Here is a 144179-nt window from a genome sequence, read left to right as displayed (position 1 = left end):
TGAAGGTGCTCAAATGGTGATTCAGGGCATGGTTGCTACTACAGCCATTGGATCAGGGACTATCACCTTCTCTGCTTGGAAGAGTTTTATAACATTGCAGATCTTTTTTTTTTTTTTCATATGCAATAACATTAAGAGGCAAGGGTGATAAATCATGTGGTTTCTGTGGGCAACGTTACAAAGTCCAAGAGTTAAAATTAACAGACTTGAGGTGATTTGAAAATGCTGTATCAGCAACCTGTTAGACTTTCTTTTTTGCTTCCCACTCATAGTCACCTGCTTTTTGAAACAGCCTGAGAGTGGTAGCAAGCTAGTTCAAGTTTCATACAGGTATGTCATTAAGAGCAACAAGAAAATCCTTCCTTGAGTTAAATGCAGTTCCCAGGATTAAGTCTATTCGCTGCCAGAATGGGTGTAATGACTCATGTCCTATGTTGAGTAAGAGCCAACAACTTACTACAATATTGAATTTCTCCCAGCCCTCTCACAGGGAGAACTTGGGACAAATTAAGTTAATATCCTTCAGAAACATGGCTCAAAACACCTTTTTAAGATTTTTACTCCTGTCCTTGCTGCAAAAGGTGACATTGTCATATTCCCAAGCATGCAGGGCAATGAAAAATAGAGCCTCCCTGAATGGCAGGAGCAAAGAAGGAGAGGTAAAAATCTCTTCTGATAACATCAAACTTAAATACTAAGCTTCAGGTTGCCCTAGGTAGGCTTCTTGTTGACACAATCTTCTGCTCAAAACCAACAGTGTATACATACATTTCTAAGTGACCTTTTCTATGCTCATTTTCCCAAAAGTAGCTCCCCTGTGAAAAATTAGTCCAGTGACAACAAAAACGAGCTTTCAATATTAAGACAAACTGTCATCTATTTCCACTAAACTAACAATTTCCAACACCTGATAGCAGGGTAGGAAAGGATGGAATAAATTTAGTTAAGAGGCTATCTACTCTCTTTGGAGATTTGTATCCTCACCTAAAACATAAATAAATATCTGTATTTTATGTGCTCAGCCAAGCAGTTCAGTGTTACATGAACAACATGAAACAGAAGACATTTCTTTGTCTTTACGTGAATTTAAAAAACACTAAGAAAACAAATCGAAGGAAAAAGGAAAATTACATTAGGAAATATATCAGGTATTTCAAGAGAACCCCCAATATCACTGAGACAAATCTCTGTCCTGTTATAAAGAATTCCTTCTTTCACCCAAGAACTTGAACTGTGACTCTGCCTCTAATTTTTGGTAGTTTGAACAATGGTGCAGATTTGCTTAATGTTGTCTTTTGCCATCTTCTTCTGTGTATCCTGTCTGATGGGAAAAGGCCAAGGGAGAGGCAGGGGCTACCAGGGCTTTCTCAGGCACCTCCTGATGAGTTACCTGGACTCGTCTACTTTTAATCTTTTATTCATTATCAGTGAAAAACTCAGTGAAAAATCTGGTGAGTGAAAATATATTATTTTTATTCCATGCTTGCATAAAACCAGACTCCTGAACATGGTGAGATTTGGACTCAGTAACTTCAGACAAGTTACTCAAGACTGGATTGAATGTAAGATTAAAGATAACCTCAAGTCAGATGCTGAGATACCCAGTGTTTCAGTATCTGGCCACTGGGGTGAAATACAAACGGCCAGAAACAGCGGGGAAAGGTCCCTGCATGTTGCACTGAAGGAGTGAATACCCAAGGAAGGCTGCAGAATAAAACCAGCTGCTGGGCAGGAAACCATCTGTAACTTGGCATACACCATCCAGAAAGGTGTGCCTGAAACCTCGCTGATTCCTCAAAAGCACCTGCCAGGTTCCCAGCTGCAACTGGGCAGCCACATCCTCATGAACAGAGTCAAGGTCCTACTCTGCAGATGAGCACTGGTCTTCGAAAAAATAGACCCAAGCAGAAGTGATCCCTGCAGCGAGCCTTGTAGCGAGGTGCTGCAGGGCCAGTCTAACCTGCCTCATGCCACACAGCCCATCTGTGGTGAAGGATTCAGCTCAGGCTTTAATAGAGGTACTCAGCCCTCCTCTCCTCTTCTCTCCCTATAACCAGGATGCTGACTCAGCTACCTGCAGAGATTAACTGAAATATCACAAAGCTATGCGTTAGACAGCACTCATTAACAGGAGATTTTTGACCCTAGTCTCCTGCCTTGACCACTCAAAAACCTTGGTTTTGTGGTAGAAATTAGATTAAAGTTCAACTGTCATTCCAGTGGCTCACACTAACATTGCAGCAGTATTGCCCTGAGCATCCTGCACTTGGAGGGACACTGCTGTTCTTCCCAACCCCAGCTTCATTATTTAATGCGAGGAATCCTCTATTCCATGAACAGAGGTGAGCATTTATATCTGGGAGCAACAGGATTTCCCACACACCATCTTCAGACCACAGAAAGAGGCATGTGATTTATGTGCAGGCAGCATGGTTAGTCTGGATGGCAGCTACTTATGATCCTATATTAAGAAAATTACAGGATATGAACCATTTTCTGTGGGCTTTTTTATTTTCAGTAGATGTCTAGTTTCAGTTTCCACTGACTCCTAAAAAGCACCAAGTGTACAGTTACCTTTTTGGCCAGTCTCAAATTTTTTAAACCTGATAAAGCTATAAAATTCTCAGATAGTTTTTTGTTTGAGCTGTTTTGTTTTTCTGAACACCCAGATCCTTTCACAATCAGCTTTAATGCACCCACATATTGTATTTATTACCATTTACTTTCATGTAAATTTATTACCATTTACTTTCATCCACACTTAATAGGATGGAGTGGGATTTTGCCAATAGTAGCAAACTCTCATCTTTTTCCCAGCATCTTTGCCAAATGACCAAAGAAGTCTGTCTGGTAGATGGCCAATGAACGCTGGTGGTCTATAACCACAATTTTTCAAACAATACGGAAAGAAATCTGCTCTGGAACATCTTTGATCTGCTAGCAAACAAAGCATTTAGTCACTGGGATGGAATAAAAGGCATTCTTCAAATCATGAATACAAACTTTCTGAAGAGAAAATAAAGATCTCTTTTACTCTGCACAGTGGGACCACACGAGCATCCCAAAATTTGATGATATTTTTTATGTTTGCTGTGCACTAGTACCTGTATTTTTGTCTCTGCAATGAAGTGAATGTGTTGCATGCAGGAGAAGGGCTCCTATGGCTAATGCAGTTACCACTGTACGCACATCTGGCTTCCTGCTACTGCCAGTAACACAACTGGCAGCGTTCCTGCCTTTGCAGCTGAGCAATCAGGTGTATCACCCTGCACTTGTAAGGAAGGCGTGGATTGTGGCTTCATCCAATACCTCCTGCCTACTCAACAGGTGACCTTCAGGCTACTCTCTGACAACAGCAAGTTAACCAGGAAGTTCCCAACAGCACTGACAGTAGGTTTGCTCTCACCGAACTGAAAGCTCCTTTCGAAAACTTCCTGTATATCTTTTTGCCTTTACTGCTTTCCTCTTGAAAAAAAGACTCTGATACCACTGCTAAATGTGAAAAGCAAGCACAGGCTTCCATCACACATGATTTATTCATCACCGCATCTCTCACATTTCAGGTGGGATTTAGAGACCTTCTAGACAAGAATCACAGAATCACAGAATGTTAGGGACTCATTTTCGCCGGGGTCCACATTGGCCTCGCCGTTGCCTTCAAAGGGCCGAATTGGGCAGCCGCGCCGCCGATGTGTCCCGCGGTGAAGGTGGGTCGGACACCCCTGCCGTAGGTCTTTCCGAGGTTTCACTACGGTCCAGCGAACAACGCGAAGTGTATGAACAAAAACACTTTAAAACATTGAACCTGCTCACAGAATCACAGAATCACAGAATGTGAGGGATTGGAAGGGACCTCGAAAGATCATCTAGTCCAATCCACCTGCCAGGGCAGGAACACCCAGATGAGGTTACACAGGAAGGCGTCCAGGCGGGTTTTGAATGTCTCCAGAGAAGGAGACTCCACAACCTCCCTGGGCAGCCTGTTCCGGTGTTCTGTCACCCTCACTGAGAAGAAGTTTCTTCTCAAATTTAAGTGGAACCTCTTGTGTTCCAGCTTGAACCCATTACCCCTTGTCTTACTGTTGGTTGTCACCGAGAAGAGCCTGGCTCCATCATCGTGACACCCACCCTTTATATATTTATAAACATTGATGAGGTCACCCCTCAGTCTCCTCTTCTCCAAGCTAAAGAGACCCAGCTCCCTCAGCCTTTCCTCATAAGGGAGATGCTCCACTCCCTTAATCATCTTTGTGGCCCTGCACTGGACTCTCTCCAGCAGTTCCCTGCCCTTCTGGAACTGAGGGGCCCAGAACTGGACACAATATTCCAGATGCGGTCTCACCAGGGCAGAGTAGAGGGGAAGGAGAACCTCTTTCGACCTACTAACCACCCCCCTTCTAATCCACCCCAGGATGCCATTGGCCTTCTTGGCCACAAGGGCACAGTGCTGGCTCATGGCCATCCTGCTGTCCACCAGGACCCCCAGGTCCCTTTCCCCTACACTGCTCTCTAATAGGTCATTCCCCAACCTATACTGGAACCTGGGGTTGTTCCTGCCCAGATGCAAGACTCTACATTTTCCCTTGTTATATTTCATTAATTTTTCCCCGCCCAACTCTCCAGCCTGTCCAGATCTCGCTGGATGGCAGCACAGCCTTCTGGCGTGTCAGCCACCCCTCCCAGCTTGGTGTCATCAGCAAACTTGCTGATAGTACACTCAATTCCCTCATCCAAGTCATTGATGAATATATTGAATAGTATTGGTCCCAGAACTGACCCTTGAGGCACTCCACTAGATACAGGCCTCCAAACAGACTCCGCCCCATTGACCACGACTCTCTGGCTTCTTTCCTTCAGCCAGTTTGCAGTCCACCTCACTACCTGATCATCCAGTCCACACTTGCACAAGAACTTGCACATGCACTTCTCTGTTTCATTCAGATCTAACAGCTTTGCAGAGAGAGCTCCCATAGGCTTTTAAAGAGGAATGAGATCTTTACTGGGAGCTTCCAAACAAACCTGTCTCCACCTTTCAAATTTCTGGTTGGTTTTTTTAAATGCAGAACAGTTTCATAAGCTCCAGTGGATGTAAACTCAGCCCAGCTTTCATTACAACTCACCTTAAGATCCGTAAGGGAAAGAAACTTCTCAAACAGAGTGCATCTGGCACACTGAAGAACACAGAGCACAGAGGCACATTTCCAGAGATTTCAACATCCCTGCTTTCCTTCTGATACCCATGTAGCTAGCTGTGGCACAGCTGCATGTGCCCTTGCCCTGGAGCAGTAACTGTCCTGAGGAGCTGCCGGGATGCACCCCTGCCAAGAGCCCGTTCAGACTTATCTGCAGAATGACTGAGCATATCCTCTCAGACCTTGTGGGAGCAGAGAGCCCAGGTCTGCACGAAACAGTGAGAGAAATGGCTGAGCTAGAAAGCTGGAAGAGGAGGTAGGTGGTTGTTATAAAACAGCCATCAAGGGGTTAGCAGCGCAACCCAGAAATGCTGTGGGATAATGCCATGTGCCAAACCTCCTTTCCTTCCTGTTCATTCAGCAGGAGTTGTTGCCCCTGCATGCTATTAGGATGCAGCTGAAATAAAAATAGCCTGTTCCCTGCAATCCTCTGGACAGGCTTCAGCTGGACAGGGGTTTTTTGTGCAGGAAGGGGGATGGAGCAGAAAGGAAGGACAATTTGTCTGAGAAATCTCTTTGCAAGTCTTACCACCTCCGTCAAAGGCAGCTGCCAGGGTATCTGCATTATCTGCTATCAGGGTGCTCTGTGCTCACAGCCTGAATGCTTTGCCAGCCCCCACAAGAGCCTCAACATCTCTTGCTTCCACACAGGCACTCCACAGCACTCCAGAGCAGTGGCATGCTTTCTGCTAATCCTATTTTCACTGGTGACAGAGAAACTCCACTGTTAGACATAAAGCTGTGATCCTATTCAAATAACAGAACAACACAGCACAGTAATGTTATTTGGGTTTTTTCTCACCTTCAGCCATCTAAAAATCAAGAAATGAGACTGCAACAGCTGTTTAGGGTTCCTCTGCATTCAGAGACAGGCACTTTCAGGAGGAAGCTGATCCTATTAATCTTAAACACTCATTTTAGGACGATTCTTAATTTTCCCTCTGCCTAGATTAATACACTCCCCGGTTCTGAGCAACTGACATTTCCCATCAGTAAGTCCCACTCGAGTGGAAATAGCTACGTGAGGCCTTCCTAAGAACGAGACACATCGAGACACATATGACTTCTAAAGCTATAGTCACAATAAAATGGTTGTGCCAAGACTCACAAATAAAAGTATATCTGAAATGTCATGGAGCCTGAGTCTCACCAGAAGTCAATGAGATCTGTTTGCAAGGGCTAGGGCTCTGTGTTACTTTTGCAAATATTACAGGAGTTGCAGACTGACTCTGGAAATCTCTGTCCAGTCCTGACATCTATGCTTCAGAGTACATTCTGGCAAAAAAGCTGCAAGAACAATCCTTAGACTTGAAATTTTCCTTGTAATAAGAGATACTTGAGAAATCTCCCTGATTAACACAATAGAAACTTAAACAGTGATTTGATCAAAGCCTGTCAGTACCTACATTTGGGGGACATTTCCAATACTGTATGCTTCTTTCAGTCAAGGAAGTAAAAAGAGATGATGTAATTCAATGGATGGAACCTAAAACTGAACAGAATCAGGCCTATAACAAAGATGTATATTTTTTTAAAAGAAGAATGATTGTCCACTAAGGTGGTGACTGGTTCTCTGCCAGTGAAAGCTTTTTGATAAATAAGACTGATTTTTCCGCAGACATACTGAAGCACAACTGTGGGGTTGATACGGAAATTACTAAGCGAGTTTGATAGCCCATGCTCTTTGAAGATGGTAGTAGTTATCCACTTTTCTCCCCAGATGTACAATAGTCTCTTTGCCTCAGTCTTTCACATTTTCTTCAGGAGTTCTTCATGCATCTCAAAAGATGGAAAGGAAAAGAAAGGAACATGGGGGAGGTATTATAGAATATTTGCCACAGTGATAGGTAATCAATGAATGAGTAATTCTCAGATGTGTTTACAGAAGAAAACAACAGGGTGCTTGATGCAAACCACAACAAAGAGATGCTCTACCTGTTTGATGTGACAATGACCATAAGAGGTAGATGTTTGCAATCATTATGACACTGCAATATCTCATTTTTTCCTACTAGTAAAATCCATAATGAATAAGAGATCAGACCCTCAAAATATGAATCTTGGTTGGCATCTTAAGAACCATGCCAACCGGCAGTAAAAGAAGCAAGAAATCATTCTAGACTTCAAACCACAGAAGAGATACCAAAAAATTGCCTTTTTATCCTCTTTCTCTGAACTTCTGGGTTTTCCTGCCAGCAAAGAAATTGAGAACTATATCCACACTACCCAAAAGAGGAGTATGCCAGGTGCATTGTTCCCACCATCATGCTTCATACCAGAGCGGGGCTCTGGTACTTCAGGCATGAACAAGACCACACAGGGTCAGCAGCCAAAAAGAAGACACTCTTGCCCTAATCCAGTAAAAGCACAGCTGGTAAAGGCTTATCAGATAATACAGACCTATGCAGCTTAGAAAACCTGCAAGTGGCAAACGAGGTTACAATCAAGGAAAGCAGGTGGAGGTTTATTGATAGGCTCTTTGCAGTATTCTCAAAATTCCCTGATAAAGGCAGAGGCTTAGTTACAACGAGCCTGTTGGCAGAAACAGCACCTTTTCCTCCATCCAAGCGATTGGATGATCGGACTCGTATGATTGCCTTTTGTGTGCTGACTCACCAGAGGGCAGCAGCTTTCCAGATGTGATGTCAGCCCATAAAAACGCGGGACGTCCCTCTTGCTCTCCCGGTCGGACCATCCCTCTTCGTACTGTACCTTGGTGTCAACAATCCCATTTTGCACGCTCTGCTGGCAAGCTAAACATTGCAACGTTTTGGGGATAGCAGCAAGTCAGGTCAGGTATCTGATGCACAGTTAATCCCCTGCTCAAACTCTCAGTGTGTCTGCAGTATCAAACGAATCTCACGCAATGTCTGCAATGAGTAAGATGTCTAGAACGATCTGTTGCCTCATGCAGACAGATTTTCTCTCACTCCATGATAAATCAAAAAGATTTTTTTGAAGAATCTTTAGCAGCTAGAGATGCTGGCAGCAGGGCACCCCTTCTTCTCCACGTTTTCTACTTTTAAGTGAAGGATGGAGAAAATTACATTTGTCCTCTGTTAAGACAGGCAAAAACTCTGTCTTCCAGGAGTATCCCCTGACTGGGAGAAAGACTGACATCTGTGTATATCTGGTGATGAGTGTGTCTGCCCGCTACCCTTCGTTATTAGCTCCACTCCCTTTCCTATCCCCTCATTTCCCATGCCAAAATCAGGATAATATTTCCCTCCCAGTGGGGAGGTCAGGAGAGTTTCTGGGAGGCACTGTGTTACATGTGACATACATGGCACAAAGCACAACAAGCAAGAAAACTTCATCTCAGCGGCATTTCTGTTCTCACTGCCTGGTTTCTGGGTGGCCTGGGGTAAGACCAACACCTCAAAACTTCCAGCACAGACTTGGTGGTTTCATTCATTACTAAACCAGAGATAAACTAACTGCAGAGACTGAAGGACTGAGTCCATTTACACTTCAGCAGAATGGGAACAGTTCCTCTGCTCACAGCAGGGCCTGCGATTTGCCACCAGTAGTGTAAATAAAATGCCTTTAACATCTATCCCAAGGGGAGCCTGTTGAGGGAGCACACAGGACATACATCCCCTAAGTGGCCGCCAAGATTCTGCACAAGACACAAACCTGGCATAGTTACAGAGAAAAAAAAAAAAACCACTGGTGGTTGTTTTAAATGCCTCTGTCTAGTCCAGTGCTCCTGGGGAGGTGAGTGGAATTGGAACAAACATCATGGGAATTCAAAGTCTTATCAAAAAATCCCTATCAAGAGACTATAAGAATTTGTCAAGTGGCAGGAAAGCGTGCCATACATGTGTGGGACTGCAGGCTGGAGCACACCAGGTTCATAGCAACACGTTCAAAGTATAAACCCTCTCCATGCACCCTTTGTATTTGAGACCGAACTTCTCAAAGATCCTTAAATGTTTGGTTTCATGTGGAAGCACTCACTGAGAACAGAAATTGTGATTTCTGCATAACAGAGGGGACTTCAAACTTCGATCAGCGGATACCACTTAGAGATTAATTACTTGGAGCTTAAACATGTATTTTGGGGTGCTACTGGAGCTGGAACAGCAGACCTAGATGAGATCACAGTCTGTTATGTTAGTCACTGTACACATACACATTGTCAAGAAGAGGCCAGCCCTGCCCTAAGTCATTCACTGCCTAAGCAGACTGGAGGAAGCATGGGAAAAGGAGAGGCACGGAAAGGTGAAAGGACTTAGCTAAGGTCCTACTGCAGCAGAGCAAGAGCAGGCCACAGCATCCCCCGGACCAGCTTGTCTATCCACTGTCATTTCTGCAGCTGGTGTTCACCAGCTTTCACCTCCTCACAGGCCCAGCTCTCTGCGACGTTGATATAATTTCTGGATCAATGTAAGAGATGACAGCACAGAGTTGGAAACACTAGTGGAGAGGGTGCAGGTCCTCTAGCATGTCCGAGTAAACACAGCACACCAGAGGGAAACTGAGTGAGATGGTTTCTTGCGAAGGAAAAGACCTTTCCCAGTGACCCAGTGGAGACAAGGGACTGCTTGCGGTTCACCCCCTGGCAGTGGGACCACCCTGGCTGCCCAGCCATGGTGCCCACACCACAGAGGGGTTGCACACATGCTGTCCCCAGGTCCTTGTGCTCCCACAGCCCACGCAGGACCCTCTCTGGCTTTTTGCACACAAGGTCCAGCTAGCACGTAGGGAAAAAAACAGGGCTGAATTTGTCTAGATGGGGAAAATGCCTTTTCGCCAGTGTACCAAAGGTTTTATGGTTTCGGGCAGAAAAAGATTCTTACTCACCTGTGAGCCCTCCTCTGTCTTGTTCATAGTTGAAAATTCAACCTTCAAGAGCAAGGGCTAGAATCCTGCATTTCTTACATAAGTACTGATATCCAGTGAAGCCTTCATGTGCCCTGTACAACTCATCAGGGTGGATATGTACTGTTCTTCAGTTACTATCCCAAATCACCTGGTTTTCTACCTCTTCAACTGAAATCTCATTTGGGTCAAGTATTTCTAAAGTATATTCATTAAATTAGTAAAATTATTTTCTCCATCCTGGATTTATGAGATGAGCACGCATCTAGCATGTATCAGGTTGCATGGGAACATGTTTTTCCCTAAAATTTATTGGTTTGTTTCGGTTTTTCTTTTTTTTTTTTTTTCCCCAGGGTCCTTGGCAAGGAACTAATAATGATGTAGCCAAACAAACATTTAGCCACTGTAAACCATGGAGACTTTCTGACAGATATAACAAAGTTTGTCCTTCCAGCAGTCCCTGTAAATTGTTCACCCTCAGGAAGGGTGGCACAAAAGACACAAAATTTAGATTTAACATGGGAGAGGGGAAGCAGGCAGGAAGGAGCCACATTAATTATTTGTACAAGCTGCAGCCCTGAAAATTAATTTTTAGTGCAGAAAAAAGACACTTTTGCAATGCTTACAGCGATCAAAGGGCACCCTGCAGCATCAGCAGGACCACAGCCAGAAAAGGGATCATGTAAAACACAGGACATCGGTGCAAAGAAGAGCTGCTGGAATCTGCTGTTGCCCATTTGCAAGGCAGTGTATTAGCTTCTCCAGCTCATGTTTTGGAAGGAGCTCCCTTCCCCGTGGTGGGGTAGCAGCTCTATAGGTGTTCGCCTCGGAGAGCACGGAACAGCCCCACTTGTGCACGGGCGCACCCCACGGATGTGGGCACTGCCTTCTGCTGTGGCACTGCCTGCTGAGCATGTCTGGCCTTCTAAGAAATAGCAAGAGTTTTCAAACACCCACCCTCCCATAACCACAATTCCTTTACCAGGTGATAATTTTATCACCGATTACTAAAACTGAGCACTTGCAAGCCTGCAGCTGTGTTTTTGCTACCAGGCTTAAAACCTCAGTCCCTGAAGACACCAAGAGTTCGGGCCCGGTGGTGTCCCCCCAGGTTTCCCCCAAGATGGTCCTCCTTCTCCCAGGACATCTCCATCACAGCAGCACCCCAGCTCTCTGTAAATTTGGGCTATCTTCTGCTTCCCAGAAAATGTGTTGCCTCTTGCATGCTCATTGTCTCAGGCTTGTCATGGCACTACTGCTTTTCAGTTTGCTGCAGTATGAGGGATAAAGCCTGTAAGGAGCCCTGGAAGCCATCAAAGGGGACTTACTTTGCCATTTTTTTGCTATCATTTGCATGGCAACTGTTCATTAAAGTTTGTACAGCATATCCTTTGCAGCTCATCCAAAAAAATCTGCATAATGACGAAAAGAATTGTTCAACAACAACAAATTTAAGCTTCAAGGAGCCCTTTTGCAGAGGTAACTCTCATTGTGTAGGGCTCAGGTTTCTATGCATAATTCTGATTTTCAGAGACTTGGTAGCTTCCTAAGGGGCAAAATATAATTTAGGTCATGCAATAAAACAGTAGCTGGCAGCTACCGCTATCAAAGAAAATATAGCTGAAAATGTTTACTTTTTAATAGATAAGCAAGAGTCTTGTGTCTTCCTGGAGCCAACTGGAATTCAGATATTGTTTGACTTTTTCTCTCCCACAACACACATTTGATCTTATAATACTTTCGAAACCGTGAGCAAACAGAATACTGCAAGTTAAACATTACATGAGTCAAATGTATCCATTACCATGACTTCAAAACAACTGCTTAGAAGAGCTTAGATCTTTAAGCAAATATTTTCATGAGGAATTAAGAGTAACCAGTCTTTAACACAGCTTATTTTCCTAATAATTCACCTGCTAGCTCTGTGAAGATTTCTGAACATAACGTCACTTCTAGCCATTCCTGTAGCTTCTTTTTGTTGGTGGGTAATCGGTTTTTTCCCCCATCAGAGAAGCCCAGAGTATTTGACATCTGTTTGTTATTTACCCAGTGCAATGCACTTGGCAAGCTCAGCCAGTTCTGCTCATTTCGTCATGAGCAAACCAAGACACAATGAGGCAGAGCCTCACTGCCAGTGTTAATGGCTTACATGGCACCAGGACAATTTACACCAGGTAAAGATATATGCAAGAATGTTAAATTGGTTGCCAGGGCTGTGAAGCAAGACAGGGCAGGGCCAATAGCTGAGAGAGACATTGGGGTTCTGGTCACATCTGCTGACAGCACAGGACCTGCACATCAGACCATTGGCAGTCTCCGAGAAAATGCTGGAAGAAGGGACTTCATTGACAGGACTCTCAAGAGTGCTTTTTTTCCTTATTTGAAAAGAAAAAAATAGCACACTTGTCCACATAAATACATATATTTGAGATATATTTAATTAAAATATCTCAAAAATTCAAATAACAAAATGCAATGTTTATTTTCAAAATTATAGTCACCCATCTTCTCTAAATTGAGTTTCCTGAGAGTAAACATAAAACAATGAAATTCAAATTCAAGGGTATAATTTTTTTTTAAATTTCTAAATGTAGATGACTGACTGCTGACTTCATCAAAAACAATGCCAGAACTACCAGTTTTCTCAGTAGAGTCAGGATTTCACCCAAAATAATATGTGAAGTCCTGCAGGTAACAGCTGGGGACAAACATTCTGAAAATGGCACTTTTGCTGGCTTTTGTAGCTTGGGGATGAGGGTCAGACACTTTTTTAAGCTGAACATAGCCTGCAACATGCTGCCTTTGATCTCTGTATCTTTGTCACAGTAAAGCAGTCCAACAAACATCCTTGTTAAAAAAAACATTGCAGAAGGTAAAAGTTGGTCTAAGGATTCTTTTCGAAACAGCAGTATGGAAGACACAAATAGCCTGAAATAACACCCACACTTTTTATTAGAAAGGGTCTCTGGATTATTTTATTTCATACAGACTGATGTTACCATATCTTCACTAACCTTCTATTTTGGGGAGTATGTTTTCCTATTTTAAATATTATTCTTCTTCCTTTGTTGTCCTCAGAGCTATATGTTAAGATGGTGTGACATCAGTCCTCCAGCAACAAATCAGTTTCCTGACCCAGAATTATATTTCATTTCTATATCAAATCCAGTGCAATTATATTTACTTGAATAATTTTTCTCAGCTTTAATAAGGCAGAGCAATTTAATTTATGTAGAGCTTTTTTGAGTGCTTGTTATTGTTGTGTGTAAGTGCCAGAAGGAAAAGGAAGTGACAACTAGTAGTTTTCAAGATTTTATTTTTTAATTACAGAATTCTGCATCAGGCTAATAAGAGCTGAGGGAGTTCTGAAAATAGAAGTGTGTTAAGAGGACAGTACATGTACCTATGAAAGCAATGGAAAGATGTTTTAATGTTCTTCATTATTGCTAGCTCCAGAAATTATGGGGTTTAATTGCCTTTTTCTTGAGCAAACAGGTGTTTTCAATAGCATTGATTCAGACCTCACAAACTTTGAGACTATGTGGTCCACCAAAACCTTTAACAGATCCCTTGTTTATTTTAATAGACAAATGAATGCAAGCTCCACCCTGGCTTTGGAGCCAAGAGAGAGTGGGTGTAAGTCAGTGTATTTCTTTCTTTCTGAAAAGGAGATTTCTGAGCAGTGCGAACTTCACATTTATCTCAGAATACCCATACTACTCCTTCTGGTGAACTGAGGCATAAATCATGTAATATGCAAAACTGTAGAGTTTTGTCATGTTTTGTTTTGCCTCCACTAATTTAAAAATTGTACAGAGAAGACCATTTAAAAGGTAAAGTTATAATAAAAAGCCGGATCCCCAGTACAGGTAGGTTCTGTGGCTGATGAGAGGACAGATATTAATATTTCCACTTCTGTGAGTCTTTTATTTGGGAGGTTTGCCTGAAATACACACAAGTACAGGAAAGATAACTGATATCAGCTCAGCAACCTGAACCAATATTGCAACAAAATAGCAGTAACTTTTTAGCAACCTATAGCAGAACAACTATGATTTAATGGTGATTTATTTTTTAAAATTAATTACTCCAGTACTGTAAGAGTAATTTTGTCCCTGGCATTAACAGAACCTAGACTTTTTTGTATACCTCTCATCTTCTGGGTTTTACAGACCCCTGCTTTGGGACATTCAGTGGGTATAGAGCTATTCTGCTCTTCCCAAAGGCCTTTCACTTTTTTGGCTTTACAAGGGATATCTGTAATGCTTACACTCTAATGGAAACCAGATACGGCAAGAGTAAAAGTAGAGTCTGAATCCCACAAAGCAAACTTTGGCCCCAAAAAGCTTCAGCTAAAGCTAGCTTTCTTCATCTTTCCCCTTCTGCCTGGATTTCTCCTTGGTTAGACAAAGGTTGCCATGGCCACCAACATTTCCATGCTGCCTTTCACTGTTGGTTTATGGTGTGTGTGTCCTCTTTTTCCCAAGATCAGATGTTGGTGGGACTGGAGCAGCTGGAGGGAAGGTGTCATGGGACCCTCAAGACAAGCTTTTTGCTCTCTGTATGTGAAGACCATGCTTTGGGGGCATGCACTTGAACAGTTGCAGTTCTTTGGTTCCTTTCTCATAGGATAATGACAGCTCCTTGGTTTTTATTTTGCCCAGTGGTAGGCTCCAAAATGATTTCCATCCGTCTCTTTCAAGATACTGCAGTAAGAGAAAATAAACCCACCAGACTTGTTCCCGCTACAGCCATAGCAGTTACTTTGTGGTTACAGTGCAAAGCATGATGAGAAGCCCAACATAGGCTCTGATATAAAAGCCTTGGGCTCAGGAGCCAGACACAAACTGTAAACCAAAATATTTCCTCCTGAAATACAGAGCTCCACGAAACTAATGTACTTTGTTGAAAATTAAGTTATGGTGGTATTTTGATGAGAAATTTATTCTAAAAAATCTTTAATGTTGAATCACTATTTAAAGGTGGATTTTTTTAATTAGTCGGGTGACTTCAGTTTCCATTACAGAACTTTGAAACCAAAGCCCTCTGATCAATCTATCCTTGAAAAATGTTGCTGTTTTGGTTTTCCACCTTGTTTCTTTAACAAAGCCTGAGAGCTGAAATGCAGCAGCATGGCATCTGCCTTCTCTGACACACTACAGAGGGCTAGCCACAGGCCCACCAAACCAACCCTCATCTGATAAACCTTGCTCAACCCCTGTTTGCTCCATGCAATAACAGCCTTGGATTTATTTCAGATGACCCACCAGCACCTTCCCCACAAGCCTGTGCTCCCCCACATCATTCTCCCAGCCCCAGAAAGTACCAGCAGCAGCTCATGCCGCTCACTCTTCTTCCCCTCCTTCTTCCCCAAGGGTGTTTCCTCAACTGCTTTCTATTCCCAAGCACACATCACTGTTCCTCTGCAGAGGAGCAAAGAAGTCAAAAGAGAGCTTTTTAAGGGGTTTTCCTTCATGAGAAGGATTTTAAATGCTCACTTGCCCTCAAAATGAAACCACAAGTCAGGGTCCCCAAGTGCAGTGCAGCAGCACTCCTGTTTTCTTACTGCTTTTGTTGCAGCAAGTGAGCTACAAAATCTTGCAATGGACACATCCCCAGATTATTGACAAATTGAGTAAGTGTGGGTTGTTTGATATATAATTATAGTAGAGGCCAGATGCAAGTGATGCATATATTACATGTTGTACAGATACACATTTTCCCAGAGCAAATCCGGTGCACACCAGAATAAAAATCATGTTAGCAGAACTGCCAGATTTGAAATACTCATGGAGTTTAGCCACTTGCTCTCAACTGTTACCCTTCAGGGCATTACAGAGTGTTCTGGAAAACAGCTAGCATTTTGCATTCCTCCTCTGTATAAAACAGCTGAAACTGTGTTTGTTTTTAAAAATTGCCTAATAATTGAGAGCTTCCTTGCCAAGATTTGAGCTTGAAGCCAAGTGCAGAGACCATATTAACATCTTGAAGTGAAGGAGAATTTTTATATGAAATGAAGAAATAAATGCTCTATCACAGAGCGACTGTAGATAAAGATCAAAAATCAAAGCACTCAAAAATGATTAAAGGACCTGAAACATAAACATAAGGGACGAGGGAAAATTATATTGTTTCTCCATGGATATGTCCTTGTATATTGCTTCTAAGATCATCTTAAAACAACCGTTTTTTCTAGAAAAGGGCACGAGAATAAATTAAAATTCTACAATTCATTTGGAGGTACAACTTTCATGGTTCCCTGCACTGACAGTAATAAAGGCATTCATATTTCAGCGTCATGACATCTTTAAAAGGCTTAAAGCATCAGGCTTCCTATTCAAAATCTTCTTCTTCAAAACACAGAATGTTAGTTCTTTCACAGGATCACTAACTTAGAGGAAACAGCCAAGATAAAACTTAACAGGTAGATTCGTGAACCCTCTGCATAAAAGCTGGCAAGACTATCTGTCATCTGGCAGTTGCAGTATCACTCTGAGACTCAGGGCATCTGGGTACCATTCCCAGCTGTCTCCCAGTACTCCTCTATGCACTTTGGACAAGTCATTTACCTCCATATGCCTCAATATTCCAAATGTAAAATGTAGAAAATAGCTTTATGTTACCCCATGGTATTAATATTATTTATACATGTACACATGGACTTTACTACTCCAGCCAGAAGCATTTTTCCCATGTTCACTTGCAAAAGCTACTGAAATTCACTGAAGTCTTCTTTGCTGACTTTAGCGTTGAACACACATCCTTCAATAATTAATTTTAAATTAAAAAAATAAGGATGCAGTACACCTTGAAAACCCCCAGCTTGGTACAAATAACAATAAATAGAAGAAAGCACTCGTTCATCAGTAAATGACAATTCCCTGAAGCTTGGAGCAGTTCATTTAAAATAATGCAATTTAAATCTCTAGCTTTGCCTGGAATCCCAGGTGTCCCCTAGGCATTCTGCAGTGGTCAGGAAAGACCATTCCTTTCAGAAAATTTAGGTTTGAATCAAAAAATCAAGACTGCTCCAAAGCCTGAAACTGCTTTTTGCCTGGTGTGACTCCTGAGGCCAGTGTGTGTGTGTGTGTGCGCGCGTGTGTATTTTTTTCACTGTGTCCACTTTATGAATGGGTAAAACAAACCACAGAGGTTAAATGATTCACCTACAAAGTCTTTGGACATAAACAGAAATTCTCAGTGATTCATATTTGCAACCATCAGATCTAAGAAAAAAGACCAGTGCCTCACACCAAGCAGATCCAGGTACCGAACAAGTCCATTTCAGGAGGAGGAGGCAGTTCTCCGACAAAGGCAATGTGATTGCATCCCTTTTAACTGAAGAGGAAGATCTGCCCTTAAGCCATACCTTTCCTCTCTGAGAACCAATTTTACACAGCTGATTTTTGAGTCTCTTAGGATAATGCATTATTTTCCTCCCCAACCCTTGATGTGAGAGGTACACCTCACATCAAGCTGGGAGAGATGCTGTCGCTGGTTACTGACTGGGAAAGAGCCAGGAGTTCTCATAGTCTTGGATAAGTCACGTGCATCTAGCAGTGACTTCAGGCAGGGAAACACCTTCCAGTCTTTCATGCTATCAACTAGAAATAATATTTGCAACCTGCGAGTGCTCCACGGCTCGTCTCAGTTACTGGGCTCCACGACTTTCATTCAACATTGCTCCTTTTACACAGTGACATCAGAAAAGAGCAGTGCAACCTTGCAGCCAAGCTTTCCATTTTAGACTTCTATCTTCCTGCTCTGAAGGAACATTGTTAATCTGTGATTATCCCATCCTGTGATTATTTTGAAAACTATTTTAGTTAGGCTGGACCATACCTGAGTCCTTCCTGAGAAAACCCAACAGGTTTTGCATATAAAATTTCTACTTCATGAGGCTCAAGCTCCTTCTATTCCATTTCCTTTTTGTTCAAATTTGCTTCTAGTAAATAGTCTTGTTTTTCAGAGTTAACCAGTACGAAGAATTGAAGCCAGCCAGATGGAAATACCTTCACAAGATTACTGAGAAATGTCATGTAGTAACACTGTGAATGAGTTCCAAGAATTACTAAAAGTCACTTGCTACTTATTGCTTAGTAATACAGTGCTTGAGGTTTCCTGTCACAAGTTCAGTTGTGCCAAATCTTGAAAAACTAAAATACAGTTTCACATGCTTTGCAAATGCCTGCTTCTAGCAGATCGCTTTACAGAAAGAACAGACCTGATATTCAAGCTTGCATGAAGAAGATTGGAGGAGAGCGAGCAGGAGCAAAAAGGATAACACAGAATTAAAGTGCAGTAGGCATCATTCTCCCTTGATTTCAGACATATAATTCTGCCATCATTATCAAATAACTCAAGCACAGCGTTTCATGTTCATTTCAACTTGCAGCTGCTAGTCCACATTGGACAGGCAGCCCCTCACCACCACAAGGAGAAGGCCTACTCCACAACCCCCCTCTATTCCTGAGACCATCAGCTGAGACCACAGCGTGGCTTTCATGACCACAGGGAACTGCATTCCTCAGCAGGAACACGCAAGCCCTCCTGTTCCCGACCGAAGCACGGCAGAGCACCTCGAGATGCCCTGCCTACGTGACTGAGGACCACAGGCTCGTGCAGCCCACCAGGGACATTGGGAGGACTCCAGTCCAACCCACTGCACAGAGCAGGCTCAGCCATGGGGTCAGACAAGGTCACTCAGGGCTCTTTATCCTTTCGGGGCTGGCAATACTCCAAGGATGAAGACAGCACAACCTCTCTGGTCCCCTGCTGCACCGCTAGACTGCCTTCATGGGGAAAACCTTTTCCTTACTGTCAGGCTGAGCATCTTCTATTTCAGTCTACGACCATTGCCTCTCACCCTCCTGCTGTTTGCTGCTCTGAGGAGCAGCTTTCTCTTCTCAGTAACCTCCTTATAGGTATTGGTGGGCAGGAGAGCACAGCAAGAACGGGGCTGCTTCATGGTAGGTACAAAGAGGATGCCCCCTGCACAGGCAGTACCCAGAACAGTGTGGTGGTGGTGGTGGTGGTGACGGTGACCAGTCCCATCTGCAACACCAAACAAGGTGAGGTAACATGTCTGTCCAGGGGTCTAACAAAGGAGTCCAGCCACAAACATCGGGAGATAGACCTGGGTGCACTATGGTGTAGCTCAGACCAGAATGGCCTGATTGGCCATTGGGTTGGACTAGGGACCTCCAAGGTCCCTTCCAACTTCCACAATTCTGTGATAGATCATTTCAGACCTGGCGTTTGTATTCTGGTGAAGAAGTACTGAAAAGTAGTGTGTTTGACCCATACAGTGGGTGAGTTCAGTCTGCTGGGCAAAGAATGAACTCCAAACTCTGAAATCCGTTTCACTTATGAAAGTAGATGCACAGTGAACTGAACCAAAGGAACCAACTCTGTTTAATTAATTCCTTTGTGAGGTTTCCAATGCTGTCTACTTGCAGACTCACGTGACAAAGAATCTCTTGGTAGGTTCCTCAATCTTTTTCAAAAACAGCTTTCAGTATATTAAAATCACTGTTGCTGTTATGCACTGTGTCCATCTTTGCTTCTGTATCTCCTGATAAACCTCAACCTCAAGAACTTTCCAAGCTTGGGAGAAAAAGTGATATTTGCTAAATGAAGACAATCTTGTCAAGAAAGTAAATGCCATTGGTATCCTTGTCCAGGGAACAATCTGCAAAACTCCCACGTACTCAAAACTGAGAGATCAAAATGACTGTGAAGGCCCAAGATGAGAAGCTTTTTTGACAGCCCAAGCAGAGTGTATTGACCAAAAGGAGAAAACAGGGGCAATTTTTACATGTTTACAGCAAAACTTTGAGAAGAATATATATTGCTCTAGATCCAACTTAACTGCTTCAAGGTGAAAAAGCTTACGCAGCCAAAGCCACCTCCCTGTTTCACGTGCTAAGACCCTCAGCGGTAAAAATACAGGCTTGTCTGGTGACAGAAATAGCCCTATGTCTCAAGCCCAGGCAGAGCTGGTACTTCTGGGAAATTACTTCTGCTAGTCTCTGCATGTTTCCTTAGAGGGAAACCAGTTAGGTCATGTACTCTTCCTTGGAAACCATCCAGATGTTAAGGGATCAATCTTTTTTTCCCCATAAAAAGTCATATCTGTACACTGGCACAGCACTCTGATGTGGTTTTTCACCTATTTAGACGAGTAATGTCAACAGTGACATGAAATGGTATGGCCACCAGCTCTGAGGCAGCATCCTACAGCCTTTCAAGGATGTGTTCTGGCTCAGGTCCACCAGGAAGAAGGCAAGGCTATCGGCACCCTCTCAGTAAGGACAGAGGAAATGAGATAAACAGTGAGAACTAGCGCAAAGTAGGGACTAGGATCAGAAATACTCTAATTCTACCACTCTGAGGCAAAATTTCCTGTGTTTGAAAAAGAAATATAGCATTCCAGAGTTCAGACAATTTGTCTTATGGGGACTGGAGGTGAGGACAGCCTTTTATTTTACAACCCCAAGGAACAGACAGAAGGTGGGAGTTTTAAGGGCTTTGCTAAACTGGCAGATATCTGGGCCTGGTTGGCACGCTTGCTTAAACAGAGTATACGATTGTCAGCGAGAACAACTTCTCTGCCCTCTACTGTGTATGTTCTCGCCATGGTAACCAGATTCTGCTTCTCATGTCCTCCCTTCCTACCCATGACTCCCGTCTTTCCCAGTTACTCTGAATGACCTCTGTGACTACACAGGTCCTCAAATAAGGAGGTGCAAAACCACAATGTTTCCCAGGACTGATCATATGGGCATATGCAACCCTTGTATTACAAATAAGCTTGACAGCTAAAATACAAGTGGTTCAGGTAATAAGCGATGACATTTTTACAGTTGCCTGCCAAGAGCAGCGTGGACATTGTACTCAGTCTCTTATGCTTAGGAAGAGCATCTACATAAAGAACTTGCTGGGGAAGTAGAAATGGCACTTCAGATTTGTCCCATGTTGATGGGATTATGTAAGAGGCACATGTCAGAAAGAGAAATGAATGGCTGAAGAGTAAAAGAAAGTGAAAGAGTGCGAAAAAGAATGGTTGTCTGGTTGCTGTCTGTGCATGAGTGGGCATAACTTCACTGACACATGGATGAGTAAAATAGGTTATTAATTCTCCAATTTAATGTTTTAAAGAGCAAATAACTTTAAATCAATGCACCTCTACAACTTCCCTTTACACCCCTTGCTCTGCAAGAAAAGAGGTGGTAAAAACATATATCTGCTTGGCAGTTTTAAATATATTTATTTAGCTAGAAGAAGTTACAATTTTGCAAAGATCACCGGAAGCAATATATTATTCATAAGTCTTGGAAATGAAAGAAAAATGCAAACTGATCCAGTGGCAGACATACCCAGAAAGCAAACAAATGACAAATGTTTCATCTATTCTTCTCGCAGAAGAAAGACAAACAAAAAGACTAACTCACAATTTATCCTCAGAGCAGCCCTCTCATCAGGCAACACAAGCCAACACTGAAGGTTTACAACATCCACGAGTTCTTGTTTCTGTTGCTATTGAACTCTGCAGTTTTACTCAAGTCACTGATGGAAGCATATTTTAGGGACACCACTGCATTGAGAATGCTTCTAGTTTTGGAAGTATGGTTTTTAGCAGGTGCACAATATTTCCTCCTTTCTGATATTTTGTTGTCCACAAAGCTTTTGATCCTGATGTTTCCAAAACAGAGCGCAAAAAAAATCAGGTTAGCTAAAATGAACCTTTAGATGCACTTGTTAAGTAGGTTGTGTTCTTAATATTCTGGAAGTTTCCAGAAGATTCAGAAATAGTATATGGACTGAGAGGGAGTTAACTCTTTTTTGGTAGCCATGTTTTATTGCATGTATTCAGGAATATTTCAAGAATTCCCTCCCACAGTCATATGACAGCTATTGCTGTGGCACTGCACGTGGGAGAAAGATATATCTTTACACCAAACCTAGTGCTATAGGAGGCATGCAAACTGTGGGTGTTTATATCAGAAAACAATAACACATCTTAAATAAAAATGTTAGTCAATATTCATTATTGAAATGCTAATTTCACAGCAGCATTAAGGGAGCAGAATAACAGAGAGGCCAACTAATGTTTTCCAGTTTTTCATCCTTTTCCTGGAGAAGCACAAATACCACACAGTATCTGAAGCAGGAATAAGAGCACAGGTTGTGGTTGGGACAGCCTCAAAATTCTCCACATCTTGGACAGAGCAGAGGACATTCAGCAGGAGATACTTAGGAAAGCCAAATACCTGACACCCTCCTGAGAGAGAACTGTTTCCAGATCCAGTCAAAGTCAGGGGAAGGACAGAAAAGAGTTGAACCACCGCCTTTCACACTTCTGGTGAGAATTTGGACAGAGGGAAAAGAGAAAGCCAAGGAAGTATAACCCAGCCGTGCTTCTTTGTCTAACTCCAGGAATAATCTGTGGCCATGAACTTTGAATAGATGCACTTTTCTGGCTGTTTGGCACCTTTTAGAGTCTTCTACCTCACAAAGCCTCCTCTTCTCTAAAGAGTTTCCTAGAGGTGCCTTACTGGCTTATTGGCTTTTGTCAATCACTTCTGTCTGGCATCTGGTTCTGCGAAGCTCTCATCAGGGGTTTCGGTGTCTCTGAGATCCAGTAATGACTGAGGACTACTCTAACAGTACTGGTCTAGCAATGACTGGTGATGACTAGACTTTCTTCTGTGAAACAACCCTGATTTTTCTTTCATAAGCACAGGAAGGTGAAGGCCCCAGCAACAACAAGCCTGACTCATTGGAGGAGACTTGAAATGCTGCAGTCTACCAGCCTTAGCTGCCCTTTCTCTGATGGGACCTCAAGTTCATCAGAGCTTAGAGACGGACCTGCTGAGACATTTTTCTCATAGTAAGCTCTCCAAAGAAATAAAAAAATCCTTTCAAACTCACAAAGCCAGTTTTATCTTAGAATTGGAAAAGAAAAAAAAATTAAAGCACTGAAATCAGCAGAAATGTAAAGATGTTTATAATTAATTCTTTCCTGGTAGCAACGTCCCTGTTTCCATGCCTGACTTCAATCACTTTGGGTGCTACCCACACTTCCTGGTCCCTTATGTATTTTGCTGTCATCACCATAAGACCACCCTGTTTGATGGATATATCCTGCTCTTTTCAGCAGTCTCTGCTGCAAGGTCCCTGTTCTTTCCTTTGGGTCTAGGTAGGTATCTGGGAATCTCTCAGCGTCTGGGACCGTATCTCCTTGAGCACATTCAGTTGCTTTTGAAGGAAGGGATACTTTTGTCTCTATCCAGAGGTGTCCACCCAACACAGTACTTATAAATGAGTTTAACATAGGAATTGCAAGCAAAATGGAATAAATAGCTACTGTTCACGAGCCCATCATATTGACAACAGGAAACAATTAACAGAAATTTCCCATATCTCACTCTGAAAGTAAGTCTTTCGGTAAGGTTGGGTTTCGCAATTCAAATATATTTTCATTTATGATTGACGTGTTTATGTGTGGTTTCTTTAAGATTCACATCAGATTCTTATTTTTTCAGGTACAAATCTTAGTCATTTTGGCCCTGAGGCAAATTATGTGTGAAACCCAGTATGTGTGAAACCCAGAACCAAGGTTAGATAACATTGGAAATTAAACCCTGTTAGAGTAAAGAGTTCCTATCTTGAACAGATGTAAGATGCAACTAAGGTCACCATTTTACCCCTTAAAATGCAAAGAAAATTTCTTGTCCTTGGGCCTGTTCCTTTGTAATTTGTAGCACTGTTTCAAGTCCTGCAACTATTACTCCAGCTCACTGCTTCATCAAATTTTAGATCAGTGTGAGTTAGGGAAGCAGGCATGAAAGTCCAATCCATCTCAGGTTTTATGGCTATGCCTCAGCATATAACTCAACATTTTTGGATCTCAGCTGTATCTGCTAGCCTATATGATTAGGGGAATCTCAGTACATGATACACCCATTTCAAGTACAAAGACAGATGAGAGTGACCCTGGGATACCCGGTAAGAAGGAGAAGAGGAGGTGCGATAGTGTAAAGTTCTCTGGAGTTAAAAATGGTGACAGGAATATCTACCTGGCAGTAGGAAAGGAAAAGCGAGATTTGCCTTTCACACTGGTATGTACTAATCAATGATAGCTTCTGCTGACATGTATTGTGTTCCTGCACCTCTCCAGCAGCACCACCTGACAGCCACCTCTCTCCCTTTCTTTCATGTTTGCTGCAGGACATGTGTGAAGCACCAACAATGCATTCTGACTTTCAAGATTTATTTGTTAATCAGCACTGTGCATGGCTTATCTGCACAAGCCCTTCTCTGACAGGAGAAGAACAGAATAAAAACTCTCCCTATGCTGAAGCCCTGGGTAGAAAGAGCTTGCATTACTCAAACTTTTAAGTCCTTCCATGACTACAAGTAGCAGGCTTCAGAAAAGCTCTAAGGGAAAGGATTGAGAATAACCCCCCCTTAACCACGTGTTTTTCCTGATTATATCAATGGAGTAAATCCCTTTGAACTCCACTGGCTACAGGGAAAAAGCACTTAGCTCCACTTCTGAGAACCACAGATATGTCTCAGGACCTTCTCATACCCTCTTCTACCAGACACACTGTTTTAGGAGATGAGAAGGAAAACATAGAAGTTCTCCCATTTCTCCCTGTCTCTTACTTGATGGTCCAAACAGGGGAAGATCCTGGAAGAGATGCCCCTGGATTTGGGTCACCCCAGTGCCTGAAAGAATGATACAAAAGGATTAAGCAGCCCTAAAATATCTCACTTAGCATGCCACCACTGCCAAGCCTAGCTAGTATACCTGGGAGTACTGCAATAAAACCACCTGGGTGCAGTCACTGAATGCTGCTGCTCACAGGAAAGGTAGTTACGTGTCTATCCCTGAGTACACATCAGGTATGAGCATCTGATCTCAGCACACAAGTTTGCCATAAACATCCCTGAATCTGACAGAAACACCTGGAGTCCTGTAACCAACATATTATTTCCTATTTTGTAGTAAGAATTCCATAAGAAATTGCATGAATAATGATGACCCAGCATGGTGACCCAGCTATGGTATGAAACAAGCCAGAGTACTAATAACTCAACGAAGTACAGGAACCTGGTCAGAAACTGCTAATGTTTTGGTTACTTCTCCAGCGGTATCTGGAGACTTTCCAATAGACCAGCAACGGGAACGTTGCGATTTCATCCTGGCCAATGGAAGTCTACAGAAACAGTGTATTGAGGTAGGACTCCTTTGTCTCTGACCAGAGTCATGTCTTTCAACACAGAGAGAGAGAAAAGATACTTATAAATTCCTTGTTAATTCTTCCAACAACTCCTCTGAAACACAAATAACTAACACAGTAAATTCCAAACAAGCAATTTGTTCAATGCCACAGAACAAAGAATAGTCAGACTAGATTTTCGATCCCATACCTTACCTGTCCTTTTTGTCATCTTATCTGACATGTACAGTTAGGCTAGTAGAGTTTATTTATTTCATACGCACTGTTGACCACAATATCTCTGTTGCTTAGGGCAGTGAGCATGGGTAACTGCCTACAACATTACCCAGCAAAAACTGTTGCAAAATGAAACCAAGAAGTCTACAGACTCTGTACATTTTTCATGGATTCTCTGGCTTTTAATAAAGTGAAAAAGTCTCTAATCCTATTTCAGGTCCTCTAATTCTGCTGTACCAGAAGCCCTTATTATCAGTCCATGTAATTTTAAACATTCATTTTTCAGAAATCCCACTAATCCACATTTCAGCTTTAACTTCGTTAATGTTCTGTTCCTTTCTGTTGTCCTAACCTGCAATATATTTTATTTTCTGAAAAAAAGTTCTTTAGTCTATTGGGATATCTGAAAAGCTGTTACAACTCAAACCGCCCGATGCTGAGCTTCATGATGCTCATATCCCTCCTACAGGTCATCAGTGTCTTCTTCTTGTCAAACATCTCATTGTTTCGGTTTACAATTTATAACCACAGCTCTAAGCACATAGAGATCCTTAAAACATAAAAAAATGCTACGTTTGTTTTCATAAATCAAAGCCAGAGTTAGAGGTGAAAGAGCCTGAGACATTTCCACCTCTCCCATTGAAGTCGCTCCACTTTGTGAAGACAGCAGGAACCTGAGCCCTACCTCCCTTCCCAATGGTACCTTTCCTTGCAGTTCCAGAGGTGTTGGCTCCACTGACGAACCGGGGAGCCAAAAGTGAGCAACTGGAGAGTGTGCTATTGCCCGGTGGTTAGTGTACTCATCTGGAAAATGAGAGAAGTGGTCAAACCCCTTCAAGAAAGGAGGGAAGGATCCAAGTTCAGGTTAATGAAGAGAAGGTCTCCAACTGAATCACATCATACAACTGTCCTGTGAAGTTCCTACTTTAGTGACAATGCTGTGATAATTCCTACAGCACCCAAGCAGCACAGAAATGCCTAGCTTATTTCAGCAGGCATCAGTCATGGGTGACACATTCAGCTCTCCAGTGTGTTTTAAGAGGCAGATTGTTCTCATAATGCACCCAAAGAGCTTCAGAAATGCAACTTTGTGCATCACAGTCCTCAGATATCTCTAAGGCTAAACAATAACTAAGTAAGGATCTCCAGAACATAAATTTGGCAGTTAAATAACTATGCCATCTTACTGTGGTCATTTCCAAATGGCACCCAGCTGGTGGCAAACATAGAAACAGGAACACAGTGGGCCATGTCAAGATGACCTAAATCTCCCTCCAGTATGTGTATTATTGCTTGAGGAAGTCTGATAGCATTTCCAAATTCACAGAACTGCGGTTTTCACCAGGTTGCAGAAGGCTAATGGCTAGCCTGCAAGAGTTGGACTTCAACCAGCAACTGCTGGACTTTGTTTCATTATTGTCTAATTATTATCTACTTTTATGGCAAAACCAAGCAGAACAGCCCACAAGTAATAATGATCCAGGTCACGACACTCAGCATTGTATTTGAAGATTTCTTCTTGTTCTGTTCAAGCTGCCTTTTCAGATATGTAGAAATGTGTTGCTGGCCCTTTTAAAATAAATGAAATAAACCAAGAAATTGAAATGTAGGCTCTGTAGCATCCTGAATTTTATGCATTACAAGGTGGTTGATAAAATCTTTAGGTGGGGAATAGTAGGCTGGATCCATAGCCTGTGCCCACTGGCGTAAGACTATGTTAATCTCCACTACAGGTTACACCAGCTGGGAGTCTGTGCAGTGTTCTGCAGTGACACCGCCACTTCTACTTTGTCCACAAGCACAACCTTGACACATTTTACTCACCACCATGAGTAATTTTTCTTGGCATATGGATGCACCAAAATTTATTATTCAGATCAAGATTATCACAGTATTTACTCAGCTGTGATTGCAAGCCCAGCTGCCAACAGAGACAAGAAGAGGGATTAATTCCTGTCTCCCTGATGTGAGTACAGGAGCCAGAAGGGAGACAAAGCTACAAAGAAAGTAGCACTCCACTCTCCAGAGCAACCCAAAAGGAGAAGAAGGTGTTTCTGGCTCATGTCGGGTTGTCATCTGCCCACTGAGTAATGCATGTTCTAACAACCCTTACTGTGCTAGTGATGTATCTAAAATGTGTGGAAAATGTGGGGTTTAAGTTGGACTGGAAGATTTTCACAGCAGCTAGTAGAGTTGTTTCTCTGAAGAGCCAAAACTTGTTATTCCAGCACATTTTTAGGGCTAACTGGATCTATAATCTGGTTTCTAGTTTTTGAAGTTCCTCACCTTTAAGCTTTACCACCAAAGGTCCCTGAAAATGAAACAATGACAGCAAAAGGAAGAAGGACAAGGAGTTATAAGAGGGAAACACACAGTTTCAAGAAAAAAAAACGTGAGAAGAAAGCCTTAAAAAAGGAAAAAGGCTCAGAAACATGTCTTTTAAGTGAACTGATCACTCTCAAAGCCAGCATATGAGAAGCATCTTCTTTCTTGTTTGCCACTCATTGTGACAAATTTTACAGTTCTTTGTTTCAGGGTGTTTTACAGAGTATGAAAGCAAAAAATGAGAGAGACTTTCATGCTGGGGCTTCAGGAGCAAAATTTGTATGTGCAGGTTTCCAAAAGCAGATGGTGAATTTAGGCACCCTTCTGACTACTGACAAGGCATGATTTTGCAGGAGCCCTGAGCACATACAAGTCAGCAATGAATGAGGAAACACAGCAGAATATAACCGTTGATAGAAAGAGAGGAGACAACACCCTATGCTATGTGATGTCTAGACAAAAAGAGAGCTCTTGAATTTGGAGGTGGAACCTGCCATGCAGTTTTGTGGTGTACAATATCTGACCTCAACATCTTGTACACTAAAGACATTTTTTATGAGAATATCAGCACGTGGTAACTCCAGGCACTCAAAAAAAACCATCAAATTCAGCTCTCCCACACCAAATCACATCACTGTTATTGCCCTAAATTAAAAAGGTGTTTGTTACGGATTCCAGCTCCCCTGCGGACAAATCCTTTGCCCCTTCTGCATCTGAACCCCACCAAGGGCTAAATCCAATAATGACTGCTGAATAAAGGCATTTTGAACAAACACACACAAACGCACAATGAGCATTTTGTTTAAAACGTTTGAGACATATTATACAATAAATCTTTTCATTATCAGAGGCATTTTAAAAATGTTTCGCCTTTGATCACAGTTTACAGATTCACTGTGTACAGTATTAAGTTTGGTATTTGATGGACAACACAGTCTTTTTCAAAATTTTTCTTTTTTTTTTTAATGCTTAATCATTTTTAAACCACCCCATGTAGCTAGAGAGGGCCAACAGGGGTAAGTAAACATTTTTGTCAATAGCATAGTTTTCATATGTAGTCGTATTTCAGTATGCAAAAGGTTCTTTCTCAGAATAGAAAGTCAAGTGACAATATCTATACAGATACAACTGCTTTGTAACATTAATTTCTTTGTGGTGTTTCCCTGTGAGTTGTTTGTTTTGGTTTTTTCTAAGAGAGAATCATAGAATCATTTAGGTTGCAAGTCATTCTCAAGATCATCGGGTCCAACCAGAACCCAACTCTGGCACTAAACCATGTCCCTAAGAGCATCATCTACATGTCTCTTAAACACCTCTAGGGATGGTGACTCCAGCACTTCCCTGGGCAGCCTGTTTCACCGCTTCACAACCCTTTCCCTGAAGAATTTTTTCCTAATATCCAATGTAAACCCTTGGGTGGATCCCATCTGGCCCCATAGACTTGTGTGTGTCTAAGTGGTGTAGCAGGTCGCTCACCATTTCCCCTGGGATTATTTGGCTTCATTCTTATCCCTGTCTCTGCCTTCCTACTCAAGGGGCTGGGTACTCCAAGAGCAACTGCTCTTGCTATTAAAGGCTGAGGCAAAGAAGGCATTTAGTACCTCAACCTTTCCCTCATCCTCTGTCACTATGTTTCCCTTTGGCATCCACCACAGGGTGGAGATTCTCCTTAGCACTCCTTTTGCTGCTGATGTATTTATACAAGCATTTTTTTGTTCCTTTTTACAGCTGGAACCAGGCTAAGCTCTAATTGGGCTTTGGCCCTTCTAATTTTCTCTCTACATAACTTCACGATACCCTTGTATTCCTCTTGAGTCGCCTGTCCCTTCTTCCAAAGGTTATAAATTCATCTTTTATTTCCGAGTTCCAGCCAAAGCTCTCTGTTCAGACAGGCCGGTCCTCTTCCTCACCAGCTTGTCTTTCAGCACATGGGGACAGCCTGCTGCTGTGCCTTTAAGGTTTCCTTCTTGAGGAGCAACCTGGCTTCCTGGACTCCTTTGCCCTTCAGAGCTGCCTCCCAAGGGACTCTGCCAACCAGCCTTCTAAACAGGTCAAATGTCTGCCCTTCAGAAGTCCAAGGTAGCCATCCTGCTGACTGACCTGCTTGTTTGTCCAGGAATAAAGAACTCGATCATTTCATGATCCTTATGCCCAAGGCAACCTCCAACCCCACATTACCCACGAGTCCTCATTGTGTATTCTAAAGGGCAGCTGTGACATGCCCTTGGAAACATTTTTCTTTAACATACATTCAACTAAAAAATACATATTTTTGAGATGGGCACAGACCAATAGCTGATTATGGCACTGATCTTGCAAAATATATTTCCTGTACAGTGTTTTATTTTTTACAGCCATACAGTGTCTCACCCATCTTGCTTACAGAAGAAAGACTGGCTTGCTGGAACCAACCATGGTACAAATAGAAACTATTTATTAGACTTCAAAATGTATATAATGTCAGTTTACCTGCCTGCTGAGCTTTGCACCCCCCATTACCGCAAATCACAATAAAAACAAACTCCAAACTCAGGTCCCAGTGAGGACTTCGTCTAGGCTGCAAAATTCCATGGCCATCCCAGGAGCCTGCCTGGAAATAATCATATGAACTTACCAGTATCAAAACTGTCTCCTTTTTAGGAAGATCTAGCATCAAAGTGACTCAATTGAAAACTCTGCCTGCTGATGCAAAACCCATTATGAGTTAGTAGAAGAACCATATTTCCCTGTGTGGGAAGCCTTCCTCACGCTAAAAAAACCAAAAGGGACTCCCTCCCATATCTCATTTTTCATATTAAGCTTGACCCAGCAATGATTTCCTCAACAAAGGCATCTGACCCAAAGGTGCTGGGAGGGAATACAAGGTTACAGCCACCTCCTGATCTGCTTATGACTCCTTTATTCACGATTTCACCCCACATCCTCTAAGAAGTTGATTAATCATCTATTGACTTCTAAAAAGTGAATCTATCACCTTGTCATACTGAGGAGGCTGTATTTTTCTTCTTCCCTGTAGTGGGAAGCTGAACATTACCTCTCCTGTACACCTATCACGAGAGGCTAGTGAGTTTCATCACACCAGAAAAGCAGCAGACTCCATAGTGCATACAGAGAGGCACCTCAGCAGTGTGTACACGCTCTCAGACTTGCTTTAGGTGATTTTTAGCTAATGTGGGTACAGGAAATAATGAATTTGCGGCAGCATAACACTGAGTGCTTAGAAATTGAAAACACTTTCACCCTGACTTCAAGAATCAGGCAAGGTAGCTCAAAGGTAGTGCAAGTATGTTTGCATATGTCCACTGATGCTGTGCAGAGATGTCCTGAAATGCCTGGTGCTGCCATGAGGTACCTACTTTTGCAAGCACAATCGCTCAGCATGGCTCCTTGCTGCTCTGCATTTACCTGGATACAGATGCTTTTGCTGCTGCACAGGCTGGTACTGATCAGTCATAGATCTGGCCAACCTCAATGGACACCAACCTCAATAAATAGTGTAGAGTAAACAAGGGTGTGAGGCTGCATGTTCCTCTTCCACAGACAGGGAAGCTTCATCACATGTATACCAGTTAGACAGTATCATGGAGTAGGAGACCAACCAGAAGTTGTCACCTGAGCTTGCCCCACTGTGTTTGCACCTTCCTCAGCTTCTGCAAGTGAGCAAGTGCCAACAGGGCAAAGTACTTCCCATATGTTGTTGTTTGTTCATTTGTCATTTGCAATAATACTTGGAGGTCACATGGTGTCAAACAGTTAACAGATGTTATAGAGTCTCCTTGTGAGTGAGGCCCTTGTGTGCAAGGCTGATGTCATCAAATGAGGTCATTGAAAAAAGTCAGGTCAGATATACTCCGACCCCAGTTAGTCATCCTCTAATATTTGTCACTTATCAGAGAAGTCATGAAAGGTTTCAAAATGTGGACACAGTGTCCTGTTTATTAACTGTTATTCCAAATTATTTTGTAAGCAATGTAACAATGAGCTTTGCAGAAAAATTTTAGTTCTTTAAAGCCACTGAGACACTATAGCTTCTATTTAGAAATCTTCAAATGAGGCTTCAGCATCTTCCAGTACAACGAAATCAGAGGAAAGTTAGCAAATGTGACAAACTGGCCTTACATCACTGTCTGTACATATCACAGCAGCAACCACAGGGTATTTCACTGTGCTTCAGTTTGTACATGTCTCCAAGGAGCAAGTGCTTTGAAGAGCTCTAACTAATGAGACCTAAAGTATCCTCTGCTCCGTCAGCTTGAACCTGTGGCCCATGGATGGGACTCTTTTCTTTAACTAGGTCAGTTCGCTAAAACAAATGCACGATCTGAAAACAGGGAGCTGAGCTTGTCAAGAAATGACTGCTGGGCTGAAACTCCACTTTGTGGTTCCAGCAGTGCTTGAAGATTCATGCCTACAAATAGTTGAGGGTGTCTTACCCACAAGAAACTTTGTGCACATGACTCTACGGAGATTCATCTCCTTACCAGCATAGGTCCTACTTGAACAAGTATTTATGGCATGGGTTGTTCAGCCACACTCAAGGCCCTATATTTAGGCAAAATAGAGTTTAGTCAGCCCCCAAAACCTCAATACTGGAATTACAGTGAATGGAAGGATCCAAATATGGGACATAGATTTTCTCCTATATTGCAAGATCCAGGGAACAGGAAATGAGGTAATGAGGCTCTGCTTCTTGCTCCAAAGCTGGTAAGAGTCTTGCAAACAACGATTACTTTGAATTAGACAGCTTCAGCAAGTGTCCCTGCATTCTCAACTTCACAAAGGGACATATAGGCATGGTAGAAATGAGCATTGCAAACAGAAAATTGAGAGAAGAAGTTAAATGTGCTCACTGAAATCAGTCCTCTTTAGAGGTCAGTTCTTTGTAAGCAAGGTCCTGTTATGTAAATCATGATCTATGTAAGAGAAGACTATCTGGATGCCTGTGACCCTGGTCCAGGAGTTGCTTTGTGTCTTAATAAAATAAGATATACCACAAGGGACTACATGAACAGCATCCATCACTGCTGTCCTCTCTTAGGGAAGCTGTTCTACGAAGGATCAATGATGCTGCAGGAATAAAAGGCAACAATATTTGCCCTCTGAATTCCTTTTCTTTCACTACCCTTTTTCTAGTATCTGCTGTTTGGTATTTGCAATTCCCTTTCTTCCGTTTTCATTCTCTTTTCTTCTCTCTTCCATTATTTTATGTTTCCCGTTCCTCACAGCAGTCACTCTCATTTCCATCTGCTCCTCGCCTTGTGGTCTCATCCTGAACAGGAGATCTCCAGAACTTTCCGTCAGCTGATCTAAAGCTGGTACATGCCAGAAGCATCAGATCATGCAAGGCTCAAAAAACAAGGAGACACAAATTAAACATGAGGGTTCTAGTAAGAGAGAAGGATGGATTCTGGTTTTGCCCGATCAGAGCTGGTTTTTTCTGCATCTTAGGAACTAGACAGCAGTAACAAATGTCAAGACTACTAAAATATGCAAACAGAGGCATTATCTCTTTTACCGGAATAGAAAAGAGTACAGCATTCTTAGACTCTTCCGGGGATATGCAAAAGCTTTCCAAACGTAGAGGCACAGCACACCATTTACTGAGATTTCCTAAAGGAATTCAATCACTGCTGGGTGCTGGGGTTTTTTTTGCAGATGCCCCACAGGCATCGAACCTCAGGCCGACATTTCGGGCTGCTCCGTAGCCGGCAGCGGGTATGGAGCAGCGCATCCCCCCGGCCCCCGAAACGGCTGCGCTTCCTCTAGGTGGCACACATACCTCTCCTAAAACTCACATTGAGGCGAGCAACCCGACTCCGACATTGCATTTGGCAGCTTTTCTATGGGTTATTACAACTGGAAGAGGGGAAAAAAACAAAAAAGGTAGGTCCGGCGCCCCGGCAGGGAGTGAGGCTGAAAGCTCCGCAGGGGCAAGGCAGGGCAGCAGGTGGGCGATGGGGCACCGTGTTTGCCATCCCTGATAAAAGCAATGCATGCAAACAGTAAAGGTCATCATCAAGCAGAATGCTCTGGGAAAAATGCCATTGGCTTTGAAACCTGTGGTAGCACAGGGAAACTGAGGGAACTGTTAAATAAAGTCAGACTTACCAAAAGTAGACATTCAAATATAGCGACTGCTTGGAGAGTACATAAAAGCCCGATTCTGCTCCAGAGCAGCCTGCTGTCTCCCACAGACATGGAGAGGTGACTATCTGCCTCAAAAGCAGGAGTAATGTCTGCTGGGGCTGGAATGTGCCAAACACTTTTGTGTGTGCTGCCCATGCCTGGTCTGTTTTTGCAGCCTGCGTGGTCAGAGTTACATCTGTCACAGATGTGACCTCTGTCTGTCTGCTACTCATATGAAAAGTGGTATCTCATTGCTTGCAGCCATTACCTTCATATGAATGGCACATTTGCCACACATCCTGTTTCTCCCTTACTGTGAGTTGCTGTCTTGCAGAAGCCTTGTTAACCACTGCCTTGCTGTACTCTTACCTCTGTGTTTGGAGGTCCTGGTTCTTACTCCTGACACTGAATTCAAGCTGTTGGGTTTTTTTTTTTTTTTTTTGGGGGGGGGAAAGGTGAAAATAAAAAAGCAAAGAGCCATATTACATTTATTGTTAAAGGCTTTATTCATACAGCACTTACAGGAGTGGTGCTCTGCTTCACTGCCACCTCTAAGCAACACCACAAATTTAATTAATAACACATAAATCTAGGATGGCCACTGGTCATGATGCAACATGTGCCATATAGATGTGCATACAACCAGAAAATGCAGAAGAATAAAGTTATGATGATACGGAGTAATTCTCCAAGTCTTCCAAGATTCTCCAGTTTCTAATTACTGACCATTAAGCAACAATTTTTTGATCTTTTATAATTTGCTCTCAAAACTCACATAAAGCTTTGCTAGTCAGAAGCTCTCCTCATTCAGCTGAACAGATGGAGAAACTATGCCCAGCACAACATGTGGAGAAGTCCTGAAATGAATTGTAGACAGCTGAAAACACCATCAACCAGCACCAGCCTGCTCTTGGGAGGCCAGCTGTCCACGAGCTGCAGCAGCTGGCACCCCAGCGTTTTCTACCTGCCTGTTTGGTACAGTCACTGCCTCAGAGTCCAACCAGGGGGGTGCTGCAAAACTGATGAAAGAAGACATGACAAGCAAGCTTAGACTGTGACATTAATGTCCAGTCTCTGCAAAGAAGGCTGTGCTGCCAGCTGCAGAAAACTTGTCACTCTCAGTGAGGAGTCAGACAGGGACCTGCATCTCACATAACAGATTTTTGCTGTGGAAGTAACAGAAGAAGAGATCCTGAGCTGTAAAATGTTAGACTTTAATGGGCGCAGTCAGTGTGCAGAGTATGATGAAGCAGATGTGCTGCTTTAGTACATTGATCATTGCAAGATTGCACACAACCTGGAATATGTATTGAACACAGTAGCAACAAGTAACTGAAAGAAAAAGAAAGAAAGAAAAAAAACCACAAACAAACAAAGAAAGGCAAATAAGAAAACCAACTCAACTTTGCTTTATCGTAAATGAAGACTTTTTTCTTTTTCAGTAGAAACAAATATTTCCAATCACATTCCGCTCCTAAATAAAATCTGGAGGTGAATACGTACCGCTTTATAAAGGACTGCACAGTGGTTAGAGGTGCCTGAGACCATAGGAATGGTAGCGAGTGTGCATATGTGCTGTGACAGGTGGGCACACTGCCATTCCAGCAGCAACAGAAAGCAAAACACCTGTGTTTCCTAGGAAATCACCTGTCTTGTCAATATGTAACTTGAAAACAAACACATGCTCAAATGTACTTGATAACATCCATCATAGTCTGTCCCAAAAAACCCCAGGATAACATGTGATAATTTGCTGTAGCACACATGGCAGCTTGCACTGCAGCATCAGCAGGCACAGCCAAAGCAACAGATTAGCTGTATCCCCCATGCACAGCAGCAGCTTCTGCTGAGTACCCAGCCTCTGCAGGAAGGTAATGAGGGACTCAGAAGCTACCCCTGCCTCTGAAACAGGATGCCACTAACAGGTTGTTCAGCATCACAAATCATCCTGAGCTGCTTTTGTTCACAGAAAAAAAAAATGCACACCCACACAGAGTGCCAAACCTACCATCTTTTCCCTACCTTGAGCACCCTCTGTGGCTTACAGCCAAGAAAAACAGCTTTAGTGGGATTAATTTTACAAAAGGGAGTGGCAGTATAGACCAATGCCTATATCTAATCAAGTTAAATGGAAATATGAAGAGGCATATTGTAATATAGCAGCATGAGAAGCAAGGCTAGTCAGTTAACTATTTTTAAGAGAGTATCTTGAGGTTGTACTCAATGGGCAGTCTGCTGTCACGTTGCAAATGGGATCTCCAGAGTCACGGTGCCTCCCACCTGAGAAGACTTGTCGATAAGAAAGATAACTCAACACACATTTCTAAACAGAATTGTTCTTTGATAAGGACTATTATCAAAGTTTTGTGGGAAACACTGCGTACATAAGATGTTTAAAATGCAATGTGACACAAGTTTAACATGTTTTACCACTAAAATATAATTAAAAAAAAAAAAAATTTTAAATCTGCCAAAGTGAAGTTTTAATTACAGAAATGTTAACACCCCATCCAGTCTAACAAGAAAACGATAAATCACAGATAGCAGAGATCTCCTCAGGTAGAAACAGTTTCATTCTAAAACGTGTCATAACATGCTCCCTTTATTGCTTAAAACCACCAAAGCTATACACATATTATAAAACAAAGCTATACATATATTATAAAACATCCCATTCTGTTTGATGAGATCACCTATACACTACTTAAATCACAAGAATGTCAGCATTGCCACATCATAAATTTTAAGTTATTTAAAAACATTTTGTGTGAAGACACTCTGATTTTGTTGAGCTTGTCTTAAAACATTTGATACTATAACACACTTTTTGTTCTATCTATTCACATTTCACTGACCCTTCAATAAATTACAAGGCAAATGTCTTTCATTATTTTATGCATCTGTGTTCTCATGTTAAAAATAAACCCACTGTATCTTAAGTCCGGGTCAGGGGCTTTTAGAAACCAACAGAGTATCAAGGTAGGCCTTTCCTGAGCACATTGTGTCTCCTTGCTTATCCATAATTATGACAGCTAAGGATAATAAAAGTGTTTCTATAACTTAATTTTTCATTTAGAGATTCTTGTATAGAAAACTTCATTAATGAGGGAGAAAATATTTGTACAGGTGTAACACCAGATTTGATTGCCTGATTAGTCTTGTTTTACTGTGGGACATGTTAACTTTCACTATCAATCAGCTGCGTCTACAGACCTAACCGTAACACAAGCATCTCCTGAAATAATTTGAACAGAAAAGAGTCTTACCAATAAAACAAGTCATTTAACTGTGTCCAAACGTGTAGAAAATATATACTTCAGCCCATAATACATGAATCAGAAACATCACTAAATCCAAAGTGGAGCACAGAGGGAGAATAAATCATGCCTTAGAAATGTAGGGAAGACTCAACAGTACATGATTCACCCAGCATAAACATTTCAGCAGTGAGTATGAACTCTACGAAGCATTTGTTGCACAGACAGATACTGCACACATAATATATGCTCAACATTTTACTGAGGCTTATTTTACTTGCAAGAAAGTTAGCTGGATAATGGCTCTCATCCAGCAGGCTACTGTATATAGAAACCAGCAGAATAGTAAAGGAATCCAAACGCTGAACACCATCCCATTATTAGTCATACAGAAGTATTGAATACCTTCAGTCAGATCTACTACATTCCCCTTCCCCACAGTCTTGGCCTTGATTCAGGCTCAGACTCAAATCTCACCCCTCAGCCTTCACTCTGCCTCTGGAGCTGCCAACTGGTAGTTTTGGCAGTATACCTTGTGGCTGTAATACACACTTTAAAACAGATTTGTTAAGAAAGGAAGATAAAAAATAGCCTATATTCAAAAGCGGAATGGAAGCTAGACAGAAACTAAAACTTCACCCTATGCTCTTTTCTCTCCTGTACCATCCCTCTGCAGCACAGAAAACTACACTTCTGCCTGCTGAACAGTGGAGTTTGACCCAAGCCTCAGATGTCAGCCGCCTCTCTGTGTTTCCATCTTCTAGCCATTGAAAAAGGACTTTGAATGACAAATACTAAAACACAAACCCAGTGGGCAGACTTTTTCTGATATTTAAAAGACATCAGGTAAACTTAGAAAGTAAGTTACTTTCCAATGACTTTTCAGAGTGCACACCTCCCTTATTTTAGAAGGCTGCAAGAAGTCTGGAGAATGAGGGAAATTATGACATGCCAAGAGGAAAGGAACTGAAAGTTCAACATCTGGAAGGAAACTGCCTGAAGAATTGAAAACATTTTTCTAGTTTTCAACTAAACACTTACTTCTAGCATTTAATGAATGCTCTACAGAAAGAACAATGTGCTTAGAGTCAAACTATTGCTCCGTCGTTGTGATGAATTTTTTAGTACTTTGTTGTGTCCAGTCTGGGGAGTGACATCCTGTTTACTGCTTTTTTGACAGTTCCAGTTTCTGGGCTTATGTGATTAGGTAAAAGAAATGTCTTAGCTTTTTGTAATAGGTTTCAAAATACAACACCAAGAACTTATATAATTAATAAACAAGCTAAAGATCACAAAATATTTGGGTTTTATAGTGTGATAATCTAAAACATGTTACATAGTGACTCATGGCTTGGGCTTTACAGCAGCTGGACTAACAATATTCAGACTCCTCATATCCTCAGTAGTCTGCCAGCCAGCTTGGGAAGATCGGGTTTGGTATTACTAACAACCAATTTTCAATAGGATCTATAAATGAGCATGGGCTAGAGGGAAAGAATACTCCTAACACCATTCTTATCCTTAAAACTTCGTAGGCTTTACAAAAGCAAGGCGAAAACTAATTGAATACTAATTCTTTGCAGGTCAGTTTTTAAAAAATGTCTTGACCTCCTCCCTGTGCTGCTTACTTAAAGGAAGGACAAGCACAGTTGCCAAGTGAAAAATTCAGAAACATTCACTAAACTCTCAGCTAGCAAAACTCACTTTGTAATCAGCTGGTAAGAGGTCTCAATAAAAACTGAAAAAAATGTAATTAGTCCTTTATGTTCATAGGGTCAGGTAAACCAAGATTTCATATTCCAAGATTCCTGTGTGTTGAAATAAAGCAATAAATTGCACCACCTCCAAGCCCCCAACCCTATTTGAAATAATTTACATCCTTGACAATATGAGCTGACTATAACTAGTGAATCATTCACCTTTGTTCCCTATGAAGATGTAAATACATAGCTATAGAGATAGAGCAATAAATAAGAATAATTTCCGACAAAATGAAATTGGATCTACAGATTCTCAGTATATCTTTGTATGCAGCTGAACTGTAGTGAGAAAGTCAGTAGTAGCTTTTAGCAGCTAAACTCAACCACTGCAATCTCGATTAAAATATAAAAAACTAGCACTATGTGACTGACTCTCCAGTTCAATCTGATAGATGCATTACAGCTTAAGCACAAGAGTTGTCACTACCAATATAAATTTATGTACATACACCTGAGGACTGGATTACATGCTTAGTTAAAGACCTGCTCATTGGGAACTTTGTGTAATTCAGTAACATAGTAATTGATTATGGAAGATGCTTGACATCTGCCTGACATGTTAAACACTGCTTAGCTCTCAGAAGGCAGGTTCCCTTCTACAGACACTCCCAAGATGACAGTGTCCTGCAACTGCAGAATTGAAAGGTAGTGAACAGTATGCACAATAGCTTTTACCATTCAACTTTCTATATTGAAAACATGTCACAAATTCACTAGCCTTTCTCCTGCTGTCCCACAGGCCTATAAGCACAGTCACATGTGTAAGTGAGCCAAAGAGACAGAGTGATTTACTCAGCACTGTACAGTTAAGTGATGGGAACACAAGAATTATCGCTGAGTTTCCAAGTCATTTTGCTGCACAGATGCCACAAAAACAAGCTGAAGCTGTGCTAGACTTCATAAACTGGAAAGTGTGTCCTAGATTCTGCATTCAAGTCTTTCTTTGTAGTCAGCTAAACCTTTGCATACAAAGACATATGAAATAATTCTTTTAAAATCAAAATATTAGGTCCAGACAGCATATTTTCTGATGCTGTGCTTTGTCAGCATTTCCATAGTACAATACAAACCATAGAACCAAACCATTGGGCCACCTGTGGATCAAGAAACTCTTTCTGGTGAAACAAAACTAAGTCCCAAAAAACAAAACCAAGTATAGCTTACAGAGAAGATAGTCCATTAACATCTGCTTGTGTTTTGTTAACTTACAGATCTCTGACATAAAAACAGTCATTGATTTGTTTTCTAGTCTGAATGCTTCCTTTACCACTGATTCAACTATTCTGGAAGAATATTTTCTTGAAGAGCCCCAAGGAAGCAAGTGGCATACCCAACATGGTAACCAAACATGGAAGCAAGTTCCAGTGTCTCTCTCACTGAATCTGTAACGCCTACACCTTCAGTAAGAATAACAGTGCACATAGAGAGCTAGGCAAATAGCTGTAAAATTGCCAGAAGTCTGTCTATGCAGTGTTTTGTAGTGCTCATGTCCACATTGTTTGAAAGAATATATAAGAAACAAGTGAGAAAAAAAAGAGAAAGTTCACTTCCAAAATAGTGTTATACTATTAAAAAGAGGAACAATTAAATTTTACTTAGTGCTTATACTTCCACTGAGAGAAGTCCAAGCCCAGCTTGTTTTTCTGTCAGATATATTTGCATAAATATTTTGATCCATGCAAGGAATGTTAGGTCACCAGTGCTATCTTCCTCTTTCCCAAAGAAAGAGACACAGCTGAGGGAAGAACAGAACCTACTGCTCCAAACATAGCTCCCTGAAGGGTCTTAGCTGAAAGAAAACATATTTGTGACAAACCTGCCAATAACATTTTTTCCTGCCCAGTGATAACTAGCCCAATTTTTTGCCAGACCAAGCCAAAGAAATTGAAGAAGAAACAAACTTTTACACAAAGACAGATTCTCCCCTGCTAAGGTTAGGTCTCCTGACAGAGGCAATTAGTATTTGAGGGGAGCACCGAATGGCCACCTTTCGCTTACAGATAAGCAGATAACCAGGGCTGGCACATAACTACTGGGAGATGCAGTCAGTAGGAGAACTGGCCTGTGAACCGATTATGTTTTTGGAACTGGAAGCCTGCTGCTCTTGCTGTCATGTTATCACCCAGCTTGAAGATTTTAAAACCTTTCTGCCTGATTCGTTTAATTGTGTGGTTTGGTTTTGGTTTCAAATCCTTACTGCTGTCCCCAAATATTCTTGCTATCCTACCGTATTCCGTTCTTCCTGGCAGACAACCCTGATGATATCCTACAGGAGTCAACGATGTCTAATCTCCCCAGTGAAAGCAGTAGCATGACTGACTATGGGGATTTTTACTAACGTCTGTACACAATTTATCAGGAAATTATACATTAAGATTATCCTGCACAAAAAACTTATTGCAGGTTTTTCAAAATCTGAAGCTTTTTAACCTGTACTAAATTACATTTCATTGAGGCACTGAGCTTTTTTCTGTAATTGTAAAACAAGGTTTTGGGAGAACTTCAATTTCTCTGCAGTCAAATCAGTGAAAACTAAGAAAATCTTCCTTTGTGGTAAGCTGCTTTTGAGTAATACTGAGCTGATTACACATTATGTGTACTAACAGTTATCTTCCTGACTCTCTTCATATTTCTCTTTTTTCCTTTTGACTGTAGAAATTGCTATCATTGCAGTGCTTGTGAGGTTTACCTACTTGCCAAGTGATTTATATTTATTTGGTGTTTTGTCAGTGTCTATGTGTGTATTTTATATAGTTGCAGTACACATTTTTAATACAGGTATGATGCCTCCCTAAATGATTGGTTTAAGGTTGTTACCGCACAACTTAGCCTTGCACAATTAACTGTGAAACCAGAACAAGTCGCTTTAAAGCTACCACCAATTGGACAGTGAAATTGCCCTTCAACCAGCAACTACAAATTCAGAGCAAAAGGAAAACACTCTATGAGACTCCAGCTCCAAAGCAAGGAGTTTTCAACGGAACTATCTTATTTTCACTCATGGGTGGGTTTTCAGTTCTTGGTTGGGAGAATAAGCATTTATGAATTTGAAAAGGTAGCCTTTTTGAGGGCAGCTTTCTTTTCCTTAAGAGTGTGGTGCTGCGTTTTTCTGAACTGCAGGAAAAATTACGAAGGACTCATTACTTTTTCATTCATGTATGTTTGACAGTGTTACTTCTCAAGATTTGTAAGAAATGCCAGCCTCTTCTGAAAGCAGTGTGAAGGACTATTTTGGGGTTTGTTTACCTTATTCACTACAAAACGTTGGAGTAGCAAGTGACTTAAACAAATTAGTAGAAAGCCTATCTTTCTTTAGACATTATTTTCATGCTTTTTGTTTGTTAAAATAACATGCCCTGCTTAAAACTTTCACAGAATTCCAGTGGACATGGACTGGTTTTCATTACCTTATGGATGTATCATTAGCATCAAAGCTCTGTTGGAACACTTTCTCTATCGCTAGTGCATGGCTGTCCTGTAGCTGGAGAAGCAGGATCAGTATACTGCCTCTACGGAACTGATTCAGCAATATTGCTGTTTACTCCAGCTGCTGCCAAAATTATTTTTCAGTCCTTTTAAGACTTAAGTATACTTTTCACTACTCGTGTGTTACCACTGTACAGTGGCCTACATATCAGCCTACACAGACTTAACCTTTCCTCCTGTTTCCTTTCTTTTACTATAGAGGTCTGAAGTATCTTTATTTTCTCATTTTATGGCACCCAGCTTTTTAAAAGAAAATTCATTGATAAAGAAAAAAGAGAGAAAAGAACAAAAGAAAACACACGCAGAAAACACAGAATACTATGAAATCACTAGATTGTGTATAAATGCTCAATTATTTAACCCCACAAACTGAACTGAAGAGACAGCCTTTCTTGGACACGCCTGTTAGCATTCTTCTGTTTGCTGCTGGTGGAAACCGCCTGCACCGTTCGGTGCTGAAAACAGAGCTTTCTTGGTAGTATAGCTGTGCATTTCTGAAGTATGGGGCCAAGAAAGTAACTTCCTTGTTTTGATAATATGTGCTAGTTGTTTCAGTAATACGTGCTAATTGTTTTAGATAAAGATGCACGTTAGCGCATGATTCGCAAAAGATTAAAAAGCAGAGAACGGCGATATAGAGTAGAATTATAATTGAGAACTTCCCGAGAAAATGAGCTTAGAGATCCCCCGTATCTGACAAAGGCCGCGTCCGTGCGCCAAGGTGAGGAAACAGGTCACTTTCACGACACTTCACAGTAAAAGAAACAAGGACACTGATAAATCTCAAGCAGCAACATCGTGAAACACAGCTTATTGAAAAAGTGAGGAGCTCCTACTTCCTCTGAGTCTTTGCACAACACCAGGAAACTTTCAACTCCCTTTGAAACACAAGCACTGCATTTATTGGTTTCACGATATTGGGTGAACCCGCAAAACAACCTTCGCGACCAAGAGGAAGATAGCCCGCCACCACAGTTTACCAAGGCGGTGACTCACCGGGCCCAGCAAAGGACATGTTTCCCTGTCAGCTCCGGGAAGCTTTTCCCCGGAGCGGCGGGTGACAAAGAGCGGCGGCCGCGGGGGTGTCCGGGAGGGCGGGGCTGGCCCGGCCCGGCGCGGCGGAGCTGTCCGTGGTGCTGCCGCCGCCCCGCGCCCCCCCACCCCGCCGCACGGAGGGGGTTCGGGTCTCCGCCGGGCAGCCTGGGAGCCGCGCAATCACCTTGCTGTGCTGAAGGAAAACGTGCCCATCCTCTGTGGCCTTTGTTTGGAGGAAGTGTTTAAAGTGCTGCTATTTTTTAATTAAAAAAAAAAAAAATGGAAACCATATGTTTCGGACTGAGGGTGGAGACGTCGCAGTCGCTGCTCGTATCTCCCTGCAGGCTTTCTGCGTTGCTGCGCCCATTGTGTGTTAGTAGGTGTCTGTGCCAACTAAAACAGCTTGGAAGAGCTGGCATTTCACCTTAGGAGAAGTGGAAGAAGTGCCGCCTCCGCCACCTCCTGCGGCTCGGGAACCGGCGGGTGTCCGGAGAGGGCTCGTGATATAAAGCCTTTCGCTCCTACCCTTTCCCCCGGCCTCTTCTCTCTTGGCGGTCAGGCACAGGTTAAGATGCTGCTGCCCTGAAGAGAGAGCCGGGGCGGAGGGGAGATAAATAAATAAAAAGAACAAAAAAATGGAGAGACGTCCCCGCCGCCGGACGCCCGCCCAGCAGCCCGGCCCTCTGAGGGCAGCGCAGGGCGCTCCGCCCCCTCGGGGCAAGGCCGGGGACCGGGCGCGGCCGCTGCGATCCGCTCCGCCGCGGTGACGGTGACACGGGAGAGGCGGGACCGGGCCGGGGCGGAGCCGCACCAGCTGTGCGGAGAAAACAAGGGGCGGGCGGCTCCGCTACGTCCTTGCAGGTGGAGGCGGCCCCAGGGACGGCACCGCACAGGCACCTCCGGGCCGGGGCCGGGTCCTGCTGCCCGGGGTGCCGAGGGCCGCCGGCGGCGCGGAGCAGCGCGGCCGGGCGCTCCCATGGGCAGGGCGCCCCCCGCGGGCCGCGATCCCTGCCAGCCCCGGGCACCGCGTGGCGGCCGAGCGGCGGCTGCAGCGCTGCGTGGCGCCCGGCTGCCGGCGGCTGTGAGACCGGGGTGGGCCGGGACATGGCGCGGCGGACGGGCAGCACGGCGGCGGACGAGCTGGCCAACGCCGCCGCCCGCGGCGACCTGCAGCGCCTCAGGGAGCTGCTGGACGGCACGGCAGACCCCAACGCCGTCAACTCCTACGGCCGGACTCCCATCCAGGTAAGGAGGGTCGGGGAGGTGCGGGCGGCGGGGAGGGGGCAGCGGCCCGTCCGAGCCCCAGGAGCAGCGGCGGCAGCCCCGGGACAGCCTCCCGGCGTCGGCCGCCCACCGGCGGCTGAGCTCGGCTGCTCTCGAAGGGGAGCGGCAGAGCCGTTCCTCTGGCTTCTCTGGAAAGCCGAAAGTCTATGACGGCCGCAACAGAGAGGTTTTAGTCTTAGCAACCCTTGACTCTATTTTAACCAACCCATAGGATGACTCAAAACCGAGAACTATAATGCTCATTTCGCAATAAACGTGCAATGAAAAGTAACGAGTCACCTTTTCAGAAAGAATTACCCTTTCGTCATAACTCATCTTCTACTTTTATAAGTCTATTAGTATTTTTCCTCTCCCATGAAATAACGTATATTCACTGATTCTCACAATATATTCGCTGATCCTTACGAGCAGAAACATCCGGGTGCGATAGCCTTGTCCAGCAGACCATGCAGGTACTCCGCTAACAGTCCCTGTGGGGCTCAGACTGCCCACATTTTGCAGTTGCTCGAATATATAGATAGATCTAGTGCCCAGAGAAGGAGTAGACCCTAGATTTATAAAGCTGAGTTAATTTCCGTGGTAGTTCTAGCCAGCTTCTTCTAAAATTTTCAAAATAAAACGAACTTGGCATAATTGGAGACGATATATTTAACTTTTACAGCCAGTGCTTGCGAAATTCTTTTCTACAAAATGTCGGTGCAGCATTTCACTCGAAACATATATCTGTTGCCGTCCTTCGACATGTTTTTTTTCTGTACCTTTGCGCGGCAGGGCTTCAGCCCATGCACTGAGCACACTGCCGGGTGCGGTGGAGGAAACGCTGCTTAGAAAACGGCGAGCCCGAGTTGGGGTAGCTCCCGGGGATTTTGGTGCTGCATTGGGCAAGGGCGTCAGGCTAAGAATGCGTTTTCAGCTTCTCTTGAGGGCGAGAGAAGTGCGGGCGCCGCGCTGCAGGGTAGTAGGTTCCCTGCACGCAAGTGTCCGCTTGCCAGAGACCTCCTGGAAGTGTCCCGGGTGGGAGCGGGGCGGCGGCAGCCCCCGAGAGCCGGTCCACAGCCACGCTGCGCGGTGGCCGTTGCAAAGCAGGTCGGGACTTGCCCTCGGTTCCCGCGGGGGTGCGCCGGGAGTAGGGCGAGCCCCTTCCCCCAGTACCTCTGCCCCACGGAAAACGGGCGTTTCCCCGCGCTGCGCAAGGCTCCCGCCGCGTCCGTGCTCTCCGCCGTTCGTGGCGTCTCCGGAGCTGATCTCTAGGCCCCACCCGCGGATTTTCCGCTCCTTTCCGCAGGCGATCCCCGCTCCTGCTGGGCTGAGCGAGAAAGCCTGAGCAGCTCTCCGCGGCGCTGACGCTGTCTCTCCCCGCAGGTGATGATGCTGGGCAGCCCGCGGGTGGCCGAGCTGCTGCTCCAGCGCGGAGCGGACCCCAACCGGCCCGACCCGCGCACCGGCTGCTTCCCGGCGCACGACGCGGCCCGCGCCGGCTTCCTGGAGACGCTGGCGGCGCTGCACCGCGCCGGGGCGCGCCTCGACCTGCCCGACGGCCGCGGCCGCCTCCCCCTGGACGTGGCGGCGGGGGGCCCGCACGGAGCGGTGGGCCGCTACCTGCGCCACCCGCCGCCCCTCGCTTAGACTCCTGGGCGACCCCATCCCCTAATTTATTGCCCGCGCCCGCTTCGGGAGACTCGAAGTCGAGCAGCATTCACGCGTTGTAAATAATTCACGGATCGCGTCTCCCGGCTCGGATGAACGAAAGACCAGAGGAATATGTATTGTTTTGTACGCTATACTTTGCATGTGTCTGTATGTTATCCTGCACTTGAAATCTACACACCTCGACGCCGCGCTTTATTCACGCGAGAGTCCAAAACACTGTGAAGAGTAATAAATATGAAGGAAAACCCCTGCAGAGAGATGGCACAATAAAACCTTCGTGTTTTCACAGGACCGCGTCTGGGCTTTCTGTTTATGCTCCTCCCCGGGGCTTTCTGCTCGCACTTCCCAGCCCTCCGTCGTACAGGGACGGGAGAGGCTCCGGGATCTCCCGGGCCCAAGCCGGCTACCACCCGTTTGATTTCAAACTCAAGTTAAATCGGACTCAAGGAGCGCTGAAACCAGTCTCAGCTTCTCCCTAGCAAAACCTGCCGAACGGCGGAGAACGGAGGCTTCCTGGAGAGATTGCGGCTTTGGCAAATACCTTCTTAAAACCATGTAAGGTGCTGTGCAAGTCTGTGCATGGGCCCGTGGCGCATCTGTGGCTCTTCTCATGGAAGCTGTAAACATGGCACCTGGAAGGAGAAAATAAAGAGACAATTGTGTCTCTGCAAGCCCGATACTGCCCTCGCTTGAAGTTATAGGTGCTTTACCAACTTTCAGGCGACCTTCCCTGAGTTACTGTAAGTTTACCAGTATTTTGAATAACAATTAAAAATCATACGTCCGAGCTCGGTCCCAGGATTCCCCAAGCTGTTTGGCGACGGCACCTTTGGTAAAGAGACAAACAAGTCGTTGTAACAAGTGTTTTTGACATCCGTGCTGCTGGAGGAGGAACGGGGAGGGGGGTATATTAATTTCCTGTGCGCTGATCCGTATTTCACTGACTGCCGCGGAGCAGGGAAGCTGGGTATGAGCATTCCACGGTGAAGCTGCCACGGCAGCCCAGCCTCCGCCGAGGGGAAGCACACGGCCGGGCAGACCCGCTCCCGCCGCGGCGGGTCCCAGACCTGCACGGGTGTGCTGCGGGAGGGGCCGGGCAGCAGCGGGCAGGGCGGTGAGGCTGGCGGCGAGGACGGCGCTTCCAGCCCGTGCGGCTGTCGCCGCTCCTGCGACACGAATGGGAGACTCTGCCTTCCCAACGCGGGGCTGTGCTCGCACATCCCGCGGGCTGGGGACAGAGAAAGGAATCGCAAGGCGGAGCAGCAGGAAAGGGCTAGTCTCCTTCCCCAAGCGCAAATCTCGGGCACTTCGCAGAGCTACCTGTAGCGAATTAAAGGGGAGAAAGATTTCTCTCCATTTTACATTCCTACTGAGTGTTCAACTCCCAGATATTTCATACGTAAACATTAAAAATAATACATATATTTTTATATAACGTATTGGATCATGTAATTTATTGCAACATAATTTCATAGAAGGCACGCTTTAGAATTACTTCATACAAATAGACACGCTATAAATACGTAGTTATGCTGTTTATGTACATAGTACATCTATGTAATACCTGCATTAAAACGTACATAATATGCATAGATATCAAAAACATTATGATTATGTATCAAGCCTACGTATTTGCTTATCAATTATTTTATGTGTAATATACTTACATTTAATTTTAACCACATTATATGTATACAAAATATGTACAAAAAATTCACTTGTGTTTAGTCTATATTCATCCTTGTTTACTATAATAATGGCTAGAATATATATTTTATACATATATTTAAATAGAAAATACGTAAGATTACAACATGCCAAGATAATACCTTGTGAAATTGTACTGTACTCTGCCTCAGTACATGGCATAGCCATAAGCGAGCCGAGGACAATAATGGGGACACAGCAGTCAAGAACCTGCATCCCATGCCTGAGGGAACCGGGATGGAGCCAGGACCAGATGTGGAGACAGGGCTAGGGTAGAGCCTGACTGTCCTATTTACAGAAAAGTAAGGAGCTGATAAACTGCACTTCCAACCTTAGTTAGACCAGTATTCCTATTTTTAAAGGTCTTTTTTTTCAATAACTAGAATTCGATTTAAAATTTGGGGTCTTTCCATTACAGATTATGAAAAACAACAACAACAACAACAACAACAACAATAATAATAATAATAATGCATAAAATCGGCAGGGAAATTGCAGACTTTCCTAGACTGATCGCACCAAACAAGCAGAATATGACCTCAAAAGCCAGCAGGGCTAAATGCGCAGTAGCTATAAATTTGCCTCACGCCGCAGATGCAGAGTCCCTGCCCGGGCCGGGCCCACGCGGGGGTTACTTACAGCGTGGGAGGGTGTCGTTTCCCAACACGATCCCACTCGGCCGCGGAAACTTCCACGAACACCTTTTATTCTGGCAGCAGCGCCGGCTCCAGCGCTTGGAATCGTGCCTGAAAAGAAAAATGATTGTTAACAACAAACAGCAGCAGCAACACACATTTCGAGAAAGCCCTGAAGCATTGCGTTTAACGTCGCAGATTACTCGCGCCTTTTATTTTTAATATCGCAGTTGTAATTGAATACATGTGGAGACACACGCACACACAGACAACCATCTGCAGCACGGTTTGCGCCCTGTGCACGGGTGAGATGCTCCTTGGGCCCGGCTCGGCCATGCATTCAGCGTTGGTGGGTATTTAGTTTCTATTGCCAAAACTGTCAGTTCATCCTCCCACCGCTGCTCCAGCACCTGTATCCTGCATCCAGATAGGCATCCATTTCTCTTAGTTTTGCCTTGCCTGTCGGGGAGGGGTCGCCATGGAAGTGGGAAAAAAATGAAATGAAATGAAATGAAATGGAAAATAAAATAAAATAAAATAAATCTCTCGCAGAGCTGCTTTCATTTCGAAATGGCTGTTTTCACTCACCCACTTCCCAGGCTTGAAATCGGACTCGGTCCAGGAGAAACCAACACAGGCTCTTCTTCATTAGCATCGCTGTTAGGGTCGCTCCCTTCTGAGGCAGAAGAAGGGACCTCCTATTGACATGAGTGTTATTGCTGTTTGTCCAGCCGAGAGAAGGAGGTGTTTGTTATGCGGGGGGGGGGGGGGAGGGGGGGGGATGTTGTACACGCGTATATTCGTTGGCCCTCCCCGGGACGGCCGCGCTGCCTCCCCTTCCCGGAGCCTTCCCCGCCAGCTCCCTGCAGTCCCTGCGCAGTCCCAGCTCCGCGCCGCGCCGCGCTGCGCCTAGCCGTGCCGTGCCGCGCCGAGCCGAGCAGGGCCCCGCCGCTCCCGGGCATGGCGAAGATGCGCCCGCAGGACCCGCACCCTCCCTGCTCGTCACTCTTGCCCGCGCCCCTCGCGGAGGTACCCGCACCCTGGGAGGGAGGATGCGCAGGTAGACGGGCTCCCAGGGAGAGGGTGGGACGGGGGCAGCGGGACCCCCACCCGCCGCCTCCCAGAGATCCTCTGCCGGGCGGCAGGTCGCGCTCCGCCCCGGCTGTCAGGGGGCTCAGAACCCCCCGGGCCGTCCCTCCGGTAGCGCCGGGAGCCGGCCCAGGAGGGGCGGGCCGGCAGGTTGCTCCGGGCTTTTCGGTGCTTTCTCCCCGCCCCCCGCTCCAAAATCTCACCCTTCGAACAGAAAACAAAGCGGTCCGGCACCGAGGAGCACGACCGGCGAGAAGGTCGGGGGAGATTAAACAGTTAATTACCCGTTTCTGTTACCGGCGGGGGGAGACGAGATCCGCTTTTTTTTTTTTTTTTCTTCGCTCCGCTACGCAACGGCCCCGCGTCGCGTTCAAATGACCATGTGACAAGGAAATAGCTGTTCGCCCGGGGCAATACTGGCCTGTGCTTTTAAAGAGGCAGGGATCCGCTAGCCGTCCCTGCGGGGCACTACCGCGGCCCCAGGAGGGGCGGGCTGGGGTCGCGGTGCGCCGGGCCGCCGCAAGCACAGTCCCCCCGAGGGAGTCCCGGAGGGAAAGAGGTCCAAACCCAACCAAATCAGAAGAAAACAGAAATAAAATAAATTAAAGAAATAACACCCTCCCCCCTCCAAACGGAACGGGAGGCGGCATGTTTGGAGGGGACAGACGGGGCGGGGGGCAGGGCAAGGACATGTCGTCAAGGCTTTATTTGAAAGCAGAGGAGCGCCTTGCGATTGGCCGGCCTCCACGCCCGTTTAGTGGTGGTGCTCCTGTGGGAGGGGAGAGGAGCCGGCGGCCTCCCCCGGTCCCATCCCCCGCCGCCGGTCCTCCTTCGCCTGCTTTCGAGGCGGGAGCCATCATCATCGGAGGCGTTTAAGTGCAGAAGCGGGGGGGGAAGAGGGAGGGGAGGGGGGAGGGGAGGGAGGGAGGTAAGGCAAAATGGGGAGTCGAAATTAGTCAAACGGAAAAGAAAAAAAAAAAATAAAAAAAAGAAAAAGAAAATAAAATCCTCTCCAATGAATGGAGGGTGAGAGGGCCGATTCCCCAATGGGGCCCCGCCAGGGAGGTATTTCTAGCGCGGCACACCAGGGGTTCCCCCCCGCACCCATGACCCGCCGGTTAAGGTGCACTGTCCGCTTTCGGAGCGCCCGCAGCCTGCTCCGCGCCCGGGCGCTGGGCTGGCGCATCCTCCGCGGCGTCGTCGGGGCGCTGGGTCGGCGTTGGCATCTGCTGCTGATCCTGCGGAGAAGGCGCCGCGGGAGGCCCCGGCACAGGTAGGGCCCCCGGGGAGCGGGACTGTTGTCGTGGATGGCCCGACGGGGCGGCGGGAGCGGGAGGTGGTGGGGGCCGCCCCGGGGCCGGCGGGAGGCCCGCTGCTCCCGGCAACTCGGCCCCGGTCGCGCAGCGCCCCGGAGCCCTCTCCGCACCATATACTCAGATTGCACCGGGAACACGTGAGGGTTTTTTTCCTCTCTCTCTCTTTTTTTTTTTTTTTTTTTTTTTTTACGCAGTAGAAAAACTACAGGTTCTTGAGAAGTTATAGTGTCTTATTTCTGCCTTTTTCCCGTCCCCTTGAAAAGCTTTATTTTCGTTTTCTCTATTGCTAGTTTAGAAAAGAATAAACCCACCACCCCTCACCAGTAGTTGCAGACGGTTTCTTGCGAACAAGGAACATAACTTCTTCTCTGAAGAGAGAAAATGGCCACTGTTTTCCATGTGTCTATTACTTTCTACTGCTGTAAATGACAGTGAAATACTTTGCTTTCCCTTGCTCGTATATAAATATGCACAATAAGGGTCACAGCAGCTGAGCAGCGTCAGAAAAAGTAATTAAAATACACACGTATAAAGGACTTGAGAGACACCCGGGGTTCAGGCGTTTTTTAGAGAGTTTTTCCTGATTGCAGAATGCAAAATCGGATCGTTGTGGATCTGCGTGGCGCAGTTTAGGCCTCGATCATTACACATAATTAGACACATAATGAACGATAAAGCGAATATTAATTCTGATGAGTGTTTGAGGATTGTTCTGCAAAATCCTCATGGGGGGTTATTAAAGGAGTCCACAACCTCGCCTATTCCAGAGCACAGATCGGAGAACAGAGACAGAAGAGAAGGAAAATATAAATATTTGCCTAAAAATATGTGCAAAAATTTATATTATATTTTTATATATATATATAAATTAACCCTTCAAGATCTGGGTCTTTAGATAAAATAATTCACAATTTGACTGCCCCGGTGTCTGGTTAGATCACTTTCAGCACTTTTTGAAGGTCAAGTGTGGGGAGACTCAAGTATGTGTGTTGTGTGTATTTTTATGCATATATAAAAATCAGAAACAATATTCAGTTTTCCTTGTTACCTTCAAATCCCTTGGTTTTTGCATTTGTAGTAGGCCTAATTTCTTCATCTTACGGTAAACAGGGGAAAAAGAAACTATAAACTCTGGCCGAACCGAAATGCACGAATCTCGAATATAAAACATAAATATGAAGATATTGATTATGTCTAAGTAAATTCGCTGTAGCAAGGACAAAACCCTCTCATGGATGAGGCTTTGTGGCATTTTTTCCTCTCTGTTTCCACACTTGCTGTAAATGCTGCTGCATTTTTTTTTCCTTTCTTTCCCTCGAGCTTTTCATCGGGTAGATCGAGTTCTACTAAAATGCCAGTTAGGTCTAAAATAGTTACTGAGATGTGCTGAAAATCTGATCCTGAAGGGACTCGGAGGGGTGAGACAAGGGTGTGTGTGTTTAATTCAGGGGGGAAAAAAAAAGTAAAAGGATGAGATTTTCCCTTTTGCCTAGTCGTACTTCTTCCATAATCACAAGTAACAACATTACAGTCACAAAAGTAATGTATAAATATTTTAGCACCTCGGAGACAGCAAATCCCGAACCCATAGTATTTCGGGCCACAGTTTGCAGCAAGAGGGTGGCTTCATGTTCGGATTAGATGGAAATTTATTTCGGGGGGGGGTGGAAATTGGAAATAAAGAGAAAATAGCTCTTTTGGCCTCATTTTTCTATGTAAAGAGATGGGTCCTATTTTCAAGCTCTGTTCAAAATGAAATTGCTTAATTAAATAGATGGAACAAAGAAGATTTTATCACTCGAGCAGTGTTAGAGAGTGTGTCTTTCGCTGAAACAGCGTCCAGGAAGCTGCTGCTGGACCCCGAGTGGGTCCAAGGCGGGACCGACACTCAAAAACTGTTTGATAGTGACAGTCCGACAGTTGCCTACCCGGGCAGAGCACTGGCCGTGCGCTGGCATATTTATATTCCAAAATCTACTTATCTTTATTTCTTAGGACTATGGGAGAGATTTTATTTCTTTTGCCTTGTGTGTGTATTTGTTATTTGTCTTTTTTTTTCCCCTCTCGTTTTAATTTTTTTTCTTTTTTGTTTTGTTTTGTTTTTTAAAGGAAGGGAACATTTTCCCTGATGAATGCTTAAATACTTTTTGTAAAGTGTAAGGTGATTATCTAGAGCCACCTTGTCGGTTTACTTTCCGATGACTCCTTAGCCCAAAACGAGGGACCGAAACAATATGCATGTAAATTTTTTTGTAGGGTTTCTAAGAAAAATGTAAAAATATCTAGGGATATTTTCACATATCTAGGGATATTTTCACAGCTATTTAGGGCAGCGTACTACATTCAGAAATGCATTCTGCGCAAGTTTTTATCACACGACTCGGAAAAGAGAAACTGAAGTATTTATAAGTATTTATTCTTTATTATTGTAGGTTGTTGTGGCGTGGTGGTTTGGTTGTTTTGTTTGTTTGTTTGGGATGTGTTCTTTTGTTTTGTTATGTTCAAAAGGAACCTCTATGGCACATCTTTTAAAGGTCTAAAATTAAGGTCATAGATTTTCCAGTTCTTACCCAATAAGTGTAATGAGGATAATTCTCTTTGCTAATACACCAACATTTTAAGCTGGCGAGTAGAAGGATACTGTAAACTATTTTATTCATAGGTTTTGCTTCATTTTTAGCATAACTGCAAACAGCTGGGGTTTTTTACTCCTTAATTGTAAATCAGGTTATTTCTGTGTAACCTCTCCATTGTATCCCCCACCCCTGCCCCTCGTGCACCTTTTCGACAACTTACAGGCGAGGAAATCCCAACATTATATTCTCTAGAGTTTGTCTTTTTGTTGTATTTAATTAACTCCTAACGTTATTACCGAAATACTTCTTAGATTATAATATAACTCATGTATACTTTTTTTTACCGTTGAATGGGTAGTAATAGCTAAGACTTAAACACGGCATAAGATGGTTGCTTTTGGTAACTGAAAATTACCTTTTTTGTCCTGTATGCTATTACCAAAACATCCCAGAACAATTTACAGGATTGCTGTACTGTAGTATTAAAATGGATCTGGTTTTAATATCAAAGATCTCTATTATTGAAGAGTGACTTAAAAAAAATTTAAAAAAAAAAAAAAAGTAGAAGAGCAGAAATGTGAGACAGGGAGACTGCTTAACTTGGATCGATTTTTTGTTTGTTCGACAAAATACCTTTCCTGTAAGGTTTGTTGGGGAGGTAAGGTGTTTTCTCCTCCCTTCCTCCCTGATACAAGTGTAATACGAGGGTCATTTTCAAAACATGTTACCACGGGCTCGGCTATTATTTCCCTACTTTCAGATATGACCGTGTGTTTTTATGTTTTGATTAAATTGAGGTCGTTTGCTGGTACCAGAATTGTGCAAATGGGATTTGAATTCGTGGAGGAACAATTTGTATAACTTCAATAATGTAACTCGAAAGTGTGTATTTTAATGGTCCAGTAGCTTGGCAATTGCTTTGGAGGCTCAGTTAGCACGGGGCTGTATTTGTTGGTTTACACCATTCTGCGATTTCGTAGCTTTTTTAGCAGGGATGGAGATGCAGACAGGCCCTCTGACTCCTCTAACAACGTCTTCACTTACAAATATGTTGAACTGGGAGTGTATATTTTTTTATATACTTACATATTCACAAAAAGACACGTATGTAGACATTTATACATACACAGACGCACGAAATCCACTATCAATACTGTTTCAGAGAAAGCAAGATTAGCCAGCGACAATATGCAACGCTGCGGCGCTTTACTATTGATTTGAAATTTTAAGACACCCGACACACACAACCAAGGAGGTCGTCGGATTTGTCTCTACACACCTATGATTAAAGGCAGAGAGCACACGAAGGACTGAAGGACATTTTCCCTGTTGGGTGGGGGATCATTTCCTCTTAATTTTTCACACTTTACGGACTTTAAAAAAAATTACTTGTACATTTTTTAGCGATTTATTTGTTTATTTAATCGCCTGACAGCCCTGGGGTCTGCTCTTTATCACGTGCTGCAACAAAATCACGGTGTGTGGGAGCCCACCACAGCTCCCTGCCAAGCGAGTGTCTCACTCTATCCAAGCCCGCTTCCTTCAAATGTCGCACCCTTCTCTTGCAACGACACTTTCCCCAGAAACTTCCCAAGGGAGGCCCAGAAAGCCATCAGATGAGGAAATTTCAGTGAACTTCTGACTTGCCTATGCAGGGATAAATTTGTGTTCATTTCTCCTCACCCAGGGATGCTTCTGGCTTTCGGCCGTCGGTACATATAGAGAGAAAATGGCCATTTTCCCCCTTTCGCCACGCAGGGCTGCTCGTACACCCGAGCGACAAAGAGGAGGTTACAGACGAAGGGGAATAAAGGTGCATCTGCACGGCAGATACTGCTTCTGTAGCAATTCCACCGATTTTCTGCAATTAAAAAGAGATTAGGGAACTGACATGGGGGAGGGGGGGTGGGGGGAGGGCAAGAAAGGAAAAAAAAAAAAAGCCCTAAAACAATTTCTTAATCTATCTTCTGTATTTGCTCACTTCACCAGCCGACCTCGGCGGTGGCTCCGAGACGCCTCGCTCTCCGCGTTGTCCTGCGGGAGCCTTAGACCCCCTCCTTCGCCTTGTCTCTAACCCGGGTCTGCCCGTAGCTTCGATGTGGCGAAGTAAATCCCTCAAGCCCGCGGATCGTGGATGCCGCGCAGACCCGCGGGCGCTCGTCCGATCCCCCCTCCCCTGGACGGGGGGGGTCGCTTTGTGTGTGTGGGGGTGTATCAACGGCCCGCAGCGGGGAGCTGCTTTGTCCGAGGGGGATGGGGGGGGGGGGGGGGCGCGGAAAGTAAGGGGAGGAGTCAGGTGCTTGCTTTTTGGGGACTTTTACAGCGGCAAGGCGAGGCCCTGCTCGGCCTCTGGCTGCCGGGCTGGAGCCGTACCTTGTCCCGGCTGCGTCTCGCTGCGGTTTTCCTGCCCGCGAGAGGCTCCCGCAGGGGCCGGGGTGAAGCTGTCCTCTTCTGCCGGGTGCCATTAGGTGGATCGCAGACTTCCTGCGGGCACGCCTCCCTTCCTCATCCGGGCCGCCAGCTCCCGGCCGGCGGCGGGATGGAGGGACGGACCCCCAGACCTACCGCTCGGAGAGGCTCGGGGCGGGGCAGGGCCCCCCTCTCTGGAGGCAGAAGGCAAATCCATCCCTTCCACAAAGTCTCGCTCTGCCCGGGAAGGCTCTGGTCCCCCTGCTGTCCCGCCTGCCCCAAGCAAGACAATCGCGGGGCGCGTTCCCACCTGCCCGGGCCGGGGCGGCCACGTCCAGCCCGGGCAGCCGGGAGAAGCCATTTGTCAGTGGGATGCGTCCTCCTGCCCTGCCCCAACACCCCACCTCCCCCGCGTGGGGAGGGGTGGGGGGCGCAGGGCCGCAGCCCCATCCCCTCCTTTCTCTCGCACCGACGGCGCCTCCGGAGGGAAGCAGCGCCCGCAGGAGCCTCTCCGCGCTGTCGGGGGTTGTGAAACCGCGCTCCCCCGCGGGGGTGCCGAGGTGCCCCCCGCTCTCAGCTTGCGGAGCACTCTGTCGGCACCCCGCGGTCCTCCGCCGCCCCCCCGGACCCCTCAGGGAGGGTGCGCTGATTTTACCGCAGCCGCCAGCACGGCGCTCCCCTCCTCGCTTGGAGCCGGGGACGGGGGGAGGTTGCAGCGCCCTGCCCCGCCCGAGGTGTGCGCAGGGGGGTACGCGGGGCCGTGCGCAGGGGCTGGATGCCGCCTTCCCCGGGGGGGGGCGAGGGGGCGGCCGCTGCCCTCGGGGACGAGGAGCTGCGTCAGCGCGGCGGGCGAGGTCTCGGGCAGGGGAGACTGAAAGGCAGGGGCGGCCTTGCGGGTCGGGCCGGCGGGGGCGATGGAGGAGTCTCCCCGGGGCGATGGCTTCGGCGACCGGCTGTGCAGCGCCGCCGCCCGCGGGGACCGCGAGGAGGTGCGGAAGCTCCTGGACGCGGGCGCGGATCCCAACGGGATCAACTCCTTCGGGAGGACCCCGCTCCAGGTACGGAGCATTGGGGGTGGGGGTGACGGGTACGGGGGAGCTCTTCTCTGCCACGCTGGTGGGGGACGGATTTCAGGTTTTGAAAGAATTTTTATTGTTATTATTCGATCCGGATTCCACATGTAGCTGCCTGAATACAAGGCGGCGCTTTTACGAACCCTCGCCCTCCTGCAAATACTAGATGGAGTGTAGAGGGGCACTGCTGGCAGCAAACGAATTATGCTAGAAAGTAATTAAAAGGAGTAGCAGGACTACAAAATCCGCTTCCAGATGGGTTCAGGAAGTTGACTGCGCTTCGATCGACTTTTCTTGCTAGTTCGTTTGTTTTAAATATAGCCTTAATGGGTCTTCTTCCCCAAGGAAATGGAAGTGGGGTCACTTTTTCGCGTGAAAGAACGGCAGAGAAGGCGGGGTGGAAATTGTCACTGACTAGAAATAGTAAATTGAAACTAGGTATTCATTAGTAGTTGTCACTATCAGTAATAGTATTTTAAATATTCATTATTCATCAATATTGGTAGTATTAATTTATAGATACTGTAATACCAGTGTGTAGTGGATTTGCTTTACAGGCATTTTTAGAGCTACAAGTGTGTTATATTGATCAACATATTTAAGATTAAAACTTTTAAATGCTCACTGAACAATTAATGTACTGTGATTTAAACTGGAGTTGTGTATTTCATGAAAAGGTTTTCTTGCGTTGCCTTTTGAAGTGGTATATTGAATGATTCACCAGCAAAGCTGGACAGCCATTTTAGTCCTTGCACTTTATATGGAAAAGGAAATATTTTTCTGAAGTTACTGAGCGTGGCACTGAGAAAATTATTCGTTTTGTTTCTGTTGTACGTTCAAATTCCAGACTAAAAGGATCTCCGAATTGTTGTAATTTTTCTCTGTCATGCCCCTATTTCAGAGTGAGACTAAGTTCTGTTTCCCTTACCAGCACTTTGCAAAATGGCTGCCACTCTGACTGGTGGACTCTCTTTATCTTTCTGAAAAACTTAACTTCTATGGGAATTTATAAGTTATTAAATTTATAAGTATTTTCACATTTATATTCTAAATAAAATGAAATATTTGTAGTCTCTAGCCAAATTCTCATGATAAAGGAAAACAAAAAAGAGAGAGAAAAAACGTATTATTTCAAGGTATTTTCTACAGTGTTAAGATTCGATTTATGGAGGTTAAAATTCCATTGAAAATGACCATGTAAATTCGGGAAGCAAAACCGCAAGTGTAACTTTCTTTTTTTCGTTTGTTTGTTGGGTTTTGTTTGGTTGGTTTTCTTTGGGTTTGGTTTGGTCTGGTTTAGTTTTGTTCAATCGTGCAGGATTAGACCTTGGCAGGAGTTTCTGCTTTTGCTTCAGGTGCGGAGTGGCACTGGGGTTCAGCAGATAATTTTGTGCGTTAGCCGTGGGCGCTGAACACCCTTCCTTGCTCCTGTGTGAAGCAGTGGAGGTTTAGCCAGAGCTGAGAGCAAGAGAAACGGCTCGATCCAGAACTCAGGAGGGGGGAAATCCACACCGGGCACCGAAAAGAGCCGAACCTTTGCCAGGACTCTGCCTGGCCGCGCTGTGCTGATCATGGGCAAAGCTCCTCAGGGCTGTCACAGCATACATAGTGGGGATATAAATATATATATATAAACAGACACACACCATTTATGGTGTGAGAAGCAGTACCTATAAATGGTATATATAAATGGCATATATATATATGTACACACACTGTATACCTGTGTGTATATTTGTGTACATACAGATATGTGTGTGTAAACATAGATATATACACACACCACAAGTACCATTTATATAGTACGATATATATAAATGGTGTAAAATGTGGAACAGAACATACACATACGTGGTACCAGTTCTGGAAATCTGATGCATCATAGAATCCAATTGTGCTGTGAAATGAGCTGTGTCACCTTTCTGAGACCTGGATAGAGTCGTACAATCAAAATTCAGGAAAAAAAAAAATCAACACTAGATAACATAGAGTCATTTTGGTTGGAAGAGACCCTCAAGATCACCAAGTCCAACCATAACCCAACTCTGGCAGTAAACCACGTCCCTGAGGACCAGATCTTCACGTCTTTTAAACACCTCCAGGGATGGTGACTCAACCACTTCCCCGGGCAGCCTGTTCCAATGCTTCACAACCCTTTTTGTGGATAAATTTTTCTTAATATCCGATCTGAACCTCCCCTGGCACATTTTGAGGCCATTTCCTCTTGTCCTATTGCTTGTTACTTGGGAGAAGAGACCAACACCCTCCTCCTACGATGTCCTTTCAGGTAGTTGTAGACAGCGATAAGGTCTCCGCTCAGCCTCCTTTTCATCAGGCTAAACAGCCCCAGTTCCCTAAGCGGCTCCTCATCAGACTTGTTCTATAGGCACCTCACCGTAGTACAGAATATCGCAAGCTGGAAGGGACCCATGAGGATCATCGAGTACGGTCGTGTGCATTTATGCAAGTCACAGAGAGCTGACGTAGGAAAATTGCACCCGAAAGTCAACCCGACCCCGCAGCCCCCCAGCCCCAGCCCCCGCCCCGCGGGTCTCCGCACTCGCGGTGCTCGGCGGCGCTGACGCTGTCTCTCCCCGCAGGTGATGATGCTGGGCAGCCCGCGGGTGGCCGAGCTGCTGCTCCAGCGCGGAGCGGACCCCAACCGGCCCGACCCGCGCACCGGCTGCTTCCCGGCCCACGACGCGGCCCGCGCCGGCTTCCTGGAGACGCTGGCGGCGCTGCACCGCGCCGGGGCGCGCCTCGACCTGCCCGACGGCCGCGGCCGCCTCCCCCTGGACGTGGCGGCGGGGGGCCCGCACGGAGCGGTGGGCCGCTACCTGCGCCACCCGCCGCCCCTCCCCGCCGCCGCACCGGCAGCCGGGCCGGCCGCGGAGGGGGCTGCGCGCTGATCCGCCCCCGGCCGCCCCCTCTGACCCGCCCGCTGCCCGCCATGCCCCCTCGCCGCCGCTCTCGAAGCCCCGGAGGCAGCCGTCCTCCGCCTCCCCGAGCCGGGACCCTCTCTCCTTGTCGCCTGCGCGCATCTCGGCGGCAGGTGACGGGCAGGGTCCCCCCGCCACCGAAGCACCAGCGAGCGCTCACGGCTGGCGGTGCTCCCGGCAGCCCGGCTGCTGGAGACGGTCTTCCTCTGCCCCTCTGCCCCAGAGCTTCTCCCGCACACCCCGGGCATTCCGTGTCCTGCTCCTGCGAGGCGCTGCATGCTGCTGAATTTTCTAAGAAAATGCGGAAAGAACCAAAAATACGGCCACGGGGAGAGCGCCAGGTCCTCCTCCTCCGCAGGCTTGCCGGCGGGTGGATGAGAATCAGCAAACCATTCTCCGGTGGTCCATGGAAATTAATAAATAAACAATTAAACGAATAAATAAATCGCCATTTTCCCAACTCTATATGTTGTTAAATGGCTGCAGTTTAAAAAAGTGAGAACGCTCCGCTTCCCGTAGCGGCTTTCTTACCGCCCGGCAAGACACTGCCTTGATCTCCATCAGATACTTGTTTTACTCAGGACAGTACTGATTTTATCCATAAATGCACAATCCTGGAGAGCTTTGCATTTTAGCGATACCTTGAGATTCTTTTATATAGCGCACCGAAACAGTGAACACTCTAGCCATCCCGTTTACAAATTTAATTCATCTTCGAATCTTCTCCCCTCATCACCCCGCTCAATTTGTAAAGTCTTAAAGTACTGAACGCTGATCGAGGTTACAGTTTAGGAACCACTACAAATATTTTGTATAGATATATTCAGAGAAGGCCATTCACACGAGAAACCAATTAGTAATCGTTTAGCTACTGCGTAGCTTCAACATCTGGAGATACCCCGTTCCTCCAGAATATCTGAACAACGAGCTCGGTATTTTTAAGACAGCTTTCCGGGTCTCTAAACCAGAAATTTGGAAATAAAAACGAATGACTGAAGTTGGTTAAAAATGTGAGTCTCTTCACGCGCATTGTCTCTTTTTTTTTTTTCCCCCTACGTGATTTCCATTGTCTACCCAATGTTCGCACTACTTATGTGTGATGAAACACCTGTTGTTGTTATTCAACTGTAAAATAGCGAAGGGGTTGGCTTAAGAAAAACAAGTATTGTGTTCAACTATTAAATGGTTCTGCCCGCAGCACTTTTCAGTGTTGGACGGTGTCATTTATTTTTACTTTGTTCGTCGCTTGCATTTTTATGTCTGTGCATAAACACTTATGCATACACACACCACGTTGGCGCAGGTCGAGTACACAGGGCTTATGCGCAGATGTGTGTTATTCACGCACATAAATACTCGAGATAAAAACATACATGAAACTCGACATTTTCCCTATTTATAACAACTCTTACACAGCAACAAGAAAGTCCAATTGCACTTCGTACCTTTGCGTGAATTTACGACCTTTTCAAAAGCGAAAGTTTTTTTGTTTTTGTTTTTGTTTTTTTTTCCTGCTTAATAAACGGTGGCAAGCACACACTGCAGAATAAGGCACCTTGGGCACATACTACGCCCGAAGACTATTTTTTCTTATTCCCTAGATACGCTCGCATTTTTGTTGCCCGTGCTTGGGAGCCTGCACTTTGCTCAGGACACACACCACGAAGCCGGCAGAGGCGCTCCGATGCCTCGTCCTTTCGCCTCTAATTTCCGAAGGAACAGCTTTCTGCCGCTCATTGCTTTAAAATAGAATGGGGGGTGGGGAGGGGAATCACTCGCCTCTCAAAAAAAAAAATGTTATTTTCTAAGTCTCTGAGGGCCAAACCGAGGGTGAGCCCCGTCTCCTCCTCCCCCTGCGAGGGCGTTTGGCGGCGGCGGGAGGAGGGTCAGCAAATCGGTCTGGGGCGGGGGCAGGGCTCTCTCCCCGGACCCCCCCGGCTAGCATGCAGACAGGAGCCCGGCTCAGCTTTGCCATGATCCTGGGGGCAGGTGACGGTCCCACCCGTCCAAGCTGCCGGCGGCCCCGGCTGGCCCGGCGGGGAACGGAGCATCCCCGGTTTCTCAGCTCCCCACTGTCCGCCCAAGGAGCCCCATTCCCCGCGGGAAAGAGGGCCAGAGCCTCGGAGGGCCCCTCCAGAAACACGCCCGATGGAGCGGCGTTCACACGGGGATGGTCGGGGGGTTTCCACGCAGCCTCTCCGCTCCCAGGAAAGCTTCGCAAAAGACTGTCCCACGGGCTTTGGCTTCGGAGCTGCCGAAACTTCAGACTTCATTGGGAGGTCATCTGAAGGGAAGAGGATGAAGAGTTTTTGGGACGGAGTCACGCACGGTGACTTCGGACGTGTTCTAAGTGCGGGGTGTGACCGGGCAAGGCTTTCGCCGGACCGAGCAACACTCCTTGTACTGCTGCCACCGTGAAAAGGGAAGGAAAGGGAAAACTCACACTGCTTGGGGCAGTATAGAAAAAGGTTTTCCTGCCAAGTGTCCAGCCCAACCTCTGTGAAAAAATATTCTCAACTTTTATGTCTCTGTAAGAAGTTTTTAAAAAGATAACTTTCGTCACATTGAGGTGGCAGCACTATGCTGCTTTCCTTTCTGTCGTTAATGTCCACTCTTTGGACAAGGAGCCAGCATCATTGTGTTACAAAGCACCCTTCCATTGTGTGCGGATGCCAGCACCTGAATAATTTGACTATGTATTTCCCATTGTGGCGTCCTCTGTCAAGCTTTTATTATTTTTTTAAAAATTATTTTTTAAAAAATAAAAATACATTCAGGTGCAACGGCACTTAGAAAAACAAAGTATTTTTTCTATTACACATTCTGGAAATAAACTCTTTGAGAACATGACTCCCAAATTTTACAACGGGTACCATCTCCTTTAAATTCACTTACATTTACCAAAGTTTATCATGTTTAAGGGTCCATAGGCTTCGAATGCTGTGTTCACAGTCTTTGAAAGCTTCATGTAAGTGGAAAATAAAAAGCATTTGAGGAAAGAAATTCATAACCTGACCTTGCCCAAGCCAGAGGCATGGAAATACATGAACCTCACTGCCTACTTACATAGGAAATAAGCCTCAAACACTATGAGTAACAGGAGGAAAATGGAAACAGAGCCCTTCTAGAAGGAAGTGAGGAATTTGAAGATGGCACAGGTAAGCCACAGGTGGAGAGAGGACCTCCGAAGGCATTCGTATCTTACAAGAGCTCTGGAGGGACAATCTACCTACGGCTTCTAGATTTATTTTTTTTAAATCAAGTCTCATTCAATCCTAATCTGACACTCACTGAAGTAATTCACCTTTTATTTATCTCTCTTCCCCGCTCCCACCCCGACTTACAGGAAAAAGAGGTAGAAATGATTTAAAGATACTGTATGAACAGAAGTCAAGACATAACACTGTGGAAAAGAGAGCATGCTTTTTAGTAGAAACACTTGCTAAGAAAGTGTTTCTGAGCTGGAGAAAGCCCAAGAAGGGGAAGCAAAATGAGAAGTAGTCCTTAAGAGTTGAAAACCAAGAACCTTGCAACAAGAGGCTTCAGGTTGCCTCACAGAAAGGCAGACAAACATTTGCCACTAGACCAAACATCATTCTTGGTAACGAGTGTAAACTCAGGACTGAGGATGGGCTCTATTTGCACCTATTGCTCCAGTCAGGGGCTGTGCAAACAGGGAAGGGTTTTCCACAAAGGACCAAGGGGAGAAGACGTTAAGAATTCAGCTCACGCTGTCAGCAGAGGTCATTCGCAATACCTGACTTCCTACGACTGAACTAGGCAGCTCATGCTGCCACTGTTCTCAGGAAGCAGCCTCCTACATGCTATTTCTGAACAAACACATTGCTACTTGAGGAGGTGAGAGAGGTGATCTAGACTTTCCAGGTGGGGAATGTCCCAGGATAAGCATTTTTTCTCTACATGGTGCTGGTGGTCAACAGGAGGGACTGAATAAAAAGGTAAGAAAACAGGCACGTTGAGAGCTGCGAAGATGGGGCAGAGGCACAGGGTTTCCAGAACGGGAGGGAAAGAAGCAGGTCCAGCTGAGGGACGATGTGCCTGGAGAAAGGTGAAACAAACACAGCAGAGTCTGCTGAAGCCTGAGAGGGTGCACACCAGACATTTACCTCTACTCTGCCCCATGCCAACCTGGGTCAATCGTTTTGTTTGGCTTCTAAAACAAAGCTCATCCCTGCAGACATCCAATGCACATGGCTGATGAGCAGCAGCACTTACAATTAGACAGCAGACGCTCTTCAGTGGAAATCATGGGAGAGAGGGCATCCCTTGCCTCCAGAGGCCAAGCATTTGCAAGTTTTACTGTTTGTTTACATCTGCTTTCACCTGAGGTCCCAAACAGCCTAAGGGCCAGAGAAGGAATCGAGAGTCAATCCAAGGTACTAATAACATCATGGAGAGGAGAACTTGTATCAAATATCAATCAGTTTTGTGGACAGAGGTGATTCCACTGTCCTCCTCACATGCACTCTAATGCGAAAGCAATTCCTACATGGGAAAGAATTATTTAAAATGTTTGACTGTGGTATGAAAACAAGCAAAACATTATTTCAGAACATTCTTACCCAGTGGATAAAAGCCCATTAAAAAGCTGCTCTCTATAAAGCATTAATTAATAAAACACAGATTCTAAGATCAAATTTAAAGACTTCCATGAGATCAAATGTCTTCCTCCCTCTGCTAGATGAACCACACTGTAGGAAACCAAACAACTAGACAGCTTTCATGTGTCCTCTAAGATATGTTTCACTTACTACAGGCATTATTTTTGGTTCCATCTGTTGCTAAATATGGGGATGTAATATTGTGCCCAAACCTTTTTTTTTTTTTCCTCTCTTCTCTTTTCAAGGTGTACATAAAAATGACTGTATTTTCAACTTGTATTGTTCCCTTAAGCAATGCTATTCAACACAGCGGACATCAGGATATTCTCAGTTTTGCATCATCCATTTCTTTTGCACAGCTGTACAGAAGCACACAAGCTATTATATGACGATCTATGAATGCACTTCATTTGCAGATATACTTCTTCTGTGGTTGTTTTCAGTAAAAGCTCATGCACTTCTGTTCACTTGTAGCAAGACAAATTGTTTCACCAAATGTCAAGCTAAATAATTTAATGCTAAATAATGTGCAGAAGAAACTTGATTCCATGAGGAATACCTGCCCTAAGGCAGGACATTTGAAAGTACAGACAGGTATATGCATCTGAAAAGGATATCTTGCAAACAGACTAGTCCAGCAAGCTGGTTCACAAAAATTATATACAGAGTTACTTTTGCATTTCCTGTCAGTCAACAACAATTCCTAGAAAATCCCAGTCTACACACCCATGGAAAAAATAGATTATATTAATAAAAAATTTGAGAAACTTCCAGATTCTGTGTGATTATTGTACATGAATTCAAAACCTTTTGTTTTCTAGTATTGCTGCTGAGACCATAAGGCATTTATTTTACTCTGCCCTGAGTAGAAAACTGAGCCAGAAGATTCATAGTGTCATTCATACCTGCCTATGGTTTCTGGAAGCACGTTACATGTTCAGCAGCAATTGCAAGAGTGATAGTGTTATTCCTTACTGCTTGGTTTACTAAGAATAAAATGGAAAGACAATGGAAACCACACATATAGAATTAACTGCGAGCTTTCTTAAAGAAATTTTTTTACTCCCTTTCAGTAAAAACAGCAAATTAGTGTTATTTTCTCCCATACAATTTAACAAAGTTCAAGAGATCCAGATGGCCAGCTGTATGCTAGGAACTAGACTACTGAACAATTACTTTATTGTTCATTTACAAGGATTAACAGAAAACGGATGATCCAAATTTTATTTTTTCAGCCTAAAGTTTTTTCCCATAGGAATAGCATTAATTCCAGAATTAGTTCAAGAGTGCTGACACTAAATTGCTTTTCTTTTGGAGTGCAGCTCCAGAGCAGCTGTCAGATTTTTCCTCCTGTCACTTGGCCATGCAGCCCCATTGTGTCGATGCCACATTGCACCCTTTCACAACCTGCTTTAACTTGCTAATATGGTGGAATATGTTCCATTTTGGGGAAGGGACTTTTTCTTTTTTTTTCCTGGGTCTCTGAACTGATGAAACATAAAGAGGAGTTTGATGTGCATTGGAGCCAGAACAAAAATAAGCAGCAGGGAGGGGTAGGAGAGATGAGGAACAGCAGCCCTATAATGCTGTAGGGAGTTAAAAAGTCCCACCAATACCTGTGAATAATTTTAGATGTGAATCTTTGTAATCTCTGTAATGCAGTTGGGCCTGCTCAATGACACCCTGATGATCAGGCAGAAAACATATTTCCAAATGTGCCTAGTCATGCATGGCTTTGCACCACAAATTGCCCGAGCCAATTCATAGCAAAGGTGGTAAAAAACTTCACAATTATTGAAATAAACAATTTCAAACTTTTGCAAAAACATGATTAAATGTTAATTTCAGTTCTCTTGCACTGTCCTGCTTCAGTCAGTACTGCAAGGACAGTGGGGAGAGGAAGCAGTCGTTAAAACAGTTAAGCCAGCGTTTCCGTCTCAGAGAGCTGATCCCGCCCAATACTGAGCACCTCCTGAATTAACTTCTCTCCTTACTGATACTCAGCTGGTTTTGATAAACAAAATACTCTCCTGCTGGTTACACTTCTGGGAACCCCAACTGCTCTCAGGTCTGTTTTGAATAGTAATACAAAAACTAAATTCTGATGACACATGCCACCTGTACTGATGCTGAGAGAGGCTTTCGATGTTGTTAGTATGAAACGGCGTGAAGTGAAAATGAGATATGAGTGGGCAATCTTAACATTAGCAAGACAGATCAATGTTAGGCTGCACAGAATGATTTAGAGGAAAAAGAAGAGAGAAAAAGGGTAAATCTAATGGTCTGCCTCATGGTCTCGTTTGTATCATATTTGAGCCTGCTATATTGTATTGGCATCGGTACATGAGAGGACGTTCCGAGCAAAATAAACTGAGAACTCCCCCAAGAGAAAAGGACTTCAGAAGCCTTGGATAGCTGGGGTAAGCAAAATAGAACATCCAGACAATCAGTGAGAAGCAGGGTAAGACACAACGGCAACTCCACAGTCAGAGAGAGCAAATGCTCTGGATGCAAGCTTGGAATACAGACAAGGTTCTGTTTGGGTCTGAATGCTCCCGTGTTCAGATGCGGAAGCCTCTTCAGTCAGAACGGAAGGAGATCTGTGGCCTGTGACACAGGCGCCAAGATGAAGCAGAACTCCTGACGAATGCCACTGGAAGGGCAGTCCGACAAAAGCTCCTGTGAGTGGGTGTAAGTCTTCCTCTTGCGTTTCTTATTTGCATGTTGAACTTTCTCTGCAGTGACACTTCTGCTTGTGGTCTGCGTGGATCTGGACATTTCATGTAGTTCCAAGCGCTGGCATTTCCTTTGGAGCCCCGCGGAAAATTTTACAAGGAGTAAGTCTGCTACTGATTCTGTATTTCCCAGTCCTTGGCTAATACTAGCATGCCTCCTGCTTTGTGCACCTGTGCTATTCACAATCACTCACTTCCATTCAGTCTCTGCGCTGTGTATATGTGGAAAAAAATCAGGCTTTCAGCATTTATTTCTAATATACCCACTGTTGCCCAGGTGCATTACTCTATTTCACCAAGGCAAATCCCACACAGGAGCATGAAAGATTGACCTGTTCCTCAACAGCTCCTGCTAGCTCTAAGGGTGGTCTCTTTCCCCCAAAAGCCTTGGAAGCATTCAGGCCATATAAGTCAATGAGTTAGTTTAGGACAATTTCACTGGAGAATGAGAAGGCGGCTCGAAAAACATTAAATTTCATTAGTTAATAACTTTACTAGGCTTTCCACAGTCCCAATCCCTCTTGCATGAGACACGCAGTTTACTAACAGAGAAGCTGCTTTGTTTGCTTCAGTGCTCACTACTTTGGTACCTATGTTGAAGTAGCCACTGTTTAAATCAGACTTGAAAATGTAAGGGTTTGGGAAACATACACATAGAAACCATGCAGGTTCTGAAAGGTCCTGCTGAAATAGAGACAGTATTTGGTATAAGAGATGTCAGTGTAAAACTGTAGTGGTAAGTGGATAACAGGTTATATTTAACACACAGAAAACACAAAATTTCTGTAAGAGGAGCAATGACATCAGTCGACCTTGAAAGGCATTTATTGTAGAGTCTGACATGTTTGAAAACCAGGCAACAGCAACTGTTTAGCATCCTATACCCTGGTAAGCCATTCCCCAGGCCAATATGTGACTTTGCAAGAACCTCAAGCTAGCATTTATTAACACTGATTTTGATGTTATGATACAGGAGCGCTGTCAACACTATATACCAGAAGAAGGCACTCCAAATCCACCACAGCAAATGGACTGAATAACGTTCATAAAAAAAATAAAATTGTCAGGGAGAGACAGTCAAACGGGAAAGGTAATTTCCACCAATAAAGTCCTCTGCATGTCATTGTCTCACTCTTGTCAAACCGGAGACATATTGAGTCTAAGAACCACCACTGTTCGCTGCTAGAATGTTTACTTGGTTTTAATAATGCAGTATGTTACATCTGCATCTTGTTCTCTATTGTACTTGCAGTGCTTCTTACAATAAATCTGATAGCTTTCTTAGGACTGTTTAGAAAGACAATCAAAACCAGTTATTTGGCCTGTCTTTAAGTAACTAAACATTACCTAGGATTTTCTTCCCAGATACCATCTTCATTGTATAGTTTACTGGATAAATATCTCAGAATACATTTAAAAGAGTATAAAATACATGCTAAATTTCGCAAAAACACACTGCACACTACCACTGTGTTACTGACTTTATATAAATTCTGCATGAGACACCTTCAAATAACAAGCCTTCTACTGACAGAGCAAATAGGTATCATAGAATCACAGAATAGTTTGGGTTGGAAGGGACCTTCAGAGGTCATCTAGCTCCAATGCCCCTGCCTTGGGCAGGGACATCTTCAACTGGATCAGGTTGATCAAACCCCAGTCTAACCTGACCTTGAACACTTCCAGTGATGGGGCATCCACAACATCTCTGAGCAACCTGTTCCAGTGCCTCACCAACCACATAGTAAAATAATTCTTATGTTCAACCTAACTCTGCCCTCCTTCGGTTTATAAGTGTTGTCTCCTTCCTGTCACTACAGACCCTGGTGAAAAGTCTGCCTCCTGAAAGGCTGCAATAGGGTCTATTTAGAGCCTTCTCCAGCCTGAACAAGCCCAGCTCTCTCAGCCTGTCCTACAGGAGAGTGTTCCAACCCTCTGATCATCTTGGTGGCCTCCTCTGAACCTCTCCAACAGGTCCATGTCTTTGCTGTGCTGAAGGCTCCAGAGCTGGACAAAGAACTCCAGGTGGGGTCTCACCAGAGCAGAGCAGAGGGGCAGAATCACCTCCCTCGACCTGCTGGCCATGCTGCTTTTGATGCAGCCCAAGACATGATCTGCCTTCTGGGCTGCAAGCGCACATTGCCGGCTTACGTCCAGCTTTTCATCCACCAGTACCCCCAAGCCCTTCTCCGCAGGGCTGCTCTCAATCCTTTCATCCCTCAGCCTGTGTTGATATCGGGGGTTGCCTCAACCAATGTGCAGGACCTTGCACTTGGCCTGGTTGAAGGTTCACATAGGCCCATTTCTTAAACTCATCCCTGTCCCTCTGGATGGCATCCCATCCCTCCAGCATGTGAACTGCACCACACACCTTCATGTCACCTGCAAACTCAATCCCACTATCTTAGGTCATTGATGAAGATAATACATAGTATTGGTCCCAATACAGACCGTTGAGGCACACCACTTGTTACTGGTTTCCACTTGGACATTGAGCTACTGGCTGTAACTCTTTGGACATGGCCATGCAGCCAATTCCCTGTCCCTACCTAGCGTTATATTAAGAATTTATAGCAGAAATGTATAAGACAAAACACGGCTATGGACCTGCTCTGCACCACAGTGTCCTGTGAAACTGTAAGTACTCCGTATATAAAACAAGAAAGTTAACGCGATTATCTTTATGTGTCACTATGGAGTGTAAAAAAACCCAACCCAACCCCACCCAAACCAAACCCAAACCAAAAACCAAGGGGGACTGAAAATGGAAACCCAGAAACAACTTTCTCTTAAAAAATCCAATTATGAACTTTATGGCTTCAATCCATTTCAGTGAAACTGTCTAGGGGCAAAGATAACAACAATGAAAACCATTTTTAAGGTTAGCCATCTGATTTGCCTAAATATTAAACGTAGCAAAAGCACATTAGATCTGTAGCTGTCTTCTGGTCAACCTTCACACTCTGGCTCCTGCAACCTAAGTTCTTTAAAAAAACACTAGGACATATGGAAAGTTGGTTAAGCTATTTCATCCAGCATCTGAAAAGCACCTGTACTGGTTTTGCTAGGGACAATATGTCCAAATCCAAAGGCTTTCACAGCAGGAGAGTGGGTGCCTAACAGAACAAGACTAGCAAGCTAGAAAGCTTCTGTACCTGCTTATAAAAATTTTCCTTTGGATTAAGGTGAGAATGAATACCTTTCATGTTTCTGATCTTTTCCTTGCTTGCCTTATCTTGCATTCTTATCCCCTTCTGTCTCAGCAATCTCTGTTGTTTCACGCACTTTGAACCTTAAGTTCTTAGCCACACAATATTTTGTAAAAGTGATCTTATTAAAAGTGGTGTTTACAAGGTATCACCACTAACCTGTTCCATGAATGGCAAAAGTCACTGTCAGGCAACCAAAATTCACTCACTACACTAATGACTAGAAATAAATTAAAAAAAACCCCAAACGAACAAATGATTTCCACACAATTAGGAGAAGCATAGGTTTATTTTATTTACTAGACAAGAAGCAGCAGATTATTTTATTGAAGTCAAATTGTATTAAAAAAATGAAATACATACATTCGAAGCACTCAAGCACATTTAGCACATAAAACAGAAATGAAACCCACAGTTGTTCAGATCAATGAAGCAGCAAAAGGCCAGCACAGTGTTCAGGATGCTGGCAGCAAAGCACTTTTCTGTGCACTTCTGTAAATCACATAAGTACATCCTCAGGCACAGATTTGGCTTAGGCATTACCTATTTTTTTGTAATGAGAACACTGATTCATTACACAACTGCTACTGGGAAAGAACCACCAGAAATGTTAAACCGTGTCTTCTAGCACACAAACAAAAACCACTGCTTTAAAAAAAATCACTGAAATTAAAAAATACGGATAATGTATAAAAATAGCATAATTTTATTTTGGAATTGTCTGTTCAGTTTTTCTGATATGTTTCTGAAGTGAACTGTAACCACTTGCCTCGTTAAGTGAAAAAATGAAAGGCAGAAACAGCAAACCAAATAGCTTATGTGAAATCTGCTTTCTTAGATCTTATTTTATGAAACTGCAGAGTATCACCTAGCCTTTCCTTTCTTACATCAACTAACAGGTGTCACTGAAAAGAGGATGACCACTCGCTACTGAATTTTTTCTTTGACCACTGTCTGATCCAGCTTGATAGCAAAGCTATCCTAAGCTTAGAACGTACTCAAAATCTAACTTTAGCCACCTCATACATTGTCAAACATGATAAAGATAATAACGGCTATCTTATATATTATCATTGATCAAGGTTTACTCCATTCTTTTATGCTTGTAACAATTTTTGAAGACATTATAACCTCTGGAAGTTCAGAAGTGATCCGCTCTACCTTGTGAGCACCCAAACTTCAAGGTCCATCCACATTGTTACTGCTTTGGCAGGATGACCGAACACTGCACTGTTGTCTGAAATACAAAGTCAAAGTAGATGAATGCTTCCTCTGTCAATGCAGAGCAGAATTACTTTTCAACATAAAGGCAGACTACGTAGCTTCCATTTGGATTACAAACAGGTGTAACTCTTTCCACATGCATAGTATCTCAAACCTCCTCCAACACCACAAAAATTATAAGAATTACAGGGAGGGGATACCCTACAACAGTTCAACAACTTGCCATTACAACTTTTTAAACCTGTCTAACAGGCTTACTGGTATTGAGAAAAACAATCCATATTGGGTTTGTGTGGCAAGGTTTTGGTAGTGGGCTGGGGCTAAAGGGTGGCTTCTGTGAGAAGCTGCTAGAAGCTTCCCCCATGTCTGATAGAGCCAATGCCAGCCAGCTCCAAGACAGGCCACCGCTGGCCAAGGCTGAGCCCATCATCAATGGTGGTGGTGCCTCTGGGATAACGTATAATATTTAAGAAGTGGGATAAAAACTGCTGAACAACAGGTGCCAGAGGAGAGAAGTTAGAAAATGTGAAACAACTCTGCAGACACCCAGGTCAGTGAAGAAGGATGGGCAGGAGGTGCTCCAGGCACTGGAGCAGAGATTCCCCTGCAGCCCATGGTGCAGCCCATGGTGAGGCTGGCTGTTCTCCTGTAGCCCAGGGAGGTCCATGGTGGAGCAGAGATCCACCTGCAGCCCAGGGAGGACCCAATGCTGGAGTAGGTAGATACCTAAAGAAGGCCATGACCCTGTGGAGAGCCCACACCTGAGCAGGCTCCTTGCAGCACCAGTGGCCCCGTTGCGAGGATGCCAGGCTGGAGCAGCTTTACCTGTGGGAAGGACTCATGCTGGAGAAGTTCATGGAGGACTGTCTCCTGTGGGAGAGAGCCCACACTGGAGCAGGGGAAGAGTATGAGGAGGAAGAAGCAGCACAGACCTGATGAACACAACCCCCATTCTCCGGCCCCCTGTGTTCCTTGGAGGATGAAGGCAGAGAAAACTGGGAGTGAAGGTGAGCCTGAGAAGAAGGGAGGGGTAGAGGGAAGGTGTTTTAAGATTTGGCTTTGTCTCATTAACCTACTCTGATTTGATTGGTAATAAATTACACTAATTTCCCCAAGCCAAGTCTGCTTTGCACATGACAGTAATTGGTGAGTGATCTCTTCCTATCCTTATCTTGACCCATGAGTTTTTTGTTTTATTTTTCTTCCCCGTTCCAACTGAGGAGGGGAATGATGGAGTGGCTTGGTAGGCACATAGTGTCTAGCCAAGGTCAACATGTGACACAATCATACTGCAAAACACTTAACCAGAGTTTAGGCTCAGAAGCTACAAAGGAAAAATTGTGCAGCTTGCTTTTCATTTTTAAGGCTACTATACTGGCTTACATGCATAACATTCACAGAAAGCTCTTCACAAACATAATCGGAATACTCTGAAAACAAAGTTCCTTAAAAAAAGCGATTTCTACATGTTTCTTCATCAATTTTGAAGAACAGCTATCAAGAACAGAAACCTTTCTCTAAAGGTGCACTTAATGAAATGAAATACTCATGTCATGCAGGGACAAGCAACCTTGACATCAGCCGCATTCAACGGTAAGACCTGAGAAACACTTCAGTCTCAGCTTTATGGCAAGGCCCTTAGCCCGCAAGGACCACAGTATGCAGACCCATGCAACTACAGTTGAAGTGAAGCCTTGATGAACTTTCCACCTCCACCTCATTCACCCGAGCCAATTTGCTCCAGTCACACAAGTATGTTCACCGATTTCATTGAGATATTTTTTGAAGAAGAAAATTACTTAGCAATATTTACAAGATCAGAGCTCTACACACATAAATTATGAATGTAAGTTTCAGTCTGAGACAAGAAAAAATGACTGAAAAATGCCCTTGAACTTGTTAGCTACCAAACATATTAAAGTCTCAAGTATGTCAGTGATGAAGTGTGCTGAAACACCTTACGTAATCTAAACTATCCCACAGTATTCACTTACCACAGCTCTCTTATCAAAGTGCAACATTATTCCTTGTATCAGAGATCTGACAAATATCATTTCACCTAGGCTAGTGCGGAAGTTAAAAAAAGACAGGTACTATCAACAGGTCCCCTCAGAGAGTCCAGAAGTTTATCTGAGAAGCATTCACAGAAGCTCTGACACCCTACCACAGGCTGATTTTCTTACACCTACGCTGTAAGAAAAATAAGTTCTAACATGACATTCCTTTTACCATCCCAGTAGAGATTCTCTCCTGATCCCCATGCGGTTGAACCTTACCATAATAAAGGTACAGAGCTCAATTTCCCGTTGTCATGAGTTAAAATTCTTTTCAACAAGACAGTTTTTCCTCCTTTACCAATACTTTTCCTAACAAAGATAAAAAATAATATAGTTCATTGGTTCCCTTTTGAAATTCTCTGCTGTCACTGATTTGTTTACTTAATTCAGAAATGAGCCCACATTTTATTCAATCAGCTTTTGATGGAGTGGATGAAGTTCTGGTTGCCTTTGATGTCCCTTCCAAGTGTCAACTATAGGTAAGGTTTAGTTTTCATGAAACCATCCCTACATGCCTGCTCTTGCTTCTGGATTCCTTCTTTGCAGCTTGTTCCCACTTGCAACCCTTGAATGGTGCATTTTTGCACTGGAGCTCTGTTTCGTGTTTAACCAAGTCAGTCTCCTGATTAGTCTTTCCATGGATCACTCCCGTGCTTGGAGAATGCTGCCCTTAAAGAACTGCTAGCTTTCTGGGGCTCCTTGCCCCTTCCAAGCTGCCTCCCCTGAGATGATACCTACTAGTTCACTGGTTAAACCCAAGTATGCTCACCTGAACTCCAGCACCTGTGCTCTGCTGCTTGCCTTCCCCTCTCCGCAGAGTACACTGAACGTGACTATTTCAGGAGCATTACAGCAAAAACTGCCAGTGATTATCACCTCCCTAAATAACTCTTTTCAGTGAACACAAGATCCAGCTGTACATCACCCATGGTTGACCCATTCTACCCAGAAATTTCCCTGACACCAGCCAGAAATCGCTTGGACCACTGTGATCAATAGCACCATTTCTGTGTCCTGACCCACTACACAAATATAATATGGTCATGCCCTGTTCTCAAAGAAGGGCTTTGTACCCCGGCCACACTGCAAAGTGACAGGCTGCAGGAAGATGCTCTGCCTGCAGAAAAGCTTGCTCCAAACTTTTTTTGAAGCTAATGTAACCTGAGCCTGGAGAATGACCTCTTTTTACGGCAATGGAGTCAGGAAATACTGGCCTAAAGACATCTTAGGCAGTTCAAAAATAGTAACTTTCAAACTACACTTAAATTCACTGGTATATCACAGATGACACACAAAAGGAAAGATGGCAGGCAGCCTACCCTTGAGCAGAAAACCAGCCTGTGGACATTTTTGCTTCAATACTCCAGGGTTTCCTCAAGACTACTGTGAGATCCAGAGGTGACACCACTGCACGTGTCTGGGTGGGTCGGATGGGAGGAGACGGATAAATGCAGCTGGGCAAAGAGACTGGCAGCATATTTTCTCCTGCCTGAAGCTTCTGCAGTCATAGCAGCCAGATTACAGAGCCCAGAAAAGAAAACTTGTGTCCATGTAGAGCTTTATGCTTCCTCAAACACTAAACCCACGTAACTGGCAAATGCCCATTTGAGATACCCAGCTGCAGCCTGGATGTAGGCTGGCATGGCTTTGCATCACCACTAATCACAGAATCCCAGCTGCAGTCTTGCTCAGCTCCCTCCTTCTCTGCATTCCTTACCACATCAGCGTAGTGCATGCAAGAGGGGCTGCCTTGAAGTTCTAGGAAAAGGTGCCTCCGAAAAAGATCAGTTCAAAAACATCCATCATCTGACCTTCGAAATTTCCAGAGTAAAATATACATAGGAACACTTCACATCTACAAAGAAAACAGTGTTCTAAAACTCTTTATGGTTCAGCTACACACTTGTACTGAAGCACATAGACACATATTTCTCTTTGCTGTATTGCAGAATTGCCTCTCTCTTTATTCACTAACACAGAAGCCTAGGACCAATCCTTCATCCACTTTACCAACATTTAATGTCTCGAACAGCAAGATTTTTATCCTTTCCTGCTTTGCCTATGTAAAATCAAAGGAAGCCTCCAAAGCCTCAGACTTTCCTGTCACTTTTCCAGAGTACTTGGTTATGTTAAATGAGAAACACTTGTGACCCCTACTCTCCTGACATAAAAACTCAGGCCCCACTTGGCAATACCTAGTTCCTGTTTCCAGTTCTTCTAATGCCTTCAGATAAACTCCCGTTCTCAGAAAATTATCACTGAAACCAAGCCACTACCAGCAAAGAGCATCAACACGTAAGGATTGCCAAGCCAAAGTGAAACTACGCCAATATTCATCACTGATACCAGGCACTAGCACATGCTTAAAAGAAGCTACATTAGGATGGAGTGACCCTTCCTCTTGTGCATCATATTTTCTTCTTTCAGCAAATAGCAGTTCAAGGACTGGGCTGGAGGAAGCACGTGAATTGGTGTTTTGAACAACTGATAATGAACTGAAGGAAGGGTTAGCGTTCATTAAAGGGGAACCTTGCAAACTCAATGCCAGCTCTTTCCAGTCACCTGTTCTTCCACTCCCAATGAAGAATCAAGACAATCACACAACTGAAAGCAACAGGACTCTGCTTAATGAAGTACACCTGCCAGATTTGGAGGCAGATCCCTCAGTACCTAAGCAGTGCTATACACTTGGGAAATTTCCTTGCACGCAACCATGACCAAAGTAGCTAAGGAATATCTTGCACATTGCCTAGATTATTTGTTCAAACTCTGCATGTTTTGGTGGGTTTTTTGGTGTGTGTGTGTGGTGGTGTTTTTTTTTTTTTATAGCCAGGCATCTGTATTAAACAAAAAGCATGGCCCAGTCCTCTGAAAATGTTTTCTGTGGATTAGAGGGAGAAGGAATATGGATTCTGTTTTCTCCCTTATCCATCCATGATACTTCCACAGGACTGCAAAGGGGAAATGGAAAAGTCAGTTACCTCTCACGAATGTATAGAAGGGACATTAAAAGAGCTGTTTCAGATAATCAGGTGAGGAAGGGTCATAAACATAACCCAAGGCCTCCAAATAAAAAGTAGGTTTTCTAGTGAAGAATTAGCAAAAGACTCATTTCAAAGATTTGGGTTGGACCTCCACAAACGTGACTTAGTCAAGTATGCTTAAAAGAGTCTGGGGTGAATTTTCCTTAAAATGTCTTTTCTTTAGGACACTAAGCTAGACATGACAGTCACTGACATGAGAACCATACTGGAAACAAAACTGAAAATTTGATCCTAATCAGAAGGCAAAAAAGATTTTTACAGCACATAAAGTTCTATTGATAACTGCATTTCAGGGACACATTTTCAGTTATATGAAGACATGACTTATGGCTGTGTTCATTTTTCTTACCCATTCAAATTTCAGTCACCACAGTGAGAAAAGAGAAAGAAATAACCTAAGAGAGGAGAGAGTTATCAGAGACTGGACTCTCTCAAAAGTTTCCTCAACAGGATTCCTCCTTTTCAGACTGCTGGTTCTTCCACTGAGATCCTTGTGGCCAACTTCTGTCTGCTCTGTCTTTCATATTCTAATTCTCCTTCCCTGTCTACCATACCATTTCAGTGTAATCTTCAGTTGCTCTTGTGCTTCACACTCTGGTACTCTTGGAAGTGGCTATTAATCGCAAAAACCTTGTCAAGAAGTTGGATAAACATCCAAACTATTTTAACATTGTTCTTTCTCTCCATGCTATAGCCAGAAACCAATCTGAAGGATGCTTGTGAAGTAGCGGTGATGTAAAACATGCAAATAAACTCTTGTTTAAGAAAAATTCCGCCTAAAAATTCCCTCATCAATATATTTTGAAATGTTTTCCTTTTCCACTCTTTTTTTCATGGTCTGTGGATCTGAAACCTTTGGGAGAGCACAGTTCTAATAATTTCAAACTGGTCGTAACTCGTATCTTGTAACAAACTCCTCTCCCACATATTAAAGAGCACAATAGTTTTGGTTTTATTCAGTCTTCTCCGCTTGGCTCTCCTCTGTTGTAAGATCTAAGCTAAAGCTGAGTAGAGGTACATTTTCAGTTGGATACTGACAGATTTGTATCTTACCTGTGCTTTGAAAGATAACACTTCATCAACCATATATAGATGTCCTTAATTATTTTACCTTTTGTACCACTACTTGTAAAACTGAAGCAAGTTCTTTGCAATAAAGGTTGTGAGAGTCTTAATTAATTTGTTTGCCCGTCTTGAATGGATTTGGTCTGTTGAAGCATCTACTCTAAGAAGCTACGATTTAAGCAGAAACATCTTGGAACATATACCTATATAATGTGTTTATACATGCATACATTGTCGCAAGTACTGATCAGCCCCATGTGTGTACTTACTTTCAGGGTGTGCAGGGTGTCGGTCCATTCCATGGAACCTATCTGAGGTATAGCAGTAAGGAGTATGCTAGTAGCCTTATTTGCATTCCCTTTCAGTGTCTTCAAAACTTTATCCACTGAAACCTAGAAATACAACAAAACTGACTGGTGTCTCTCAATTTCAATGGCACACATTTTAAATAACCAAATAAATTCCTTTAACTCATACACCTCTAAATACTCAAATCAATACATTTAACTCATACATCTCTAAGTAAAACGCCACAATTGTTTTAGCCAGTAAAAACCTCTTTCCTCTGTAGGTGTATGTCTGATTGTATTTTACACAAATAGGAGAATTACAGCAGATACATCATTTTGCATAGAGCTGCAAAGGAAAAAACACCAAAACAGTTAGAGGAAGACAAGCTCACACACAAAGCTCATAAGCTTCATATACAGAGAACCCCTGAATCAGACATGAGGAGACAAAAGGTTTGCTAGTAGTGAGGTGAGTTCATGAAAATGAATGAGGTAGCAACAATTGATTCTGTTCTTTCACAATTACTTATCCGGAGTAACTCAGTGATACTGATGTAAGTAAGAACAGATCTAATTCAGTATGTGATCTCTTATCAAACCCTACAGGTTCTCAGCAGATCCCTCAGGGTAAGACCCAGAGAAAAAAAAAAATCACTCACTGCTTCTTCATGTTCCTTCCAGCAGTCATAATCTGTTGCCATGGCAATACTAGCATAACTCATACCAGCTTCTTTTGCAAGAATCACTTCAGGCACTGTAGTCATATTGATAACATCAGCTCCCCAGCTGCGGAACATCAAACTTTCTGCTTGAGAACTGAAACGTGGGCCTTCAATGGTGATCATTGTCCCTTTGGAATGACACTGTAGGCCAAGCTTCTTGGCAGTCTCAATAAGAACCTGCAAAACATGCCAATATCATGACAAGGAAATAATTCCCCTGGTGCACTACTTTTGCATCACATCAGAAAACTTACTTACAAAATAAATTTGCTTTATACAAAGCAGTCAAGCTTCATATGGCTACAGCTGTCCAAACCAGGGATTAGTTTCACTTTCTTTATCCAGCAAGGGAAATTAATAGTCTTACTACTTGTTAATATCAATTGGATTACTGTTTACAGTGCAGACCAAGAAGACTGGAAAACAGAAATTTTTGCACAATATTTAGGCTGTACTCACATTGAGAACAGAGTGGTGAAAACACTCTGCTGAGCACCACATTACCACAGGGTGGAGCTGAGCTGTTGAGAACAGTAATAGGAAATTTACTTTTTGAAAGTAAAACTTCACAAGCATGTACTTCAAAGAGTACCCTAGGAATCTTTAGATAAATTATTACCACATTTTCCCATGCCAGTGAATGAGCTGTACACTTCACATATACTATGTACTTAACATTGGTCTTTACAGTTCCAGCTAGGCTTTTGTATATGGCAGGATCATCACAACTGTCTTTCTTGATAAATGGCCTGGGTAACACCAGTTGATACAGTAGGAACAAGAGTGTACCAGCATGTGTAAATGGGACTAGGATGCCCATTAACCATCCTGAGTAGGAAGGGGAAAATAACTACGATGACATGTGTTTAAAATGACCATCAACAGAAAAGCTTGAAAAGATGTATAAAAGCAGTATGAAAGACTGTGACAGAACAGGAGAGACCTTCCTAACACAGCAGCAGTGAAAAAGTATTCTGACACTGCTAGAAGCTGCCTTGTCAGCATCTTGAACTTCACACAGGCCAGGTGGAGCAGCTTCTAATATTAATCACACCTAATAATGTGGTTTATTCCTGATATTAATTCTTAATTTATGATTCACCAATTGCCAGTTAATTACACTTTGTTAATTAATCAATAGACAACTTCAATTGTGATTTGACTTAAACCACAGTTGAGCAGTATTTCCCTGAATATCTTTACAAAGTTCTAGCTTTACTTCCTATAAGATGTTGCAGTGCAGCCCAGTTTCTGAAAGCAGTAATAACCAAATGTTATTCAATGTTATTCTATGTTATGCAAAAGTTTGCAGTCAGAGAAAAGAAAAACTCCTTTCAGATTCTCATTTAATTTACAGTGCATAAACCAAATAAAAGAGAATTTTCACATACTTGCACAAATGGAAATTAATATAAAGTTTTCAGATGTTTTCATGCAAAATTCCTTAATTAGTCTATTTCAGTAATAGTTTTGGCTTTATTATTATTGCATTTATTATGAAATTCCCCTGAATTAGGATGAACTAAGCTGAAATGATCCCAGTGATTTTCAGGCAGAGTTCCAGGAAAAAAAAAATAACTTCTACCTGTTATTTTCAAACCAAGTGAAAGCATTTGTATGAAAAATGCAAAGTATTTTGCATGATTTGCTGCTCAACGGAAGAAGGGCAAAAGCACTCATATGTATAATGTGTAGTGATGTGTTTCCCAACAAGACTTCAAATGTCTTTACTTCATTGCAAAACATCTTGACTCTAAGCTCTGTTCTACTTGCAGTGCTGTGGACCTGCTGGTGGGTATATTGAAACCACACTGTGTTTGGACAATTAACAAAAATAGCCTATAATGACACTGAAGTGAATTGGTGACAAGAGCAGAATAGCTCAGGACTACAAATATTTGTACAAGCTCTGGGTATGGATTGAGCCACCTGCTTCACAATTCAGCTTTGTCCTGCTCAGTTTAATAACCTACTGCACAGGCAACACCATAGGTGCAGTTTTATTCAGAACAAAAAGGAACTAATTCCTAATTCTTTCTTCCTGCTTTGTCCACTTTATTGCTCTCTTGGCTTGTTACCTGATAAATAAAGACCTTTTGTTGTGTGATTTTGACCATGGAGGAATCTATGTTGCTAACTGACATCTTCTGTATAACTCCCTTAGGAAACCAGCTCCTATAGACATAGGATCTTTTACTTCCTATGCCTTCCAAATACTACATTTTTCCTTAAAATCATGACATATCTGAGAAATAGGAATAAAGAGGTGCAAGAGTGTCTCTGTATTCTAAGAATGAATAATTAGACTACTATACCATGAATAACTGCCATAAAAATAACATTTCTAAATACTATTACAGAGTTCACCAACCTCTCTGGTTTTGGTGCAGAATGGCTCTGCCATTGGAATATGACATACTCCTGGAAGTGTGGAATGCTGCCCATCATATAAAGTACAATGTCTTCTAGTTGTCCTAGAAAAGCAGAAAACATGCTCAGGAAGAAGAACAGGGAGAAAACAGAAGAGAAAGCAAGAAATTTATACAAATTCAAGAACATAGCATTCTTTTGAGGGAAGAAAAATACCAGCATGATATTAACGACCACCTGTAATCCTGTTTTGCCTCTGTACAAACCTTTCAGAATTGAACTCAAGAGTATAAAATTGTTACTCCAGCAGTGCATTGTAAATTAATTACAGAAAAATATATTATTAACAAGACCCTGAAGTGCTGATCTGTTCCTAAATGACACAAACAGCCACATTATGCTGTGACTCTACCCAAAAGAAATCAGCTAAATTTAAGTCAGGCAATTAATCTCTGAAAAAAAGAGCACAGTAATCTTTCAGGAAGGGAAGGAATCAAGTCTGAATTACCATACAGCTATTCAAGATAGAGCTTGTTCATATAATTGCATCCCTACATTGAAATGATGGGAATTTATATGAACAATCTCCTTAACAAGAAAGGTGTGAATTCAACCATAAAAATTCTGGAACAGGATGTCTTCATATTCTCAGAAAGATTACACACATGCATGGGCAGCTTGCAAGTAGAAGAACCCTTTTTCTCCCATCTTTCAACTGAGGAACTGTTCTCTTGCATGGCAATAGTCAAACATGCTGCAGAAACTACCACCCAGCATGCCACTTTGACAACTACTGGAACCGTTACCATGATACTTCACCTTCAAATGCACTGCCTCAAGTTAATTCAGCCAACTGGATAGCAAAACGCCTCAAAATTCTTTGAGACATTCCCTTCTTCCTCCCACTGTGTCACGTATTGTATTGTAAGGCAACAGACAAATTCAAGCCACAGTTAAAACAAAAAAATTCTCTTGGTAATACTGCTCACAACAGTTCTTCACCCAAGTCACCAGTAAATATTTTGAAGAAGGTTTTAAATAAAAGTTACGTGTTAGAATGTAGATTTGGAAGAAAAAACAAACAAACAACCTCCCAAAAAACCAACCAACACAACAACAACATACAACAGAAAAACAACCAATAAGGTAGCCTTAAGGATGAGATTATAAAACAGGAAAAGAGACCAGCAAATTAAAACCATCCGCAAAACAGGATACAGCTGTTCAAATTGGTTGAAACACTAATATTAATTTTTCCTTCGTGGGACACTGAAGACTTGCGAACAGAATGTACCTCATTGTACACGCTTTTTTCACTGTATGCTAATGAATTATTTATAATTGGAGGAAATGGGAAAATTAATAATCCATTTCCTGCATTATAGTATTTCAGATGTTGTTAGTCAGGCCCTTTCACTCAGAAAAGCCCTGAGGAAAGACCGCATTTGTAGAAATACTCATCTCTGACTTTCAGATACCCTATGTTCTTTGGACAGAAGATCCACATCACTGTATGATCTAATAAAGAAATCCCACTATGGTTAGCACCATGCATGGGAATAAGTAACAGCGGTAAGACCTACAACTGCTCTGAGTAATGGACAATGTGTTTGCGCTCAGTGCAACAACTGCTCTTCCGCACGGAATGCTGCAACTTTGCAAAGCCCATAGCTATTTGATATGGGGCCAGCTGATGTGTCTGTAAGTTGCAAGGCTGAGGGTGATAACAAAGGCAGATTTGAACTCATCTCTGATTCTTGCTGCCTCTGAAATAATGGCTGGCAGAGAGGAATGCCTTTTAGCCTCTACTCATTTCTGTAGCCTGGCTACTCAAGCCAGGAGTTGGCCATCCTCATCTGTCCCACTCACCTGTCTGCAAGGTACAGTGCAGCACCACATAATTTCACCACTGCGATACTCTTTCTCTGTGTCTCTTGTAGACAGAACGAAGGTTACAGAATCATAGATACTTTCCTTGCCCTACTCTCACAGAGACTAAGAGCCAGAGAGTAAAGGACAGTATCTGCCTAAGGCTCTTCTCATTACACAAGTTTGAAGACCTTCCCCACTCAACAGCTAACTGTTCAAAGACAACCTGTTCCTTAGATCTCACAGTTTAAAATGTGGAGAAGTCCGCATGCTCTCCTGATTCCCCTAGTGCCTGCCCAGAAACTGGCCACACTACTCAGACTAAGAGCGCACAATCCAGACTGATCAAAGATAGCATGAAGGGAAGGTACAGGGATGATCCAAATAGCACTTGAAAGCATTGGACTGATAACTACAGGCAAGCAGCTAAGAGCAGGGGCTGCATAGGGTTCTGTGGAGAATCACCAGACCCTCATGCCGCCTCTGTGCCAAACAGTGGATGGTGGTACCGGAGAAAAGGGAATTCTTTCCCTGGGAATGCAACATGTACGTTTTCATGCATAACCACTGGTGTATCAAGCTCAAGAAGGCAGCGGTGCTCATAGTGCAAGCAAATCCTTGCATTGTTGCAGTTTTCATGTGCCTGCCCTGCTCTTACTGCTTTTTCAAATTCAAAGTTGTGTGTACTGCAACTTTGAAGGTGTGCCAAGAGTTTGTATTCCTCACTCTGCAGCAAAAGCCACCCTTTTAATCAGACAGTAAAGTGGCTTTTGCGCCTTTCATTTTATCTCAGTAACACAAGATTTTCTGGCAATGTTGGCTATGACTGGAAGAAAAATCCAACTCAAATAAGTGAACGAACCAAGCAATCATTTCCATCTGTGACAACTGGTCCTGTTCCACTTGCATCATTACCCTCCCCCTTCTTCCAGTAATGCTGAGTTATCAACAAGCTATTAGTAATTAAAGAACAAAATGAAAAGTCACACTGGAATATACTGTATAAAAAGCAGTTTCAGTATGTTCTTCTTCTTCAGGCACGTTGACGGAAAATTCTCACATGAAAAATTCTACAGAGTGTAACAATACTGTAATAATTGTAGTAGCGCATGTGACACAAAGAATTCAAACAATAAAGTTTGCAGCTGTTACAGGACTTCTTTTATGAAGCTACTTTCCACATCTTCTGACTGAGCTGAGTCATCTAAAGTAAGTAGTTACCTACCTTCTTATTCTTCATTTCCTAGCAACCATCAGCAGTGAATCAAAGTATTAAAAAGCTCCTAATTACTCCAGTCCAGCCAGGTGACAGTGCTGTAATAAACTAACAGAAGCCAAAGGCAAAAAAATAAAAAAATCCATATTTTTTTAGTTACTTGTTTCAAAGAAGCAACCAACTATTGGGAGCCCATACCAGTTCCTGTGGCTATTTTTGGAGAATACCATGTAAATATTTTGGTACGTACTCAACAAAATGTATCTTTTATTGTTTAAACACACACACTAATAGGTAAGTGTGAAGAAAGTAGACTCTATATATGAAATAAAACACTTATTAGGAATGCTAACGATCTGCAGAATTAAGCTGTTGAAAGTCTGGAAATGCCACACCTATTCAGGGTTCCCCACTCTAAGTCAAACCTATGCCCTAAACTAGGCATAAGTCCTACACAACTCCATATATTGAGATCCTGTCATCAATGCCACAGTGTGAATGCCCAAGGGGGGCGAATTACACTTGCTGCCTACAGCTTTCTGCTAAATCCTTGCTCTTTTCCCATTCAGTATTCCATCTTCCTGCATCCTACCTGAAATGAGAATTATGATGTGCTCCTTCCTGAGAACTAGAGCCCAGATACTAAAAGGCACCTGGACAGCTAGAAGACACTGATTTTAATGGTAGCTTGAGTAAATCCTTCCCACCTAGACTCAAGCCTCTTTCTTATGTAGTACCTGGCACGGGCTAATCACTATATAGAAGCCAGGGTATTTTTTTCAAGAAAAATAACCAACTGTTTTTGCAGGTTTAGCCAGTACCTTCTTTCCAACACTGTTGACACAGTTTGTTTGCAGGACCCTGATCTTTCATTTGAAGGTATTTTAGAAAAACTGCATCTTTTCAGAGTTTGGTGAACAATCTGTTTTGTCCCATGAAAATACCTACCTGTCAGGAGCACTGTTTTCATAATAATTTATGATATATAATGCAATCACTTGGAGAGACCATCTACCCCTGTGAAAGGCAAAAATGCAGACCCTACCTGTAAAGAACCAGCAGTCTAATACCTACTGGCAAAGATCATCAGGGAAAAAGACTTATCACAGAAATCAAATTGTCAAATGAAATAGACCATTATGACTGGTCAGTTTCTTGAATTAAAAGGGCAAGCTAGTAATGATTTTTACATTAATGTTACATATATTGTTTTCCACACGGAAACATTCTCATTTACTTTTCAGAAAAGCTTTTTGGTTTCCTGAAGCCATGAAACAAGTCCCTGCCAAGTCCCATTCTTCTATATCAACATGAAAACTTACTTGCCTGAATGAAACACTGCTCGTACATGGGATATGCTGTTACTACTCATGACCATCTGACTAAACTCTAAATGAAGACACAGATCAGAGAACGGTTGAGGTTAGAAGGCCCAATCTCCTGCTCAAGCAGGACCACCTAGAGCTGGTTGCCCAGGACCACATCCAGGCAGCTCTTGAGCACCTCCAAGCAGGGAGACTCCACCACTTCTCTGGGCAACCTGTTTCAGTGCTCAGTCACCCTCACAGTAAACAAGTGTTTCCTGATATTCAGAGGGAACCTCTGGTTCAGTCTGTGTCCATGGCCTCTGGACCTGTCACTGGGCACCACTGGGAAGAGCCTGGCTCCATCTTCTTTGCACCCTCCCTTCAGGTATTCACATACATTGGTGAGATCCCCCCTAAGCCTTCTCTTCTCCAGGCTGAACACTCTCAGCTCCCTCAGCCCTTCCTCACAGCAGAGATGCTCCAGTCCCTTCAGCATCTTTGTGGCCCTTTGCTGGACTCTCTCTAGTATGTCCATGTCCCTCTTGTACTGGAGAACCCAGCACTGGACACAGTATTCCAGGTGTGGCCTCATCAGTGCTGAGTAGAGGAGAAGGATCACCTTCCTCAGCCTGCTGGCAACAGCCCTACTAATGCAACCCAAGGCACTACTTTCCTTCTTTGCTGCAATATAAATAATCCCTGTCCTTTCACTCATTGTCACATCAGATAAATATATTGATTTGTTCTAGAACAATTGGGTTTTTTTCTTCTGGAAAGGGACATGTTCTTAAAACCCAAACTTAACCAAGATGATTATTTCCTTTCCGTCTCAGGAGATATGATGCGGACCGGCAAGTCCTGGGAAATTTAAAGCTGTGGAAAGAGATTAGGTAGCTTCAAAATGAATTGTTAATTTTGATAACGACATTTTGGATGAAAGATGGTCTCAGATTTCATATCTGGGTTAATTTCCTGGCTCTGTTAATGTCTTTCTGCCTGGCCTCTGCAAGAGTTAGTTACTCCATACTTCCAAGCCTCATTTGTAGCAGATAACAACTCTGCAATCAGTCAAACTGTTTCATATTTAAAACTGCAGGGTCTCTGGGCCAGAGGCTACTCCTTACCACAGAAGCAATTCACAGATTAGCACAGTTAGGCTCCTCTCATCTATGTAGGAGTCTGCTAGATGATGATGCTATTGCAATATCTGGCGCTTTACTCACAATCATCCAACTTGTGTACCCAAGTATGTTTAACATCTTTCCTACCTAAATCAATATTGATGCTAAAATTACTCATTTCCAAATACTACTGGCAGAATAAGGGTGATTACGATTTCATCTGTATAAACAATCAGCCTAAATACTTTTAGACTTCGGGGAAAAAAAACAACCAACCAACCAAAACAAAAAAAAACCCCAAACAACCAACCAAACAAAAACCAAAAACCAAACCATTGTCAGCAATACAGCTGCTCTCCACCCATAAGTCAACTGTAGTATAACAGGAAGCAGGTTATACAGGGCTTGCTCCTGCAGGGTAGTCATTTAGATACGCTGTAATATCAGTAAGTCAAAACTTGAATAGCACGGCACTGCAGAGAACAATCTAGGCATAAATGTTCAGTTGGCAAAGAAATGTTGCCAGCAGCCCCACAAAAACACAAAGAAGCTGCATAAACCATTCCAAACACTTAAAATTGGGTCAAATATGCAAATAAGACTTCCAGATACAGTACACCTATAGGAAGTAATAATAAATCTACCTCTTAAAATGCAACTATATTTTTCAAATACCTTGTGTAGCTGGTGAACTTTAGATGTAGCTTTCCCCCTCCTCTCGTTTGATCAATCAAGGAAGTGAGGACTGACTGGAGTATACAGACTTTGGAAAAAAATTACTTTCTTATGGTTCTTAGAAATAAAGAAATGTTAGCATCTCTCCTTATTTTAAAATAACTTCCTCTTTTCCCACTGTGTTGCATTTGATCTCTCTCCTTAGAGCCTCATTATTACTGCATATATTTTCCTACCTGGCTCCTACTATGCTTTCTGACACCTCTCCACCTCATTTCAGATTCTTAAAACTTAGAATGGCCTGTGGTCTTATCTGTGTCCAAGAGTGCTTAAAGAGCTGGCTGATGTCACAGCGAGACCTCTCTCCATGGTTCTTAACTCTCCTGGGAGGTCCCAGGTGAGTGGAAGCTGGCAAACGTTGTCCCAATCTACAAGAGGGGCAACAGGGATGACCCTGGGAACTACAGGCCTGTCAGCTTCACTTCTGATCCTGGCAAAATCATGGAGAAGATTGTTCTGGGAGTTATTGAAAAACATTTGAACAACAACGCAGTCATTGGTCCCAGCCAGCATGGGTTCATGTGGGAAAAGTCCTGTTTAACAAACTTCTTTCTGTGACAAGCTTACACAGCTAGCTGACCAAGGGAGGCCTGTCAACGTGATCTTTTTGGATTTCAGTAAAGCCTTTGATAGTGTCTCTCACAGTCTCCTCCTGGACAAGATGTTCAGCACACAGCTGGGGAAACACACAGTGCGGTGGGTGAGCAATTGGCTGACATGCCGGCCTCAAAGGGTTCTAGCAAATGGGGTTATGTCAGGCTGGCGACCAGTCACTAGTGGGGTTCCATAGGGATCCATTTTAGGGCCAGTGCTCTTCAGTGTCTTCATAAATAACTTAGATGTGGGACTTCAGGGAATACTAAGTTCACCAATGACACAAAATTAGAAGGAGATGCTGATACTCTCGAGGGCAGAGAGCCCCTGCAGAAGAATCTGGACAAACTGGAGAACCGGGCAATCACCAACTGCATGAAGTTCAACAAGGGCAAGTGCCAGATTTTGCACCTGGGACATGGCAATCCTGGCTGTACATACAGACTGGGGGACGAGATGCTGGAAAGCAGTTCTGCAGAGAGGGATCTGGGGGTTCTGACTGACAGCAAGTTGAACATGAGCCAACCATGTCCTGGGTGCATAAAGCACAGCATTGCCAGCCAGGCAGGGAGGTGATTGTCCTGCTCTGCTCTGCACTGGTGCAACCTCACCTGGAGCACTGTGTGCAGGTCTGGGCACCACAGGGTAAAGAAGATATAAAGCTACTGAAGAGTGTCCATAAGAGGGCTACGAAGTTGGTGAAGGGTTTGGAGAGGAAGCTGTATGAGGAGTGGCTAAAGTCACTTGGTTTGTTCACCCTGGAGGAGACTAACAGGAGATCTCAGCGCGGTCTACAGCTTCCTCACAAGGGGAGGAGAAGGGGCAGGCGACGATCTCTTCTCTTTCGCGACCAATGACAGGGGATGGCAGGAAGATGTGCCAGGGGAGGTTTAGGTTGGACATTAGGAAAAGGTAGTTCACCCAGAGGGTAGTGGAGCACTGGAACAGGCTCCCCAGGGAGGTGTCACGGCCCCAAGCCTGACAGCGTTCAAGACGAGACTGCACAACGCCCTCAGACACATGGTGTGAACTGTGGGGCTGTCATATGCAGGCATAGGAGTTGGACTCGATGATCCTTGTGGGTCCCTTCCAACTCAGGACATTTTATGATTCAGCTGCCCATGCTAGTGCAAATACAGCATCCAAAATTTCCTTGGAAATTCCTTGTTCACTCTACTGTTCTGATTGCAGGAAGCAGAACTGTACCTTCCAAGTGTTTTCTTGTGGGATATGCAGCTGAACAGAGTTCTCAGAAAATGCTATTTGAGCTTGTAATTTGAACTTGTATTCCTCCCCCACATCTGAGACTTTTCTCTTCAGACTCTTCCCAAGGAGCTATACTTTCCTTTATTCAAGGCCATTCTTCAAACCTAGGTACTTCTATGTCTGTTAGAGCTGAACTTGTAATCTCATCCCTGTTTCCTATCATGCCTTCTTGTATGAATCTCACTGTTTGCCGTAAGAACTGAGGCTATCGACTCATTTCACAAAAACTTAATTTAACATTAACTTATTATTATATGGTTTAACCCCACTTGTCTCTTCTTTTTCCCCAAAAAACTAAGAACACAATTAAAAACAAATGTTACTCACCTGTCAATGAATTGGTCAATTATGACAAGATCACCAGGTTGTATTTCCTCTCGTAATGAACCACAGGCAGTAGTCACTAAAACATGTGAACAATTTTCTTCTTTTAATGCCCAGATGTTGGCACGGTAATTGACATTCGATGGCATAATTGTATGATGTCTTCCATGTCTGCAAAGATACATGTTGCAAGAGAGTAAAATAAATCAGACTGAAATTGCCTTCCTTCTCCCAGATAATGAGACTTCCAGAAAAATGTAACGACATTGGAAGTGGAACTCACCATTTCAGCTACCTCCAGTGTACCCTCTTTTCCTAACTGTATTAAGGTTCTCTCACTATTTAAGAAGTAGTGGTGTAGTTTTCTTTTGAAATGCAAATTTTTTATGTTCAAGACTGTAGTGAAAGAATCTTGAAAATACAATCCAAATATATTTTAGCATTTTCAAGAGTACAAAAAAGCACTTTTCTCCCAATTTTTTAACTCAGTTCCATCGATTCTGAAAACCAGATACACCCAGGTGTATCAAATTAAATCTTCCATATACTACAACATATTTGTAAGATTTATATACACCTCTACAAACTTTATGCTCAGAAGTGCTGTTTGTATCCTCTCACCCAGAAAAGAGTGGCACATCACAGGAAATTAAAAACAGAAAGAAGGTTGTCACGTTTCCGAAGAAAACAGTAGAATCATCACATTTTCCTCTTTGCTCTTAAAATGATCTGACAGCTTTCATAAATCAGAAGAATGACATTACACTGTTACAGTATATTTTTTCACTAAGACAGGAAATAGCTAAAGTCTTACAAGCACATGCTTTCATGTTATCTCTGTCATCACTACAGAGGTACCTCACTCTCATAATGATTAAACACATTTGAAAATTATTTTCAAACACATAAGAGGAAAGGAGGAACTTAATTTCCTAATTGATTCTTTCACAGAGACCAAAAGGTCTTAAGAACTTCATCAACTGGGAAATGGGAGTTGCATACAACATGACCAAGCACTGTCAGGGAGGATTCCCATGTTGTCACTAGCATTTCTGATATGCTACAAGGCACATAGATCTGTTGTTTAATGTTGCAGTTGTCATACTCCTCTTCTATAATACACAGGCTTTTTTTTTTTTTTTAATTGGTCATTCACAAGAAACTCTGTTATTTTTCCCAAAACACAAAGTGAAGTTGCACGTACTTTAGCCCCAAAAGTAAACTCACAGGGGTCGTATGTGAATGGTCATAAATCCCAGTGAGAACGTAAACCACAGCTGAGTTATTCAGCCATCTGTAGCCCAAGGCCTACTTTGATACAACACAGCTATGAGATTTGGCTTAGCATTTCATTTGAGAAAATGAGAAAAATGTTGTCCATGTGTAATAAAAAGCATGAGCAAAGTCCATGCAAGATAAGTGAAACCACAGACAGAAGTGTGGCTGCAGAGATGGCAAGAGTCAGCAGCTTAATGGAAAAATACTGGCATGAAAAGAATCAGGGCACTGAGCGTACCACTGGATTGCAGTTGCCCTGGTCAGTCTCACCCTGGGCCTCCACACAAATACCTGGTACCTGTGAGCCCAGGTGCTCCCACCTCCAAGCTCAGGCCCCAGCCCTCGCTCCTGGCCTTGAGCCGTGTCACAGGTGTGCCTGTTCCCAGCCCTGTCTCCTGGATGGCCTTCAGACCTAAGCTGTAGTTTACCTCCAGACCTGTTTGATGGGTGGACTTTGAACACATGCTGCAGCATTGTCTCCAACCCTGCCTCTGGCCCTGTCCCCTACTGCTCCCGCCTGGACTCCCTGAATGGATCCTGGACTTGATTCATCACCTTGACTTTCTGGGACTGCTGATGGACCCTGTTATCAGCATCTGGCTTTGCCCGTGCTGTCCAGATGCCGAGCACTGTGTTAGCAGTCTTACATTTAGTCTGGTGGTACACTGGTCCTAGACATCCAGTTATATTAGTGTGAAATTGCCACGCACTCATCTGCAGATCTTGCTTCCAGAGTCTCTTCTGAGTACGGTAATAGATGTCTGAATAAAAATAACTCGGGGAGGGTGAACTACGTGGGATGCAGCCTCCTAAGCAATAAAGGTAACAGCCAGAGGACTCAGTAATTAAAGGGAATGATTTGGAAGAGTCTACCGTGGTACCAGAGATACGGTTCATCTGTAAACAGGCAATTTTCAAGTTTCACAAAGGAAATTTGCAAAAACAGGGAGTAGATGGATTACTGAGGTTACCAGACAACACCTATCTACCTACCTACCACCAGAGCAGTCAGTTCTTACCAGGGAAGCACCCTGACTGGATTTCTCTTTCCTAACTTAAATGGTATTTTTAAGACTCTCAGTCCCTGCAGCATCCAATTTCTTCAGGAAAAAATCCAGGCTTCTGCTGGACTTTGCTAGCAACTCCATAGAGCAAGATGAAATCAGAGTAAAAATTCAGTTAATCAAATGTAAAAGGAAAAAACTTTTGAGAGAACTTTAAGACACATAATATAAAGCCCCTTAAAATGCTCGTTTACCTTGCCAACAGCACGCAGTCCACATTTTTTATCTTTCCCAAAATCAAGGCATCTGATGGCTGCAAAACAAGCAAATAAGAATGAATTATAGCCTGACAATCACATCAGAAACCTTATTTGCTACTTAAAAATAAGCAGGATAGTTATGAAAGGAAATGCTGGTTACCACTGTAGTCTCACATTTTCTTCAGCTCAGAATAAACCAGTAGTTTGATACGGCAGATTTGTAACAGTCTGGAATGGGAAGATCAAACTTGGCACCAGGATTATCACAATTTTTCTGTGTTCATACACCAATATTTCAACCTCTTTATGTTAGGGTTTGAAACAGTAATACTTTCAAATGCTTTGAAACAGTATTTGAAACAGTGTTATACATACATGAAAATAGCAGGATGTAAATGTTGCCTTTAAATTGCTTAGCACATCTCACTCCTTCTGTAAACTTTGGTTGCTTTTTGCTAAACAGGTGCCATTCCCTACTAAAAGCCACCTCCCAACAGATATCACATTTAATTTTTCCCTTTCCATAACACTCCCTATTCTTTTCTCTGTCCCCTGTCTGCCATGACCCCCTAGCTCTCACTTCATGTTCTAGACTCCTCCAACCCACCCTTCGCTCCCCCGCAGTTTCCTGACAAACTCCCTCTTCCCTGCTGCTGTGAGTCCCGCTTTCGGAAAGTGAAGTGTGATATGAGAGAGAACTTCAGGTACGCTGGTGGTGGAAGCAGCGTTGTATTTAGTCAGCCCAGGGACCAGGAGACAGCACACACTCTCCTCTCACAGCTACATGACAAGAACGTGCACTCCTCCTGACTTACCAGCCAGCCAGAGCATTTTGGTTTTAGCTGCCCAGCTGGGACACGTGCCCTACCCTGTAGACCGTCACGCTGCCCACGCAGGGCAGCCCCCAGGTCACCAAATGCTACCACAACAAATTAACTGTGCTGTGGGTTGTGTTCAAGTTTGCTAGTGTCTGGAAAGACTCGCGCATTTGGATTTAGAATTGTTCTGTTGTCTGCTACTTGATATAATTTTATTTGTATTTTAATGCTAGCTGCGAGATTTCAATTGTCATTTAGTTTTATACCTGTTAATTCTATGACACACATTAAAATCTGCAGAGATCTAGAATAAAGTAACGTGTGTCCCACATAGCTGCATCTTAGAGATACTAAGTTCTAACAAAACTACCACTTCTTATTCCCTATTGCACAACTCTTTCTGGTCATTTTTAATGTGAAAGATCTTCAAAGCAGCATAATTTACTGAATCACCTAGGTTTAAATTCTGCCAGACACAGATTCACCATTTTTTTTAAATAAAGGGAATGTTCCAGAAAATTTATTTTTAGAACTGCAGTGTATTCTGTCTTCCTTTAAAAGAAGTCCCCATTTAATATTAACCTATTGACATTTAAATGTTTAATCTATTCACCTTACTTTACATATACTCTTCTGAACCAGACATGGCTTTAAGAATGAAATTTCACACATGCCAAAAGCCCTGCTGTCTAGTTGCCAAGGCATTTTGATGTTACAACATGCCATAAGAATGATGTTTCACAGTAATTAGCATTCAGGGTTTGTTTTCTTTTTCTTTAGAGTTCTCTACAAAACACATTTAGGGCACCTTCCAAGTGACTGCTTGAATGACTTTCTTGCACATGACTGCTAGAAACGTGGCAGAGAAAAAGATCTGGAACGAAAAATGCACTGCTAAATGATGAGCTGAGAGTTTAAGAATTTGCAGATACTGCATCATGGGTCATTAAAAGAGAGGAGATAAGGATAAATCAGTGTGTGCAAAGTTACAAGAAGTGAAAGATAACAGAAATTTCAAATTGTGTTAACCATGTAACAGAGCCAGTATATGTTTCTCTTCTACTCTCTTTCTCCCACAAGTTCTTTCCAGTGCTGTACCTCTGTACTGTTATTGTAGTTGTGGTCGGGAGCTTTGAAATGCTGATAAAATAATATAAACATCCAATGGAACAATCAGAATGTAAAGCTTTAATACAGTATTTTAGAGCAGAATTTAATAAAAGGCCCAAGAAAAAGTTGTTAAACATCAACAATTCATACACATATTTAACTACTTCCCCCTTCCACAAAATCCAGGTCAGATATATATATTACTCAGTGTTGCAAAACAGAAAAGGAAGCAAAGAACCCTGGGCAATTAACCCTAAATTATGACAGTAACAAACGACTGAAATAAATCCCCTTTGTCTGCAACACAAATATGCAAGAAGTATTGTCCATGTGATGCTTATAGAATTCATTTTTTCCTTGGTCTTTCCTCAGAAGCAAGCTGGAACAGAAAATACCCTGAACAAGCAAAATGAAAATCTAAGGAAAACCTGAGATTGAATAGTATCTCATAGGCTCCCCGAGCCTCCATTTAACCTGTAATCTTGTTTAGGAACCAAAATATGTAAATCACTTTGAGGAGGCAGAGAGGAGCTTGAGTATTATGTCATATAGTCTGATTTTCCTGATGCAAGTATACAAAGCTCCTTTGCAAGGTGGAATCCCCCTTGCCCCACTTGTTTGCCAGATATATCTATGACCAAAAAGAGAGGGACGCCTAAAATAATTTTCTAGAACAGGAAGACATTTTGCTGATTCGGGGAAAAGTGATTCAGAACCAAGTTCTGTCATTCAGAAAGTAAAACAATCCAACTGAAAGTATTTACTGAATAAAGTTTTACTAGTAGGTTCAAAATTCAATTATGGAGACAAATGCTGTTGCAAGCCATCTCCTCATCCTATAAGAGAACAATATTTTCCATCTCTGGAGATGGAATGCCAGAAGGTTTTAGGGCATTTTCCATGGAATACCAAATTTTTGATGCAATGAAAATGGTGGAAATAGACAGGGGAGAAAAGGAGGCTGGAATATTAACAGCTTTAAGCATATATTTATTTTTTAAAAAACTAATCTACTGCATTTTTGCTTGTATTACTATTGTAACTTGAAAGATCATGGGAGGATAAATGCCAGTATAGAGAATTGCAAAAATTCTCATACTAGTTTCCCTTAAACTTTTCCATATTTCACCTGAAAAAAAAATCCCCACATTACCATATGATCTAAGATTAGGTATTAAATGATTGTTAGGATTCAAAAAGGCCAAAACAGAAGACAAATCAAGGACTCTGTATGAACAAAATCTAAGTTATTATTCTGCTTCTAAAAATACAAACCCAGCATTAACGAAACACCTATTTTGCTGTTGTCAAATGTCGTATGTGTCAAGGAACAAAACCACCAGAAAGGTTTTCAGCTAAAAGTCTTTTAGCTATGTCCTTGCCAAGAAACTCAAGAATTAAAAACCAAAATTTAAGGGAAGCATAATCGTACACTTTGCATTTTTGCAGTATAGAATTAAATGGATGTACATTTTTTAACTATGCCTTGCCTTTTTTTTTTGGCATTCAGACATTAATTTTCGTTCTTCCTAGTTCTGCTTGAACTAAATAGGCTTCCTGTTGCCTCTCTAATTCTCTCAGCAATTAAAAGACCACAAAGTTCTGAACAGTTTATTTAGATTAAGCCCTTTACTTCTTAAACTTTGAGGCAGATTCTCTCTCCATTGATATCAGAGCTCTATAAAAAAGCACCTTTATGGAAGAAAATTCCCTATTTGGTTTTATTTCAGTAACGATCAAGAACAAGACACACCTTCAGAAAAAAATACTAACATAAACCACATACTTCTAAACTTTTCCAAGTACACTTAAAAAAAAAAATTCTCATTTGCCCTTTCCTATTTGGCAATAGCCGAATATCTCTCATCTCCATTGTTCCACAATGAGAGAGGCAAGCTATGTAACACCTTCCTGAATGCTAAGTCTCAGCAGCAAAGTAAGCAAACACTGATTCACCTAATGATACCCATTAAATTTATGAGGTTTGTTTCTGCTTCAGTTGAAGTCAATCAACTCGACCCACTCAATGCACTTTATGCCACTTTAACTCGTGCTCTAAGCCCTGCAGAATTGCTCCATGAGGACGAAAACTGCATTCAAACACTGAAGTTAAAACAATTCTATGCAGGAGTGAATCTACATGAAACAATCATCAGACAGAGTTCTTAGAAGTTCAGAGCTACAGACAGAGAGAAGAAAGACAGGCCAGCAGTGGTAAGGACAAAAGCTCACTGTTTGGCTGTGCTCCTTTTCACAGACACAGAAGCTCCACAAAGTTGCAGTTTTCCATCCAAGTCAGCTTAACAGTCCTGGTTCAACTCAACACACTATCTAGAATCTACGCTTGGCTTCCTACCGTGACATCTCAGTTATACCCCTCCCCTCATACACAGAGACAGAATATTCACAACTTTAAGTTGAGACTAAGCTGAATGCATAATATGAAGCTCAGACACAGTCAGTCCATTGATCAAGGTTTCCCATAAACCACACCAGGTAACGGAGGTTTATTTTCCCCTATTCATGTTGTATTCTGTGAAGAACACAGGAAAAAGTGCTTCCTAAATGAAATTTTAAAAGCCTTCCACACTGACCAAGGGACTGTAGAAGATTTTTCCACTCCCCTTGTGAAGAAGCCATCCTGCAGATTCTCCTACTCTTCTCAGTAATACTAAACCATCCTGTAGGCCACCTACTGTACTTTAGAATCTGAGTCACCCAAATCTGTTGCATCCCAGCGCTGTGACAGAACAGCCCCACAAATACTGTGCTGCCACTGTGCCCTTAGCTCTGAACTGAACAGACCCCTGTGAGGGAGGTGAAGAGCTTTTCATCCTTCCTGGATAGAAAGGCTTCAGTTAATATCTGCTACAGGCATGGTGCTATTTTTTGCTTTGTGAGCAGTCTCCAGACACAGCCAGGCTGTGACCATCCACAACGCTCAAAAAGTAGGGAATGCAGTGGCAACTGGTTTGGTTTAGCCAGTGGATTCTACTTCAGACCAATGCTGGCTACTGTTCGGAGAGTGGGGCACAGAAAATGGAGGAGGCAAGTTCCCTTCATTCTCTTGCAGTTTGTTAACAGATTTTGAAGGGTCGTGGTAAAGTCAAATGTATTTTCCTGTTTGCTTTATCCTCTCGTAATCTTTGTCTCCTTCCCCTTCTTGAATGGTGTGCACACAAATTCTGCTTGCTCTTTACACTCTTAAGCCATTTTTAAACTCCTTAAACCATTTTCAGTGGAGGCACAGATTCAGATTTTTAATCACACACCACAGTGCTGAGCTTTCTGGCAAGCTTTTACCCATAAAATGGCTCTTGCTACCACATGCCAGATATTTTCTTGTCATTTTCAAATTGGTTTCAAATTATGTGGTTATGAGCATGACTGTAAGGACACCATTGGTATGTAAAGCATAATTCAGTGGTTAGAGGGAAAATGGTGGCCCATATACCTCAAAGGACAGTATTCTGCAGTTCATAAAGTTCCTGGAGTGATCTGACACACACTACAGGTCATACAACGGCACAAATTTGAAGAAGAGGGTTTATCCCTCTTGACTGCAGATTCAGAACTAAGTTTGTAAATTCATCCAATCTACAAGTGAGAAGAGGTATAGTCCCCTTTACACATCGTCTTTGTAACACCTTGTTTCTACAAACTAAGAATCACGCCATACATAGCAACTAAAAGGAAACAGTCCTGTGACAGTACCTCCTTTATGCGTTAAAAGTCTGAAAATTCTTAAAGCATACAAACATATTTAAAAACAGCAGAAAGTCTCAGTAATAAAAAAATAGGTTATACGGACCTTGCCATAGGGAGTATCAACGTATTTTTCCGTTCTTCCTTCCAAGATATCTGGATCATCCAGGCCAGTTCCACCAATAATTCCGATCTTACACAGAAAAGCAAATATTAGTCTTCTTGAGATTACACTCCATTTAACAACACGTCTGAAAAACTTAATAGGCAGTTACAAAATGTATTTTCTACTTCAGACGGGGCTAGATTATGGATCAACAAAACCTAATAAGCTCAGGACAGCTTCCCAGAAGCGAAATTTCAAACGACTAATAATTTAAACAACTGTATTTAACTTGTCCATTTCTTACACTGTGATTCTCCCCTTTAAAGATACCAAATTAAAAAAAACTATGGAAAATGCACAAAGATGTGCCAATTCATCATTTATTCCAAATATAAAAATGAAGGCTGTTATTTGGGAAAGCTGCTAATGAGTGAGAAATACCTGTGTAAAGCATATTATAACAAAGGCTTCTTCTTTATATGGGGAAAAACAGTTCTATACATAATTGCCATACTGAATACCAGGTATTACTATGTAGTATTATACATAGAAAATAATGTCTTTTGCAAAAAATGAGAACATTTTTGTACTAACTTGCCAAGATCTAAGAACTTCCTTGTTTCTGAAAGTAATCTCTGTACAGCTTCTGAAAAGGGGGACAGCTCAACAGCATCTTCAGAAGTGAAATAAAAAGAATCTGCTGACAATTTCATCTGCTGTGAGCACTGCTGGGTTTCTTCACATATTTACAGTTAGGTCATCTGGTACCTAAGAAGATGTAAGTGCTCATTCAAACTTCGCTTGAGCTGGGTCACTAATTGTCTCCTGTGTAGGCACACTGGTGTCAGGTTTTATTCAACTTGCAACCCTTCCCTAAGTAGAAACTTAACAGACTCTTGCTCCTCCTGCTTTTTTAATGAAGTTTTTTCAAGTACTTTTCCCCCAATTTTTTATGGAATTGACTAACAGTTTCAAAGCATAATGGAAATGGAAAGGAGAGGGCAAAGCAAACGGTCACTTAAATAAAATATATTGTATTTCCTTAGGAAATCAGGCTAAATGTCCTGTGTTATGTTTTGATACAACTTACAGTGAAGCAGCATAAGTGACTCACAATTACCACCTGTCATGCTTTAGTAATCACCATTTTCTTGTTCTTGCTCATTGCTCATCTGTTCTAGCTCTTTTGTAAAAAAGAGGGAAGAAAAATGTAATTTGAAACATATATTCCCACTGAGACTAAACTCACCTGTGACTTCATACTCCAGCTAAAGAAAAGTGCATCTGAACTTTCTTGGTTCTAGTTCATCACTGAAAAGTATGTTGGTTTTGTTTTTCTAGTGATAATTCCTTTTCAATCAAGACAAGTTTTCTCTTGAGTCCAGAATACTTCAGTTTTTTGGATGAAATGGGTAGTGTCAGGCCCTTCAGAACCTCAGGCTTAGTAATGGTATTTATAAATAATGTCACCGTTTACCACACAGAGAGAAAATGCTACTGCCTTTTTTTTTCCTCCAGTGCAACCAGTTGTTGCAAAGTTTGTCTCGCTTCTCACTTGAAGAATTCATATCATGGCTGAGTTGTTTATTACTGAAAAAAATATTGGGAACCATTCTGGCATGACTTATTACTGCACAGTTCCACCATTTTTTAGTATTTTTAAAGACAGAAAATTTCTCAAGTAAAAGCTTCCGACTTCAATGTACAACAGCCCTCTTGCATAGTACACACCCGACTGTCTCTTACTCTAGCTTTTTCTCAATTTTCACATTCATAGAGACCTCACTTGTTCAATCACTATATTAATTGGCTCATCAAGCATTTTGTTTCAAAAAGTAGAGGCTCTGTGGCCTTCATTACACATGAAATGCTTATTTGAGAAAGCTTTCCATAACAGATGCTGTGAACGCTGATACACTGAAGTAGTTTTGACAGATCTCACATTTCCTTTTGCTACCCCCGTGTGGACCACGAGGAGTAGTGCAAGGGAAAATACCAGTAAAAATCCACAAACTCCAACCCTGAATATACTCAAGCATTAGGCAAGACCTAGATCAGCGGTGTCAAACTGATTTTCACCTGGGGCCACATCAGCCTCGCGGTTGCCTCCAAAGGGCTGAATGTAATTTTCGGGCTGTATAAATTTATACATATATAAATTGATAGAAAATTCTTTGCAGTAGTATCAACAGGTCTGTTCCCATGTTACTGATGTTGCTTATTTATCACAAACATTCAGATTATTAGATTGTTCATGAAAATCCTGAAAATCACATGAATTTTAGGGCAAATAATTTTTTGCCTTAATAGTCATGTAAGAAGTGTGCAACAGGAGCAACCATAAAACTGAAAATCAAAAAAAGATCACCTTCAACATTGTTCATGCATGCAGTCAGTAAACACAGAAGATCACGACATTAACAGAAGCCAAGATCAAAAAGGTGCCTTTTTATTTTTTTAATTTAGAAAAAAAAAAACCTCCTGCAGTAACTTAACTAGTTTGTTTGGTATCATGCTTGTTTTACCAGTGACCTATGACTTCAGATAGAGAATATTCAAAATGGAATGCTTATACGCCTGAATTTTTATGTCTGGCAAAGTGGAAGTTGTTGGGACTGAGGAAAACATTGCAATGCCAGAGATACCAGCTGCAGCTAAATGACATAGAAGTTATTTTGGAACTGCAATGCTTTAAGGTTCCTATGAAAAGACAGATCCAGCACTGCAACAGACGGCTCCCATACCAGAATGCAGCACACCTTATCTGTTGCAGCACAGGCCTGGTGAGGTTGCTTTCAGATTTGGTTTTGTGTTCCCTACTCCAGCTGCTGCAGTGGCATCATTTCCTGCTTGTGCTGCACAGTTCAGTTCCAGAGCAGCTTCTAAGCCAACAGCTGTGCTGTCAGAAATGGCAGCAGTGCAATAAGCTGTCAAAATATTCGCAGCTCCCAGGGTGGAGAACCCACAGCATGGAAGAACTATGGGAAGACTTCTTTCCAGCCACTCTGGGCAACACTGGCTACAGAAATGTTGGGCTCACTGTAATTTACAGGAGAGCTACTACAGTGGAAGGAAATTTAGGCCAGCAGACATTTGTTGAAGCAGCTGCTTGTCAAACCAAGTAATGGTAACTTGGAGCTGACAGCTCCAGCCCTAAAATGAATTTTATCTCTCTGCAAAAGGATTATTTTACTCCAGTTTACATAATCTCCAGGAATATCATCTGCGTCTGGGGGCTGGAGACCCCAAAATCTGTTTCTGTATTAAATTCTGCTTTAAAGACCTTCTAGTAAATTATCAAAAGGAATGCAGCTGCTCTAGGCTCAGTGAGCAGATACCCTGCCAAGGGAGCTGAGATCTATTTTCACCTAGCAGACCAACCATTGAAGGCAAGGAATGGCAGAAAGAGGTTGACTCTGGGAGAAAAGTCTCATCTTTCCCCAAAAGGCAGAGACAGACACACCTAGGAGTGACCTCAGGAATGGAAAGATGCAAAACTGTATGCCCCATTCCAGACTTCGCATTCTACAAAAGGACACAAAGGACCTGTAAAAATTAATGGAGGCTGTAGCTAAGGTTACCTGGAATGAAATCTAAAGTAAAATGGCACTGCAGTGGAATCAAACATTTTACTATGGTATAGTCCCCTTCAAACATCAGGATGAAGAGCAACAAAAGTGAGACCTAACAAAAAGTTGTCACACCAGTATACAAAACCAAAAGCATTTCTCTGTGGGAGTCCAAAATTAAGTGTACGCCTTCCTTCAGCTGCTGTTTGTTGAAATTCTTCAAATAGGTTCAAGTGCAGACACAGAATTATGACTGCAGTAACAGTCTACGCTTGTCCATCTCGGGGTCTTAAACACCAGTACGTTAAGTGTTGCCAAGATCAGCTATGAGTTTTTGTGAGAACTAAAAAACAATGAATGCATCTGTATTCCTTGCTTCTATTTTGGGGATAATGAGAGGAGGAAAACATCAAAAAGGCTTTAACTCAAAAGGAGATTACAATTTACAATTAATATACCTGCTATCTCTGTAAAATAAAGACAGCTTATAATCAATTTCTACGCACCACAAGAACTGGGCGAGTGATTTCACCTCGGAAAACTAATCAATATTCTGGTAAAAACACAAACCCAGTTTCAGCCTAACTGGCCTGTTCATGCCTGATGCAGGCTATCGCCTTTTGGGGGCATTTTTTAAACATCGGGGACAGACAAGTCTCAGGCAAACCTTCCGTGCCGGCTCACTTCAGCTTGGGACGTGTGCGATAGCTACCAACGCAGCCCGGTCCCTGTCACTGACAAACCCAACACACCCCGGCCGGATCGGAAACTCTGAGAAGCAGAGGCCTCCGGCTTTTATTTAAAAAAAAAAACAAAAAAAACACCCCCAAACAAACCAACAAAAACAACAAAAAGCAAAACAACCAAACAAAAACAACGAAACAAACCCCCAAACAAATAATAATAATAATAATAAAAAAAAAACAAAACCAAAAAAGCCATCATTTCCGGGCCGGCCGCTGGAGGGCCAGCGGGGATGGCCCGGGCCGCCCGCGGGGCACGGCCGGGACACGCGGTCGGGGCCGCCTGAGGCGCGGGGCTGCCCCCGGGGCGGGGGAGAGACCCCGGGCGGGTGAGGCGGCGGCCGCGGGCGGGAACACTCGGCCCAGCGCCGCCCGCCATGTTTCCCGTCTGCCGCCCGGCACCGCTGTGGGGCCGCCGAGCTGCCGGGGCCGCTCCCGGCGGGAGGGCGGGGCCGAGGCGAGGCGGGAAGGGAACGGGGAAGGACGCGGCGGGCGCTCGGCAGCGCCACGGAAGCAGCGGCGTGGCCCGCACCCCCCGCTCCCGCTCCGCACGCCCGCCCGCCCGCAGGCGGCCCGGGACGGGGGGAGGCGACAGGCAGGGAATGGATTGAGGCTGACGGTGGTGGGTGCCGCCTCCCGCCCCTACCGCCGCCCCCTTCCCGAGCCTCGGCGGCGGGGGCGCGCGCTTACCTTCACGGCGGCGGCGGCGGCGGCCATGTTGGCGGGGAGGAGGCGGGCGCGGGGGGCGGCACTCGGGCGGCCGGCCAGCCCGCCGGGGCCGCCCCCCCCAGCTCCCCGGCGCCGCTCGGCAGGGGGCAGCGCCCGCCCGCGCTGAGCGGGGTCTCTCCGCTGACACCGGCCCCGGGCGGCGCAGGGCGGGCCGGGCAGCGCGGCAGCTCTGCGGCTGCGGCCCCGGTGGGAGAGGCCGGGGGTGGCCGAGGACTCCGCTCCCCGGGCCTGAGGGAGCGGTGTGCGGGTGCGAGCCCGGTGGCAGCTGGTGTGTCACACGGCTGCGGTTCTTCAGGAAGCGACTGGGAACACGATGCCGAACAGCTTCTTGGAGTAGAACCTGGTTTATCGCGATTTTGTGTCACAGCATAGAGCATAACTGCTTTGGTTTTCCTCCTCTCCCCCGCCCCCCCCGAATATCTCCTCTCCCGAAGTGGATATTGCCACCCCGTTATTTCTGAGTATTTCTGTTAATATGCTGTTCCTGCACTTCACCAGTGGCCTCATCAGAACGTCTCCAGCATGATTTTGGAACATCGCTATCATCTGGTCCGTAAGCCCTGAAATGTTATTACATCCTTGCACTGTATCCCCAGTGAAGGTTTCGATACTTTCTCAAAAGCTTTCGTCTTGGAAGTGCTTTTGTTAAGTCAATGAGGATGCTGCTATGTTTAAATACCTTTTGAAATCGCAGCCACGGTACCCCTGCTGCTTTATTTTTAATACTTCTGATCTGCCTGTTTACATGTGACTCTCCAGGACTCTTCACTGGCTGCGTGTAACAAAGTCATGCTGCAGCTGGTGGCATGTAAGTGATTTTCTGAGTTGCGCTGCAGTTCCGGGAAAAAGTATTCCACAAATGTTGTGGTATAATATGAATAATTTGTCTACTTAAATGTGTAAGTATGTGCTAATGCCAAGTATTGGCTCAGTCTCTCTGAAAAGTGACTTTCAGATGGTCCGTATTTCAGCCGGACCACCTACTGTATTTGTGGAGGCACTGTGGTTTACTTAACATCCCCCAGAGTTCATCAGTTTTTCAACAGAGGGTGGAACTACACACCACACAATCCCTGGAGCACACTATAAAATAGTGACATGAAGCAAAAAGTGCTTAGTTCTGAATTGCAAGAAATGGCAAAACGAGAGCAAAATTCCAGCTCTAATCTATGTGAAAATTCCTAATTTATAGTATTTGTATCTAAGCAGAAGAGGTTTAATATGATTTAAATTATGGGTGTTCTTTTCAATATTCAAAAATTATTCTGAGAAAAAACTGGAGCATGTTTTAGGAAAAAAAAAAAGAGTTTTATTTTCTTTTTGAAGTACTCATATATAGAAAGTGCATATATTTAGCTCCTCAAACTAAATATAGACTTAAGTGATATGAAAAGGTAAACACTATATCATCATGTATTAATAATTACAGTTTTCCTCTTAATGATATTTTTCTTGTTGCCACATCCCATACATTTAATTAGAACAGTCATTTTACCATAATATGATCTAACATTTTGAGAAACATGAATAGTTTTGATATATTTATTACTATAGATATAAATATCAGCTGTAGAGCTTTCAAAAATAGCCAGTATTTTGTTAATTGGAACTACTTATTTTCAAAAGTATTTGTTGTAGGTTTTCTTTAAAAGCAACTTTATGTATCAGAGAGACCTCAGCCATCCAGACATGCCCTTTTCACATGCCACTTGGTACTGTCTGTTAAAAAATGTCACGTATCTGCTAGTAAATGCAGACTCGGATTCCTCACTGAACGCATGTCCTACATTTTGTTGCAGCTGAGAAATCCGCTGAGATCTGTGAGGCGGTTCATTCTGTACCAGAAAAAGGATATTCCTGACAAGGCAGTAGCAGCTAATGTGCAACTTGTATTTCAGCTGGAATTTGCTTTCTGTGCAGTTTTAAACACTTTGCCCTCTTGTCTTCAGTGCATGTTAGAAATCTTCATACAAAGCTGGGATGTTTGTCACAGAGGCTGAAGACTTCTTACTGCAGTTCAAAATGTGAGACTATACTGATGAGAAATGCACTTTGGAAAATCATGGTTTAATAAAAGGAGAAAGAAGGACATGGGTGAAGTTATGTGTTAACTTCTCCAGCGTGGTGTAGTGTAGCCATAAAACCAGGTGAAGGCTGAAATTTACCTTATTTTTCTCATTCTAGGTTGGTCTTTTTGTTGAAGGTATATGTCCCGCTTTCAGTGCATAGAATCTTTGAGTACATAATTTTTGCCAATTCCATTTGTTTAATTCTACTACAATTTTCCTCCATTGAATTGCTTATAAAAAGCTGTGACAGTCGTGTTGCAGTGTTCATCTTTTACCACAACCATGTGCAATCTGTTTGCTTTTCTGGTTTTACTTTTTGCTTTGTTTTGAATATGAGAGCTCATTGAAAATATTCAGTAGTTGAACTCCTAGTGGCCATGAGTTAAAAGAGTCCTTTCTTACTCCCATTTAAAACTTGTGCTAGCTGTTCCTGGACAGGCTGTTCCTATGGGAGTTTGAAACTGTAGCTGTCCAGAGAGGTACCAGCTTTCTAACTTCATGCTTATGGACTCTCTATACTATGTGTATTTTGTAGGAGTATTACTCTATATAAAGCTCTGTATATGTCCAGGATAAATCTGAACACACAACAGCAAGCAGAAAAGCCTGTTCATGATGAATTGTTAATGACATGGATACCTCAAGAAATGTTGAGCTGTAAGCTCGAAAGAAGCTTCATTAGATGGGGTTTCTGAAGTTGTCTAGTCTGAGCCACTGTTTTGGCATGCTTCAGACAGTGGGTGGACAGTTTATATTCAGAATCAGAAAAAGGATCTAAGAAATTGTATTACTGCAGACAAACTAAATACCTTTTGAAATTCAACATCATGCTAATTTCAATTTAGCAGGTAACTAGTAAGGAAATCCTGTATCAATATGAAATTTTGCACTTCTTTGAGTGAGCTCATTGTACATCAACAGCTAGTGAATTCTGATTACTCCCACCAACTTATAACCTAGGTCAAGCCATACATGGATTCAAACCTTCAAGAGAATTTAGCTACTCAATAACAAGTAAGAAATAGTGCTTAGTTAGATACACATTTTGAAATTATTTCATCTATGTACACAATATGCTTTTGGTAACTCAGTTTTGAGTAGCTCAAAATTAAAATGCTGTTATAGGACTAGAGATGGAATCTGGTTTAGTGACTGTTCAACAGGAAACTGTAATCTAGAAGTTCTTAACACAGCATTTATCATTGTGAGTAGTCAGTTTTCTATCGCAGCCATTTGCAATTGGAAGCAGATTATCAAACACCACCCCACCAAAAACACCACCACAATATTCAGGAAAACATTGTGAACATGGATTTTCACAGTGAACACGCACTATTAAAAAGACACCAGTTACACAATTACTAGAGAGGCTGCAATTTTAGTTCACAATTCCATTTATGACATTATAGAAAATCTTGAAATAAAGTGATACCTTTATGTTTTCTCAGACAGTGCACTTTGTATTTCATATTCTATACAGTGGAATGTAGATCCATTTATCTGAATAAAAAGGAGTCATTTAGTGGAGTTTCATTTCACTATTTCGAAAATAAAATAAATGCACAGTGACTTGGAGTTTCCCTGCTTTGATTTGTTAGTATTTCAGGTGTCTTATGGGCGGTGTGTCCTTGGTGTAAGTTAAATAATGCACAAGAACTAAGTCTCATTTACACCTTGCACTACTCAAAAATACAAAAGAACCTTAAAATGAAAATAAATAATTTATGCACCGGATTAAAGCTCTTCAAACTTGAATGTAAAGTGTAATTTTTTTGTGTGTCAAGAGATTCTTTGTGAAAAGTCCTTATGTAGTCAATACCTGAAGACCCTGTCCTTAGAAGTACTGATGGGAAGGTTGGACAACTGTGGGAAGGTCCCCACAACTGTCTAACAGTTTTTATTATGTGCCTGGCAGAGCTCTGAAATCTTGGCCAAATGAACTGAAATGTTCTCACTTGTATAAGAAGCACTTTAATTACACAAAGAGTATATTATTTAGTTAAATATAGAAAACAGTCTATGTGTAAGAAGGTAATTCTTCACAGTGCAAACCAGGGTTGGGAGAAGAGGGTCTAATGTGGTCAGATAATTAGGACATAGCGACCTTTGAGTTTTAATCCCTTTTCTGACATCAGATACTTTTCTGCATTTAAGTAATTTAAATTCTGTCCCTCCTGTCATAATCATAATGATAATCAACCTTAACTATGTTTAAAGGGGTGTCCAGATTAGCTAGGTTGTTTTTGTGAAAATGCTTTGAAGATGAAAAGCACTGTATCAAGGTAAAAGGTCTTCTAATTTTTTTATTACAACAAAAGTTGCTGTAAAGAAATAAAAGTGCTGTGTACATGTAACTGAGCTTTGAGTTGCTTTAGCTAATGTTACTTCAAAGAAACAACATTAGGATTGAAAAGAGAGGAAAATAAAGGCTCAGTTATGTCAAATTTACCTTCTGCATTTGTTAGTGCAGATCTCGGTGTCAAGAGTTCCCGTTATAGTGTACTGCATGTAGACTTCATTGTTTCTGTCCTACAAATTCACAAAATAATAGTGATGGAGTATTGCACATGTGTTAGAGTGTCCTCTGTGTCCTGTATCAGCCAAGACTTGACTCAGAGAGGAAGCCCATATTTACCATATAATCATACCATGAAAATAGCTTTCTCTTGCATATTCCATGTAAACTTTATGTTTTCTTCTGTAAACTGGAAACAATTTGTTGGACCCTTTCCCCAAAGTAACAATTTAAGATTTCAACTGACTTCGGAGGAAAATGAATGTCTGTGTTTGGTGTGCAGACAAATATATTTTAAGCATAAACTGCAAGACTACTGCATGGAAGCATCCAAACATCACGTTCAGGAATATTTGAAAGCCTAAGTTTCCAACTGTTTATTACAATCCACCACCTAGAGTTTATTGCTTCTACAGCTCTCTTGTGGAGCAGGAAGGTCTGTGAACTCTCAAAAGCATGCCAGCAAAAGGCTAACTGCTGAAGTTCAAGCAACCCTTATCAACAGCTAAAGCAAAGGTGGCTGTCTTTACATTGACGCTGCTATGGGACTGTAACACTTTACATTGGTCCATCCATTTGCAAAATGAACAGTTGGCTTTTCCAACATTTGCAGTAAGTGGAAGTATCTTCAAGGGACCATTTTAGCAACACGGGAGCACCAGGAAATCCCTTCCCTAGCATGACTTTTTCTTGAGGAGGAACCATCAAGAAGCCGACCACATCAGTTTCAAAGCTGTGATGTGCTCCTTGAGCACTAAATAGCCTTAATCAGGTAAAGATTGCACAGTCCACAGAAAGAGGAACTCTGCCAAATGCAGGTGAGAGGAGGAGAATTTTTCAGCTTACAGGTAATTTACCGATGCAGTATTTTGGAAGGCTTTCATGCAAAGAAACGCACACTGTATGAGATCAGGACTATAAACTACTACAAGATAAGATAGTTAGGTCCAGAACCTTGACATTTGACATTACTGGCACAAGTTACTTCAGAAAATAAAATCCATACTGCAATTAAGTGTTATACGGCCTCAAAGTCCCCATTATCTTCAGTGATGCCACAGAAGAAAGGGAAGCCCAGATCATGTAGGAAATGATTACAAAAGATGAGCATTATTTGAATTAACATCTGCATTGGTCTGCTAGAATTAGAAATGTGTGCCTCTCCCTGATGCTGCCCCCATACCAGTTAGTTTTTGTGCATGAAGTACATGAGTGCATCTGTATCACCTGTGCATAGAAGTGCTTATACAATTAATCTAAGTAGCTATAGTACAAGCTGCCTCCCCATGCGGCTCTGCTGGAACTTGCTTACCTACCACATGTTTCTACTTCCAGCAGTTTTTTAACCAGGCACATTAGCTTAGGTCTACATCCATCACACAAATGTTAAAAAGGGAGGAATGAAAAAGACTGGCATAAATTTTCCACTGGTTTATGTTGAGGTGTAGTTTTTCGAACTCCAGCCGGATTTTGTTTAGCCGTGAATCCACTCTGACTGCTTCTTCACTTCAGGTGCCTTCCTTGGCTCTGCTCAGGCATCACTCCTGTATGACTTTGATGACTAAGAGTTATGTCCGGGTGATTGTGCGCTGCGCCGCAGGGGCCTGTCCCGGGAGGCAGGGTGACTCAGAGGCTCTGACGCAGATTGCCTCCCCGCTTCCTCCCGGCTGCGGGCGGGCAGGTTCTCACTGCTGGCCCAGCGCATCCTGCAGTTGGTACATGCCCATCCCACGCAGTCCTGCTGTGGACGGTGAGTAACGGGAGTGGGGCCAGATCTTCACCTCCTTCGTGCCTCTGCCTGCTCCCATTAAGTGGGCTTGCAGTCCCGTTTCTCTGCAGTTAAACCCCTGGTCTGGCAGGTCCCCGGCAGAGGTGAATGGGCACATGGGCATTTAATGCTTCATTCTGAGATGGCACTTCTAGCTTACATCTGACTACACTGTGCCAAATCAAGCTCGTACCACTCTTTCCTGTGAGTCCATTGCAGGTACAGATCACATGCTTCAGCAGTGTGATTTAATTCTAGCAGTGAAATAACTCCTTTTCCTTGTATGAGCAGCTTCTTTGCTAATGTAGCCTGTGTGACAACACTGGTTAAGCCTTGATGTATAATTCACTTTCTAGTTCATCATCCAGTTTTAAACAGAAATTAAAAATTAGGTCCATGTATGTTACCTGAAAAAGAGAAGTTTTATATGTCTTCTTTCGTTGCCATCTTCCAAAGTAATAAAAGAAGCTTGAGCTAAGTAGATGACAACTTAAAAAAGTTTAATTCAGTAACTATTGTAAAATATTTGGAGTGAAGCAAAAGAGGTATTTGAAAGTTTAGACCTAATACTTTAGTTGGTTTCATGATAGGGTGACTAACACAATGTAGTAAGAGGAGTAAAATAAAACCCTTAAATTGAAGGACATATTACTGTGCAGCTTAGTAAAGCAACAATGCTTTGAACAAAGAGTTCACGTCTGCTGGCATCCATTATGTGTATGGCATTCATCTTATTGTAGTAGAGAAACATGCAATATTTAAAAAGTATTTCTCCTAAAAACATGCAAATGAGATGGGAAAATTACTTACAGATGATAGGCTAAAGGCTTGATAAAGAAAGAGGTCAGGGTGTTGATGTACTGGTGCTCAGGTCTCTATGTAGGTGATCAGTTGATGGGGAGAGCTGCACAACTTGTAATGAGATCACAGTATCCCAGATGCCAAGAGGGACATCGCCCAGAGCTTGCAGAGTAACTTCTGTGTTGTCCCTGCTACAGGTTGAGTCATTTGGGAAACCCAAGCAGGAGGGCAGTGCAATCGTTGTGAGTAGTTCTGCCATGTTCATGTCTGCAAAGAGAAGGGAAAGAATTTCCCAAAAAGCCTTTTCCAGGAGAATTCTCTGGGTCTCAAGTGAACACAGAGCTGCATCCTGAGACATCACTGCCCAGGGATCTGATTCTCACCCAGACTCAGGCACAAGGAAAAGAAAGAATTGATTGTGACAAGGAATCTCCATCACATGCTCAGGTGACAGAAGGAGTTTTCAGAAGCTGAAATATTGTTTGTGAAGAAAAGTATATCTAATTTCTACTCTTCGCCTTTGAGCAAGATTTAAGAGATAGCTATAAGGTAAAAATCACAGTTCTTGGTATCACCATCCTTTGCTGCTGTTTTTTAGCTACTGTAATAAGTACAACATGATTAACAAGAGTATTGTTGTGCAGGATGTCTCTTTTCTGAAACTGTGCCTTGCTTTAGCCACAAGTGTATTATACCTTTGCAAGGAAAAATCTTTAGTTTAGACAAGAAAAACTGCTATTAATTGTGAGAGCAGGGCTTTGCAATGGCATAGTGTGTATTGAGATAGTCTCTGCCCTCTCACTTAGCTTCCTCAAGCAATGGCAAGTTGTAGTAGTCCAAATCCTATTTTTGAGCTAATTTGCATTAAGGATTCATCTTGATGCTGCTGTGCACTTGGTGTCCCTCTACTCTCCTAACAACTCAACTGTCTGCACCCCTCCCTGCTCAAGAAAAGGACTTTGCCAAAACTTCCCAACTTTCCTCAGGACAATGAATAAGAAGAGATCTAAATTTTGATTACTTCACAGAATTCTCGAACAACTGTGGAAAGCAGAAGGAAAGCAACAGAAGACCGTGATTGTGTCTAGAGTTAATTAGCCTGAATTAAATGAAGTAGGAATAGTTTAGGAGTCTAAAAAACTGCATGGACAGAATGATTTGTTTAACAGGTTTGTGAGCCCTGTGGAATCACTGTTGTTGTTCTGAAAATGTCTTTTTTTTCCTGATTTCTGATTTAAGAAGGGTAGATTTATTTAACAGGACCATCTTTTTCTATGCAATTATTATAAATCCTTGGATGAAGAAGGGGGAAGGGTTATGCTGGGGCAACTGATTTGTCTTGTTACTCTAATGCATTATCAAAATAATTTCAGTTTAATAAGCTTTAGAAAACTGTCAAAAGCTGTCAGCACTGTAAAACCCTGCAGCCATAAAGAAGCTCCATGTGTTGATTGTCCTGCCATAAGGAAAAAGCAGGGGGCTAGAGGAAAAAGTGCACTGCACAGATACTCTACAGACCCCTGTAAGGACATTCTCAGTGGGCCTGTGATTGGGATTTGTGCAAAATTAAGAGCTCTACAGTCTGAAGGACCACATGGTTGATGAGCATTTCTTGGCAGTCCTGAAACAGGACATACCACATTTTATGGATTTAGGTAGGAGCTAAAAGACGAAAATATTGCTGGAGGGCACATTATGGAGCTGGGGTACTTCAGCTCCTAAATGAGGAGACATCTGAAGAAGTAGTTCTTAACGCCCTATTTAGAAAGTACTCAAAGTCACTGCCTTTGGTGGGGGTCTAAGAAAATCATTTTCAACAAGTGTGTAGGAAAACTGCTTACTCTACAACAGATTGCATGATCCCATGACTCATTTGAACTGCAGAAAGTTGACTGGGAAAATAAAGAAAAATTGGCAGAATAACAAAATAAATATAAATTGATGTGTGAGCAGGAAGGACTCAGTGCTATCCTGTGTGGGTGTACATACTGATGGCCTGAATGTGCTGCTTACTATTGTTGTGAAAAAGGTGCTAGTTTAAAAAAATGGCAGAAGAGAAGTGAGGGTTTTCGAAAGGTCTTGGCAAAGAGCTGCTGACTCAGTGGGAGCAGAATAACTTCAAACCTATCTGAAAGGCAGCAGTAAGTGCTCCTTTATCTTCAGTGTTAGTAACAGCTGTGTCACGGACTTGTGAGTGAAGTTAGCCTTACGATGATAGCTTTTTATATAAGACACAGAAAATAATGGCTATAGAAGAGAAAAGACCAACAAACTAGAATACACAGCTACTCTGTCTAGGTGCTTTGTCCTGATTATCTGATCTATTTTTCAGCTGATATTCTTGTCAGGGGAATTTCTATTTAGTTGTCTCTATTAGTCAGTAGGGAACTGTAAAGAAAGCAAACAAAGTATTCTTGACATGAGTTGATGTTCTGCATTGTATGCACTCTGATGTCCTGGACCACAGTAGAAGATGACAGGGCCTGTGGAAGCAGAGTGCATGCTGGTTCCCCGTGAAAGGTTCTTTGCACCACGCATAGGGAAGGAAAAGACAGAAGCTTGTGATCCTTGTAGACAAATACAGCCATTTAATAGCTTTTAACCTTGACATTCCTCTACAAAGAAGAACAAGGAGGGAGATGAGGATAGAAAAAAATTAAATAGTGCTTAAGCTTCACTTACTTATTTTAGAGGATTTTTTTAGGTCAAATATGACATATTTGACCAGTCTGCCTCTGTGTGTACCTACACCCTCTTTTCTCACCCCCTCCTGTTAACTTCTGACATTACTGTCCAATCTCAGTATAATCTGGGAGGGAGAGAAGTCTCAAAGATAGTGGTTCCTTTAAGATATGTGAAAACGTATGTCTGGGCAGAAGAAGGAGAGCCAGTAGATAATTGTCTCCTTCCCACCTCTTCTTACAAAGGAAGAGGCTAAAAACCTGTCCTTCTATTGTCAAAGAGAAAATCCTTCTGAAATGTACTGGAAACCAGGCTTCAGTGTTTCTGCTACTCAGATGGCTATATTTATTTTTTTAGTCAGTTACATTCCAGTCAAAGAAGCAACTGGGTACCAAGACATATTTTTATAATTCACTTGTAAGTGTGCAACTGAGACAAAACACATTAAGCTGAAGTCAGCAGCAATATGTGCATGCTCTCATTAAGAACTGGCATAAATGCTCTGAGCGGATGGACCTGTTGAGTCAAGTTCAGTTTTAGAAAGATGCTTCCCATACGAATTCTCTTTACCCTTTCTTGACAGTGGTAATCCTTTTCATCTCTGCAGGGTGTAATGACTGGACAACATGAAAGGAAATGGAAAGTCTGGAAAACTCATTTCTTATTGATTTAAACCACAGGCTGAGAGACACTTGGAGAAAAAATTTATCCTTGGGCACAGGCATGCAGATTTATGACATTACTTTTTTTTTTTCTTTAATAGCATGTTTTATTCCTTTTTGTACTTTCTCTTTCATTGCAAAGCTTAGATAATACATTCCTATATTCTTCTCATTCTCCTTTGTTTCTAGGCTTCTGTTTTTCACATCTCATTCTGTCTTCCCAGTTTGCTTGATGAATTCTTCCATCTTTATTTAGAGGTTTCTGGGGAAAATAAAACAAAACAAAAAGTAAAAGCCCAAGAAACTTAGGAAAATCCAAGTCTTCTTGTAACTGTTTGATGTCACTGTACCTTGCTCTACTTCCGTGGCAGTGGTAAATACATATGTGCAGCAAACTTTCACCAAGAAATTATATACTGGAATAAATTTTAGCTTGGATTGTTCACTGGAATAACTTCATCATTCTGTGTTAATACTGTGTTGATATTTGGTCATACTGAGTCTAAATAAATAACTCACTGCCTGGCAAGCTTTCAGCAAACTTACCTTGCATCATTTGACTGGCTTTCTAATCTGGGAAATGCTTCTTGTTATTAAGCAACAGCTTTTCTGACTGGGCTGAAGAAATGAAGTTGGCATTCCACTTAAACATGCTGTCTGTCTCTCCAGTCAGCTGCCAGCTGTATTGCAATATCACAATATTATGTTAAGCAGAATGTGTAGCTTCTGTTTGACTGATCCATTAGTATTTGTTGATAAAAGTCTGTAAAATGTAATAAGTTATTATTATTCATAAATGTGCATAACAACATGTTACTTTGTGCATGAGCAGATAAACTCTTCTTAAGGAAAACTCTTCCTCAAAAGGAAATTGACTCATATATTGCATTTTGTTACTGCAGTGGTTTTTTTTCTTTCACCCAAGACCTACGAAGACAATCATCAGGCTAAAAAAAAATAATCCGAGGAATAATGTCTTTGCTTCACATTTAAAAATGAGGCTTTTCTAGTCAGGATATTTGTTATAGGGTAGTTTGAAAAAATGTTGAATGACTCTCTTATTATAGAACCAATAAACTCAATCATTTTTATTTTGCTATACTAGAGCAACTCTTCTAGAGAAGGACTCACTTTAAACATGAAAGATGACAAAATTCCAGGCAAATTTGAAGGCAATTTTTTGGCAAAATCCCTGGTTATAACATAGAACAATATTAACCTCAGCAGTTAATTGGCTCACAACTTATCAGTTGGCTAAATCTAAGATATTTAAAGGTAAGTGGGTGCCTAACACTCATACCTAGATGGCGGATAGTTATAGGGAAGTTAGACGTGTTTGGGGTTTTGCAAAATTAAACATACAACCATTCAGTATTAGCAGACCTTAAGTGAATTTCAGAGTTAACTATAATACTGCTTAGTAATGATAACATGCCTGTATTCCTTATTTTAGGATGACAGTTTATCAAACAGACACAAACCCCAAATCCTCCCAATAAATACAAATAATTTCTCATCTATTTAAACAAATATGCCACATAACTGCCATTCATTTATGAAGCATGATTAGACTACTGACATTGTTCGCTGAATACATGTAGGCGAAGAATCAAATGATGCATTAAGGGAAATAGGTGGTGTGAAGAACTTAGAGCAGGCTTTTGGCCAGATAAATACAGTATAAATGCCATTGTAAAGACTTGTGATAAAAAGGTTTCAGGCTGTCTTTTTCTTTAGTACATAATTTGGCGTCATGCATGTATAATGGAGATAGAGAGACCATTCTTAATAATAGACTACTTTCCTGTGGGCAAAGAACAGCAACATTATGTGAAGCTTTTTGAACACTGTCCATCGAGTGCTTGTAGAAGGGAAAGTGTAAAGAAGAATCATGCTCTTTTGCCTTTGAACTGGAGATATCTAATGTTCGAGAAATGCTTATCACCAGAGGAATGATTAGAAAAATCATTCAGGATTGGCTTCTCCAAACCTTGATAATTTCTATAGGTTGGAAGTACTTGGATCCAAATAATCTACCATGGTCGAAGTAGAAAACAAAGAATTGCCTTATTTATTCCACACACACACACAAAAAGTCCCCAAATATTTCACTTTCCCAACTGTATGGCACTGAACCCAACTCACTACATTTGCTAAACATTCATCATTATTAATTTTGTAACACTGTATTACTGAAAGCGATCAGCACTATTTGGGTGTTCCTTTGATTTTATATCACAAGCAGTGAATGAGAATGTTATTACTTCAAATTAGAAGCTGAATCATTTCTTCGTTGACCTCTTGTGCAACTTAAATTGCACACATATGCCTTACATTACTTTTCTTTAAGCTTAGTCACTGTAAAAATAATACTTTTTATGAAATCTTTGAAGTAAGGAACACCTATAAGATTCGGATTAGACTGGCTATTTTTTTCTGAAATATTTGGCACTTGTGAAGGATTTTGAAATAAGACTGGTAACAAATATGGAAATCAAATTATTTTTTACTTGCTTCTTCAGGAGATTGTTTTATATGACTGAGTCAGCAAAAGTATTACATCCACATTGATCTTTAAGCATAACTCAAATTCATGTGCTGAGTCAAACAGCCCCCATTCAAGCAACATATATTCATGCAAAACTGGAAAAAACCCCTTATATAACTACCTCCACCCCTCCAAACAGTATAAAATGCTTGAACTTAAAATAAACCCCGCTATCTTTGATGAATACCATTCAGCTATTTGTGTACCAAGCATTCAATGCCCAGTTAATTAGGTTAAGGATTTAGTGTCCACACTGAAGTGTAATTGTCAGTGAACAAAATGAATAGGTGGGAGGCACCACGGGTGGCCACCCGTGGTCAAACTTCAACTGTGTCTCCCTGAGGAGACAGGGAGGTTCCTATGTCTGTTCATTTAGCTGCTTTGGCGTGAAATCAGCTTCTTCTTACATTGGGCTGATCCCCATAGCAGCAGAAGTGGGCCACATTCCTTACTGAAATACAGTACTTGAGAGAATGTCAGAAAGACCCTTTCACCACTTTATGTCGGTGGGTTGAGTCCGATTGGGTTAGTGCAAAAACATGGTGATGCACACGCAAAATGGTTTGGCAACTGGTAGTTCATTGTCAAGCAGACAGGGACCCCGCTACGAAGTCACCTCTCTTTTGCAAACTGCTACTTTTTTGTTGTTAGAGAACATCAATTACTGTGTACAAAACACCACCTAAAAGTAGATGAAATCAAGTTTGAAGTCCCGTGGACCCAGCTGAGTTCAGGTAGGGTGAGGGGGAAGATAAACACCAGTGAATTCAACCAGGCTGCGTCCTAAGAGCGTGACAGGGATGCAGGTCCTTCACTCCAAGCCTTCTTTCCTGTAGCCTTCAATATCTGTCTACTCTCATAACAAAACCAGGCTGAGTCATGACTCTGTTGTAAATGTTTTGCCTTGCTTAGCCAAAACTCAGCAAATCCCAGCTGATGGCAATTTTTAGCAAATATGCTGTTAGCCTGTGTAAGAGCAGCAGGAACAAATAAGTGGCTTGGACACGTGTCCAGCTCTGCACTGTGCATGCATTAGGGCAGAAGCAACTTACTTAGTCATCTCTTAATGCTTCCAACCTTGGCTGGTAAATTTGCATATGCAAATATTATGGTTGAATTGAAAATCTCCTGAAGCTTTGAGTGTTTTATAAATCAGATCACTGGGATAACACTCTGTAACAAAATTAATTTAAAATATTTTTTCCTCAAAAGTCACAAGACGGGGCCTCTTCTTTCTTTATACCTCAAAAATAATTCTCAGCATTTGTTGCGAGATGTAATGGGGCAAAACCACATTTAATCTACTACAGACTATGAAATTCTGTGGGTACCACATAGGGAGGATGATATCTGTGTCTAATTCCTTGTCAATACTTACTCAGGAAAGAAGAAACTCAGGCCACTCTAAATGGTCCGTGCTATGTCACATAGCACACAAGGCAACACAGACTTTGTAAATTGCAAATGATACAGGCAAAGAACCAAAGCAAATGAACAATCCTTGTATGAATTTGTAAGAGGAAACCCAATGGCAGTAGCAGTCTCAGTCCAAAGCCGGGGAGGGGGGACCACTGAGCCACCATGAGGCCTTAATGTAACTTTGCTTATATTACAAAGGTTTAGCATTGTTTGTGGTGAAAGACTAATATACTACTGTACTATTGGCCCAACCTAACTATAAAGCCTTAGCATGTTTATAAGACCGCAATCAAATTGCTGACATGCTGCACTGTAATGAAGATATTTAGCATACTGCTAATTTAATGTGATTTGTAGAACATAGGACAAAAAGTGCAGTAACAGCATGGTTAAGATGCCCAAGGCAATAATGAAAGCAGCAATCACCTCTGAGCCAGTTTCAGAGAATGAACTCCTCCGTGGAAGAGCTGCAGGACGAAGACATAGGAATAGGAGGGTGCTGTGAATGGTCATTTTTTGAACAACTCAGCAACTCAGGAATGATGAATCTGTCCAGAAAACAGAGGAAACGAAGCCCAGAGGGCCATGGGTCATGGTGTCCTAAGCAGCTAAATGGACAACCCAAGGATTACAAGGGTGAGGGCAGCAGAAGGGGGCCAGCATTGATGACATCAGCTCATGAGCATCAGCTACTCTGGTGGCTGTCCTCTTTTCCAGATCACCCTGACCACGTGAGACACACTGAGGCCCCACGCCATCAATGTGGATGCTCAGGGACAAAAGAGGGGTCTTGCAGACCTTGTAGCACCTGGAAAATGCAGGAATTTGGGAGCAGCCGTCATAATCACTGCAGCGTACTGCTAACTCTTCCACAACTGCACGCTGCTAGGCTTGTAGCTGTCCGCTGCCATCACCACAGTTGTCTCATAGATGTCTTACAGTTGAATACTGCTGAACCATAACTGTAATTGCTATTGTCATGCTTGCATTATTATATTTATATGACTCCACACATCATTATAGAGACCTGACATAGTCACAGTTTCTTTTCTTGCTAGGTAATACCTCTGCATGCTCCTGCCTCCCTGCCACCAGAGTTCCTCTTGCTACTCCTACAACACAGTTAATTTCCAGTACAAGCTGTTAAAAAATATCTGCCTCTGCCACCTCCACCCACCCCTAGAGGCACCTGTAACTGCATCAGCATCCGCAGTGACATTCCAACATGACGGAGCGGGCAAAGGGTTTGTTAGCAAGGTCTTCCTTTCCAAAGTGGCCCAAGTGGTCTAAAAAGGGATATGTAAAGCCATCAAACTAACTAAATTTATGAAGCAGAAAAAAAAAGAAAATAAGGTGTCCTGTGAATATACCAGGGATGGATCTACTGTTTTGTTTCATGGCATGTTAAATTTACCGATTAATTCTGAGTAACTAGAAAAACCTGTTTTGATGGAGGAGTTGCAAATACTGATATGAACATGATGTTCGAAAGCCTCTTCTCTGGACAGGTGTATCATTTGCTCTAATCTATGAAGAAAGCCTCTTGATGCGTAAAGATAATTTAAAAATTTGCAATAATATGGAAAATTTTCTCTGTGCCAGGTAGAAATTTTAACAATCCCAGTGGCTTGACTAAATGACTCGTAACACAACAGTTTTCTATGATAGCTATTAGGAGGGCTAATGCTTTGGTCTTGTAGCACAGCTCACTGTGTAGCAGACTGAGACTTTTTTATGCCAATGTACAGTTCTGACTCCAGCAACAAAATTCTCTTTGCTGAGTTTTCTACTTGCCTGAGAGACATTAAAACCTGAGGACACCTGGATGAAACCGTTTCCCTTCCAGTACTGACACATATCAGAAGGGAAGGGATTAGTAAAGCTAACCACAGGTTGTTTCACAGATTAAGGCCAAAATTTGAGTTGTTCCACCATGAAATCTCTTGGCTTGAAATTTTGGCTCCATCTTCAACATGATAACAGAGTAGTGAGTTGCTTAAAATATTAATAACCCCTTGTTCTCAGCCTTTCATAGGGAAGAGACAATTTGACATCTAGGAATGCTCTCCTCTCCCCTTAAATGATAAAAGAGGGAGCAAAATTTCCTGACAGTTTTGAGTGCTTGGGGAAAGTCTGTCTCATGGTGAACATGGAAAACCCTTGATTTAGCAAGAGCTCATTTGCACTTCTCCTAGGTATGTAAGATGTCCTTTGAACAGTTACTCTGAGAACACTGGAGGACTCAGTTAAGCTTAATTTAGGATTACCTGCATGCTTATGGCTTTTACTCTTCTTGTAAACAATACAAAAATTAAGACAAAAATAATCATGCACCAGATTCCTGCCAGAAGAATTCTCACCCAGAGATAAAGGAAGCTGAAAACAAATACATAATAATCTAGAAAATATACAATGGAACGGCACTTGGCCAACAGAGGGAAAAAAAAAGAAAAAAAAAAAGAGGAAGATTCTGAGCCATCTGGAGCTGGATATTATGTCTGTTCCTGCAAAACAAATTTATAAAGTGAATCAAACCACAAATATTTTAGGTATAGTTACTGTTCCATCTTGCAAATATGTTTGCATGCTCAGAACTCATGTAGTCTTTATCATGAACCCTAGCACCCTTAAGAAAAGGCCCAGCTCCTCACCCGTATCCAAGCTGTATCCGCTATAATAAGAAAAAGGAGGCTTGGCATTACAATCATCAGCTGCAAAACATAGAGTGGCTTCACCTCTCTGTGTCCGTCTTTCCAAGGGATGTCCCAGTTGCCCAGCCAAGCACTGCCAGGGCACAGCAATACCATCAACTTCAGGGGTGCTTGGCACTGCCAGGGTAGTACAAATGGCGAGGGCATATCATAAAGAGAAGGTACGCCAAAGTATTTAAAAGCAGCAGTAAGGAGCTTTTGATTTGTAAAAAGGTTATTTTCAAATTGAAATGGCTGAGGGTCTATGAACTGGTGATATAGAGCTTCTCTCTTGAATATTGAAAGTTTTAGACAGTCTGCTTTTACTTTACAAGATATACATCCCACAAAACCCAATACATGACTGCACTTTGGCAAGTGCCTTGTTCCATGTATGTCTAAATTTCTGTGATCTTTATTTATGCATTTATGTTCATGACCATTGTATGTAATAATTTAAAAGCATCAGTAATTGTATTTAGCAACTGGATTAGATTTGTTAATTGGAACTGACTTAAATGCTATATCCTGCTTATCACAGAATCACAGAATCACAGAATGTTAGGGATTGGAAGGGACCTCGAAAGATCATCTAGTCCAATCCCCCCACTGGAGCAGGAACACCCAGATGAGGTTACACAGGAAGGCGTCCAGGCGGGTTTTGAATGTCTCCAGAGAAGGAGAATCCACAACCTCCCTGGGCAGCCTGTTCCAGTGTTCCGTCACCCTCACTGAGAAGAAGTTTCTTCTCAAATTTAAGTGGAACCTCTTGTGTTCCAGCTTGAACCCATTACCCCTTGTCTTACTGTTGGTTGTCACCGAGAAGAGCCTGGCTCCATCCTCGTGACACCCACCCTTTATATATTTATAAACATTGATGAGGTCACCCCTCAGTCTCCTCTTCTCCAAGCTAAAGAGACCCAGCTCCCTCAGCCTTTCCTCATAAGGGAGATGCTCCACTCCCTTAGTCATCTTCGTGGCCCTGCGCTGGACTCTCTCCAGCAGTTCCCTGTCCTTCTTGAACTGAGGGGCCCAGAACTGGACACAATATTCCAGATGAGGTCTCACCAGGGTAGAGTAGAGGGGAAGGAGAACCTCTCTCGACCTACTAACCACCCCCCTTCTAATCCACCCCAGGATGCCATTGGCCTTCTTGGCCACAAGGGCACAGTGCTGGCTCATGGTCATCCTGCTGTCCACCAGGACCCCCAGGTCCCTTTCCCCTACACTGCTCTCTAATAGGTCATTCCCCAACCTGTACTGGAACCTGGGGTTGTTCCTGCCCAGATGCAAGACTCTACATTTTCCCTTGTTATATTTCATTAAATTTTTCCCCGCCCAACTCTCCAGCCTGTCCAGATCTCGCTGGATGGCAGCACAGCCCTCTGCTGTGTCAGCCACTCCTCCCAGCTTGGTGTCATCAGCAAACTTGCTGATAGTACACTCAATTCCCTCATCCAAGTCATTGATGAATATATTGAATAGTATTGGTCCCAGAACTGACCCTTGAGGCACTCCACTAGATACAGGCCTCCAACCAGACTCTGCCCCATTGACCACGACTCTCTGGCTTCTCTCCTTCAGCCAGTTTGCAGTCCACCTCACTACCCGATCATCCAGTCCACACTTCCTCAGTTTTGCCGTGAGGATGCTGTGGGAGACGGTGTCAAATGCTTTGCTGAAGTCAAGGTAGACCACATCCACTGCTCTGCTCTTATCCTGAAGATATGGGTATTTCCAGTCGAGAGGAAGTGTTAAGACTACAGTGAATTGTACTAATAGCATGATGACTACAGATAAGTAGAGCTGGCGACAGCAGCAGAGCCTACCTTTACTTGTTTAGGAGCTTTGCTCCATAGTCCTCCGAAGAGTACCTGATGGCCATGTGTACACAAAGCAGCATATATACGTGTTTGTGTCAATGCATACAGACCAATCATCTGTAAATGGGGACTTATCTTTGTATGCACGGGTTTAAACATCATGTCATGATCAGCCGATTTGCAGTATCACATATGGCACATACACAGCTATTTTCTTCCTCTAAACTGCTTACTCCCCAGTAACTCTGTCTCTCGCCACTGACATCACCTAGGACATGAGCCAGGAATTGAAATGTATTTCTTACCATTTTTTGTTCTGCAGTACTGGACCTTCTTGACATTAGCATAGCAGACAGAAGAGGCTAGAAATAATTCTGGGAACTGTACATGCTACAGCAGTGCAGCTCGTGTTGTGATACGCTGTCTACCAAAAGCTCCACAGCCACCAATGCCCGCTGGCTTCTTCAGCCCATGACATATTCCCTCCCCACCTTCTTGCCTGCCAGTATTGGTAGAAAGTCCTCCAGGGAGAAGGAAGATGAGCATTAGATATTCTGTTCTGAAGAACAATTACACCACTTCACCTTCACAACAAGTTCATGCACGTGCTCAGGTTGCTACTGCCTCTGTTTGCTTACCTGGCTCTCTCATCACCAGGTGAATATCCGTAGCATATATCACTCCTGTGTCCCTGCTGCAAAACAGCTACAAAATGCAGTTTGGTGAGTGTGTAAAGGGCCATGGTTTTGAGGAAACGTGCTCGAGGTAGTCCTGACCTGACAAATCTGTGCCAGTTTGATCCATGATGATGTTTAAAATAATAATAAAAGGTATTTGTTTTTCCATGGCTTTATGTCTGGAGAAGGGTGCTGAATTCTCCAAATGGAGAGTGGAGGAGGGAACAGGGGCCAGAGGCAAAACCCACCTCCCGAACCAGGCGAGTGGATGTCAGCGTGGAGGTTGGCTCACCCTCTGAGGCAGTCACTCCTGTGTTTCTGATGTCAGTAAGCTACGTACATCGAATCTTCCAAAGCCAGAAGTGTCCATGATGTCAGCATAGCTGCTGTGTACAGCAAAAATGTGAGACACTAATGGGCTGAAAAACCGCTCTTTTCAAGCCTGTGTTTATAAGCCATCTGGATATGTGTCTGGCTGTAAAACTTATTTTGAACAGAGCTGTGTATATTTTACTAGGTGCCTCCAAGAGTGTGATTTTGAAAGCATGATGATTGCAGATAAGTGAAACTGATGACAGCAACTATGCCTGGGACAGAGATGTGGATTTGTTCAAAGAGGGAGTACTTGACAGTACATGAAGGGAGAGGGAGAGGGCAAAAGATGGGAAGACTTAAAACTGTAAGGAAACTGTTCCTCCTCTTCTCAAAGCTCTTCAACACCATGCTGTATGCACTATTTATATCTCCTGGTGGCTAATTGAAGACCCCACATGTGATCACTGCACCCTTCATAATAAGCCCTGAATCACTTCATAATAAGCCCTGAGTCAGAGCGTAAGCCCCTTGGGAAATCTCACCCTTGCTGTAAAACTGCTGCTTTGGAGTATTTGCCCTGTGCACAGCTAATTGAGGCCAGTTTTGCATTGGTATGGGGTGCCATGTTCCCCTTGACCCCATCCTCTCCCAGGAAGGGAGACCCCTGGTTCGATGGGACCCCTCTCTCTCCCTGGGCAGAGGACAGTGCATAGCCAGGAGGTCCTAGGGCATTACTTGCCCAACTGCAAGTGATGTCTGGCATCTGCAGTTCCCTCTGCATCATTGTTAGCCTCTCTGAACCTTGCAACATTGGCTCAGATTTGGTAAATGGGTTATTAATGAACAGGCAAAGAGAGGAATTAATACAGTTATTATTGAGCAGGGTGGCTTCAGCTTTGTTTCCTGAGGGAAACCAGGCTGTATATACAGAAACAGTGCCTGCGTACCTGCATAGCTAAAACAAGTGAGGCTGGGGAGGGACAGAGGTCAGAGAGCTGCAGTGTCCCTGTGAGCCTCTCCAGTGCTGTGCCTCCTGTGAACAAGTACAGGGTGCAATTCTCTGTCCCCACTACTGCTTTGACCACATATCGTGTTCAGCATTTTGTTGTTGTTGTTGTGTTTGTTTGTTTGTTTGTTTGTGGGGTTTGTTTGTTTGTGGTTTTGTCTTTCTGGGTTTTTGTTTGTTTGTGGTTTTTTGTTTGGTTGGTTTTTCGTTTGGTTTTTTTTTGTTGTTATTTTTGTTTTGTTTTGTTTTGTTTTCCCAATAGCATTCAGGTTAATCTTTCACTGGTTAAAACACCACTTAGCACCTTCCACTTGTCATCATAGGGTTCCTGCATTGGGTTAATTCACACATATGCCCTCAAATGGGTAAAAAGATGTTATGTCTGATTAGGACCACTTGAGCTGATAGTAGTATGTAGAATTATTTTTTTAATGTTATAAGAGATATTCCTATTTAACCCTTAAGGCTACACAAAGACAAGGCTACATGAGACAGAGAAGGCAACCACAGACTACTCCAGGCCAGTTTCCTTCTCAAAAATGAAGTCTTGTCCTGTCTATCTCACTTGTCTTTCTGTTTGACTGGCTGTTGGCTCAAGCGCAACAAAGTTTTGAGCTATCCCTCTGTCTTAGCAGGCCATTCTCACTTTCCTTTCTTTATGGTTACCTGCGACACAGACTCTCAGTCTGTAATATTGAACTCACAGTCTCAGTGTCTGCTCTTAGAAACCTTGGGCACTTGTACTGTGCAATGCTTTTTCTTCCCCAAGGATATGGCCATTCCAAATGACACATTTCACTTCTTCTATTCTCCAAATCCCACACTTTCATCACAACATTGTTGTCCCTGACTTTGGCAAGCAGGGGCTTAGATCAGCCCTTTCCATTCCTTTTTGCTGTTGGAGAAAAATCACTTTCTTAGATATCAGCTTAGGAAACCTCATTCTTTGTATCACACTACTCCTCTCTTCTTTCTCACCAAATACAGGTGACCTCTTGTCACTGTCAAGGTTCTTCATGTTCCAATTTCTACCTTTCTCTCTCTTTTTGTATTGATAAGGTGACTGATACTGCAGAGTAGTTCACAGTGCCAGAGTTTGCTCCATCTTATTTTCAGATTAACATCTTTAGATTTTCTCTCGTATCACTCCTTACATTCAGACGAGGTCAGCAAACCACATCAGTGAGATGTTCTACCACCTGTCTCACAACAGTAGAATGATAGCTGCTTCTGTGTAATTGTCTTGCTGTGCTTTATCAGCTCTTAAAAATGCTGTTATTTCATTTCATATTTGCACAGTGAACAGCAACTAAGCTCTCTTAGGCTCCCTGACAATCCAAATACAACTCAGAACAGAAGGAACTCAGATCTCCTGAAGCTGTAGCCACTGGTGCTCACAAACATTGCTGCTCCTGTTTGCTGCAGGAAGAACAAAACCCAGCATTTTCAGTTCTGGGTATGAATTACTATCTTATGAATTCAGGTCTGTGCTGAGATGACACATTATTCACGTAATTAACCTGAAGTCCTAAGGCACTTTTTGCAAGCTTAAAGCTGAGCATGTTTTTTAAAGGTTTCAGGAATGTGCCTGTAATCTTTAAAATTGCCACTGTACTTTAGTTTTCATGAAAGTTGTTCACATGGCACAAATTCATTTTTCCTAGACTTAATTCCAATAATAGACAGTTCATTTTAAAGCATCACTATAAAGGTTTTATTTAAAGTCAACTTTAGGACCAGTGCATCCTTCAAGGCACTATGGTCTAGAGAGGATGAACTACTTCAGGACCAACAGTTAGTATTATTACTAGTAAGTTTCTGACAAGTCAGGACCTCTAAGGAGGCAGAGAAAAATGGTGAATGCACCGTTACATTCGCAAGAAGGCTATGACTTCATTGCACAGTCATCTGTGAGGAAAGGGAGACTATCAGATAACTGGCCAGAGGGTGAAGAAACTAAGTAAAAACAAGGCACGTGAACTTTTGCATACACTGCAGTTGAAATACTCAAGAGCAAACTCCAAACAACCTTTCAGAGGTTTCAAAAACATTATGTAAGCCTTTCCATCTCCCCCCATGCAATGCCTCACACCCCTATGTGGTCTCTGTCCTCTTCCATAATGCATCAGGAATATCTAATCACCATTGTTATCATCTTTTGTCAACTATGACATTAGATCAGTTCAATCAGTTGCAGACAGTGAGGTCAGCATAAAGCACTCAAACGATGACAGAAGCAGTTTGCTATGCATAAAGGAGTTGGTTATTACATCACATGTTTAAATTTATAGGTTTGGTTCATCTTTAGCTAAATATCTAGTTATTTAACAGCTGTTATGAGTCAGCCAGAGAGAGGATTAGTTAAAAAAATGTGGTGGTAAGAAATGCTTTAATCTTGAGCTACAATAGAAGAGCAAGTCTGGTCAGGTCATGTCTAATAAATGTGGTTCTCCAGTAGGAGATAGACTTAGGAGTTTATCACTGTTCATACAAAACAGTATATGGTTTGGTATAGTTAATCCTGCCATCTTCATATTAACCCCAGCAATTTCAGAGACAGGTGGGAGAGATTTTTTCCAGGGCATGGTACCATGCTTGAACATTTTCAGATAAGATAATTTTGCAAATGGGTACTGAAGTGGTTTGTCTTATGCAGAGTCTTGTATATTCATCATTCTGTCATGACTCAAGGTTCTTGAGATTTTCCATGATGATGATAATGAATTCTTGCTAGTGTGTTTTCATGTCACCTCTCTTGTAAAAGTAGTGGAAACACTGAGACATTAAGTCCGTGTTCCAATTTTTGTCCATGTCTTTTACCTTTAGCTGAGAAGCATAAAGAGAAAGCAAAGCTGTAAAGCTGTCAGAATGGCCATTGGAAGATACCCCAGTTTTGTGAGTTTCCAGTCTAATGTCTCCACACCATGCTCAATGCAGCTTGGCAACTGCAGGTTTACACTGCCAGAACAGGCATGGAGGAGAGGCATATCCAGGCACTGCTAATCCATCAGTCCCAAGCTTCAGGTGGTCACCAATGCCACTGAAACATGTTGGAGCAGCCAGATAAGAGCAACCCCAATACAACGCAGAAACAATGGTAGGAAAATACTGACTTCAGTTTCACTCAAGACTGGAGAAATAGGGTTAGTAACCGTGGCCAAATACAGTTGTGATGGGTAGGTGCTTAATGTCTCTGAGTTGTGGGACAGTGTGTGAAAATCAACATAGCACCCAAACAGTTGCAAGGCTGAGGTTCTGTCAGCCTTGAACCACTGCAGCCCATAGCAGTCTTGCCTCTGAAAACCTTTTCTGAAAACTAGAAAGTCTGCAGAAACACTCTCACACAGAATTGAAATGCCACTGCTGGGAAAATGTTAACTCACTGGCATTCCCATGGAAAAGGTGGGCTCTTAAGCATTTCAAGCACTTACTCTTGACTTTGTTTGTTTTATAATTCAGATTATGTACTAGTAGAAAGAAGCAAACATTTCTTCAGAAGTGTTTATAAAAATAAAGACTGCTTAACTGATGTTCAGGCACTCAATGAGGAGTATGCTACCATCTAGAAGCTAAATAAATACAACCGAATTGCTAGTCACATTTCTAAGGATGTTTTAAACTCAAACTGTGGCTACCTATGCAATTTCTGAAAATGAAGAGTGTACAAGGAGTCAATCACAAATCAGACAAAGAAACTACAAAGACCAAGCACTAAAGCAAAGAGAAAATTCCTGGGAAGGTACAGACACTGTATAGTCTCTGTTCCACTTGTTCTTAGCTTTTCCATTTGCTAACTGGGAAGCAGGATGGTAGGAACCAGCAGACATCAAACTGGTTTGCATTTGGACATGTAAAAAAGTTTCTGTAATAAAAATTCTATTTTAATTCAAATGTAAGCCCCATTGACTTTTTTTTTTTCTCTTCCAGTCAATATCCCAGTAGTGTCATAAAATATATGTAACATAAGATCTGTCAGAATTATTTATTTTCTGGAATGACAATAATGCTAGAAACCTGCAAAAAATTGCAACAGTCAAACAGAAAAACAGTGAATTAAACCCAGGAAACTTATACCATTTAAGCATGAAGTCCATTTCTGTTCTTAAGTAAACTAGAAAGCCTGAGGGAAACCACTTAAAAACTGTTCTAAAAATATGCTTTGTTTTGTTTTAGAAAATCATATGTTTCCAGTTTATAATTTTCTTTATTATTAAGAATTATGTGCTGCACTCAGCCTGATTTGCAGTCTTGGATACTTTAGAAGGAGTTTTGGTACTGGTTCTTATGCAGTCATGTGTCACATGGAAATCAGTATACTACCTGGAAATTCAGGACAGTGCTGGAAGCTGATTTAAAATCTAACACTTTCCAAAGACAAATGCTATATTTGTAACTGAAAAGATGTTTAATATATTCAGCATTTTTAATCTATCGATTTATTGTATAACCTTTTGATGATGGAGCTTCTCGAAGATAGACAATAGCCACCTCCATTCACACCAGCACCCCATATGAAATCATATTTCATTCTTGACATGGTTGCAGCAATCATTGACATCAGGAAGGAACAAAGAGAAAGCTTATACTGAGTTTTTGCTAATTTTTAAAGCATAAATTTTGCACCTAGAGAGAAGGAGGGAAGGAGAGGAGAACAAAGAAAATATTAGTTGTGCAAAATTAGAGAAATACATCCTTCCAGTAGAAAATGTGCTTCTGTCCTTTGATGGACAGGGACAGAAATAAGGGTGCACTCAAGTGTTTTGCCATACTTTAGCTAAAGACCAGCTTTCTCCTGAGAGATAGTAATAAATGCACAACTTCAAGCATACTCAATTCCAATATATTCCAAATTGAAAGCCTTTCCTTGTTTCAGTCCATTTCTTTTTTAGACTGTAAAGAAAAAGATGTTATCAGCATCTTAACTGAAAAGATACTTTAAAAAAGTAATAAAAATATGGTATATCCTCAATTGTCATGGAAATTTCCATGATTTCTTAGAGAAGAGCACAACACTGAGCAATTAAGTGCCTGAAACATTCATTTGGATCTCATGATTTAATTAGCAAATTACACCTTTGTAGAAATTTTCACAGAAAGATAAAGGAAAATAAAGTAGGTCTTTAATTAGTCATTCTAAATTATCTTTGTATCGGAATTGTAATTTAATGAACACCTCTGATTAAGTTTGTTTTATTAAACTATGAGATCTGAATCATACTATGAGACCTGTATAGACTTATGAATTTTAAAGGTGAAGGAAGTTTGTCCAATATGTGTCAGCTTGACATCTAAATTATTCATCTTTTTGATAATGTGCTTATGAGTTGTTGATATTTTATTTTAATAGTAACTATATCATTGTATGGCTGCACTTCTGTTGCTTTCGTCTTTAGCTCAGCTTTATGAAATAACACGTAATACACAGGATCATAATTTTTGACCCCATAGATGTACTAACAACCACAGAATCGCAGAATCGCAGAATCACAGAATGTGAGGGATTGGAAGGAACCTTGAATGATCATCTAGTCCAATCCCCCCACTAGAGCAGGAACACCTAGGTGAGGTTACACAGGAAGGCGTCCAGGCGGGTTTTGAATGTCTCCAGAGAAGGAGACTCCACAACCTCCCTGGGCAGCCTGTTCCAGTGTTCCATCACCCTCACTGAGAAGTTTCTTCTCAAATTTAAGTGGAACCTCCTGTGTTCCAGTTTGTACCCATTGCCCCTTGTCCTATCATTGGTTGTCACCGAGAAGAGCCTGGCTCCATCCTCGTGACACCCACCCTTTACATATTTATAAGTAATAATGACATCACTCCTCAGTCTCCTCCAAGCTAAAGAGACCCAGCTCCCTCAGCCTTTCCTCACACAGGAGATGCTCCACTCCCTTAATCATCTTTGTGGCCCTGCGCTGGACTCTCTCCCTGTCCTTCTTGAACTGAGGGGCCCAGAACTGGACGCAATATTCCAGATGAGGTCTCACCAGGGCAGAGTAGAGGGGAAGGAGAACCTCTCTCGACCTACTAACCACCCCGTTTCTAATCCACCCCAGGATGCCATTGGCCTTCTTGGCCACAAGGGCCCAGTGCTGGCTCATGGTCATCCTGCTGTCCAATTTTCACAAAAAAGGGTTTAAAATTCTTACTTTGTTTTGGCCCAAATGATTTTTTTCCCTGATTGTGTCTGTTTTAATTAAAGCTGAAAGTTATAGAAAAACAGAAAAATAAATTAAAATAGTTACATGGTAAGAACCTTTACTGTGGAGACAATTGTAATGATGTGTTTTGCCTTTCATTGCAGAGTAGCTGTGACAATTGAAGCACCTTTACCTCAGTGGCATTCTGATCACAGTCATATTGCTTTATCTTTTCCATTTAGACACCTTAAGTATTCTTTAAAGATCAAAATTAGGCAATTTATGTCCCAGGAATTAAACGATAAATATTGCCGCACAGAAGGTTCAGGATCTATTCCATAGGACTGTAAGGCTAGAGATTAGAGTCGTAAAGCTGAGGCATTTACAAAAAAAATGCATCTTGAAAAGCAAAAAAAGGCCCTTGATTAATTATAATCCTGATAGTTTTTCATTTAAATAAACCGAGTAATAGTTTATAAAAATTCTTTCAATTCACGTACTTCCATAATAATGCAGTGTACAACACAAGTAAGGGTAAAGGAAGGAGTTCTTACTGATGAAGTTATTCAGATAAATAAAGAGGTTTTGCTTTTTCTTTCATGGAAATATTTAAAGTTCATTTTCCATATTGCTCTCTTAGTGCAATAGACATTTGTTAGAATTACTAGAATTTACACTATCGTATTATTAGAATTACTAGAACAACTACGATTTACTAGAATTCCTAGAACTTAGAGCATTATCACTAGAATGTGCTCAAATGAGAGGACAAGGAACCTATTCATTTAGAAAATAATTGCCTACAGAATTCCAAGTTTGTTTCAAGAATTGCAAGCTTGGAAAAAGGCTATGAACATCAGAAAAAACTTCCTGAGTATAGTTTCTTGAATTTAAAAATAATTTTCCTACCCAAATAAAAATACATCCCTAAACACAAGAAAATCAGATAATTCTTCATTCATAACAACACACTGAGTGGATTTGTTCATAAAGTCAGTTTATTGTCAGTGTCGTCACTGTCAGCTACTGCCAGAACAATATCCTAAATTTTCTGTCAAGTTTGGTCCTGTATGGATAATTACGGTTGTGTTTTTCTAAATGCCTTTGAGTCACTCTAATGCAACATTTAATAGGGCCAGCTTTAAGGGTAGACAAAGAAGTTATAGTGACAAAGAAGCAATTTCTTAAACCTAAGTTACCAGAGAAAACTACTTCCTGTTGAAATTATTAGCTTAGTCCATCTAGTATTATACAGAGAAATTTTAATAGGTAGAAAGGTGAAGTGTCTCCTATCCCTCCTTAAAAACAGGCTGGTTCTGGCCTAAATTATATTCACAAAATGTTTCCTGACGTATCGTGTATTATGTAAGCCATTTGGATTTGCTATTCACCATTCACAGCTGTTGTATGTTTTAGCTTCTTCCTGAACATTTTGGTTTAAAAGAAAAAAAGAAACTGAATTAATGTCTAGTTCTAGATGGGATTAATAATAAAATCAATAGGAAATGATTCAAGCTTGATTTCCATTCTGTTAAACATTGATCCACAAGAAGATTACAATTTTATAACAGCAAAATTGAAACAAAAAATTTATTCGAGATTATATTGCCCCATGCAAATGGTTTACTGGAGTATGCTGTATCCCGTGATACACAAACTCTGTAGTTCGCAGCAGTGACCTACTACACCACTCAGCACTGGCTCTATCCCTTGATAAAGCAGCAATACAAGAGAGGAATTAGTTGCAGTGCTGTGACATCTCCGCAGCAGCCGGTCTCCCCGCTCCCAGGCACAGCCCCGTGCGCTGCAGAGGGCACCGCGCCAGCTGCTGCACATCAGGCTCACGCAGCCCACCGTGAGCTGCAGCAGCAGCAAAAACCCCAACAGTTTCATTATCCTGGTTTACATTTAAGAAACCAAAGACTGAGGAAAATAAAAAAATATTGTATGAGAGGTCTTTGGCAGAGAGAGAGGATCTGAGCTGGGATCACCTAAATTTGGCTAGCGTTGGGATACAGCTGTCCACACCATCTTTTTAGCACTGAACAAAAGCAACTACCATTTTATGATGGTGGACAACGCTCATTTGTACTGTACTGTACTGTAGGACAGTCCCAGGTACAAACATGATTTGCCACAATCCAACATGCAAAATTTTTCTTTCTTGTTGGAGGTTTAAAACTTCTAGGTAGTGCCTCCCAAACTACCCAGCATGGGGTTATAATGGAAATTTCCCCCAGTTTTCAGATGGAGTTATTATTGTAGCTCCACAATATGGAGGTAAATGACCCTAAAGCACGTTAACACTGCCGTAGGACGCATTAAAGTCATACAATAGCATTTTCCCTGAGTAGGTGTATTCAGCTCATTTAATAAAGATCATGAGTGACTGCATGTCTTTTTGGCTACGACACAACTCAAGGATAGAGAAGTTTAATAGCACATTAGTCATCTGCCCAGAGGTGAAGTATTTCATAATGAACTGAAAAGCCAGAAAATTGTGTATATGTGTGTGTCTTAATATCACTTTGTTCCTACTAATGAAATTTATGCAAAACACCACAAAAACTGATGAGTATACATGCATAATGTGACTGAACAACGTTACAAGTTGCATTAGGGTGAGGTGTTAAATTATTTATTACATGTCAAGTTCTTGGGTGTTTTTTTGTGTTTTGTGTTTTTTTTTTTAATTGCTTTCCTGGTATTTTGAAATTATTCCGGCTGGTTAGTATGAATCTGTTAGCATAAAGGTCATGAAAAACGGCACGTGTTTTTGTTTCTGCTGCACCATGTGCCTTGCCCAGTAAAGAAGGCAAAGGCAGGGCTATACAAGGAATATCCTAAAGCATCTGTAAGCAGCAAACTTTTATTTCTTTTGATCTTTTAAAAAACATCATGTAAGCCAGGTGTGCGTACAACTGAGGGAGAGGCAGAGAAGGACGTGGTGATTCAGGTGACTGTTAGCAGAATAAAGAATACATGGGAAATGAGTTCTGCTTGCAGGCGTAAGGATGAGTGATGGCACGGCTGAACTGCCAGCTCACCTTTCGAGCCCTGCCTGACACATATGCAGCCCTGCGGCTTGCCACATGTACCTCTCAGGTGTTGGGCTTGGCTGCAGATGGCACGGGGGCACCATGACCACTGCTGACCCCACTTTTGGCTGTCCACCTTGTCCATGGACCACCGAGATGTCATTGCTGGCTAGCACCAGAAAGATGGCTTTCCCACCATCTCGAGCTTAGCATACCTGTCTACACTTTTGTGCTGTTGACCTGATGCTGAGGTGAAATAGGAACATGCCTGGGACTTGAAATTAGCTCAGGGTCCAACAAGCCAAGAGGGGCCAGCAGATCCACAGTCCTGCTGCCTTCAACTAAGAGGAATTCCTCCCATCCTACCTAAGCATATGTGGTAACACTGCTCCTCAAAAACCTCCAGAAGAACTGTTCTCTAGAGCTCCACATGCCTAGTGAGCCTTAGTTCTTCCTGTGGAAACAGCTGCATGTTTTGGGTTTTGCTCAGGGCCTGAGGGACGAGTGGCGGCTCCCTTCATCTGGAACGTGTCCCCCACCGGAGGATTACTCACAGCACCCGGTGCCAGCCAGGAGCTGGATGGCAGGATGCTGCTCGCAGATCTAGCACTCCTCCTGCAAGTACAAATCTGTGAAAGCTGGCATGTTCCCTGCCGCTGTGAACAGCAATCCCCAAGTTGATTTGCCAAGCATGCTGGAGACCAAAAATGTCCACTGCTTCACCTGGCCTTCAGCTGAAGGCATCTGCTGCACAGCCAGTGGCAGGCTCACATGATGTGTCTTGTGGCTGTCAGTTCCCTGTGACCAGGCAGACGGAAAAACAGGGAAAAGCAAGAAAAAGTCTTCTAGTTTTGGCTAAAAGTTTTTTAAAACTCATTGTGAGTGCCTTGGGCACTAGACACTAAATTGACGTATTTAGATTTCGTCTGTCTGGATTTCTGTTGAATAGTTTTTAATAGGATTTTTAGCAGTAGGTGTGTTGTTCCCTGATTACCTAGTGACTATTGAGCATTTTAAAACCTACAATGATTGTCAATTTTTCCTTCAAACATCATCATGGCAAACTTTGATTTTGGTGGCAGTGTGCAAATAAGAAGGGGTAAGACTTAGCCTGGAATAGCCTCTTGTCTGTATTAGTTAACAATGCTTTGTGATGAGCAGCTGCAAATTGTTTTAAGGAAAGAACAGTAAAAGCTACAGATCCAAATGGATGTACAAGTATTTTCTGCATGCTAAGAGCAAGGATGTGCTGAAATGTGTTACTGGACTCAGATACGGTGGTACAAATTATCTCCCTGTTACCAAACTTGAGGTTCTTATATCAGCTATGTCATATGCTTGATATCTTAAGCACAATACTATAATAAATTATTAAAATAGCTCATATACAAACAATGACCTGCACAGTATAGCTACATATTTTTTAATTGTCCTGAAAGCACATTTTGGCAGAACCAGGCTTGTTAAACTCAGAAAACTTTTCTATTTTCTTTCAAAATTTTTCAAAACCAGCTCTCCCCATCTTTGCACACTTCTAAGTCATGCTTAACACCAATGGCCTTGTAAGAATGAATGCAAACTTTTTGCCTTTTTCAGGTTTTGAGGTTTACATAAAACCTCTTTGCAAAGATGAGAGTGTCGGTCCTGGAAATATCTCATGTATGAAATTTCTGAGTACTTGAAGTTTTGCTGTCCCTAGCAAGGGCAAAGAAAATTCACTCATGAGGGAAAAGGGAGAATTCTTTGGATTGTTGAAAATCATCTTTCTGAGTGCATGCCTGGGCAGAGGTAGGCTATAAATCGCTCTCTCCAGAAACCAGTGGAAAAATCTGTAACAGTATAAGAAGAAATTATTTCCTTTTCATGTTAGCATGATATTTACGGAATTCTAACCCACCTGTTGCTTTAGAACAAGTATATACAGTACTTTTTACCTAACTAGAGGGAAGATGCTATTCTGATTTTTAATTATTGTTATGTAGAAAGTGTCTCAAAGACGAATCCATGCAGCATCAAAGCACCATGCTACAAAGGGCCTGATCCTGTTATGTGTTGACTAAGATCAGAGATAAATCCTACTGACTTCAAGCAGGATTGATATTAGCCTGTGCATATCTAACTACTGCTTACTAATAAACCATTGTTTATATATTATGCACTCCTACTTACACAAACCTCTTTCACTTCATGTTATTGATTCTTGCGCAAATCTCTCAGCTGAAGCCAACAGGGAAGCTGGCTGGCAAGATATTAGTAGGAAGCTTGGAAATAATGTACGAGCCTCTAAATGTTTTTCTTCAGAAATTAAAGAGTTATTTTCTTTACATTCCCTAAAACAAAACCGTGTTTCCTAGGGCTTACAATATGCATGTCAAAACTCTGCTTTCTGTAATATTCCTCCTGATTTACAGTTTTAGGACTTATTAAAATAACGCCTATTTTTTTTTCAAGCAGACATACAAGTATGTTGTTCAGTTTTTTCAGTCCTGTATTTTTTGATTTGTATTTTGTTGTTTTTGTTCTGTCCCCAAATAGGTCATGATCACAAGGCAGTCAAAATGCCCTCTCTTTAAAAAGAAAAAGAATCAATGTCTAAGAAAAAACATAATCTTTGAGAAAGAAAAACTAATGCATGGACATGAAAGCCTTCACAATCCACAGGAGATAACCATCATATATGATAAAAATAATTTATTAAAGAAAGCATATTTCAATGTCAAGCTTCCATAGAATTTCACTGAAAAATGAAATAAGATGGTGATGTCACAGTGGGCTATGTAAACACCATTATGTGTATAAGTCACATTATATTCATAGACACGGAGTAATAAGAAAACATGAATAAGCTCCCCAGAAAAGGTCAAAGATTTTGCAGGAACTTTTGCATCTAACCCCACCGACAATTTATAAACAAGAGGGGAGAAAAAGACAGAAGCAAGCTGTATAACTCAGATCTGATAGAATCTGAGACATTACATACCATGACTTCTTTTATAAAGGATTCCATAGGACTTAAGTTACTTATGAAATTCCTGTAAATATTGCTTAAAATTTAGGTTAAATTTAATGTCAGGGGTTTTGAGCATTAGTAAGCACTCATGAGTCATTCTTACTCATCCCAGCAACCTGTTTTTAGTGTAAAGGGGTGGTAGACTCATGCACTGCGATTGTACCTCTCTTGATTTATAAAAAAATAACCAAAAAAACTAGCTCACTTTCCGTGTACCTACTTGTTAGGTGAGAGGGAATGTGCCTTAAAATGTTATAAATTAAAGTGTGACTATGAAGTTCAGTCACAGTATTGCATAGCCTTATGGACAATTATGGGAGATCTGTCAAACCAAACAATATCCAGTGATTGCTCAGCAGACCACCTTTACTCCTAAAGAGGAGCACTGTCTTTTATTACAACAAAGGATGTAAAATAGTAAATGCTGTTCTTCCAACAATATTGGAAAACAGGGCAAAAAGGGAGGCCTAATGGGCAAATGAAAAAATATGCTAAGTATGTCAGTAATGAAGAGAATGCACTAATTTTTGCAAAGCCTATGAGATGCCCTGTCAGTGCATCCACATATCTGCATTGCTGTGTGTAAGTCTGAATAACCTACACAAAGAAAACAATAAATAAAGAAAAAAAATCCAACAAAAATACCATCTAAACAAAGTTCTTCAAGGATCTAGTGTGCTGAATTCAGGATTAGAAAGGGGAAGAGCGGGATCAAATATATCAAATTTGTAAGTACACTGGCATACATGGAAGAAGCAAAAGAGAATCAGCTGTGGCACTTCAGAGAAAACACAGCCAACAAATTCATACCTCAACCTACTACTGGGCAAACAACACAGTCTCCATCCCACAGCTCTTCGGGACACAGAATGTGGACCAAACCCAGGAAAGAGTGTGGAAGCAGAACTGGACTTCCAAAGGCAGACAGGGACAATTTAATCTCGGATTCCACCCCTCCAAACGCGGCAGCCTGCGGTGGCGCTGAGGCATGCCGAGCTGTAACTTCACGCACAAGGCTGCAGGTGATGTGTACAAGCTGGAAACCGTCATTTCTGTATCAGGCACCAGCAAGGAGTGTCCAACGTAGGCAAGGCTGCCCTTGAAGAGCAGCCCAGACCCCCCGACTCGTGCCGCGGTTCCCCTCACCAGTTCAAATTCTAACCATACATCTGAAGCTTTACATGCTGCATTTTTCTTTGCGAAGAGCACTGTGTAAGACCAGAGGAGCAACGGGAGGGAAAACAAGTGAAATAATCTTTCAAAGCTTCAGATGCTACTACATGGGAGGACTCCAAAATGACAAAAAGTGGTTTTGCAGCCCACGAAGTCCATAAGTCTGCCTCACTTCAAGGAAAAGACACTCTTGTTTTTCATAGTTGTCAACATTTTATTGAGCTTTATAGGTCAGCCTTCACTTTTGCTGTTTATGTATGCTTATATATAAATATATATGTTTGCATCTGCATATTTCTGTGTTTGATACAAACAGAGAAGCACAGAAACATATAGGCTACTCCACTTTCTCTATTCACACAAATGCTGATATAACAACTTATAAAGAAGCCTCTTACCATAAATCTATTTTTAGCGTTTTTATTTAAATGGCTATCTAGAAATAAGGTAGACAACCAGTACCATATATACGTCCTGAGACACCTTTACAGGGACCTCTGGCCTAAAATCAGTCCAGTTCACTCTAGAAATGGCCAAATACAGAGGACCAGAGACTTCAGTGACAAATACACTGAAAGCAAGATAATTTGTTTGAAATTTTTGTCAGTGTGAAACAGGCTCTCAGCATGATTTCAGCATTGAATTACCACACTAGTTTCTTAGTTTCTAAATACTCATGGCATGTGCCTGGAGAATATATAAGACTTTTCATGTTACGGGAATCTTCAAGCCTGGTTTTCTGTTATACATGCATATAATTGAGGGACTGTGTTCACCAGGTAAAATCCTATGCAATGTTAAGTAGGCAATTCTAGAGTTCAAACTGTGGCTGCATGAGTGTCCCAGCTTTATGGTATCTCCCTGCCATGTCTGAATTTTGCATAATGTCAATATATAATTCACACATATAAATACAAATACATGCACTCTAGTGCGGGTGTTTATATAAAGGAGAAGGAACATCCCCATCCTCATGATTCCCTGCTAAAAAGGAAATTCGACCTAGAAGCAATGGTGAGCACATCTGCTCTACTTATTTCCAAAATATTAATACCTGTTTTGATGACTTACATGAGTCTTGAGTGATCACATATTTTTACTTGCATTCGTGCAAGACCTAGTTTTCTGCATTAGGTACCTCTGTCAGTTCACATCTTCCCCATGTCCTTCTCAATGTAGACAGGATGTGCAAAATGCCTGTTCTTTTAAAAGTAACAGGAGTTTTGCATTTGACAATATAACATGCCTTAAATTTATCATTTATCACATCAAAAAGAACATGAATAGTGCAGCTTTTTTCCCACCACACTGAGCAGTTAAATAATCAAATGGACTCTTTCAAGTCATACCAAAAAAAAAAAAAATATTCTAATGCTCTTCAACTGATTTCTTGTCTGCCAGGATTTAGGAAAAAGCTTTAATTTTCTACAACACAACTCATCAAAAACCAAATAAGCACTCGATTATAGTTCCAAAATTAAGCCATGAATAGAACAACTGTGGACCTTTGTCTACTCTGACATATCTTACAACCACTGTAAATGCAAATATGGCAGCTGTATACAGAATTTACACATGCTAATATTTACAGTTGGAATTTATCATGCTTATACTATTATAGTTTCCCTGAATTATGAGTACAGCATCAGATTGGTAAGAATGGAAAAGTACGGGCAAGAAGAATCAGCAGTTAATTTACATCAAGCCTAAACAACTGAACTGTAATATTATTGCAATAGTTGTCTTTTTTCTACTTCATAGTACTTTTTGCTGTTAACACTTGAATTATCTCTACTCTTTTGGAAGTACAGAGTTCAGCAGACTGAAATTCTCTATCCAAACAACATGTCCCTCCCAGACAACAGAATAAAACTCTTTTCACCAGCAAGCCAAGTGTGCAGGTAACCTTGGAGTTAAGAGGGATCATTGTAACAATAGTGAGAATACCGTCGGTCTCTCTCCCTGCTCAGTCTGTTCCACTCCTCAGGGCAACAGGAGTCTCGGCAGGTGGACCTAATCTGTTCATACTGCAGAAGAGTTTTCACGCAGTAAACAGTTTTTGGGGTGAGTAAGGAACAGTGTATGTCAAATATTTAAATATAAACTTTCTAAAAACATGGTCAAAGTAAATTCAAGCTACTGAAATATGTCCGGATGTCCTCCAGGAATAAGCACAGTGAAGTGAGGGTATAGGAAGACAATTTTTTGCAAGGTTTTTCTTTTCTCTCCTATAGTGTACAGTAACTAACACTTCCTAGCAAGTATATCTAAATGTACTTAACTACTTAATGTACTTTTTGGGGGGGGTTTTTGACAGTATGGTCTTTGAAGTGAAAATTGCACTTAGGAAGAGGACACAAAACACCAGGCATTCCAGTAGTACAGTTGAAGGAAATCATATAGGGATTACAGTGGATAACAATCTGAAAATCAGCCAGCAGGTCAAAGCTATTGACAACAAACAAACAAAAAAAAACAACCCACAAGCAAAACAAATAAAACAAAAAAAAATTCCTCAAAATCACTGTCAAAGGTGGAACCAAAGGAATGTGAAATTGCATTTATTCTCTTCCAAACTAACAACTGCGGCTACTCTCTCCTGAGTTTCATCTTCCCCAAAAAATACTTCCAGTAAACTCTCACGTTTTTCAAATTCCCCTCTTTATGCTCCCTTTTCTGCCTTGCATGCCTGGGCAAGAGGAAGCCGCATGTGAATTGTAACGACAGCGGACAGGACGTAGGTGCCAAACCCCAACCAGCCAGGTATCTCTAGGAGGGTAGCTGAGTGCTGTTACCTGCCCAGCCGTTGATTTTCACAAAACTCTCAAGAACTATGGATCCTCCTGCATTCTTCTGTCAAACTTGGTTGAAATAGACCAATATATTAAGCATTTGTTCGGGAAAGCTGACAGATGTAGAATGGGATAGGGCACAGCATAAGCTCCTGAGAAAGAATCAGGAAAAGGAACTTATCTTGGGATGGTATTCAGAGGAGTGGTATATAGCAGACCTGGAATGTAATTATTCTAACATTCATTACAGTTTAAGTGCTGTATCCTTTCCTGGATCTGACTTTTTAAGTCAGAATAATAGTAAAGCACTCAGAAAACAAGAATGGCAAAAGACTGGGGAAACATGATCTCCATAGTACTGAGTGAGATTAGTGGATATGTTTAACTTAGATAAAATAAAATAAAATAAAATAAAATAAAATAAAATAAAATAAAATAAAATAAAATAAAATAAAATATAATATAATATAATATAATATAATATAATATAATACAATACAACACTTGTGTGTTTTAGCATTTAACAGGGAGAAATGCTCTTTGTGCTTGCTGGTTTTTTTACCAAACCAATGAAAGAAAATAAATTGAAACAAAATAAAAAGGAAATATTTCTAAATCTTTCCCTTTCTGAGGATTCCAGTCTAAGGATTAAAGCAATGAAAATTAAGCTGTAGGTCCAAATTTGTGTAATCATTTCCCAATAAAGATTAACAATAAGCTTTGTTTTGTGGTTATTTTCCTCTTCACTCTCTCCCAAAATACTTTTTGAAAAACTAGTTAATGATTGTAGAGCCATCACTTCATTTATGGAGAAGTGATTTTAGCCAGTCCTTCCATGCAGGGCAAACTGTTATCAAACAGTTTTATTTTGTTTTCCTACAGGGATACAGTGAAGTTTCAGTCCTACAAGTCTGTAAACCTGTGGACAATCCTGAGTCACTTAAGGGCTTACTAATTTCAAGTGGGACTTTTGTGTGAGTAAAAGCTCATGAGCAAACGTTTTCAAAGTTTGGGACCTAGAACTACATTCTGAATATAGAATTGAAAGGCATATTCTTTCTTGCTTATTAGATCGCAAAGGGGAATCTTACTACAAAGTACTTTATAAGATTTAAAAATGCAGAAGCTGGAATACAGCTGACATTATTTTAAAAAATAGATTGCAATAAAAGTAGTGTATAATTAGTTTATAAATACAGTATTTCATGAATACTAATTCATCTATTAATTTTAATACATAAAGGGGTAGGAATTTATTTATTTATTTATATAGGTTTTGGAAAAAAGAAAATACCAGAATCATGCCCCCTCTTACATATGCATTTTATATCTAAATAACACTTTTTTTTTGTCTTTAGTGTATTAGGTCTGGCAATAACTAATTTATTGCTACAGTCCTGCAAACTCAGTTACTAAATGAGCAATCATTCCGAATTTTGACACAGGAAAAACTGAAATTGCCAGATATAGGGGAGAAAGATATATGCACTTGCTGAAACAGCAAAGGAACAGATAGGAAATCTCACATGTTAGTACTCAGCATAAATTTCGTTTCACATGGCAACTGAAAGGTGGATCAAAGGATCAACCAGAATGTATAACATCCCAACTGTCTAGTGAAATCTACCCACATTATTCTCGTAATATTCCGTTCAATTTTCAGGGAAGAAATCTCTCTAAATCTAGTGCTTTGAAAATCACAACTAATGGTACGTCAGTCACATTGCTTGGCAACTTTCAGGTTGTTCTGGTTGGTAATGTAATGTAGCTATCTTAGTATGAGGATTTCAGGTCTTGGGGACTCAAAGCCTCTATGACATGCATTTCTCTAAGCATTTGAGTAGTCCGATGGGAGCAAATACAATAACTCCCACGCAAAATGTGTGGCTGTATCTGAGGCCAAGAATATATATAAGAGGGGAAAGATAAGAAATTCCACAACAATAACTGGAGCACAGTCTGAAGGGTAGAGGTGCACCGGCAGCAGTTGCTTCCTGAACCACAGCCCTGACCCGCACCATTTAAAGTTACCATGTTTGGTCCTAAGTCCATTACACATGGGATCAAGGGCTGAAGAAAAATGCCTCCAAGAAGACATTGCTTGATTTGCACCATCATAGGAAGACAAGGCTATGTTTGCACCCCCAAAAATTAATGCATTGCTTCTATGTTCAAAAGATTTCAAAATAAGCAAATGTCTGTCTTTGCTAAAAATTCCAGTGCCAGAAGCCATAGGATTGACTCAAAGCAAAAAGCATTCAAGTGAATCATACATTCAGGCAAGCCCAGACAGGACACTGTTAAGTATCAATTGGCCATCATAATGGTTATCTCTCTTTAGGAACTTCAGCGTCAACAAAACCCCTGGCAAACACAAACCAATCTCACATGCCGGGCCCAGACCTGTACGCTTTCCCATGGTAAAATTCCCACAGGTAGCAGTGGAAATTCTGCCTTAAGATCTGTGCAGCTCTGCTGTTTGTGTGAAGGTCCGAGCTGAGTCTTCTTTAGAGAGCAAATAGCTACACATATCTTTGTACTGTTCTGTATTGTGTCCTACCTAGAGAGCCTCCAAAGGAGTATCTGGGGAACAGGGGGTGAAGGAAGAGGAAAAGTGTGGTCTCCCTCCCCTGATGCAGCTTATGTATGAGCTTGTTGGTCTTCCTTCCTAACCACTCCCTTGCACCCTTGGCCAAGTCACTCAGCAGAAGTTTTGTCCAATGTTCAACATTTGTTTTCTGCAATTCTTAAATGACAAGTGGATGATTTATAAAAACGCATCAGGAAAAATGCACTGCTCAGCTCTTAGAGTTGGAGGGAGTGGTTCTATGGCCAACACCGTGGGGATGAACTCTCTGATCTACAATAAGCCAAAATTGACCGACAGCTTGGGCCAGTGCTCCTGTAGCTAAGCATCAGGAATTCAGGCTTACGAGAATACATCAGATGGCATCCCCTCTCCAGTTGTTAACTAAAATTCTCCAATGAGTCAGGCTCTTCCACTATGTTCAGCCATATGCTCCCTTAAAATGGAAGTCAGCTGATGACAAAGTGTTTTCAGGAGCACTGGTAGAAAAACTTCACTGGTAACTGTGGTGCAAAACACATCTATAGTTACCTGAGGCTGAGGAGGAGGTATTTTATCTGTTTGCATGTTTTTCTATAGTTCCAACCACTAGATTTATAATATATTCAATCCAGAAAGCTAAGTAGCCTCCACCCACAGAATGGTCATACTAGTTCAACCTGAACTGAGGTATTTGTCTTCTAGCTGTTCCACTGCCCACTTGGAGGCCATCGTCCTCACTGAAGGCAGGTGTATATGGTGGGACAATGCTTTGTACATTTGCTAGAAACTGTAGCATGGGTTGTAAGACCTACCCATAAAGATTTCAGAGATGGTCAGGCAGAATATAAAAGCAAATTCTTGCCTACAAGTAATCATTAAAATCCTTTCATTTTTTCTTCCAAAGAGAAGGCATCTCTCTGTTATTTCATTGGCCTAACAATCCTGCATTTATTGCCAGCTGAAAACATTGTTTTGTACTCCTTCTAAAAATTGCCACACAATTGTTTTGGTGCCAAATCCCTCCCATTTTCCACCCTGCAGCAGATAGATTTAGCAACAGCAAAATGGTGCCTTGCTTCTGTGAATTATGTAGATAATGGGATTGCTTTTCCTGAAGTTCTTTGAGACATTCATTGCAGAAGCTGCTGTCCAAAATCAACGGAAGGAACTTGTACTGTTAATGAAAGTGGTCCAATGTAATCAGTGCATAACCTGTATTTTAATGCTTATTAATATTTAAATT

The 144179-nt window shown here is 42.4% G+C and overlaps 3 protein-coding genes across 5 annotated transcripts; 2 read left to right on the top strand and 1 right to left on the bottom strand.

Annotated features, from left to right (window-relative positions):
• Positions 1-44470: 44470 nt before the first annotated feature.
• Positions 44471-46382, top strand: LOC136002512 (cyclin-dependent kinase 4 inhibitor B-like). Its single transcript, XM_065657626.1, has 2 exons — positions 44471-44717; positions 46119-46382. The coding sequence occupies exons 1-2, from the start codon at positions 44577-44579 to the stop codon at positions 46380-46382; spliced, it is 405 nt and encodes a 134-aa protein (XP_065513698.1). The 5' UTR covers positions 44471-44576.
• Positions 46383-57052: 10670 nt separating this feature from the next.
• LOC136002107 (cyclin-dependent kinase 4 inhibitor B-like) lies at positions 57053-60120 on the top strand. The gene is made up of 2 exons (XM_065656939.1): positions 57053-57196; positions 59812-60120. The coding sequence occupies exons 1-2, from the start codon at positions 57053-57055 to the stop codon at positions 60118-60120; spliced, it is 453 nt and encodes a 150-aa protein (XP_065513011.1).
• A 2235-nt stretch (positions 60121-62355) lies between these two features.
• MTAP (methylthioadenosine phosphorylase) lies at positions 62356-103253 on the bottom strand. 3 transcript variants are annotated; one of them, XM_065656789.1, is made up of 8 exons: positions 103204-103253; positions 98202-98288; positions 92457-92515; positions 89924-90091; positions 81490-81592; positions 79056-79295; positions 78376-78498; positions 62356-62434 (listed from the first exon to the last, which is right to left on the bottom strand). In XM_065656789.1, the coding sequence occupies exons 1-8, from the start codon at positions 103228-103230 to the stop codon at positions 62420-62422; spliced, it is 822 nt and encodes a 273-aa protein (XP_065512861.1). In that variant the 5' UTR covers positions 103231-103253; the 3' UTR covers positions 62356-62419. The 3 variants fall into 3 exon arrangements, with proteins under 3 accessions (XP_065512861.1, XP_065512860.1, XP_065512859.1); XM_065656788.1 differs by lacking the exon at positions 62356-62434 and adding an exon at positions 71012-71953; XM_065656787.1 differs by lacking the exon at positions 62356-62434 and adding an exon at positions 72737-72953.
• Between the last annotated feature and the right edge of the window lie 40926 nt (positions 103254-144179).

Source organism: Caloenas nicobarica, chromosome Z, assembly GCF_036013445.1.
Source record: "Caloenas nicobarica isolate bCalNic1 chromosome Z, bCalNic1.hap1, whole genome shotgun sequence".
Lineage (NCBI taxonomy): Eukaryota > Metazoa > Chordata > Aves > Columbiformes > Columbidae > Caloenas > Caloenas nicobarica.
This window is presented reverse-complemented; position numbering and strand designations above follow the sequence as displayed.

Coding starts and splice junctions, on each gene's coding strand:
- LOC136002512 (XM_065657626.1), top strand. CDS start 44,577: ATGGCGCGGCGGACGGGCAGCACGGCGGCGGACGAGCTGGCCAACGCC. Junction 44,718..46,118: donor ACGGCCGGACTCCCATCCAG/GTAAGGAGGGTC, acceptor CTCTCCCCGCAG/GTGATGATGCTGGGCAGCCC.
- LOC136002107 (XM_065656939.1), top strand. CDS start 57,053: ATGGAGGAGTCTCCCCGGGGCGATGGCTTCGGCGACCGGCTGTGCAGC. Junction 57,197..59,811: donor TCGGGAGGACCCCGCTCCAG/GTACGGAGCATT, acceptor CTCTCCCCGCAG/GTGATGATGCTGGGCAGCCC.
- MTAP (XM_065656787.1), bottom strand. CDS start 103,230: ATGGCCGCCGCCGCCGCCGCCGTGAAG. Junction 92,516..98,201: donor TTGATACTCCCTATGGCAAG/GTCCGTATAACC, acceptor CTTGTTTTGCAG/CCATCAGATGCCTTGATTTT. Junction 79,296..81,489: donor TCTGCACCAAAACCAGAGAG/GTTGGTGAACTC, acceptor CATGTTTTGCAG/GTTCTTATTGAGACTGCCAA.